Below are 144,179 nucleotides of genomic sequence, written 5' to 3'. Positions count from 1 at the left end.
GAAAAATGCACACTCAAACATTGCTGGTAGGACTGCAAATTGGTGCAGTCATTATGGAAAGCAGTATGGTGATTCCTTGGAAAACTTGGAATGGAACCATCACTTGACCCAGCTATCCCACTCCTCCGTTTATACCCAAAGGACTTAAAAACAGCATCCTACAGGGACACAGTCATATCAATGTTTACAGTAGCACAATTCACAATAGCTAAACTGTGGAACCAACCTAGATGCCCTTCAATAGATGAATGGATAGGAAATGTTGGTATATATACACAATGGAACATTACTCATCCTTAAAAGAGGATAAAATCATGGCATTTGCAGGTAAATGGATGGAGTTGGAGAATATAAAATCCTGAACATCATGGTGAACATCATGGTGGGGTGTGTGACAGAGGGAAGCCCCTCATATCATGGTGATCAAGAAGCAGAGAAAGACTCCACTGGACGGATACAAATATAAAGACCAAAGCCACACCACAATTCCCACCTCCTCTGGCCACACCCTACCACTCGGTTAACCCCTATCAGAGGATTAAATCACTGATTGAGTGAAGGCTCTCAAAACCCAAACATTTCTTCTCTGAACTTTCTTGCATTGTCTCACATGTGAGCTTTTGGGAGCCACCACATCTAAACCATAACAAGTCTAAACTTTCAGTTGGGAACCAGCCCATCTTTGTGATCTTTTGTCTACTTGATAGATATCTTTGGTCTGGTTATTCCAAACTGAGCCAATTGTCATTGTTTGAGTATTACCTGGGCTTTTAATATCTCTTTATTTTGCTCATTCTGTTACCTTATCCTGGATTTCTCATACCCATATCTCATCCCAGCCTTCAAGGTTCAAATACATGCCTTCTCCTTTAATAGTGTTCTTCCAGATTTGTCCAGTCTGTGAAATCAATTATTGTCTCTTTCCTAGCATTCTGTACCTTTTATAGCCCCTGCTACATGCAGCTGTATGTTACAGGCTGCTGTATCTTCCTGTCTTCCAAATAACTCACAGGGCCCGCAAGCAGTGAATGTTTCTGACTCATCTTAATCGCCCAAGGCAATTAGGCTACACAGATTTTTTAGATAAATAACCATTCTTTGTACACAAACTGCGTGTTTATCACAAAAATACATAAAATAATAAGAAAGGGAATAAACCTCCCTATATTGAAAGGGTGACTGTTAATGTTTTGGTGATGGCATTTCATTATGTACACATGCATGCATATATGGAATTATTTCACACATGCTGTTTTCTTTTTTTATTATTTAGTTGTCAATGGATCTTTTTTATTTTTATTTTTATGTATTTATGTATTTATTTATATGCAGTGTTGAGGATTGAACCCAGGGCCTCACACATGCCAGGCAAGAGTTCTATCCCTGGGCCACAAATCCATCCTCATGCTGTTTTCTTTTAGGTGCCTTCTGTTCTAGTCTTTTCTTCTGTGACTTTATCACTCAGTGCTCTGCCCTTTACTCCCAACTAATTATGTGGTTTTCCTTAATATTTTCATGTCAATTTCTTTCTTGTATCTACATCTATACCTGTGGAATACCATAATAAGTATACCCCCTTAACCACAGGGCTACCATCTGGATTTGAAGTATGTCTTCTGATCAGCACACCTGGAGAATAGCACTTATATTCCTTTTTTCAAAGCCCTCTCTTCCCCCCTGGCAGGTAGAGTTGTAGCCTATGAGACCTGAGTTCATTGTGTTATCTCATTTTCTAGCAAATCAATAAAACATTTTTCCTTTTTCTCAGAACCTCATTCCCATTGTTAGATCAGCATGAAGACAAGGACCAAACTTTTGATATCAATGCAACAATATTAAAAGATGTGGCCTTTGGGAAGTGATTAAACCAAGCAGGCTCCGCCATCAAGAATGAGATTAACCTCCTTATAAAAGAACTCAAGGTTGAAGGAAAAGCCTTCTTGCCCTTTCTCTTTCTACCATGTAAGTATACAGTGTTCATTGCCCCTGGAGGAGACAGCAACAGAGAAGAGAAGGCTGGGTTCTTAGCAGACACTGAACCTTGGACTTCCAGCCTCCAGAACTGTGAGCAATAAATTTCTATTACTTGTAAATTATCTAGTCTCTGGTATTTGTTATAGCAGCACAAACAGACTAAAGTGTGGCTCTTTTTGTATTTATTATACTTAGAGTTTATTGAGTTTCTTGGATTTTTTTAAAACAAAATTTGAGGGGCTGGGATGTGGCTCAAGCGGTAGCGCGCTCGCCTCGCATGCGTGCGGCCCGGGTTCGATCCTTAGCACCACATACAAACAAAGATGTTGTGTCTGCCGAAAACTAAAAAATAAATATTAAAAAATTCTCTCTCTCTCTAAAAAAAAAAAAAAAATTTGATAAGCCATTATTTCTTGAAATATTGTTTCGTGCTTTCCTCCCTTCCTCCCCACCTCCCTCTCCTGTTTCTATTATTAGATTTCTATTATACTTATAATGATGTCATACAAGCCTTTGAGTTTTCATCTTTCTGTATTATTTCTTTCTGTTTTTTTTTTAGACTGAATTATCTCAGTTGACTTACCTTCAAATTTTGCTGATTATTTCTTCAATCTTCTAAATCTGATGTTAAGCCCCTCTGATGAATTTGTCATTTAAGTTACTGTAGTTTTCAATTCCAGAATTTCTGTTTGGTCCTTTAAAAAAATGATTTAAAACTCTTTATTATTTTTTTTTATTTTGTGAGATACTATTCTCATTATTTTTTTTTAAATCTTTACACATAGTTTCCTTTAGTTCTTTGAACATTGTTTTTAATAGCTGACTTAAAAGCTTTGCCTAGGGCTGGGGATGTAGCTCAAGCGGTAGCGCGCTTGCCTGGCATGCATGTGGCCCGGGTTCAAGCCTCAGCACCACATACAAACAAAGATGTTGTGTCCGCCTAAACAACTAAAACATTTATTTTTATAAATGTTAAAATTCTCTCTCTCTCTCTCTTTCTCTTGAAAAAAAAAAAAAAAGCTTTGCCTAATAAATAAAAAATCTGACTTCCTTGAGAAATGTTTTTTTTTTTTACTTCTTCTCCCCTCTTTACGCCATATATGGGACATATTTTTCTGTTTCTTTGTGTGTTTTACCACGCTTTGTTGAAAAATAGGACATTTTAAATTATTAATGTGTCGACTGTGAAAATTCGATTCCTCTCCACCAGCCCCAGTGTTTGCTATTATTTCTTTTTTGTTATTTTATTGTAATTCCTGCTGTTGTTTGTAAGTTTGTTTAGTGACCTTGAACTAATTTTGTGATGTCTTTGTCCTCTATAGCCACTAAAGCTTCTGCTTCATTAGCTTAGAAGTTAGCTAATGATTTAGCCAATAACATCTCCACCCTTTACTAAAGATGTGTGTATATGTGCGCCCCTGCACCAGTGCAGCACGCGCGTACACACACACACACACACATACACACACACACACACACACACACACACACACACGCACTCAGTAGGGCACACATTTGATGCTCCAGCAATTTACAACTTTGTCTTATTAGTCTTTGCCTCCTGCTGTTCAAAGCTTCCACATCAGCTATTGTAAGAGTCAGGCCCTTCTTGGGTCTTTCCTGCTTATGAACACAGTCTTGCACGGCACTTGCCCTTCTGCATTCCCAGGAACATGATATAGCTTTTCATATTCTCCTAACGACACCTCATCCTCTAGATTTTTCTTTTAAAATTTTTGGCCAGCACTTTATTTGTCCCAACTGGTATGTTGCCTCAGGGAGCTGTGATGTTAAACAATTGTCACAGATGATTCTTGACAATTACCCTGGGATAGAACTTTTCTCAGTAGACAACCACTGAATCATGCCAGATAAAGACAAGCCCTGTGAATGGAGCTTTTCCAGGAAGCTGCCAAACAGGTCAAATGGTGACAATTCTCTGTGGATGTTGCTTTTAGAGGAGCTCCAAATCCATTATGTTCTCTCTAGTGGCTGCAAGGCTGCTTATCTGCAGCTATCACAATTTTGAGACTTGAGTTTGTTTTTGTTGTTGTTGTTGTGTCTTTTTCTCTTTTTAGTTGTAAATGGACACAGTACCTTCATTTTCTTTATTTGTTTTTATGTGATGCTAAGGATTAAACCCAGTGCTCAGTGCCTCACACATGCTAAGCAAGTGCTCTACACTGTGCCACAACTCCAGCCCCAAGGCTTGGTTTTTAAGAGTCCTAGAGAACTAGGGAGAGGGAAAATGGGAATAGAACAAGTTATAGCTTAACTTTGACATGGAGTCTGCTCTTCTGATCAAGATTTAGGTATTATATTTGAAGAAGAACTCCTTAATATTGTCACAGGTCTTTGATTAATTTCTACATGACAAAAAAAAGTTAATTTTGACTTTTTTTGTCAGTATTCTTATTTCATTTATGAAGATGTAGTTTTTGTTGATCCTTATTCTGCTCTTTTGGAAGTGCTTCTACCTCTCTGGTTAAATTGTTACTAAATATTTTATGGGTTCTGTCCCTTTTTTTGAGGATACGTATATACATATACACATACATATTCACAAACAGATTTTAAAGTTTATTTTATATATAGTCACCTTCTGCAATTTGTTGTTAACTGTATAATTTTTAAAGAAATATTTTGAAAATTCTAGAAAATGACATATCTACAGAAAATAAATGTTAATATATTCCTGGTACCTAAAATAATTAAAATATTTTTCTCGTTGTATTGTAAGAATATATAAAGACATAGTGAACAACAAAATTGTAGGGACTTCTTTGCTTCATGCCTGATTTTTTTAAATACCTTTATTTTATTTATTTTTATGTAGTGCTGAGGATCGAACTCAGGGCCTTGAATATGCTAGGCGAGTGCTCCACCACTGAGCCATAACTCCAGCCCTCATGTCTGATTTTAATGGGAATAGTGTAATAGTTTCCATGCTTAGACTAATTGTTATTGCTTTTTATTGAATAATTTGTTTGCATTAAAAAATTTTTTCCAATAATGAATGTTAAATTTAATTGAGATCTTCTTTCATAGAGGTTGGGAGAGTTTTTAAATTTAGGTCTTAACACACTCTTTGGACCATTGCTTGATGCTAACTTATAAAGTGTTTCATAACCTGGAATTACTCACGCAGACAGCAGAATCATGAATTGTGAGATCTAAAATGGGAGCTGTAAGAAAACTGGAGAATACACCTGTCCATATTTTAACAGAAATTTACCAAAGATAAAATTCTTGCCTGAGTTTTTGTGCCATTAGAGGCTTTATTTAAGTGAACTGGGAGAATTCATGGTAGATCAGAAGGAAAGGCACTTCGGTATCAGACTGGCAGAGGAGATGTTTTGGTATAGACAGACATTTTTTTTTTTAATTTAGACTTCTTACATGCTATTACCTGAGGCCCAGAACACTGAATCAATAGACAAGAGTAGACCATTAGCAGTTATACCCTGACCAGGGTCAGTCTTACAGGTCTCCATTCTTGTCACCCATGATATCCCTTCTCATCATCCACCCTCTTGGATTCTTATCCTGATTTCCTTTCCATTTTGTTCCACTTGAAATTGAAAGCAAGATTCCAGAATTTTTACTTTGAAATTGACCCCATGAAAGAACAAGAGCAAGGGCACAGAGGTAGGAATGCTCAAAGTAAGAACCTATTTTAATGGAACTGAAGGGACTTTGTAGGGAAGTAAGAGGAGATAACTGGACAGGTACGTTGGAACCAGTGTGAAATTTCTTGCCTGCTGTCTTAAGTAGAGGCAGTCAAGCCTAATGGCTAAGTGTCAGTGACTCTGAGTAGAAAAAAAGGAGTTGTTCCAACAGAGGCTAAACGGTTTAGAGAAGGAAAAGTGTCTCCAAAATAAAGGACTTCCTCTACAATTTACCCAATATTCAATCACAGAAGATTAAAACTGATGAAGATCCTAGAGATATTCTAGTTCAACCTCATTTTAAAAATGAAGAAAAAGCTCAGAAAGATGAAGTGAGTATGCATATGAACACTAGGTACATACCTAAAAAATAAGAGATGTTGTCTATATGAGAAATCTATCTCCCAAAACAAAAGCATCAACAATATCACCTTTAAAGAAGACAGGAGACACCCTCTAGGATTCCAATAACATAATCGGTGAGAACTGTTTCAAGCACAAATCAAATAATTTCCTATAAAGTGAGTGGGAAGATTCTGGTCCTTACATGTGTGAAAGGAACTGAGTCACAGTAATTAGCAGATTATTGTTAGGTTGTTTTTTCATGTTACAGTAATGCACCTAAATGACTCTTAGGTTAACTTTTCAACCCCTAGCAAGCCTTTTAAAAAAGGAAGAGACATCTTTTGTTGGTGCTTGCTTGCATGCATGGGAAGCCATAAGAAAGGGTTGCCATTATGAGTCTTAGCAGGGCCCCGTCTCCTAGGCCTTGCTTGTCAGACTTTGAGCACCATGGGACAGGCAGGAACAAGATACAGAGGAGAACACCTGTGGGAAACAGAAGTAAACACTATATTAAGAATAATTAAATTAATAAAATGAACATTCTCCAACCCACTTTCTTCACCAAGTATTTTAAGCACTGTGGCCCCATGCAGCCAGAGGGAGAGTTTTAACAAGAGCACCAGAATTCCCGAAACTAGACATCCAGAATCCAACACAGCTGATGCAAACTGACAGTTCTTTGAGGCTAGGAAGCCTTCTTTAGGGATGGAAATCAAAGAAGGAGACAGCCTTAGTGCTCTTGAGCATGTATCTTTTTGTTTTTTAAAAAGAATAGCTGTATTTATTCATTCATATAGCATACAGTTTACCCCCTTAAGGTTTACAATTCTATGATTTTTTTTATTATGTTCATGGACATGAGTAATCATCACCACAGTCGATCTCAGAATAATTTTATTTCCTCAAAAAGAAGCCTAAGCTCGTGACAATGTAAAAATGATAGTCCTCTGTGGAAAATAGTATGGTTCCTCCAAAAAGAACATAGTGTTGCCGTATCAGTCTATCAGTTTCAATTTGAAAGCAGAGAATTGATGAGAGGCTGCATGCTGATATTCACAGTACCATTATTTACAACAGTGAAAATTGGAAGTAACCCAGCTGTCCATTAATGGATAAACAGATAAATGAAAGGAGATATATGTGTACAAAGGAATATTATTCAGCCTTTAAAAGAAGGAACATTCTAACATATATTACACCTTGGGCAAACTTTGAAGACAGTATGCTAGGTAAAATAAGCCAGTCACAAAAAAAATAAATACTATATTAATTCACTTTTGTGAGGTACCTCAAGTAGTCAAGTCATGAACACAAAAAGGAGATTACCAAGGGCTGGAAGGAGAAGAAAATGGGCACAGAGCTTCAGTTAGGGGAGATGAAAACATTCTGCTGGAAGATGGTCATAATGGATAAACAAGTGTATGGCACTTGTATACTTCATGGCACTGAAGTATACACTTGAAATGACTAGTTTTATTATTTATATATTTATCATAATTTTTTTAAAAGCCATCATAGGCTGTTGAGAAGAAAGACTGTGACTGTCTCCAGCATCATCAAAGGTTCCAGGAGCAGTGCAAAATGGGTGTGGAGAGCAGAGGCAGACAGTTTTCTTGCCTCTACTTGCAAGTCATGTGACCAACAGGCTGTCTACTTGTTCTCTTTGATTTCTTTCTGTTTCCTCATCCAGAAAATGAGAATCATAAAGCAGCAGATTTCTGAATGTGTGGAGCTTTCCTGAAACCTAAAATTCTGTTATACCTCTATAGCATTTACTCTCCAACATACAATGCCATAAAACATAAAAGAAAATAAGTGAGGAGAAGAGCAAATCTCATACCCTTTAGCTATCATCTTCTAATCTCTTTCCCAGCCCCAGCCCCACCTGGCCCTAGAACTAAATAGTCATCAATCTACATTCTGTCTCTATAGATTTCCCTATTTAGGGCGTCCATATGAATGAAATCACAAAATATGTGGTCTTTTGTCACCGTGTCTCTCTGTCTCTCTTTTTTAACTTTTAAGTCAGTTGCTTCTTTCTGCCTTTCCCAGGACCTATGGACAAGATCTAGCCAGGGAGGGCATTTGAGATCATTAGGAATGAAAACAAAGTGACAGATTTACAATTGAAAGCTGTTTAAATTTTTATTTTAGAAATAATGTACTTACTATGAAAATCTCAACAAATATAGAATAGCAAATAATAAGAAAAAATCAAGTAGGGCATGGTGGCACATGCCTCTAATCCTAGTGATTTAGGAGACTGAGACAGTAGGCTCAAAAAAGATAAATACTGTATGATTCCACTACTCTGAGGTGCCTAGAGTAGTCAGTCATGAAAACACGAAGGAGAACGTTGGTATATAGCTTAGTGGTAAAACCATGGGTTCAATCCCCAGTACCAAATAAATAAATAAATGATCTAAAAATTTTAAAGAATCAGTTCTAATTCCATCACCCAGAAATAACCAATCCCAACATTTTGATTTGAGAGTATTTGCTATGCATATTATATACACAGGCACATACAGGCACAATATATGTACAAATGTCATATTATATAACATTTGTAATTTTTTTCTGATTACAAAACTTATACACGTTTGTGGTAAAGCAACTGAAAAGCTATAGCAATGTAAGATTTAGATTTAAAATGTACTTCATAATTCTTTCACACAGTATACGTTTACTTAAAAATATATTATGAGCTGAGGGAGGTGGCACATGCCCATAATCCCAGTAACTCAGGAGTCTGAGGCAAGAGAATGGCAAGTTCAAAGCCAATCTTAGCAATTTAGTGAAGCCCTAAGCAATTTAACGAAACCCTGTCTCACAGCAAAAAAGACTGGGATGTAGTTCAGTGGTAAAGCACCCCTGCACTCAATCCCCAGTCCACCCACAAAAACAAAACAAAACCCCACATATTACACACACACACACACACACACACACTCAATATTATATAACATGGTGGGGGGGGGGGCGGTAAAGCACTTACCTAGCATTCTAGAAGTCCTGGGTTCAATCCCCAACACTGGATTAACCAAGTAAGAAAAGAAGAAAAGAACATTATGACCTTTTATATGCTTGCTCATACAAATTCATTTCATTCTACCTCTCTCTTTTTTTTTCTCCTTGAGGTACTGGGGATTGAATCAGAACCTAGCTCATGCCAGGCAAGTGCTCTATCACTGAACCACATCCCTAACCCTTTTATTTTTATTTTGAAACGGGGTCTCAATGAATTGCCAACCTTCAAATTTGCAGTCCTCCTGCCTCAGTGTCCTGAGAGCTGGGATTATAGTCTTGCATCACCATGCCAAACTATTTCATTCTTTTTAACAGTTGTTAGTAGTCCATTAAAAGAATGTGCCACTATTTGTTTTAGCATTCTCCATTGATAAAATTTGGGTAGTCCCTAATTTTTCACCAAAATGGGCACAATCAATGTTTACACTTGTTTCTTTGTGCTAGCATTTCCTAGAAGTGGAATTGCAGGACAAAGAGTATGTTGTGTAACTTGATTTTTCTTAACCTATTACTATATTACAAAATGTTTTCCAGATCACTAAATATTTAGTTTAACTGCTTATTATTATAATCTATTTATACATCAAAATTTATTTTCCCAATCCCTTAACACTACAAATTATGTATAAAATTTCACTATTATAAATAGCTTTGTAATAAACATTACTATAGATAAATCTTTGCATGCACGCTCAAAAGTATATCTTTAAGAAGATTCCTATATATGTAATTGCTTGCTCAAATAGGATGCATATTAAAAATATGAACGGCTATGGTTTTTCTTCTTATAGAAATAATGTATAGTCATCCTAGATTAGGAAATACAGATAGGTAAGAAAATGAAAGGTGCATAACCTTAGCATCCAGAGGTAATCCTTGGTAATATTATAGAGGTAAGCACTGGTAACTATTCTGTCTGCATTTTTTTTTGCATGTGTGCAAATATAGAGTACATGCTACTTTGAACCACTTATAATAAACATTTTTTCATTTATGTCCATTATCATTTTTAATATCTGCAGAATATTTTATCTCAGACTTGCACTAAATTTTAGTTGCATAATCCTTATTGCTAGCCATTTATGTTGTTAATGCATGTATTTTGAAAAATTTTAGGTGACTGTAGTGCAAGTAGAGGGAATCTGTTACCGGTAAGACGCCTAGAACAAAAGTACATAAAGTGTTTCAGCACTTACAGTAAGGATGCCTTAGAGGAAGAGTCTTAGAAATGCACCAGCCAATACATAGACCTCTGAGTGGAGGCACCTGTGCTAGGAATGTGACTATGTGAATATGGCTGGTTAGGGTAGGGAGAAGAAGGTCCTTGACTGAAACAACTTCCAGAAAGCTGCAGTGCACTGGTAGTGCACAAATGTGGTGTGGCAAAGTTAGCATCCCCTCCATAAGGCCTGCCAGGAAAAGCCTTGTAATTGCCTATGGTCGGGCTAGAGGATCACACTTAAGATTTTGGCCTGGAGCTCTTCAATAAATAATTATAGATTGTCAAGACTTGTAGGTATCCTGTCCTACCAAAGTAACCAAAGGTGCCAGTAGAAATCAAAGTTTGTCAGGGTCAGGACCTCAGGGACCCAAATGATTTCCTTTGGGGTGTGTAAACTGACATTTCAGGGCAGATCAAAGAGTTGCAGCATGATTGAGCAACTGAATGAGCATCATAGAACTTTAAGCAGGCAGATCCAGGTCTGATGAAATTAAGTCCCCTCTTTTTAGGAGTTGAGACGGAGGCGTCATTCATCTCAGTGAGGGGCTCTACTTCTGGAGTGAATCCTAAGCACATAGTGTATGAATGCTTGGCTCTGCTCCGTGGCTTTCTGACGTTATCATAAATTACCTGAATTTTATTTTTTCCTTAAGAAATAATTTTATTTTGGTGTGTCTCTCTTGAGTTTCCTCTTGTCATCGTTTGGCTATGAGGTATCCCCCCAAAGCTCCTGTTAATGCAAGAATACAGAGGTAAAATGATATTAGAGCTGTAACCTAATCAGTCTATTTTAGTTTGAATGGACTAACTGGGAGATAACTGCAGGCAGTAGGACATGGCTGGAGGAGATTGGTCACTGGGGGCCTGCCCTGGAAGAGTGCATCTTCTTTCCTCCCCGCCCCCACTTCCGGCTTCCTGACCCCACCATGAGCTAAGCTGCTTTCCTTTCCTGGGTCTTTCCTCTATTATGGGCTTCTTCACCTTGGGCCCAGAGCAAAGGAGTCAATCTATGGACTGAGACCTCTGAAACTGTGAGCCCAAATAAACTTTTCTTTCTCTAAATTGTTCTTCTTTGGTATTTTGGTGACTGCTATAGTCTGGCTGGGCACAAATCACAAGCCACTGAAGCAGGAACAAACTTTATTTTTGAACTGCAAGAAAAAACCTTACACACGCTCCTGGGGAAATCTCCCGAATGCCACGCGGCTCGTCTAGGAACCCCCAGCCGGAAATATCTCTCCCAGAAATCCCTCCTCCTGCACTTCCCCAACCAATCGAGAACTCAAAAGTAGCGGCAGAGGCGGGTAGTAATGCCTCGCCTGTCAATCAATACTGCTGGCAAAATGCCAGGGGCCATACAGCCTCGGCCATTTCATCTTCATACTCGGGATCAATTACCCTGGGACTTATCATAAGTCCTTTTAGCGTAGAAGAACTGCATCCTAACAATAAGCTTATTGTTCCTTGGGGAAGAGGTCCTTTTACTCCTGTGGGAATGATTTGAATTCCCATCTCTGGAGTTAGTATTGCTCTGGTAGAGGTGTAGATGTCCAACCCTGTGTTCCCTCTGGTTTGTCTGATGAGAGATCTGATGGATAATGTGTCCTGGGCACTACCTTGATGGTGTTGCTGGGTTCCTCCATGGTGTTTCTGGGTTCCTCCAGTGCCTCATTCATTTGTGGTCGTGGGTCTCAGAGCATTGGGCCCCCCTGTCCGTTTTTTGGCAATGGAGCCTGATGCCTTTCTCCACAATATCGTGGGTAAACACTTGGTCCTTGTTTATTTTTTGATAACGGAGTACCCTCTATGGTGGTTTGAGAAATGCATTCATTAGCCCAATGTCTCCCTCTACAGCATCGTGGGCAAATACCCAGTATTTTATTCCTTTGATACCTAGCTTTGTTAAATCCTCCTCCTATGGGGCAACTCCTTTTAAAATGTCCTGTTTGTTCACAATTGTAGCATGTTTTTGGCCTGGCATCTAAAGCCTGTTGTTCTGCTGCCAAGATTTGTCCTTGTTCATTAATGTCTCTACATAATTTAATATATGTATTTAAATCTTCATGTCTCCATGGTCTAATGACCTCTCTGCAGCAACAATTTGCTTGGTCATAAGCCAGTTGTTTTATAAATGGCATTGCTTGTTTTGTATCCCTCAAAATTCTGGAAGCTGCTTGAATAAGCCTATCTACAAATTCAGCGTAAGGTTCATTAGTTCCTTGTATTACCTTAGATAATTGACCTTGTAAATCTTTATGCCCCTGTAAAGTTTTCCATGCCCTAACCGCATCTATAGAAATTTGTGCGTATATGCCAGGATCATATTCAATTTGTTGCCGTTGACCCTCATAAGGTCCTTTTCCTAACAACATATCTAGATTTCTTTGAGGGTAACTGGCTGCTGCATTTTGCTTAGTTGTCTCCCTGCAAAATTCCTCATTGGCAACCTTCCATAACAAATATTGTCCTCCATTTAGCAAAGATTTACACATACTAGCCCAATCTGCTGGCATCATGTCCAAGTTGGTAATGGATTTGACCATACTTACAGTGAAGGGTGCTTGAGGACCATAGGTTGTTATAGCCTCCTTTAATTGCTTCACTGTTTTGAAATCTAAAGCACGGTGAATTTGCTGCCTTCCTGCCTGCTCAAGTACAGGGCATGCTAATCTTTGAGGTCCTGTCTCAGGATCCCATCTATCAACTACAGGGGTTGAGGGCCATTTAGCTATCTCCATAGGTGGAGCTGTTGGTTGAATTATGCCCTCTGGTGATAGAACGGTGTTAGTAGCAGCCTCCTGTTGTAGCTTTTTCCCTAATAGCTGTTTTTCCTCTAAGCTTTCTTCCTTTAAATTTTTTCTTCAGTCTGACTAGCTTGAGAGATCTTCTCTTTTGCTTGATCTAAAATGTCTTTCTCCATGGTTTGAACCTCTAACAATTTACTTAACATTCTTTCAGTTTGTTTTTTACTAATTTCTAATCTGTTATAAAGATAAAGCAACCCAATAAGATAACACAAAACAAAACCGAAACAGAATGAAACAAAAACGGAACAAAAAATCGTTGTATCAATTTTCTTATTTTCTTGACATGTGCATTTGTGGTCTATTTCTATCTCTTCCTCAGGGGCAAACAACTTCATACCTTGAGCCAACCATTTTTCCCAGTCTGCCTGAGAAAATTCTAGGGATAGGCAGCTTGAAACAAACACAAAACAAATCAAAACAAGAACACATTGTTTTTTAAAATGGTCACCCATTTTTTCACCTTCCCTTAGGGGCAAGCAATTTCACTTACCCCGAAGCTTCAGACGTTCCCCGTACGGGCTACCAAATGCCGCAGTCTGGCTGGGCACAAATCACGAGCCACTGAAGCAGGAACAAACTTTATTTTTGAACTGCAAGAAAAAACCTCACACACGCTCCTGGGGAAATCTCCCGAATGCCACACGGCTTATCCAGGAACCCCCAGCCGGAAATATCTCCCAGAAATCCCTCCTCCTGCACTTCCCCAATCAATGGGAACTCTCGGGGAATCCCCGGAAATCCCCACGAGAACTCCAAAATAGTGCAAGAACTCAAAAGTAGCGGCAGAGGCGGATAGTAATGCCTCGCCTGTCAATCAATACTGTTGGCAAAATGCCAGGGGCCATACAGTCTCAGCTGTGGCTCCCAGCAGGTGACAGAGATGCAAAAGCTGACTCAAACACTTCTAAAGATTTTTGATATTTTCAGCTTGCACTCTTTCATTGAGAAATGGATTCTTTCATTGTATATATTGCTTATGTTAAATTTTCCTGCTCTAAGATTTAAATACTTTGAAATTTAATGGAGAGTAAGTGCTCTCTGGTTACCTCATCCACATCTTCATGATTTCATAACTTTTTATTATATCTCCTTTTGGTCTTCATTGCTTTGACTTGTTCTATATTCTTTTTCAAACCAAAAGATAGATAATTTTTAAGCTGAATGGCCATGATATGTGGACCTTCCTGAATTCTATTGAATTAGTATTATAGTATTTATTATTTTGAGTATCTATCATAGGGAAGCATTGCTATAGGTTCTCAGAGAAGGACACAAATTTGAATATATTTTAGCCCCTGATGAATCTATTTATATCTTCTCTTGGGCTATAGAAGTAGTCTGTTGGACCCAAGTTTTAGAATAGAGACAGGTGAGGATATTCCAGGTGGATAGGAATATTTGTTAAGCCACAGGGTTATTCAACTCTTCAATAATATGCCTAGCTGGAAATTAATTTTCTTAACTCTTTGTGTTATGGAAGAAGACTCTCCATGAGGGTAGGGACAGCTGCATTTCACAGTTATAACTTCAGCCTAGAAAGTCTAACTCTCTATAACAAGTTCTGATACCAACTACCTAGAGTTTGGCCAAAACTTCACAGGTTAAGGGCACAGACCTCTATAAGACTGTCCTCACTGATATACCAAGTTCAAGTTCAGGAGTTCCCAGACCATACTTACTCTGACCAGGTGGCTATAAACTTAGGGGTTCCCACTGTCCTCTCTAGTTCAACTATTTACTAGAACAACTCATAAAACTCATAGGAAAACACTAGATTTACAGTTTTATTATGGCAAAAGAATACAAATCAGAACCAGCAAAAGGGGGAAACGCACAGAGCAAGGTTAGAGAGGACCCAAATGTAAATCTCCTATTATCCTAAAAGATGCATTATCTACGCAGCACAATGATGTGTGATTATATGTAGAGTATTGCCAATCCAACCATGGAATTACACTCAAGTGTGGAGTCCAGAGTTCTTATTTGGGCTTTATCCATAGACATGATTGATTGAATCATTGTCCATGTGGTTGAACTCAGTCTAACCTCCTTCCCTGTTCTGAAAATGGAGCTGACATCACATTGTTTTAAACCTCAACCCCTAAGCATATAGTAATCTTTCTGGCATGGCTTATCATTTCATTAGCACACCTATCTAGGGTCCCCCTACAACTCACCTTATTAGTGTAAACCATCAGATGGAATATGGGAATCCCACCATGAATATCAAAGACACTCCTATCTCTCTGGACTTGGAGGTTATCTCCCAGGAAACAGGCACAAAAGCCAGACAAATTTTTATTACTCACCCTCCCTGAGTTTTCTCCCTAGGTAATTCACCGTTGGTTTCAAGGAGTGCTGGTTTCCCTTAAACCACTATGAACCTAGCATTCACAATACATCCATTGCCTCTGTAATAGCTGTTCTTGACTGGCAGAGGCAAGATACTACTCTGTAAATAATTATAAGGGGTCAAGCATACCCACACATAGTTCAACATCTACAAGGGAAATACTCATATGATAGCTGGGGAATTAATACTTTGTGTTCCTAGTCTAGTTTCTTCTTCTTCTAGAAGACTAAGAAAACTGAGAAGTTTGGTTCTTCCAGAAAATTTAGTCTTCAGAAATGTGGAGGGGAATATTAGAAAGGGTTTGGGCAAACAGGCATTCCCAAATGTGCTGATGGTAACGTACATTGGTACAACTCTTTGGAGAGCAATTTGTAAATAGATAAATGCATGTAAAAAGAAATTAAGAGGAGTTTCTTCTGTTCCTCAATTGCATTTTAAATCCAAATCTGGTGCCACAGAACAATAGATTTTTTAAAAACTGAGTGTATACATTTTAAGGAGAGCTTGAATTGATCTAGAGATAGGGTTGAACAACTCTCAAGGGTCTCTAGAAGGAAGCAAATTGGCACTACTGTCACTGACATCACCCACCAACATGATGAAGACTGCATCCCTGTAATCCCAGCAGCCCAGGAGGCCGAGACAGGAGGATCACAAGTTTGAGGCTAGCCTCAGCAATTTAGTAAGGCTCTAAGCAACTCAGTGAGATGCTGTCTCAAAATTAAAATAAATTAAAAGGGCTGGGGATGTAACTCGGTGGTAAAACACTCCTAGGTTAAATCCCTAGTACAAAAAAAAAAAAAAAAAGAATGGGGAGGAATGGGAGGATTGACCAGTGAGGGTCTTACAAGAAAAGACTAGTTATCATTGTAAAAGACTTTTTCTTAATTTTTAGGGAGAGACAAGGAAAAATGATTTACCCTCCTTGAATCTAAGTGAACAGAGAACCATTAATAAAGAACAGGAATGCCAACCAGAAAGGGAGATAGATGTGTCATTTCCTAACAGAGGTCTGGTCAGGCATAGACAGGCCTATCTTCCCCTGTGCCACCTAAAATGGGAAAAAGAGTTGGGAAAAGGGAAAGCATTAGTCAAGTGGAGGACAGTCGACTGTTGAAAGAGTGGAGAGGATCCTGCAGGTGGCCTCTGGGCTGGATTTACTTGCACTATCTATTTAAGAAGGTCACCCATGTGGGCAGTAACAGTTGTCAAGTGGCCCCTAGTGGTCCAGTGGGGGAAAAGTTAGGGTGGAAGGGACTGAGCTGGAGCCAGATCAGGTGGCTATGCAATACAGAGTAGCCCTAACCAGACCCTTTCAAAGAATTCAAAATCTTGGTGCCTGCCACACAAATCACTTCATCACCTCTTTGTGTTGGCCTGAGAAGCAGCATAGCCAACAAAAGGTATTTAAGTTCAAGAGGTGTTTGCCTTCCCTCCACCTCCATTCCCTGTTTTTGTCATCTCTAAGGGAAGGGAATAGCTTTAAGGCTGCTTTGAAGTTTTTAATGCATTCGAAAGTTATGGAATTTGCTCAAGATTCCCTTAAGAGCCTGAAGGGTGTTCACTATAACATAGTTGAAAGCAATGATTACAAAAGCAAAACCACATCACATTTATGCTCCACCAAGAAGGGAGTCTTTAAAATAAACCAGTTATGTGCACATACCCTTTAATTCTGCAGTTCCGCAGTTAGGAATTGAGACTACAGGTAGAGTAGCTAATGTATGACAAATTAGATGGAAAAGAATGGTATTTGTAATAGCAAAAGCCTAAGTAAAAACAGTAAGAAATAAAAAAAAAAAAAAAAAAAAAAAAACTCGAAACAATGTAATTCCATCAGGAGGATACTGGTTAAATCAATTGTTTCATAATCACATATTTAAAAACAATAAAGATAATGAGGTAGAACTGTGTGTTGACAGCTCCAAGATTTTTTATTAAATGAAAAAAGGTATGGGGTAACACAATGCACACAAATCTTTAAAAATAGAAACTGCTCATACAACATAAATATTAAAGAGTACACATATATATTAATATATAAATTTAGAACATTGCTAGAAGGATCCCTAAGAAACTTGAGAGTAGTTTTCATTAGAAAGCATGACAGTAAGATTTTCACTTTGCACTTACACCTTAGGTGCTGTTTAAATTTGTTACTAAGGGAAGGTGTGTTTTTTTTTTTAATATTTATTTTTTTAGGTGTAGTTGGACACAATGCCTTTATTTTATTTAATCATTTTTATGTGGTGCTGAGATCCAACCCAGGGCTTCGCATGTGGTAGGTGAGCCCTCTACTGCTGAGCTATAACCCCAGCCCCGGAAAGTGGGGTTTTATAAAAATAAAAAGAAAGTAAACAGGTTGCATACATCAATTAATGTTACTGAATCCTGTGTTTAAAAATGATTAAAATGGTGTCAGGTGTGCCTATTCATAATAAGAAAGTAAATAAATGCACACATATTTTATTTTTTTAAAGTTTTTTTTATAGGGGCTGGGATGGTGGCTCAGAGGTACAGCACTCGCCTGGCATGCGTGAGCCACTGGGTTTGATCCTCAGCACCACATAAATATAAAATAAAGACATTGTGTCCACCTAAAACTAAAAAATAAATATTAAAAAAAAGATTTTTTTTTTAGTTGTAGATGGACCTTTATTTTATTTATTTTTATGTGGTGCTGCTAGGCAAATGCTCTATCACTGAGCCACAGCCCAGGCCCTGTACATGTATTTTAAATAGAAGAAATGTCAAAAAGAGAGGGAATTGCAGGAAGAGTGAGTGGCTCCAAGTGGGAGCAGCTCCTCCATGGCAGTAAAAACATGCTCATCACGTTGTCCTGTGACTCTCACCAAAGGCTACTGCGGAGGGGGACTACCTAGGCTTTTATGGGGGATCCAGAAAGGAGCCAGGACATGCATATTTGTCTGGAGTAAGTTGGGAAGGGAAACCTGGCAATTATTTATTTCCATCTGAGTTGGGATTAGACTCTGTACTGTTGTGTGAAATTAAAGAGCAGGAAGATTTATTGGGCAGTGTGACCAGTTTTCTTCCTGAGTAACCAAGGATTTGATTTGTACAAGATCCTAGGTAAAACCTGGGCTGGATTATTGGGGGTTGAGAAACTGTCCCAGACTCATGAACTTCTAGAATACCAGCGCTGAAAATGACCTGGAGTATGTCCTTCTTTTACTTGGAAATACCAGGGAATTTCTTGGATTGATCCACATCACATGAATGCTAAGTGAATAAACCAGGATTATAATTGAGGTATCCAGGCCCCTGGGAAAAAACACTGTTTTTCTTTTAAAAACAGATGTTAAGCACTCATAGCTTAACTATCTTCATGCATTTTTTCCTCTATGTTAGTGGCCCACCTGTTCTTCAGAGGTGAGGGTCTGGTTATGGGTCAGTATTCTTTATACATTGTACAATTTTGATTGGTGATATGGTATCTAGAATATTCATGCCTGTATTGCATTTGTGAGATTAACCTAAGTAAGGTTTTGTACTACCATATTTCACCAACTCCATGACGCATATTTTTTCACGTTTCAACATCTCTAAACACAGGGTGTAGCTGACAGTTTCTGCTGGTCTGGCTGAGGTCACAGCACACTCGTCATTGCCTGTACCTATGTGAACCCATCTGAAACTGTCCGTTGACACCTGCTGGCAACAGCAAGAAAGTACTGTATCAAAACTTGCCAAGGCAATATCAGCAGTTTTGGAAAAAAAAAAATCTCAGAGACAATAATGAAACTTTCTTTTAGAAAAGGTCATATTACCAGTGCTTTTGATGGTACAGAGAGCAATATTGTATGGAAAAACACTGACATTACCAGCTTTGACCCGAAAAGTGATTCAGGAGAGCTTGTCTCTGAGTATAAAGATATTTTCTTTCATTATTTTTAAAAAAGGAATGCATGAGAATAATAGATGATTGGAACAAATTTTTAAAAATAACTCCAAAACAGTGCCTTCAATAAATTTAGAATAAAAATAAAATCTAACTGCTAGCTGGGTGCGGTGGCGCACACCTGTAATCCCAGCAGTTTGGGAAGCTAAGGCAAGAGGATTGTGAGTTCCAAGCCAGGCTCAACAATTCAGCAAGGCACTAAGCAACTTGGCAAGACCCTGTCTGTAAATAACATATAAAAAGGGTCAAGGATATGGCTTAGTGGTCAGGCGCCCTTGGTTCAATACCCTGTACCAAAAAAAAAAAACAAAAACAAAAACAAAAACAAAAACAAAACTAACTGCTAGAAAGTTACTTTAGTAATAGTACATTTTAAAAAATAAAATAAAGTTTTCATATTAAATCACAAAGGGGAGATTACAGAGAGTCCCACTTTTTTTCTTGTCCTTGACCATTTGAAATAACATCAAGAGTTTATTAAAGGTCACCTAACATTCATCTGTGAACCCATGTAGTTCTGGGATCTTTTCCAATGCAAGATTTTAAAGAACCATTCCACATTTTTCTATGGCAATAGATTTATTTTTATTTTCTTTACTCCAGGGTCCATTTTAATAGTTTGTATTTTTACTAGGAAATTACCATTTTTCTTTAGGATTCCAGTTTGTTGACAGGTTTCTCTTATACTTTTAATCACTCCTCTGTTGTAGTCTTCTAAAGAATTCTTCATTTTTATCTATTTTTTCTTTTTTTTTTTCCTTCATCCTGCCAGATCTCATACTCTTTTGCAAAGGGCTTTTGTATTTACTTGTGCTTTTTCCCTTAGAGTTTCAGAATCTTATCAGGATATTGCTAGGGGTCTGAGTGTTCATTGACCTGGCCTCACAACTTGGCAAGCCCTTTTCAGTGTAGACTCACGTATTTCTTCATACAAGAAAATTTCTCCTTTTACATGTTTAATTTTTGCCTTTCCTTCATATATGCTTTTTCTCCATCCAAATGTCTTAATATAGTATGCTAAGCCTATTGCATCTACCCTTGAGTCTCCTGTCTTTTCTCTTATTATCTTTGCTTTTGTGCTTTGAAATATTTTCTTCATTTGATCTTTTAGCCCACCGATTTGGGTCTCAACAGTGATTATCCTCTCATTTCATTCATATATAAAATTAAGTGGCAAAATCTTTTCCTTTCCTTTTCTCTTGCTCTCCCTTAAGCAATATTGTTATTTCCTTTGTCAGCTTGGTGGGGCTGGGGGCTTGTTAGGGCTGGGGGCTGGTTGTGGATCCCAGCACTCATAAATGTGGAGGATGGCAGCATAATCTCCGCTCCTCAGTTCATTGTGTGGAGGTAAGCTGCCCACAAGTCTTCTGAAGCCGCGAGGAAGCCACCTGCTCACTGGTCTTTTTATTTCTCAGCTTCATAGGAAGGAGGACACCTTGCCCCATTCAGTTCCTTCTTGTCCTTCTGTGACCCACAGAGAAGCCACATATTCATGTGGGGACTGAAATTGACTTTTACCCTTAGGATTCACAAGATCTCTGAGAGCCCAGTTTTTCCTGGGTTTAGTGGCTTGTTCTTGCTTTGTAGGGGGGTGTGGGGGGGTGCAGGGGATATCCTGTCATCCTTTCTCTCCTCTGTGACTCATAGAGAGCCCACAGACTCATTTGCTTTCACACATCCATAGGCCTGAGCTACCATTTGACTACAGATTGGAGTCACTATTTGTAGGGAAAACAATTTTACTCAAATTGTCATCTTGGTATTTAAGTTCTCAACTACTTGCTAACCATTGGAAGACAGGACTACCTCTGTGCCCTCCATATCCAATTCTGTGACCCATACATCATTATTATAACAAAGAAGGAAGAGAAGAAGTGGAAGAGGTGGGAGAATAGAATGAGAAAGAAAAGAAGGCAAGCAAGAGAACAGTGCTAAAAATCTTCAGTGTGTTGCTGTCTTTTTTTTTTTTTCGTGTTTTATTTATTTTTTATTAATTGATTAGTTTTTAAATACATGACAGTGGAATGCATTACAATTCTTATTACACATATAGAGCACAATTTTTCATATCTCTGGTTGTATACAAAGTATGTTCACACCAATTCATGTCTTCATACATGTACTTGGGTAATAATAATGTCTATCACATTCCAACATCTTTGCTAACCCCCTGCGCCCTCCCTTCCCTTCCCACCCCTCTGCCCTATCTAGAGATGTTGCTGTCTTTTGAGGATGGGTTTCAGTATCAAGGGATTTCCTGAAATCAGCATCTTCATCTAGCATGCCCTTCTCACTTTCCTCCCTGCTCAATTTTATGGATGTTTACTTATGAGACCTGTACTTCTGGATCTGTTGGTACATGAATGATTGCCTAATCCTGTCTCAGGAGAGAGGGAGAGGGAGGGAGGGAGGGAGAGAGAGAGAGAGAGGGAGAGGGAGAGGGAGGGAGGGAAATGCTTTTAGATGCTTGGCTACCTGGAACTAAAGGGTACATACAGGAAAATCACTCTTATCAGGGTGATAAGCTTATTAATGACAAGCAGATACCTTCAAACCTTGATATAAGAGACATCTGCTTATGTCAGATCAACGACATGGCTTTTGTTCTGAGATGGCTTTGTCCCTATATCTCTCAAAGTAGAAAAAAAGCAATCCTACAATACAGTGGGCCCAGTGTCACCATTTACTCCTTTATGAGTCATGTGGTCAGATGAAAGTGCATTCTGCTTTCTGTGTCCAGTGTCTGAACTTCAGTCTTAGTTGTACATATGTGTATATTTATTTACATGCATATGTGAGACCACATAAGGGTTTTTGTTTATTTGAATGTAAGTATTGATTTGCCCCAATCAATTCCTCTCTTTAATATAACCTTGAAGATATTATATTATTTGAGAGTTCTTATATTTGAGAGGATGAGTAAGAGAGTTGAATCTTCTCTTTGGGATACATTTATAATTAATGTGTACATATATTTATATGGCAATTGACATGTCAGATGCATACAAAAACCTCACTGTGGCTCAGGTATTAATCAGCAATCTTCCTCACTGAGGCAATTAGAAAGAATTTAGCCAACAGTGTCTGAAAAGTAGTTTATCCTTCTTCCTTCCTCCTGAATATGTCAAGTTCTTTGTCTACACTAGTCTGGCTGCTTCTTAGTGTCAAGGTTTAAAGCTTCAGTCAAGAACTCTCTTTTTTCAATTTTTCACAGTTTGATGTCCAATCCTTGTATTATTGGATATGTGGCTCAACAGCATAGAGCTATGATTCTGTTTTCCCTTCCTAATAGGTGTTGCACAAACACTTACAAGGTGGGAAATGTGGGAAGTGTAACTCCTGGGCACATTAATTTTGTAGATGTGGGAAGAGTTTTGGATTGGGAAGAAATAAGGAAAGGAAGGGAGAATAAACATTCCGGAGCCAGAAAAAGGTAGAAAAACAATATAATTGGTGGCACAAATATACATGTGTGCACATGGACATTTACATACATACTCACAGGACAATATACTTTCTCTTATTAGTTCCTTTGTGCCTCACTGCTGACATAAATAATTTAAAAGTTGCCAGCTATCTTATCTGGCTGGCATAAATGATAAGAACACTGGGGAATGCATCCTCCAGTGACAACTGTTGAACTTCAGATTTGCAAGAGAAATAAAATCTTCTCTGGAGTATTTAAATACAGATGCAAACTCTGATGGGTGGGTTTCATGAAGTGGTGTGATGATGTCTTCCCAAAATTTCACAGCTAAACCTTTGATTCTGTGATTACTTAAAACTAGAGAAATTACTATAACATCCCAGGGTCAAAAATATAATTATAATTATGCCACATCTTTAAGCCATAGGCATCTAGTAATCATCTGATTCATTCTTATCCATTGGTCAACTACTCACATGCCTTTCTTTTATGAGACGCTGCCCTCAGCAGAAATGAAAAACTAAGATTATTTGTTTCAAAGCTGCTCATTGACATCTGTCATCCATTACACCAACCCCTTGAAAGTGATATAAAGGGTAGAATTTTAATTGCGCATCAGGGGGAAAGTTCTCATTATCCCACTAACTGCCCCAGGCTGTGTGTGTATTGGTTTAGCAGGAAAGATTAAAAGACCTAAAAAGAGATGACTAAAAAGGGTGTCATGAGTGATACAAGAGTTTACAGATATTTGAGAGTTACAAAAATAGAAAGGAGATACTGAGCATAGACAATTGTAGACTAGTAAAATTTGAAAGAACCTTGGAGATCATTTTTCAAGGTTGCAAAGAGGTTAAAATTAACAACAAATCCTAACATTGCAAAAGCTATCCAACTGTAAAATAAGTTTAAGTTCCAAGAAGTTAAACTTATTTCACATACCTTTATTTAGTTTAAAACTTCCAAAGCAACATTTTAAACTCAGTCTTTATTTGAAGGGAAAATATGTCCATAATCACATTTTAAGAATATTTTATTTTCCATAGAGTCCCCTTGATGGCAGAACAAATTTTCTTTTCCACTTAACCTTTCACATATTTATAAAGATCTCAAGATTGCATTATTATTCAGTTTTCAATAGAAAAAGAATTATAGTCTCATAGTGTTATGGATTGGATATGAGATGTCTTCCAAAAATTCCTGTCCTAATGAAGGAATATTCAGAAGAAAAATGATTAGATTATGAGAGCTGTAACCTAATCAGTCCATCTTAGCTTGAGTGGACTAACATGGTGGTAACTATAGGCAGGTGGGGTGAGGCTGGAGGAGGTAGGTCACTGGGGGAATTCCCTGGAAGGGTTTAACTATCCTGTAGCCCCCTCTTCTCTGTCTCTATTTCCTGGCCTTCATGAACAGGGTAGCACACCTCTATCATGTTCTTTCCCCATCATAGCCCCTGAATAATGGAGTCTTCCAACCATGAACTAAACCTCTGAAACCATGAGCCAAATAAATTTTTCCTCCTCTAAGTTGTTCTTGTTAGATAATTTGGTCACAGTGATGAAAACCTAACTAACACAGAAATTGGTACTGAGAGTTGGTTTATTGCTGTGACTAATCTGACCATGTGCTTCAGAAGCCTTTGGAACTAGATTCCAAGAGGAGTTTTGTAAAAATTTGAAGATTCAAGGTGAAGACTTAGAATGTCGTAAGCAGAGTTTAATATGTAATTCTGGTGGGAGCTCAGAGAATCAGAATGCCCACTGGAATGTGGAGAGTAAAGACTCATGAGGTTTCAGAGGGAAATGAGGACTCTATTGGGGATTGAACAGAGGACACATGTGTTACACATTGCAAAAAACAACAACAACAACAAAAAATACTTGTCTACATTTGCCTATGCCCTGAGACTTTGTGTGAAGCTGAATTTAAAAGTGGTATACTAATTTATCTGGAGGAAGAAATTTCAAGACAGCACAGCATTCAGGAGGTAGCATGGATATTGTTATCAGCATTTAGCTAGGTTTACTGTGGAGCAGAAAAGAGAAGGATTTTCAATTTTAGTTTGTTTAAATTTTAATAAAACTAAAAGAAGACCTCAGGAAGGAATTAAGAGAAAAGATATAGGAAATGAAAAAACATTTCAATAAAGAGAGATTCTGAAAAAGAACCAAATAGAAACCCTACAAATGAAAGACACAATAAACTAAATTTAAAATTCAGTTGAAAGTATCACCAATAGATTAGAACACATAGAAGAGATGTTTTTGGATCTAAAAGACAAAGTATATAATCTTTAAAAGAAAGTTAACTTTAAAGGAAAGATGATAAGAGACCATGACCAGAATATACAAGAATTTTGGATAACAGTAAAAGACCAAATATAAGAATCATTGGCATAGATGAAGGCATTGAAATTCTTAAAGTAATGTTCAAACTTTTTGATGAAATAAGATAGGATAATACCTTAGGAACAAGACAGAAATACAAATAAAAGTTGCATTTAGACCTCCGAATAGGAAAAATAAAAAAAATCCGTACTAAAATACATCATAACTAAAATCTCTAAGATACAGAATGAGGATAGAATTTTAAAAACTGTAAGAGAAAAACAGCAGGTCACATTTACAGGTAAGCAATTAGAATTTCTCTGATCTCTCATCCCAGACTCTAAAGGCCAGGAGGACTTGAAATAATATTTATCAAGACCTGAAAGATAACGGATGCCAAACAATATTGCTATATCCAGCAGAGCTATCCTTTCAAACTGAACATAAGATGACCTTCTGTGATAAGCAGAAACTAGAAGAATTTATAACCACTAAGCCAGCACTACAGAACATAAGGCATATTACATGCAGAAGAAATGAAAAACAAACATCAGAACCAGAAAATGTATGAATCTCACTAGAAGAAAAGAGGAAATCAAGTCTAAGTAAACATTAGAAGTAAATCAAAATGGCAGGAAACAAAGATCAACTCTCCATAATAATACTGAATATAAATGATCTCAACTATTCAATCAGAAGACATAGATTGGCAGAGTGGATTTTAAAAGACCCAATTGTGTTGTTTACAAGAGACTCACCTTACAGGCAAAAGCACACACAGGCTGAAGGTGAAAAAGATATACCATGCAAATGGAGAGTAGCTATTCTCATGTCTGACAAAGTAGACTTCAAGACAAAATTAACTAGAAGTGACAAGGAATGTCACTTCATACTGGTTAAGGTAATCATCCAACAATACGATATAATGACTGTAAATATTTATTCCAAAATGTTGGTGCACCTATGTACATAAACAAACCCTCCTCAATAAAAAGACTCTAATAGGCCCCAATACAATAGTACTGTGTGATTTCAACTCATCTTTCTCACCAATAGATAGGTCATCTAGACATAAGTAAAGACTCTTAAGAACTAAAAAGAACTATTAATCAAATGGACCTAAAGACATCTATAGAATATTCCATTCACTAACAACCAAATTCACTTCCTTCTCAGCTACACATGAAAACTTTTCTAAAATAGACCATATTTTAGAAGTCAAAACAAGACAACGTAAGATAATTGTTTGCTTCCTATTAGATCAGAATGGAATGAAATTAGAAATCAATAACTAAGATTTTTAGAAAGCCATTTTAACACATGAAGATTGAATAATACATGTTTGAGCATGGAATGGGTCATAGAACAAATCAGGGGAGAAGTAAATAAAATTCTTAAAAATAAATGAGAACAGAGATAGAACATATTAAGACCTCTGGGACCCCATGAAGGCAGGAAACAAAGAGAAAAGTTTATAGCATTAAATGCCTATATTTTAAAAAATAGATACAAAATAAATGATACATTGTTATACCTCAAAAACCCTAGAAAAGCAAGAACAAACTCATTCTAAAACCAGACAACAGGAAACAATTTAGGTCAGAGGCAAAATTAATGAAATTATAAAGCAACACAATGGATCAATGCAACAAAGATCTGATTCTTTAAAAAGATAAACAGGATTGATAAACCCTTTCTCAAAAGAAAGAGAAGATCCAAATAAGCAAATTAGAGCTGAAAAAGGAAATATCACCACAGACATTTCTGAGATATAGAGGATTAACAGGAATTATTTTGAAATTGTGTAACCAACAAACTGGAAAATCTACAAGATATTGACAAATTTTTAGACACACTGACCTACCCAAATTGATCCAAAAGGATATAGAAAACCTAAATAGACCGATGTCAAGCAATGTGATTGAAGCAGCAATTAAAAACCTTCCAACAAAGAAAATTCCAGTATCAGATGGTTTCTCCGAGTTATAGCATACCATTAAAGAACAAGTAAGGCCAATCTTCCTTAAATTAGTCTATAAATTGAAAGGGAATACTGCTAAATTCATTCTACCTCATCCAGACTAAGATATCAAGAATGGAAAACTACAGATCCAACATCCCTGATGAACACAGACACAAAAATTCTTAATTTTAGCAATTCATATTCAGCAGCACATTAAAAAGATTGTATACCTGATCAAGCAGGTTTCATTCCAGGGATGCAAGGTTGGTTTGACATACACAAGTCAACAAATGTAATACGTCACATAGATTTAAGAACAAAAATCACATTATGATCTCAACAGATGCAGAAAGATCCTTTGATACAATCTAACACCAATTAGTGTTAAAAACACTGAAGAAACTAGGGATAGAAGGCACTTATCTCAATGTTATAAAGGCTATATATAGCAAACCAAAAGCCAACATCATACTGAATGGAGAAAACCCAAAGCATTTTCTCTAAAATCAGGAACAAGACAAGGATATTCACTCTCACAATTACTACTCAATATTGTTCTTAAAACTCTAGCCAGAGCAATCAGGTAACAGAAGGAAATTAAATGGGTATAAACAGGAAAAAAAGAAGTCAAATTATTTGTTTGCTGATGACATGATTCCATACATAGGAGACAAAAAACAAAACAAAACACCAAAATGAAACAACAACAACAGCAAAGAAAAACCATAAAACAGCTCCACTAAAGAACTTCTAGAGCTGATAAACAAATTCAGCAAAGTATCAGAATACAAGATCAATATGCAAAAATCAACAGCTTTCCTATATGTGCTGAGAAAGAAATCAGGAAAACAACTCCATTCACAATAGCCTCCAAAAACTACAATGGTAACAACAAAAATGGGAATAAATCTAGCCAAGGTGAAAGGAAAACTATAGAATACTGAAGAAAGACTATGAAAACCTCAGAAGATGGGAAAAAAACTCCCATGTTCATGGATATGCAGAATTAGTATGATCAAAATGGCCATACCACCAAAAACACTACACAAATTCAATGTATTCGCCACAGAACAAGTAAAAACAATTCTAAAATTCCTATGGAAAAATATAAGACCCAGAATAGTCAAAGCCATACTGATCAAGAAGAATGATGCTGGAGGCATCACAATACCTGATCTCAAATAATACTACAGAGCTACAGTACCAGAAGCAGCACGGCACTGGCACCAAAATAGACGTGAAGACCACCAACTGAATAGAATAGAAAACAGAGGCAAACCCACATAGGTACAATCATCTGATACTACACAAAAGTGCCAAAGAAAGGCTTATTTAAACAAATGGTGCTAGGAAAACTGGATATACTTATGTAGAATAATTAAACTAGATCCCTATCTTTCACCCTGCACAAAAGCCAACTCAAAGTGGATCAAAGACCTAGGAATTAGACCAGATACTTTACAACTGCTAGAGGGAAATAATTAAGGGTGTGAAGGGAGAACCTACAGAAGGGGAGAAAATCTTTGCCAGCTACTCCTCTGATAAGGAATGAATATCTAGAACATATGAATATCTAAAAATACTCTAGTCAGCTTTTTATTGCTATAAACAAAATACTTGACAAGAACAACTTAAGAGGAGGAAAAATTTATTGGGAAGCTCAAGTTTTCAGAGTTTCAGAGCTAACTCCACTGCTTTGGCCCCAAGGTGAGGGAGAACATCAGAGCCTAAGGGCACAGTGGAGGAAAACCACTCAACTCACAGGAGCCAGGAAGCAGAGAGATGGAAGGGAGAAAGAGGGAAAGAGAAAAGGAACTGCAGGGCAGAAAAACTCTTCCAAGGCATGCCCCAATGACCCACCTTCTCTAGCCAGACCTCACCTGCCTACGCTTACCACCCAGTTACTCATTCACATGAGGAGAGACCAATTCTGTTACAGCAATTATTTCACCTCTGAATATATTTTCATTAATGCAGGAGCTTTGTGGGAACACTTCATATCCAAATCATAACAAAAAGGTGATGCTGGGCGTGGTGGTGCATGCCTGCCTATAATCCCAGCAGCCTGGGAGACGGAGGCAGGAAGATCATGAGTTCAAAGCCAGCCTCAGCAATAGTGAGGTACTAAGCAACTCATGAGACCCTGTCTCTAAATAAAATATAAAATAGGACTGGAGATGTGACTCAGTGGTTGAGTGCCCCTGAGTTCAATCCCTAGTACCAAAAAATAAAAATAAATTACTGAAAAATATTAACACCAAAACCAAATAGCCCAATCAATAAATGGGCCAAAAGAACTAAACACATTTTTCCAAAGAAGAAATAAAAATGACCAACAAATGTGTGAAAAAAATATGCAACATTTTTAAAAATCAGGGAAATGCAAATCAAAACTACATGTAGATTTCACCTGATTCAAGTTAGGATTGCAATCATCAAGAATACAAATAATAAATGCTGGTGAGGATGAGGGGAAAAGGTACATACAATGTTGGTGGGACTGCATACCACCATATGTGTGTGTGTGTGTGTGTGTGTGTGTGTGTGTATACATGTGTGTGTGTACACACACACAATCATCATCCACATGGTGTTGATTCTACAGGAATGCAGGATGTTGGAGTTACAGGGTCATGGAGGCTTCCACTGAGATTCCAAAGGAAGGCCTGGGGCCTAAATAAAGGGTAGCAGGGTTGGAATTCCTTCAGGCTGCCCCTGAGAGTGCAATGCTTGAAGCTATGAAGGTGAAGCTAAAGCTGGAATGGAGACCTCAGGAATTAAGAGATGCCAGTAACATGGACTGTCAAGGTGTGCACTGCAACCAACAAGGCCAAAGTGGTGGGGCTCCCCAAGCCCCTTGAAAAGAACATTTTGCTGCATTGTGCCCCAGATACTGAACACAGAGTTACAGACCTGTTTGCCCAGCTGAGTTTTGGTCCATTCCCTCCTTTTTATGTTCCTATTCCTTCCTTTTGGAATGGGACTCTCTATATTCTGTGCTATTGTATATTGGATACATGTAACTTGCTTTTGATTTGTATATGGGTTCAAAAATGAGAGTTTGCCTTGAGTCTCAAAGGAGACTTTGAACTTGGACTTTGGGGCAATGCTGAAACTGTTAATACCATGACCCTTGGAAATGAACTAAATGCAGTTTTCATTGTGAGATGGACATGAGCTTTTGGGGGCCAAAGGCAGAATGCTATGGTTTGTATATGAGGTATCCCCCAAAGCTCCTGTGTTAATGCAGGAATCTTCAAAAGTTAAATGATTAGGTTGGTAATTGTAACCTAATCAGGACAAATCCTAGTTTGATGAAATAATTAAATGTTAACTATAGAGAGACAGGGTATGGCTGAAACAGGTAGGTCACTGGGGTTTGCCCTGGAAGAGTTTATCTGTCCTGCAGCTCCTCCCTACCCCACTTCCTGGCTGCCATGAACAGAGTGGGGCTCCCCAACTATGCCCTTCCTCCATGATGTTTTGCCTCACCTTGGGTCCAGAACAATGGAATTAGTAGTCTATGGACTAAACCTCTGAAACCAAGAGTCCATACTAAACTCTTCCTCCTCTATTTTGTTCTTCTCAGGTATTTTGTTCACAGCAATGGAAAGCTGACTAACACACATAGCTAGATCTAAAACAAAACAGAACAACAACAACAACAACAACAACAACAACAAAAAACACTAAGGTAGAAATTAGGCATAGTACTTTAAAAAAATTGCAGTTGAAGTTTTCTTACTCTCTTTTCATGGGAATTGTCATCCTCAAAGCAGATATCTATTTTTTTCCCCTGGGAATGTCAGTGTTCGTCACTTTTGCTTATGTTAGCCTGTGTTCACTTGCAGTCAAAATAACTAGTGCATGACTTGACAAGATTTTCCTCATCCATGGCAAGTTTCCTGGCTTGTGGCTGTATCCTGAAATACTTGACCAAGATGTCTTTTCATGAATGTTTCTGGCCAGACTGATCTGTTTGCTACTTTTGTTTTTTTACTTTGCCTTAGTTGCTGTGGCTTCAATATGGCCAACCCACTTGAAATGTACTACCTTACACCTTCGAAACACTTTGTTCAGAAAAAAAGTGACTAACAGGGAATCCCAGGATATTGGATTAGTAATAAGTGCCTGGTCTAAAGTAGGCATTAAATTAAAAAAAAAAAAAAAAAAAAAAAGATAGATGAATTCTAGCCCCAGCTGTCAGTATTAATCTAAGAAAATTTTACCAAGTCACTTCCATCATTTCTGAATATATAAGAAGTATCTTAGTCCACCAACTTCAAGTTTCTTTAAGGGGCATTTCACTAAAGCACTGATTATCACCCTCTCTGGGCAACTAAGGGTCACCCAGGAGAGTGCCTTCAACTAGGGATGCCAAGAATTCACCGTTAGAGATGAGGTTTAAATTTGTCCAGGGATAGGACCCATGAACCTGCATATTTTGAAAGTTCCTTGGTTGATTCTAAGCAAGTTGATTGCATCAAGTTTGAGAACTGTCCAGAGGAAATCTTTTTCTTCCCTGTGGGAGAAAAGATCAATCCACCTGTCTAGGTAGCCAAAGTGTGAACTGGTCCAAGGTTTCTCCACTGTGCAGCACTAAGGGGTTTAAGTAGTGACCTGTTTTCCTTTCAATTGGCCTATCTAAAGTGGTATGTTCTAATCAGCCTTGGGAATATGATCTATGGGTTAGCTCAGTCTGTGCAGAAACATGTGAGTTTGGTTACATTCAGTTTAAGAGGAAGAATATGAGCTCAATTCTGATTTGATAAATGGATACCTTGATCTCTACCTCAATGTTAATTTCTTATCTGATTTCAGATTCAGGGAGTGAGGGGAAAAAGAGAGAAGTCTTTGATTAAGCACACCAACAAATTTCACCAAATCTGTTCCTACCTCAGTGTCACAGGATTAAATAAATTATTAAATATGCTTCATAAATGTAGATAACTACCCAGACGTTTACTCTTATCTGAAGCCCCCCATCAGATCTCAAACTGATTACACCGAGGAGATACACTGCTGACATCATTTCAATGCTGGCAGACCAGTTATAGTGCAATACTAATACTGTTTATGATTTCCAGTCAGGGCATATTAAATAAAAGCAGCAGTATTCTATAGTGCAAAGTATTGAAGTAGAAGTCCAGAAGCTTGGATTGAGACTTGGCCACATCTCTCAACTAATTTCAGACTTCTAAGTCTTCTTCTAGCTCTGATCTGGGAAATGCTGATGTATTGCTCATGAAACTAGAAGCAAGTGGTAGGATGGATGGATACATCCAAGTCAAACACACTTCCTGAAAAGTGTTGATTTCTATTTGGTATCTAGAAAGTTATATTAAGCATTGAAGAATAAAATTTCCTTCTAATATTAGTTCTAAGAATGGGTGGGTTAGATAATAGCTTTATGCTCAGGAAAGCTAAGAGATCAGAGTTCATTCTGTGTTTATTCTCATCTCTCCAATTTCTGGATCGTTTTTTGCCAAGAAGCCTTCCTATACCCTAACCAGGGACAGGCTGAGCTTTCTTCATCTCATCAAATTTGAAATATATTTGGTAAAGAATGTGTACTTCCTATCCACTGTTTACCCCAACTCATAATCAACCACAATATTTTCCCATATTCTAGAAAAATGTCAAATATTCTAAGGTCACCATAATAATGGTAATAAAGAACCACCAATATGAATTGTTATAATATCATTGTTACTACTGTATTACTTTGTGTGCAGATTGTGTGATTCTGGACCAATGCAAGATGTAACTGACCCTAGTAAGCAAGATGATCTTGCCAATTTCTTATTCAAACATATATTCCTATCTACTAAGATTGTGAAGGCAAACAGAACTCTAGTAGATAGGACCTGGTCTAATTCATCTTTTATCCTTGCATGTATAATAAAGAATAAGTGCTAACAGATGTTTAATTTATGAATTCATGTATTGAATAAATTCAAAAAACAGATAAGCAATGATATAACAACAGGCAAATATAAACATTATTAGGATTTTAGATTTTTTAAACAGGTAAATGTTTGTTAATTGTTACATTTTTAAAATACAGAACTGGATTCCAACAAAACAATTTAATAAAATAAGGCACAATGTTTAGTAAGGCAAAATTCATACAGAAGATCGAATACATACATTTTTTTATATGTCCTGGGGAGAAGGGGTAGTAGGTAATAGAGTTGAAGTAGATTAGATATTCTTTTTAGAGCATTTACCATTATAAGGTTACATATAAATCTGATAAAGTAAACTATAGCTTACGTTGAGAAAAAAACTTATCATATTGCTGAATTACACTTATTTTACCATTAAGCTTTCATTATCCATATATCTATAAAGATATTCCTAATTCACAAGATTCCAATTACAGAAAATTTAAAAATCAGATCAAAAATAGTAATTTGACCAAAGTAAAAGTCAATACATTTTAGTATCCTCCACTAATACTTGAAGGACCAAACTTTTTATTTATAAAAAGTTAAAAATACTGATTATTCTATAATTTTGTCCCATTATGTTTTTGTTTCTCATAAATTATAAAGAGGGCTCAGAATGCAACAAACCTCAACACAAGTCTGCACGATTGTTGTAAAGTGACTTTGAAGGTTAATATTCTTCCTCAACACCACCTCAATGTTAACCATTTCAATTAGTGAAAGAACTCTCTTAATATAAATAATAAGCAGAATCAACCAATTTAGTAATGTTTTTGCAATACCAGCAATAGCAGTTTGCAATACCAGCAATATCCCAGTTTCTTCCCTTAGATGGAATTCTGAATAAAAAATGTTAACCAATTTATTCACAGCTGAAGAAAGAAGTTCTGGTAAATGCAGATGGTCTTTCTGCCATGGCTTTCTGTATGACAGTATATAAATAACCTTCATTAAACTAATGGATTTTAATATATACTAGATTGAATACTGTCCTTTACATGAATTCTTGAGATTGACAAATGCTAGCTAAAAGTCTAGTAGCACCCAAATCAGTATTACCCTGTGAGAGTTCAATGATGTGTAATGGTTGTTAATGAATTGTTATTTTTTACATTAATTCTTAGTAAATATGAACCAAAAAATAAAAAGCGAATGGAGGTATTTACATGCATAATATTAAAACATACCCCCTTTAAACCTACATAACAACAACAACAACAACAACAAAACAGTGGCAAAATATGCTAGGCCTCACAATAACAATATTTTTATATATTGCTATAAATATGAAGTTGGTTAGAAACCACTGTTACCCTTTGGTGGTACCAGATATATTTTTAAATTAAAATAATATGTAAGAAAATACACTTTTTCACTGATTTTATTTCAGACAACCCTGATGCTTATGGCTTTGACCTCTATAACAGTATACATGATTTCAGTTCCCTCCCCAGAAGCCCTAGAACTCATACCTGGGCATTATTTTAGGTGAAGAAATCTCTCAGGATCAGTCCTTATCTCTCAAGTGAAATACAAATAATCATGAGGCTGTCATAACTTATTAAATGATTAGTTTCCCAAACTTTGGGTCTAGAGTGGAAGATTTAAGGCACATGCTTTCTGACCATAAATCAAGACACTGCTACCTATAAAATTATGATGTTTATAATGAAAATACAAAACAGCATGCTACTAAATTCATTACTATTATATTGTGTTTAGTGCTTAGTACAGAGATACAATGAGGAATCAGAATTATGCATTACAGGGCACGTTGCCTAAAAACCTATACAGCAGCCTTTACCACAGGGTTAACATTCCATACAACTTAAAAATCTCACTATTTTGGACTAAATGGAGAGTGATATACAGATATACATGTATATGTATATTTTTATTTTATTTTTTTCAGGGCTAAGGACTGAACTCAGGGCCTCGCATGGGGAATGGTATTCATGACATAATCATATCTACTTTTAGATGAGAAAGAGCTTATTTAGGTTAAAATTAGGTATTTCTAACTAAATGCTGCTAAACTAATTCTATATACATACTCTAACTAATATAGTTTTGTCTACAGGGGTTATATGAGGTTTAGAAATAATAACCACTGTTTAAATACATAAATAGCTGCTGCTAAAATGCTTTAGAAGATCAAACTTTATTTGCACTATTTACTTAGTGTTGTTTTTTTTAAAAAAAAAAAAAAAAAAACACATAGTGAAAAGGTAAATATCAATCAGGGCTACCTGCCGTACCACAAATTTCAGGCTAATGAGGTACTACCTTCTCTTTGTGAAGAGCAAGGTTGACTGGAAGAAAATCCTATTACTTGCGGGCCCTCAGTTATGGCGGGATGTGAACCATCTCCCAAGTCCAAGACATTAAATAAATTTAGTAATAAAGGCTTTTAGATGGTAGTCAATAAGCTACTTAGTGACTTAATTTAAAAACAATTCACTATTACTCTAAAGAGCTTTCTTGGCTCAGAGATATTCCTGGGTGTCTGGTGACTTCTCTGTCCCTATACTTTGTTGCTTTTAAAGATTTCTTTACCACTCCAGCAATAAACTTGATATTTACAATGTCTGGTAAAATTGGTCTGCTGTATTATACTGCACCATTATGAACTGCCTTTTTTATTGACATAAACACAAAACTTTCTCACATTTGAGGTACAATTATAATGCAAATCTTTAGAATTTTTTTAACTTAAAATTTTAGTATCAAGAATTTTAGGACAAGCGATTCCTTCAGCACACATTTAGAAATAAAATATGAACAGTCACCTCTAGATCTATCTCTACTACTCATATACAGGGAATATTGAGAATTCTGACCACAGGTCCTTATGTCAGTCAATCCCTGGCAACATGGAATCAATATCATATTAGTGAATCTTCCTATTTCCTAAAGTCCTATTCTGCCTCAGTTTGGTGAGGCTGATACACTGGATTCTAGGAATAAGTTGAGAATATATAATGTACCCAATTCCAATTTTGAATATTAGCACTGAAGAATTCCACTCAACATATATTAATGTTCTGCTTAAGTAGTTTTGTTCACTAAAATCATCCAAGTGGAGCAATATCTAAACCTAATTTGATTATGAAAACTACTTTGTTGTTTTTTCACATCATTTAAAAAAATCCTCAAAATTCATTAACAATAGTTAAACAGAAACATGGAACTTAGCAACTAACAAGTAAGACTAACATTTTAAATACAAAGTCTGCTACATGACTTGGGAGCTGTTTATATTGTTTTAGATGATCAACTCCCTGTATCTCATTTTCTGGTTAATTTCTATTATTTATTTTAAAAGGAAAGGAAAAATAGTGAAAAAGAAGAAAATCTTAGAAACTATCAGCAGCTCTTATAAAGGCTAAGGTCAAAGATTTGGGAGAAAAAAAAAAACAACAACAAAAGGAAAACTAATGCTAAAATGTAGATTTACTTAAAAGTTACCAAAGACAGTAGCGCACCGATCAAAGATTTTTCAGCTGTACATGTAAAGAACCCTAACAAAGATTTTGTTGAAAGAACACTGTGGTATTCATCTCCATTATATGGCACAGGCTAGAAACTGTCTCTGGTTGGAGTAGTTTATATCTGTAAAAGATCAAGCAATGTACCTTTATTCTAGGAAGCCTGGGAAGGTTAAATGCTATATTTACATGCTTATTTAATTCTTAGAAGATCAACTAAGCTGTTAACTTATGTCAAAGCTAATAGTCAATTAAGAAGTAAACAGAGGCATTTAAGCCAGAAAAATTTGGTCCTACCAATCTAAATCAGTTAGTTACAAAACATTTTAGGTTTGTCATTTAGGCACAGCCTAAGTCATTTTTACTTTTCATAATCTTGCTGTCTGCAGCTCGCTGTGGCTCATTTTAGAAGTAAGCAAAAACTTTATATTTTATAATTACTCACATACTACTTCAATAGACAGTAGAAACATATTAAATCACTTCTATACACATAAAAAAATTCTGAGTTAAAAAGAAAATAAGAATCTTACTACATTTTAACAGGGTAAAGGTAAAGGGATCTCTATAGCAGCGTTTCACAACTGCAGTCATGAAACTTTCATGACGTTTCATGAATAAACACACAAACACACAAACCCTAAATTATCCTATACTATACTTTCTTCTAAAGTAAAAAATAATACATATGAAAAAAAACCTAACATACATATATATTATACAATAATCAGCTTTTAAGAAATGATGTGCCCAGTCATAAATGCTAGAAGTCAGAGAGGCTCTAAGGTAATCTGCCTATGTAGCACTGTATATTTAACGTTTGCCAACTAGCCATCATTTTATCATAGATTGGTTAGCTAATTATGATGAAAGTGTTGTGTATTCTGTAATATCGATTTATAATATTAGTTTATAAAACACTTAATTAATAAAAATTTGGTAATTTTTGAAACTATTTTTCTCCTATACTTCAAGGATACATTTTAAATTTATCATCAACTCCCTGTATCTCATCTTCTGTTCCCCCGCCCCATTCTATCAGTATTTTATTTTCAAAAAATTATTCCATGGATAACTAGTTTGGGTATTCTATTGTGTATGAACACAATGACTCCTGCTCCTAACTTTATTTGCCTTATTGCCATGTTTTTCTAGTTTTATTCATTTTTCTTTAAAATGCAGAGAAAGTTGCAGCTTTAGTACACTACACAAAGGAGTCACATTTGACTGTTAAAATTTCCCCCCTATTCATTCAAGATACAAAGAAGCTTTCTTGACTTACATCTTTTCCAGCTTTTTATTAAAAGTATTATTCTGTCTGATAAGGAATAAACTGATCAAGATGGTAGCTTCCCATTAACTATAAAAAGTGATTTGCTTACAAGGGACCACTGCACACTGAAAAAAATTATAAATAATAAAAAAAGTTACGGTGGCCATGAGCTCAGCTGTTAGGTATACAGTTTTTACATAGTTCTGTTAAAGCATATTTTAAAGTGTCTTGCATAGTACATTGGGTTATAGGCTGCTCTGGCATTATTTCTTGAGTAAGTTTCCATATTCTTGCTAGGATTAAGGCACTATAACAAGTCATTGCTAAACTATATAAAGTTAATAACAATCATACAAAACAAAGAAGAAGAAATGAAAAGTTATCCCACTTACAAGTTATACCCCTTACTTTACAGTTAGTTGGTCAGAAAAGTTTAGGTCCTATGTAACCATCTGTGAGCTTATATGAATAGGTCTGCAATCTACACAGACAAAATAAGCAAAGAGCTAACCTTGTTTGTTGTATGGTGTTCAGCCTAGACCCAAGGATAACCCTGGTAATAATTATAGCTTTGATAATTTCTTACTTTTTTTAATCTCACCTGCCACAAGTTTCACTATTCATGGCCTTATTATACCACTGCTCTTCAAAATATACGATTCTACTACGTGATTCATGCAAAACTTGTGAAATTGCACAACAATTAGCCAAATTTGAATCTGCCATTCGGATTATATTCAAATTATATTCAAAGATTCCAAACATGGAATTGAACTTATTCCTGCTGAATGGGTAGATGAACATAAAATCTTTCACATCATCTCAGATTCTTTCATGGACATTCAAGATGAAGATAGTCAACTTCTAGCTCTATTTTCTTTTCTAATCATCTTTGCTCATTTTTTTTTTAAAAGTATTTCATAACATCCTGTATTTCTGTTCAGCCAAGAAGAACTTTCTGCATTCTGTGTGCAGCAACACTAGCTTCGTCTTCTGAGTCAGATTCACTCTGGGAAGTGGAGCTGTGAGAGGCAGAACTGCAGGGTGAAGAGCATTCTGGCGAACATAAGTAGTGCATCAGTGGGAGGCGATACTTCCCACAGAAATCCACAAATTTAATTTGTCTGACACAGCAGTCAAAGTAGACTCCTAGAGAAAAGGAATACACAGTAATCATTACAAAGCAAAGAGCCACAGTTTGATATTTTTTTCCCAGAATTCTGAAGAACTGTCACATACTTTTCTCTTTTATGAACTGGTGCTGAGGATTGAACCCGGTGCTTCACACATGCTAGGTAAGTACTGTACCACTGAGCTACAACCCCAAGCCTCTCTTATGAATCTTAAACAGAATTAGTAGTCACTTTTATAGCACTACATATAGAAATACTGGAGGGTCTTAGGGGTGGAAATTTGGCTGCAAGAGGCCAGGAAATTTATCTTCAGGAAGTGGGTTATTAAGGACACTTAGCATCTTTTCTGTGAGTGACTTGGTGTCAGTGGCTGATGGAGATTACAGGATACCTTAAGTGCCCTTTTTCCATCCCCCAAGCCACCCCTTTGGCTTTGTCCCACAGGCAGGAGACTAAAGCTAAATAAAAGTCCCCTTTTATAATTCTCTTAAGAATTAGATATGCACAAAATATGCAGTAAGGAGATGGTATTTGGTACTCCTGTTCTTACAATCTGAAAAAGCGAAAGCAAAAGAAACAAAATACCATCTTATATTTACGTGGGCTCTAAGTCTATAGGCTGCAAAGCTGATTCACTGATGATTTCACTTGATTCTCACACAATTACTAGCAGGCAGCTCTTTTGGTTCCTAATTTAGTGCTCCTGAACTATAGTTCTTCAATAGGCAGAAATGTAGCCAGTGCAGAAGGAAAAAGGTTTACATGCCTCTGGGTTTCAGTTGATCCTTAAAAAGATACTGCACATCTCTGACATACCAAGGCTGTCCAACAATTGCAGTAAAACCGGAATATCTAGAAATTTGGGTTCACTGCCTTTCTGGAGAGGAATTTCAACTTTTACACTCTAACTTAAGTTTCCCAGCTACTGTGTGTTTGTCACAGAAGAGATCAAAATAAAAACATGTATCCAAGAAACAACAATGATTTCTAAATGATTTAGAAAAACAGAAACATTCAATAACTGGTTAGTCAGTAAACTAATAATAAATCCCTAAAAATGTGTTTGCAACCCAACAATAATAGAATAAAATAAAGCATTATGGAGTTACTATAAGCTAAAACAATACAATATTTTGTTATTTGTCAGTCACATACAAAAGGAAAATCTCTCACAGAATATAAAAATATAAAATTATTTTAAATTCATAATTCAATAATGAATCTGAGGGGGGAAATATCTAATAGTTCATTTTACATATTATCTCAAATTTTAAAATGGTAATTTTTAAAGCATTCCTAAAATAAATAGCACTTCAGTGTACTAAAAAAGTTAACAGAAACCATTTAAGAGAGAAAAGAAGTTCATTTCCAGAAAAGGATGACTCAAAGCAGACTAGATTTAGACCATGAGGCATGGAGGCCTTTTGTGAATTCCGTCCTGTGTCCTTAGCCATTGTAAAGCCAATTCATGAAAGAGAAGCCAGAGAGGTTTATGCACTTTTCCCAAGACACAGAACTGCAACCTCTACTTCTAAGAGTGAATGGCCAGAAATGGCCTAACGTGTGGTCTGTCTTGTCTTTTATAAACCCAATGTGTGGTCTGTCTTGTCTTTTATAAACCCAATGTATCTTTTTTTTTCTTTTATAGCAATCTTTGAGTAACTTAATAATCTTCTCATTTTTTAAAATATTATAACAGTTTCAAGACAAGAGGAGACTTTCAGGGAAAATCTCACCTGATTTTTGACCATTGTTATGCAACATTTCTCCAGTACTTAATTAAATATTTCTATGACCCTATTAAAAAGGAATTTTTAAAAAAGGAACTTTTATAAGGAAGCCAAAATAAAATGATCCACTATCAGTCACCAATTTCTACCCACACAATCTGGCAATTCAGGTCTTTTTCAACCTGGTCTTAATGAATCTTTTCATTCTTGTTTCTCATTACTGCCCTAACTGAACATGTGAGCCAACTGCCATTCATCTAACACTCTGCCCCATACTGTTCTGTCTCCACTTCACTTTCTCCATATGAAAATTTCCTATCCTCAATCTTACCCTATTAAAATCTAACTACTGTCAAGAATTATCTTCTCATTCCCAGATCTAATCAAATACACTCCCCCTCCTTTAATTCCTAGTGGCATTCTGAATTCTTTGAGATACCTTAGACTGCTCTGCATTTTATCATTTGTTTAATTCCATCCAAATCCTCTATGAATTTGAAAGAATAAATTTTAAAGAATTAAAATTCATAATATAAAGTTCTATGGTACTATATTGAAACTGACATGCATTTGGCCCATTCTCATAATTCCTGAATCACACTCTTTTTAAGGTTATATGATACAAAGAATGGTAAGCCTAAGAAAGTGTCCTTCAAATAAAATAAATGATGTACAAACATTTTAGAAATACTTTTTAAACAATAAGGACTATTTACACTTCCTTTGTGTTTCCTTTCCTTTTATCATCTTACTTTTTATTATCTTATGATAATAAAGCCTCATAAGACTGAGACTGCCTGGGTATTTTACTTATGGTGAATCCAAAAATATTATGGAAAGAATTTAGAAAAGAAAGAGCTGGACAGAGTGGCACATGCCTGTAGTCCCAGAGATTTGGGAGGGAGTACAAGTTCAAGGCCAGCCTAAACAAATTGGTGAGATCCTGTTTTAAAATAAAAAAATAAAAAGGACTAGGATGTAGCTCAGTGGTAACATGCCCTGGGTTTAATGCCCAATACCAAAACAAGAAAAAGAAAAAAAGGGGGTGGGAGGAGAGAGAAAGAGAAAGAAAGAAAGAGAGAGAGAAATCCTCAAAAGGTGAAATGTCTTAACTTTAAAAGGATGAAAGAAAAAAAAAACTATCTTTCTCTGAAAAAAGTCTTGGCTAATTAAAACAACATTTAGATCAAATTTTAAAAATAGCTAAATGAGTAGGAAACACTAACACTGTAACTAACACTATTTTACTTACCTCCACACTTTGGGTTTGGGCAATTGCTGGCTAAACTTAAGTATCTAAGAAGATTCCCCGGAAGATCATAAGGAGTGTAGGAAATGTTCCGGATCTTAATGGTCCGTGCAGCTAATTCCAGGAGAGTTGGAGGGTCATATGTTAAATCTCTGACAAAACGAACAACCAATGGATTTCCTCGTAAACTCAACTCTTCCAAATGAATAAGGTTGAGGATCTCTCGAGGCAGGTATGTCAGCAAGTTATTGTGGAGACTGAGGGAACGAAGTGAATGCAGCCTAGAATGAATGCAGTACAAAATCAATGGCAGTGGGTAACATAAGCTGAGTTTATATATGTGCATGCATGTATATATGTATTTATGCATACAGAGCCTGACTTCCTGAAAAAAATGAGCAACTCAGGTTAATGGAAATAAAATTAAAAGATGCTGAAACTAGATGGAGTACAGACTTATAAATGTCATATAGACTTTTGCCCCTGGAATCTTAGCTTAGAATACTTAAGAGTATTTTATGTGTAATATTATTTTTAAAGATTCCAATACCTAAAAAGGGAAAGATTTCAGATGCAATAAAAATGAAGATCCCCTACATTATAAAGCCTCATAAGAAGTGTAGAATAAGAATGTTTCATATCAAATATAAATTCACTAGAAATCCCATAAAACCTAGGGAAACCTATGTCAAATTAATATACTATTTTTTGATTACATAAAACAAGCTGAACAAATACTGTGAGGAATAAACTAGAGCATTTAAAAGTAAAATTAAAAATAACCCAACTCACAGTAAATCCCAGAGCCATAATTATCATATTAGTTGCTTTGAGAATATCTAATTCTTATCTGTCTGTAAAACATGTGAGTTAATGCAAGACAACAATTTCTATGCATGGATGTATGTGTATATACATAAATTGCCTGAAACTACTCACTGTGAAAGCTGAGGAGGCACACTTTGGATTTTGTTGTCACATAATACCAAGTAAGTCAGAGAAGGCAAATTTGCTAATTCTGGTGGGATTTCTTTGATGAAGTTTCCTCCAAGATATAAACACTCTAAACTGCAAAAGAAAATGAACAAAAACAAAAAAGTAAATAAATATAACTTAGACAAAGAACTCCATTGTCTCTACTACAATGAGCTCATTTGATCTGTTCAGCAAATGTTTTACTTAGGATTTGTTATATGCTACCCATACTCTAGAGAAATAATGAAAGCTTCAGGGAGCTTAGATCGTAACTAAGGAGACATGACACACCAATGTTAGACAATAGCATTATCAAACACAAAACAGGTCCAAAAATAGGGATCACACAATTAAAATATCAAAATAAGGAGAACAACTCACAAATTAGAGAGGAGCTGAAAAGAGATAGAATAAAATAAAACCACAATAGTACTAATTAGAAAAACTTCCCCAAAGTACTACAATGTGGGATGGGCTATGAATTCAGTCCATTTAGATGGGAAGAAAGAGGAAGCTTCAAGGTGAAGAAGAGAACTTTTAAAGTTCAATGAGTACACTGTTTTAGGGAAGAGGAAAATTCTTCTTGAGAAATCCACAGACAAGATTGATCCCATTGTAGTATGCTTGGGTTAATGTAGTAGCAAGCAAGAGGAAAACCATTAGCCTTTTTTTTTTTTTAAGTAGAAAAATATATCTGAAGCCTCTATATTTCTTATTTGCTCTTATTATAACAAGTACATTATCAGAGGCTGACTAAATTATATGTAAAGCTGACCATTACCATGAAGTTAAAGTTCAATATAATTATCCTATTTACTAGAAAATAAATTAATATTTCGAACACAGCATGTATTGCACCACAATACAATACTATTCTCTAATGACTATAGAAAGTCTGCAAAATCCAAAAGGTTTTCTGCAGGAGGTGGCAGAATTAGTTCTTAAAATATATATGGAAATAAACAAACATATACACACATGTCTTTTCTTTTACTGTTACTTTTGTCTTCTGTTAAATCTGCTAACTCAGAAGAACTAACATTCTTTCAAAATATCTTTAAAAATGGGAGAAAATAGCCAGCTTAGCAATTACTCAAACTTCTATGTTAAGAATTACCTGGAGGGGCTGGGATTGTGGCTCAGTGGTAGATTGCTCACCTAGCATGCATGAGGCACTGGGTTCGATCCTCAGCACCACATAAACGTAAAATAAAGATACTGTGTCTACCTAAAACTAAAAAATAAATATTAAAAAAAAAAGAAATTACTTGGAATACTTTCAAAGCTACAAAATCCTGGCCCCATCCAGATGCACTGAATTTGAGTTCTAGGGGAGGGGCCTGAAAAAGGGTAGGTTTTAGAATATAAGGTATAATTTTAACAGATAAAGCCAACTTGCCCTCTAGAGCTATCATTCTCTACATATCCACAATCAGCATCTGAGAGTACTCCTTACTTAACCCATTACTTTGCCAACACTTAGGATCATCACTGACTTTAATTTTTAAAACAGATATCTGATGGTGTGGAAAATGGCATCATTCTGTGCTTTTAATTTGCAGATCTGCCATTCCCTAATTATTAGTGAAGTTTAGTATCTTTTTTATGTTTTGGGCCAAATGTGATTCTTGGGAGAATTTCCTGTTCATCTCATTTTCCCATTTTTCTCATGGGTTAGATGACTTTTACTCATTAATTTGTTGGGAGCTTTGTTGTTGTCAAATATATGTTCTATGCAACTTTGTTCCTTTATGGCCTATAGCATGATCTATTTTTATTCTTGTTTTATATGTACTAAAAGAATGTGTGCCAATCTTATACACTGAGAAACTCAAGTTTCTTTTGGTTTCTCTTACTACTTTGCCTTCTTACTGGTTTTCTCTCCTACCATAACTATGGTTTTTCTTCTTTCCTTCAGAATTGCCAATTTTTGCTCTTTTCCTTCAATATAGAAGTTATATTGCAGATACATTCAAGTTCCTGCCTTCCAAAACTTCTGTTGAAGTTCTTTAATTCACATGAAACATTTCTCTTTGTTCCTTTAAATTCACTAGAAGTGGTTCAGGAGGAGCACTGTGGGGCAGGAATGGAAGCAGAGGTGTGACTGGAGTCTGATGCAGCAGTTTGGAGAAGCTACATTGCCTGGAATCTTTTTCTATCCTTTGAACTGACTGGTGAATCTGTATTTTAAATGTAATTCTTAAAAACAGGGTACGATTTGATTGTTCTATGCGTTTTTTTCCCCTTCACTCTGCCCTTTGCTGTGGACATCATTTCCTTTGTTCACTGCTCCCTGCTATTTTACCCTGCAGTAGGTGCTATTTCTATTTTAATACCCCCAATTTTGTTACCCCTTCAATTTCCTTTGCATGCTCTCATTCCTAAACATATCCTTGTGCCATTCTCTGATCTTCTCTTTGTATCATTTTCTAGATTTAGTTTACCTTGATTTTCTACCGTTTTACTGATTTTTAAATAAATTTATTATGAATCAATATACAGATTTATCAACATCTTTTACCAATTTCTTTGTTCATCATTATTTTTGGTACATCGTTTAAAATTCAATTTTCCTTCGGAAGTTCCTTCAGCAAAGACTCATGGTTTAGTCTTTGAATATTCTGATATATTTATTTTTGGTATCAGGAATTAAATCCAGGGGCACTTAAAAACAAAGGTACATTCCAAGCCCTTTTTATTTTGAAATAGTGTCTCACTAAGTTGCTTAGGGCCTTGCTAGGTTGTTGAAGCTGGCTTTGAACTTGAGACCCTCCTGCCTCAGCCTCCTGAGCTTCTGGGATTACAGGCATGTGCCATTGCTCCTGACTCTGATGTCTTTATTCTGCCCTTCACTCTTGAGTAATAAGTTAATTGGACATAAAATTCTAGGTTAGCAGTTACTTCTTAGCATTTGGAAAATACTGCTCCATTATCTAATTACAGTCAATATCACTACTGTTCCTTTGTAGGGGGTCTGCTTCACCCCTCCCTCAGTGCTCTGAGTATTTTTTCCACTATCTTAAGTTTTATTATAAGGTGTCAAAATATCAGTTTAGAGAGTTAGCTTTATTTAATTGTGGGAAACTTCAGTCACTATTTCAACCCTCGTTGTCTTTCATTCTTTTTATTCTTCCCCCTAGAATTGCTCTTGGTAGTATGAACTTCAGGATCTATCCTTCATTCTGTTTCGTTTAAGCCTTTCATTTTTTATCTTACTGTGCTGCATTTCAGAAGAATGCCTTAGCAAGCCCTTGGCTTTTGGACTCATTCTTTGGTGGAGTCCACGCCATGTAGCCCATTTAGTAAGTTCATAGTCAAGTCCCCTTTATCCTTGAGGAATATATTCCAAGACTCTCAGTGGATGCCTGAAACCAGGGATAGTACTGAACCCTATAATTTATTGCCTTTTCCTTCTTAACTGAGCACTTATGGTGCTCTGTGGTTTGATATTTGACAGAAAACTACCACAAATTTTTTTTCCTTCTTTATAACTGCACAGCTAGATTTGTTCTTACCACAGATTTTAGCAACTGAAGCATACAATGTTTTTCTCTTCTAAGTAAAGAACTTAAACCTTTTAATTTAAAGAAAGCACTTTATGGATTTTCTTTAACGTATTTGAATTTCCTGCATCATTATTCTTGTACTTTGTGGCCATTATTAAATAAGGGCCACTGAACATAAGCATGCTACTTAGATAATTGATCTGATAACCAAGGCAGTTACTATGTGCCTAAGAGGCAGGGCATAGAGTATATAAGTGTGACAAAGGGATAAGTCACATATAGGGTAGGACTCTATAAGATTTCATCATGCTACTCAGAATGCAGTACAATTTAAAACTTATAAAACTGTTTATTTCTGGAACTTCCCATTTAATATTTTGACTGCAGTTAACCAGGAAAGCAAAATCACAAATGGGGTGGAGGGGTATTATATATATTTTTTCATTTCTAGGAACTGGAGCTTTTGTAATTGTCAGTTTTAAAACTTCGTATTCTTTTGTTTTCACTGATGAAGTTATTTTCCTTGATCTCTCTAAACTTAGAAAACTATTTTTAAATCCTTTACTGACAGACTTATTAGATACTTTGTCAGGTATAATTTCTTCCATTCATTGAATTTCTTTTCTGTTTTTCATAATCTCAGCCTTCTGTGATGTGTGGAGATTCAGACAACCAACTTGAATCTGAAGTTTTTTTTTTTCTTAAATAAATGAATCATCCCCCGCCCCCAATTTCTGATAATGTAAAACTTTTCAAGACTATATTCTTCCCTAGACTCATAATACTAAGAAAAAGTAAGCAGACAAGTAATTTTGATATGCTACTTTTTTTTCTGTTTCAAAGATTACCTTGGGGGGTCTGGGGATGTGGCTCAAGCAGTAGCACGCTCACCTGGCATGCGCGGGGCACTGGGTTCGATCCTCAGCACCACATAAAAAAATAAATAAATAAAAGATGTTGTGTCCACCGAAAACTAAAACTAATATTGAAAAAAAAAAAAAAGATTACCTTGTAGCAAAAATCAACTATCTGGTTACAAGATTGGATTTTACCTCATATAAGTCCTAAATACTGGTGGTGGTGGGGAGGATCTTGGGCAGAGTATTTTGATCCTGTCCCATATGGTGTAAGTTAATATTCAAATACTCAGAAATCCCTATTTTTCAATAAGGAGAACTACTTAAATAGAATAGAATATTTGGAATTCAAATAAATGAAACTACCCTGGAAAAGAAACTATTTTAATGAGAGGACTACTGGGGGAAAAGTTTGGCAAACTTGATCTAGTGGGGGAAAAAAGTGAAGAAAGAGAAGAGTGAGTCCGAGGGCAAGTACAAACACCGTCCTATTTGCTTAGCTTAGTGTTATTTTCAGAATGCCTGCACCCTCTCATAATTCACAATGAAACAAACCCTAACCCTTAATGCAATGTTATTTGAAAGTGATGTTTTTCTGGAGGTAATTAGGATTAGATGAAGTCATTAAGGTACAGCCCTCATGAATTGGACTAATGCCCACATAAGAGTCCTTAGAGAACATGCTTCCTTTCTCTGTCTTATGAAGACACAGCAAGAAATCTGACATTTATGAACCAGGAAGAAGGCCTTGAACAGACAATCTGCCACCAGCTCTATACTGGACTTCCTAGCCTCCAAAACTGTGAGAAATAAATTTCTGTTATTTATAAGTCACTCTGTTTATGGTATTTTATTTAGCAGCCTGAAGTTACTAAAATAGTCAATAACTAAGAGAAATTAGTCTTTAGTGGTCAGTAACTACTCAATGTCTTCTCTCAATGGGAGATATTCATTGAGAGAAGACATGTCTCACTGGGAGTGGGCAGGGCATGTACTCAGTCAGAATGGATGCCAAACACTAGTAGTTACTGTGACTTTTGGCAGGGAAAGATCTGAAGTTCTAAAATATAACCAAACCCATGATTTTGAAATGATGTACTGTAAATTCTCTTTCGAAATTCATGGGTATCATTAATCAGATTACACAACCAGTATACTAAACTTATGGACTTCTCACTTTCAAATTCAAATAATTTCCAAAGTTCTATGGACTTGAAATCTTTCAATAATTTATGGGAACTAATAGCAGCACAATTCACAATTGCTAGACTGTGGAACCAACCCAGATGCCCTTCAATAGATGAATGGATTAAAAAAAATGTGGAATCTATACACCATGGAGTATTATGCAGCACTAAAAAATGACAAAATCATGGAATTTGCAGGGAAATGGATGGTACTAGAGCAGATTATGCTAAGTGAAGCTAGGCAATCCCTAAAAAACAAATGCCAAATGTCTTCTTTGATATAATGAGAGCAACTAAGAACAGAGCAGGGAGGAAGAGCAGGAGGATAAGATTAACATTAAACAGAGATATGAGATGGGAGGGAAAGGGAGAGAAAAGGGAAATTGCATGGAAATGGAAGGAGACCCTCATTGTTATACAAAATTACATATAAGAGATTGTGAGGGGAATTGGAAAATAAACAAGGAGAGAAATGAATTACAGTAGATGGGGTAGAGAGAGAAGATGGGAGGGGAGGGGAGGGGGGATAGCTGAGGATAGAAAAGGTAGCAGAATACAACAGTCACTAATATGGCATTATGTAAAAATGTGGATGTGTAACCGATGTGATTCTGCAATCTGTATTTGGGATAAAAATGGGAGTTCATAACCCACTTGAATCTAATGTATGAAATATGATATGTCAAGAGCTCTGTAAGGTTTTGAACAACCAATTTAAAAAAAAAAGAAAAAAAATAATTTATGGGAACTAAATTTCTAAAGCATGTTTCCCTAATATACCTTTTCATAGTTAGAAAGTAAATTATTACTGAATTTAAAGCAAAATTATAGTGTTATGTTCGTAATACTGTGCCTCTGGTTAATTAGAGTTAGCATAAATTTATTCGTTTATTGTCTGACAGAAAATAGGAAAAAATTATTCACTAAATTTATGAAATGAATTCTTCTTTTCCTTTCTGTTTAGCATTAACAGATCAATCTTAAATTTAGTTCTTGAAAAGTTTTTTACCTTTCCAATCCTTAGAAATGGGTGCCTTTTCTCTTATAAAGGACCAATGACCCACTGAAAAAATAATAGGCCCCACAGCACCAATCAACTTTAACCACAAGTATAAGAAGGAAATGCTTTTTGCTTCTCCACCCCCCAAAAAATGACATTAAGTACAATAAAAATACAATTAGTTCCACAGTTGGTTAAAGGAAGATGAGACAGGAATACACCAAGAGGCAAAAGACAAGTAACAGAAATACAGAAAGGTAAGAATCATACAATTTCTTAAATACTTTTCTTGAAATAGCATCCCTATATTAAATAATTAACTTTCAAATACGATCACTTCCCATAGGATTTTAAAGTTCATTGTACATTCAAAAGTAGACACAGGGATAGAGGTATCATTTCTTAGTGCTTGCTCCAAATTAAGAAAGAAGTCAGAGGGAAACAAAGTCACAAATTCAATACGTGAGACTAAACTTTACCAGGTTCTATTTATCATCTAATCAAGTCACTTGTCTCTTTTCTAAGACATGTGCCTGTTGTACACTAGCTTCAAAACATTCTATGGCATTAATTTCTAGCTTTTGTTTTGTCACAATTATCTTCTAAAACCACATCAAACAAATGGTGAAAGAAGGGTCACAAACAGAAAAAATATATTACTTAAGAAAAGACTAGGGGAAAGTTCCAATGAAACTCACTTGGCTCAAACCTTCTCTCCAAATATCTAGCATCCTGGATGCCAAAAGCCCTGAAGCTTTCATTTACTTAAATGAAGTCTATTTCCCAGTGAGTAATAAATTATTAAGCCTTTCCTCAGTCAATGCCTAAGCTGAAAGGAATAAAAGGTAAGAGTTCAGAAGAAGAAATAAATTAAAACACAAATTATACCTATTTTGTCAGCATTATAAATCAAAAAAGTTTGCCCACGTAAAAGCAAACAAGTTATACTTATTTGCTGAATCTACATTTTGATAGAATCTGTATCTATAACCTTATAGTTCACACTCATAGCCAAATTTATTCCAGGAAAATGAAGTTAATCATAAAAATAAATAAGATTTTTAATACCTACTTATGTTATACTTTGAAAGTGATCTTTCAGAAATCTTTTTTCCCCTAATATTTTGCCACTTGGGAAAAGGATCATCAAGGTATAAAAATACATACCTCTGAAGAGGTCAATGATACCAGCTAAACCAATAATATTTGTTACTCCTTTGTGGAATAATTAAGGGTGGGGAAAGGTAAAGTTTTGAAGGATTTTACAGTTCCATAACTTTTAAACTGTTCTTAGAACAGAATCTTCTTAATGTGCCAAAATACTAGATTTGGCTCAAAGGCAGCATGGCATAGCTCATGACTAGCATGTGTGAGGGTCTGAGTTCTATCTCTGCAACACACAAAAACATGCAAGCAGCATGGCATAGGATACAATAATCAGGGTTACCAATGAGGCCTAGAGAATCCATACATATTCTGAAAGAAGATAGTGTTCTGGATAACCACCTTAGTTTAATTGACTGAACCTATACCTCTACATTTCTGAAGCTTTAATGCATTATTTTAATAGTGGTAGTTAGTCTTTGAGGGTTGAATCATGAACTTTCACTGTCACTATCTGGCTTCAAACAAGTCACTAATGGGGCTTTTCAAGATGGCCGAATAGAGGAAATTGCTTTCCTGGATACTCTGTGGTGTGAAACCAAGAAAGCAGACACCTTCTCAGCAAAGTGGGTGAAAAACAACAACAAAAAGTAGGGGCCGGCATTACTGGAATTTAAAACTGGGCATTCAAAGCAGATTGGGGCCTCTGGAGGTTAGATATAATAAAATAAAGAAGAAATCCTCAGCACTACAGCTGCTACTGCAGCCTCAGCCACAAGCACCAGCCAGAGTGGTCCTTCTGGGAGCCAAGAGGAGGGATAAAGGAATTAGAGAAACAAGCATTTTTAGAGGGCCTGAGGCTGTCTGGGTACAGAGCATTTAGAGATCAAAAACACTGACGAACTAAACTGAAAGGCACACTGCACAACATCCTTCCTTGTATGGGAAAGAAGCCACCATCTCTCCAGGCGGTGTGCAGAGGACAAAGAAAGGAACCATTTTGTTGCTGCCGCGAGGGGTCCTGCAGTTGAGGGAGCTGATTCCTGGCAAATCCACGTCTAACGGGGAAATACAGGCCCAGTAAACACACAGTGCATGAAACAGAGTATGCTAATGTGACCAGGAGAAAATGAAACATGGAGAGAGGTTTACACAGGGGACAACTGCTCCTGGAAACCCATCCGGCTCTACCCCTCCCCCTCCAATCGGGCTGCTTGCAGGACCTGCTGGCAAAGACTCCTCTAGTGGGGGTTTTTGGAAGAGTGGGAGAGACTGAATTTGGAGAAAGAACCCAAGACCCAGGAAATGTGGGGCCCACAGGTAACACGTAGGGGATAAGAATTGGCTCCTCCACCACACAAGTGGTCAGCAAAGAGCCTGGAGCCCACCTAAGCCTAAACCCTGCTTGTAGGACGACTACCTCTCTCACTCCAGCAATCCAGAGTGTGGAGCTTCACACTACACAGGACCCCACCTAAAATGCTGAGAAGAGAAACAGAATCTTTTGAACTCCACCAGAAATTCTTTAACTTTTCATGGAGATATTTTTTCCTCTTTTTTTCTTTCTTTTTTCTTTTCTCTGCTTAATTGTAACCTTATTGATGCATGGATATACATACTCATATTTGTTTTTTTTCCCCCTCATTACTAGCATTTTTGAAGCCAGCTATTTTTCATGGATGAGTTTTTTGAGGATTAGGATGTTTGATTTGCATGTTTTAGTTGTTTTGTGCTATTTTATTTTTATTTTAAATTTTTTAAAATTTTTACTTATTTTTCTCTTACCTGTTTCCTGATTCTTTCTCTTCTGCTAATAGCCAATCTCTATTCTCTTGTACTCTTCCTTCAATTTTTTTTACTTCTATTTCTGTCCTCCTTCCTCATAATCACTACATCTATCACTTCTGATTTCTCCCTGTCCACCATTTGAAACTGTAAATCCTTTTACAAACTTGCTGTTTTATTGCAGGCAATAACTGATCATAACATTTATTTATTGTGATAATTAACACTGTAGACATCATAATAGGAAATACTTATTTTGTGCTGTTTATTGTTTGCATTGGTTGTTGTTATTATTTGTCTCCACCTAAACAGTGAGGTACTAAAAACTTTGGGGACATTGTAAGTCCACAGGGTATATACTACTGCCTCAGATCCATGCTGTTAAATGTGTAGACACACAAATAACATGAAAAAGCAAGGAAACAAATCGTCCCAAACAAACCAAGATACTCCAATAACAGAATCCATTGATACCACAGTGGAAAAAATGTCAGAGAAGGGGTTTAGAAAAAGTAGATCAAGGACCTAGGCGTTAGACCAGAGACTGTGCGCCTACTAGAAGAAAAAGCTGACCCAAATCTCCATCATGTGGGCTTAGGAACCAAAGTCCTCAACAAGTCTCCAAAAGTGCAAGAAGTAAAATAAAAAAATCAATGGGATGGTATCAAACTAAAAAGCTTCTTCACAGCAAAGGAAACAATCAAGAACATGAAGAGAGAGCCTAGAGAAAGGGAGAAACTCTTTGCCACTGCACCTCAAATAGAGCATTCATCTCCAAGACATATAAAGAACTCAAAAAACTTAACACCAAAAAAATAAATAACCCCCAATCAATAAGTGGGCAAAGGAACTGAACAGACACTTCATAGAAGAACTATGATCTGTCAGGTCAACAGATATATGAAAAAATGTTCAACGCCTTAGCAATTAGAGAAATGCAAATTAAACCTACACTGAGATTTCATCTCACTTCAGTCAGAATGACAATTATCTAAAATACAAGTAATGAGGGCTGGGGTTGTGGCTCAGTGGTAGACCACTTGCCTAACATGTGTGAGGCAGCAGGTTTGATCCTCAGCATCAAATAAAAATGAAGATATAAAAAAAAATACAAGTAATGATAAATGTTGGTGAGGATGTGGGGAAAAGGAACACTTATACATTGCTGGTGGGAATGCAAATTAGTACAACCACTCTGGAAAGCAGTATGGAGATTCCTCAGAAAACTTGGAATAGAACCACCATTTGACCCAGTTATCCCACTCCTCAGGATATACTCAAAGGACTTAAAATTAGGACACTATAGTGACACAGCCACATCAATGCTCATAGCAGCTCTATTCACAACAGCTAAGCTATGGAACCAATCTAGGTGCCCTTCAATAGATGAATGGATAAAGAAAATGTGGTACATATACATAATAAAATATCACTCAGCCATGAAGAAGAATAAAATTATGGCATTTGCCAGTAAATGGATGGAACTTGAGGCTATCATGCTAAGTGAAATAAGCAATCCCCCCAAAATCAAAGGCCTAATGTTCTGATATGCAGATGCTGACTCATAATACGTGGGGATGAAGAGTTGGGGAGGTGGAGAGTGGAGGTTCACCAGATTGAACAGGGGAAATGAGAGAAAGGGAGGATGGGAAAGACAGCAGAATAAATCAGACATAACTTTCCTATGTTTATATATGAATACATGACCAGTGTAACTCCACATCATGTACAACCACAAGAATGGGAACTCGATGTATGTATGCTATGTCAAAATATATTCTACTGGTGTAACTAAAAAGAATTAAGAAAAAAACAAGTAACTACTGTGAAATCTCAGTTTCCTCATCTGTAAAAAGGAAGAAGTGAATCAAATCACTGTCAAGGCTGTTTCTACCTCTAGAGTATATAATTCTACATGGCTCTTTTAGCCTATATTCATCCAGAGTTCACATTTAGAACACAGCCTAAACTTTTGCTGATTTCTGTCAATAAAGAGAAATAAAGCAAACATCTTAAAAATAAAAACACTGACATAAAAAATTCTACACATTTGAGCCAAAGACACAATGACCTAGAGCCACGCATGACACAGTTGTCAGCCCAGAAAATCAGGTCAACCAAGAGAACAACTCGGACCGATTCTCCTTAGTACAGATGTAACAGAACAGAAGTCCAAAGATTGAGTTTCTAGTCCTACTTCGCCATTGCAAGTTTAGAGTCAGAGCACCCAGAGGTCAAATACAGTTCTGCCACTTACTGACCCTGAGTCTTAATTTTTCTGGGATTCAGTTTCTTCCTCAGTTTCTTTATAGGGGAAGTATGTCATCTCATAGAATCATTATATAAGAATTAAAAACATATATTTAAAGCATTTATGACAGGGATTTTTTGCCTATTTCTTTTACTCTGTAATGGAAATAATGCTTGTCCTGGGTTCCTCATAGTATACTGAGAAAATTCAAATGAGAAAGTTGAAATTACACAACACGAAAATTAAAAGGAACCACATCCTATAAATTTTAACCTTTAATTATTTTTCCTTCCCTTCTATTTCTTACCTTCTCTCCTAGCAAACGCTGGTATAGGTTACTTCTCATCCTACTACAAGGATCTCCTAACCAGCCCTCTAAATCTCCTCTTAAGTTTTCAGCCTCTCCCTACTCCACTCTTACACAGCAACAAGACACATGTGCACTCAGAATAAAATCCAAACTTAACATGGCCTTCAAGATAAAAAATGGCTTGAGAGACCTAAATTTATATTTGCCACTTTCTCTCTTGCTTATTTTTCATATTTGGTAGTCACACCCTCCTTATTGCCTCTGGACACCCTCCTTATTGCCTCTGGACTTTCACATGCACTGTGATCCCACCACCCTTACCCCCTAGTTAATTCTTAACTCTTTATTTCAAAGCTCAATTAAAATATCCCTTGCCCAATGACTAAAATAAGCCAGGTCCCTCTGTTATGTTGTCTCAAGGCACTCTGTGCATCTTCATAAAACTCATAACCACTGTAGTTAAATACTGAGGTTTATAGTTAGTTGTTTAATGTCTCTTCTATTAGTCTGCATGTTAGTTCCATAAGGGCAGGATCATGTTCTTCACTGTAATTCACAGCCAGGGATAGTGCCTGACACATGCAAGTACTCAATAAATATCAGCTGAGGAGTAAATGAAGGGTTATCTTATCCAAATGTCGCATTTTGCAGATTAGGAAGCTATGATTAGTATATGTGGAGTGACTTTTGCCTAAGGCTTAAGAACCAAGAGTTCTTACTCCCAGGCAAATGTTCTTCTCAACACACTTAACTCTGAGGTTCCTTCCAGCTCTACCATTCTGTTCTCTGAAAATCCAATAAAGGAGGTGAAAACATTTTACAGATGAAAGATAGTTCATTGCTCTATTTTCTGATTCTGTCCAGGGCACCTTCAGGGCACTTATATTATCGTTTCTCTCCTCCCATTAAATTCAACATACATTTATTAAATAATCTAGCAGGCAAGACAGATAATTTCTGTAAACAAGGAATAATTACATTTAATAAGGTCAATGCAATGGTGAGATGGATGATCTACAGAGAAAGTACAATTTATCAATAATTACTCTTTTCAGGGAGTAGTAAAGAAAGGTATCACAGAAGCTATCCTTGAGATAAGTTCTGAAACCAAATAAGACTTTTCCAACTGAAGAAAACATTCCAGACAAAGGGAACACCACATGTACAGAGGTTCTGCATCCATTAGCACATATTTAGTGTGCGCCTACCAGTGTCAGGACCTACAAGCAACCTTCCCTACATACTGAAAGTGCATGTTTTACTGAACTCTACAAAATCATATTGTTAGGGGTTGCAACAGAAAATAAATGAATAAAAAGGAGCTGGAAATATAGTGACAAGAAGGGTCAGATTGGAGAACTTTGTATGCCACGCTAAAAGGCACGTACTCTGATCTTCAAGCATGGAAAGCCATGGAAGACTTTTGAGCAAGGAAGTGGTAATCTCAGATTTATATTTGTTTATGAGTCCACACAGTTGAGATCACTCCCTAGACCCAAGGAAAACATCAGCAAAACTGCCTCCAAAATCTGCACGGGCCAAACCAAACTCTTGTGACTCTAATCTTATTAGATCCTCACAAGTCGCGGAGATGGCTAAGCAGTACTCACTATCCAACTGTTAGAGCCTGCAAGACGGTTTTTCCACAAATGCCTGGCGCTCAGGCCTGGCGCCACAGGCTCCCAGACCCCGCCCCAGGCCTCCCACCCTCCGACTGGGGCCAGCTCACCTCTGCAAATTCTCGATTTCGGCCGGGATGCTCTGCAACTGGTTGCCGCCCAGGCTGAGGGTCTGCAGCGCACGCAGCTCCAGCAGCGAGGAGGGCACCTCCTGGAAGCAGTTGCCGCTGAGATTGAGCACTTGGAGGCTGTGGCGGAGTGGCGACTCGGCCAAGCCCTTGGGTAGCGCGCCTGACCCGCCAAGCCTGTTGTTTCTTGCCAGCAGCGTGCGCAGGCCGGTCAGCGCAAGCAGTTCTGATCCCAGCGCGGTCAACGCGTTACCGCTCACGTCCAGCAGCTGGAGGTGCTGGAAGCCGCTGCCCAGAGCCCGTGGCAGTGACACCAGACGGTTATGGGGCAGCAGCAGCCGCAGCAACGCCTCTCGAGAGCCGCGCCGCTCCTCGCCGCGCGCCTCCAGCTCCGACTCCAGCGTCTCGGCGGACACACTGAGGCGGGACCAGTTCAGTTCCGCTTCTCCGGCAGTGGCCACCACCGCTCCGGCCTCCTCCATCCGGGCCGCCGGACGGCGCCTGGGTGGCGCCGGCTTCCGCAGAGCGCCGCTCGAGACCCACAGGCCAAGAGCTCGGCGGCGCCCCGGAACCTGAACCCAGCGCTGAGTCGGAAGTGGCGCGGCAGGCGCTAACCCTGCGCGCCCCGGAGGAGTCACGCGACGCGAGGCGTCGGGTGCGCGCGCTGCTCGGGGGCGGGCTAAGCCTCACGTGGCGCGCGGCGTGGACGGTCTACGTCCAGCTGCGGGAGGCCTTGGGCCACCTGAGTGTTCTCTGAGCCTGCCGGGTTTCGGCAGCCGCGGTTTATAACCCCTGGAGTCCAATGACCTATCCAGGACTGCCTCCGTAAACAACCCAAGAACTGCGTATCTGGGCTTGAAGGTTCGCGCGTCACGGTGCGACACCCACTCATTTGTGGGTTTAGAAGTAGGGCACCTAGTCTAGTATTCTGTGAGAATACGGCCTTGACCGCAAACCCCGGGAATTTAAAGTCTGGAGAACAGTAAAGCCCTCTTCGAAGGGTGGAGGCAGCTGGATTAGAATCAGAACCTCTGGATCCTTACTCAGTTTCCATCCTTGGAAAGGAATTTTATTTGATTTCAGTTGTCCCGTCCTTCAAGTATGGAATACTTGCTTGCTATTCAGTATTTTGTTGCTTGTGATGGTGTTTTGTGTTTTTTGAAAAAGGTATAACAAAAGTATCGTGCACCAAGTAAGGACTTTTGCCCATCGTAATTGGAGAAGCACATCTGTGGTTTTTGGTCTAAGTTATGGTGACTAGGAATGCATTTAGGAAGTCAATAGAGGTAGTTCCTTGATTTGAGATAGCTCAAAATAATTAGTTGAGAATTCAGAAAGTATTAAGATTTTACTGCAAGTTGAAATTACAGTTTAACTGGGAAAATCCTGACTCTGGCATTAACTTAGTAATTACAACTAACATATTTTCATCCTTGTCCCAAATTAATTTTTTTCTGAAATTACATTTCGTAATTTACAGAAATGAGAAAAAAATACATAGCTTTTTTTTTTACAAGCCTTATGCAAATGAAAGTTAATAATTATCCATAATCAATGCCAGTAAGCTGCCTTCCTCTTAATAAAGTAACACATATCCTCTTTTTTTGTACCAGAGATTAAACTCAGGGGTGCTTAATCACTAAGCCACATTCCCAGTTCTTTTTTTGAAACAGGGTCTCCCTCAGTTGCTTAGGTCCTCACCAAGTTGCTGAGGCTGGCCTCCAACTTGCAGTTCTCCTGCCTCAACCTACCGAGTTGCTGGGATTGCTGGTGTGTAATACCATGGCTGGCGAAAGTAGCTTTTATTCTTGACAGTCATTTGTATGAGAAACTTTAAATCCTCCTACTCTATAGCCAAACTTTTAATTTCCAATTGAGTTGTGGTCATGGGAAATTATACTTTGTCAATTTAACACTCCATGGATAGAATGTTTTTAAAAACCAACAAGTGACCTACAAGTATCTTTTTAAAAAGTGTTCTTTAAAGAATGTACTTTATTGGGGTCAGAACCACATTTTAGTACTGACTCTAATATATGAAATTGAAAGTTTTGTTCTTAAAAATGTCTTTTTAATAAAAAAGTAAAATGTCAGGAATGTACCATAAACTAAGAAAATAATTTGAATATAGAAATAAGATTTAAGATTGCAAATCAATAAAACTAATGTTGCCAAGATAACCTCAAAATAGTGAATGAGGCTACTTGGTAAAAAGTAAGGGAACTCAAGCTTAAAAATTTTGATGTCTTGTATCAACAGAGAGTGACAGGCAAAATAGAAATTCAGCCTTAGTTCTATGTGACTCCAAAGTTCATGATTTTTCCATTATACCACACTGCTGTCTTGAATCTAGTTTATTCTTTATTCAAAGCAATAATAAGATCTTACAAAAGTGTGTAGTCAGTATTACAAATGGCATTTATCCATTTATGATACTTGATAATATTGTAATTGTTAGAATCATAGGGCACTTGTTTAGGGGATTAGGGATTTTGGGGACTTCAGAACAGAACTGAGGTAGAATCACTTAGTTGAAAGGCACTTGAAAAAACAAAATTTGGGATGTCATGCTTGCACCACATGACCTTGGTGGGCATCTGATAAAGGTGAGCCCATCAACAGACTTTCTGGTGGCCTACTACTTGAAGAGGAGCAATGGTGTGTGTGTTTCTTATTCTTTCCAAGAATGTAATTCAAGGAACTTATAGGGAAATTGCAGTTATTAGCAGACCAGGAAGAAACAGACGTGTAACATGGCTAATTTTTGTTAATTGTGAAACCTAAATACAAAGATTCATAAAATACAGTTCTTAAGATGGACCTTTGCAGAACCATCTTATATCCAGAATGACCCTGAGGTGCAGCTTCATTGAGGCCAACTCTGTTAAGAGCTGGATTAATGTGATAATCTTCTAATTGTAATAACCCTCTCTATCTGAGCCACCATGTTTGTTTCTCTCTTCAGCCAGATAGGTCAACATTAAGCAGAATCTGCATCCTTACAGTGGACCTTGAAAACCATCCAGTCAGCCTAGAGAGTAATAAAAACTCTTCAGGGAGGTGAAGGAACTTTGGTTGCTTTGGGCCCTCACAGTTTTAGGTGTGTGGCTAGCTGAAGGAAATATGAAGGAAGGCAGAGGAAGGATTGGAGAGTGTGAAGGACTAATGGGTTAACAATGCATTATCTAGGGTTAAGTTTAACACCCGTCACTGCAAATCCTATTTCTCTTAATCTTGATATTGTCAATCTCTTTAACCCTTTATTTCACCATCTCATTATTCAGTATATTATGTTTTATAAGTTTAAGGCTTAAATCTAAAGTGCTTAACTTACCACCTAGCGCAAAGTACCCCATAAGTAGTGACAATTATTAGTATTATTATTAGCTGTAATAATAATAGTAGTCAGTGCTAAAACAGTTACTCTTTGCTACATGTTAGATCATGATCAGGGTAAAGAGAAAGTTGAAATAATCTTTACTTATGATTGGGCAATTTCATAAATAAACCATAGCTCTCTTCTCCTTACTATTCCATGCTTAAGGGTTAAGGATTTGAGAGGTTGGTCCAAACTCTCCTTGCCCCAGACTTATGCTTATTGTCTTATCTATCTCCAAGTTATATGAAGACCACATGCCTCCAAGTCTAGATTCCTACCTCCCTTCTAGGAATTAGCACTTAGAAAATAACTAATAGATGTTATCTATTACTTTCTGTAATAGTTATACCTTCTGATTCAGATTAGCTTCCTAAAGCACTGCTGCTTTTTTTTTTTTTTCAGTTCATATCTTTCCTTTCTGCTTTGACTCCATATCTCTTCACTGCTTATCTGATGAAGGTCAGTTGTTTAGCCTGTCACACAACATTTTGAATTATTTCTACTGCTGAATCCCTCTCACCCTGGCTTATCCATATTGCCCAAACATGGTTTAAAATTCTGTGTTCTTACCATAGTAGGAAAAAGAATATTGATTTTTTTATTTCAAATCTCAAAAACAAAACAAAATCAAAGACAATAATTATCTGTTAAGGCAGTATTGAACTCAGAGGGAACTCTAGGCTTCCAATCCATCATGAGGAGTCAGTCATCTTTTGTGTTTATAGACGCCTACATTAAGTTTTCAACCTACCAGTTCAGATCTACCAGTTTGGTGATCAGCAAAGACTTCCTTTGTTGCAGTTTGCTCCTCAAGAATTGATAGATTAAGATGGATTCCTGAATATTTTTACCCAAACCAGGCTTCTTTTGAAGTTTGGGCTCTCTTTATTTTATAAAAGACTCAAATAACGATGATATTTTTGGATCTGGGTATCTTTGTCTAAGCATATGTTAGAGCTGTGAAACCATCCTCGTGACTGCTCCCATTGAGTTTCTTCCATTTAGGGACTTAGAAGACTTTAGAAGACTGTAGAAAAGTCTTATTTTGGGAGTTTGAGCAAAAAAATAGAATTAACCCAAATATCCATCACCTGATAAAGGATGAACAAGAAGTATCTTAATTTTATCCACTTGCTCAGTCTATGTTCCATAATTAGGGTGTTTGAAGTTTCCTAGAAAGCTAGTCATAACTTTAGCAATAAATTACTAAATAATTTAGTCTCCAACTTTGTTCACCCTAAGTACCTAAATACTATACTAAATATATTTACATTATGAATTATAATCTTATTTTGATTATAATTATATTATAACATATAAATAGAAAATACTAAATACTAAATCCTCACTAAATACCTGTTGTTTAAGAAACTGAACTATTCTATTAGAAAGTATAACTATTACAGAAAGTAATAGATAACATCTACTAGTTATTTTCTAAGTGCTAAATACTGTGCTAGGGGCCTTGGAGTCATTATTTTATCTAATCCTCACATTCATTTTATAAAGTAGGTTTTATTATCCCCATTTTACAGACAAGAAAACAAAGGTATGGAAAAAATAATTGGCCAAGTCATACAGTTATGATGGAGTTGGATACCAACATACTATAACAGTGTTCATGGTTTTATACAGATAAAATCACTGCCTTCAAGAGATTCGCTGTGTAAGAACAGAGCAAACATGAAACCATTGAGAAAAAAATAGTTTTAAAAAGGAAAAGGATCTGAATGGACTTTTTTCAAAAGAAGATAATACAAATCATCAATGAGCACATAAAAACATAATCAGCATCATTAACCATCAAGAAAATGCAAATAAAAATGCCAGTATGGTACCATTCATACCCACTAAGAGTGCTAAAATAAAATTGATAATGAATGCTTGTGCAGATGTGAAGAAATCACAACCCTCATGGACTGATGGTGAGATGAAAAGTGATATAGTCACTTTGGAAAACAATCTGGCTCATTGTTTTTAAACAATCTGGCTCATTGTTTTTTAAAAAAGGTTTTAAAAATGGAGTTACCATATAACCTAGCAGTTCCATTCCAAGATACAGACCCAAGAAAAATGAAAATTGTTGTCATTAAAATTTGTACATGAATGTTTATAGCATCAGTTTTTCCATAGCAAAAAAATAGAATTAACCCAAATATCTATCACCTGAAAAGGATGAAGTAATGTGTTCATACAATGGGACATTATTCAGCAATAAAAATAAAGTACTGATACAACATGGGTGAATCTTGACTATATTATGCTAACATATAGGTGAAAGGAACGGGTCATTAAAGAACTCATTGTGTGATTTTATTGATATGAAATATCCAAAACAGGCAAATCTGTGGAGACAGAAAGTAGAATAGTGGTAGCCAAGGGCTAGAATGAAGGGAAAAGGGGATTGAGTGCTAGGAGGTGCTGAGAGCCATAGCCAAGTAGGAATGACGCATGGCATTTTGGGGTTGAAAGGTGACCCTGCTCAGGGATTAGGGTGGCTCCGGGTTTAGGGTGGATCCTGCTGGAATAGGGTGGCTCCAGGTTTAGGGTGGATCCTGCTGGGATTAGGGCATATCCTGCTGCCTCAGGCGCCTGCTCCTTGAGTTCCCATTGAGTTCTCCCGGGGTTCTGAGAGGATTAGTATGCAGAGCCCGGTGGAGGGAGTGAATTTTTCCCAGAACGTGCATGTAGAGTGTCGGTGAGAGTTCGGGAATAAAGAGTTGCTGTTTGAATCTACAAGGCTTTGGGGCTCGGTTATTTTGTGCCCGGCCAGACTGCGGCAAGGAGGTATAGGGTTTTTTTGAGGGATAGTGACATTGTTCTTATACATTTTGATGGTGGTTGTATCACTACACTAAAACCCACTTAATTGTACACTTTAGGTAAATTGTATAGTATATTAATTGTCATTTAAAAAATTAACCCAAAGTAACTAAAATATAAAGTAGCACTGTCAAACAGAGTCAAATACTATCAAAATTCAGAGAAAAAGGATCATTTGGCCTGCTATAATTAGTGAAAATTTTCTCCCAAATCGTGGCGTGCGCCCACACACACCCCCCAATGCTTCACTCCACCCATTTTCCTCCAAAAACTACATCAGTGAAGGTTTCTCGCCCTTGACTCATGCAGAGGAGACAACTGGATTTAAAAGAGCCGGCTGCAACATTAAACTAAGAAAGAGGTGGAAAATCACACAGCACAGAGAGTAGTTTTTCAAATCAAGGGCAGAAGGCTCTGTGACCTTAAGGGTCAGTTTCCACACTGGAAAGAGAGCACTGGAAAAGAGAGCGTGAACCTGAGGTTTCTTTATTTTATAGCGGGGACATTGAGGCAGAGATAAGGTGTCAAGGGTGGTGTCTTGCTTCGTGATGTTCTGTGGTCAGCAGATTGATTGACATCTTGGCAAGTAACACCCATCTCAGGTGCTGTGTGGGATCTTAGGCAGAGTTGAGGGGGAGAACACGTGCATCATGCAATCACTCCCTGACAGGGAGCTCACATTGCCAGGCCTATCCCCTCAAGTGGCCACTATGCACAATAGTTCACACCTACAGCCCATGCACAGCTTGTGACAAAGGTCCTTAGTATCTGATCTGTAGTTATATCTTTGAAAAGAAAAGGGAAAGATAAATAAAAATGTTGGAAGTCACATTTGTACTGCAGCAGCAGTGCAAGGGTCAACTCCAGCAGCAGCGATGGCGATGGCGGGCCAGCACTACAGCAAGGGCTTGTCCAGTCTATTTTTCCCAATCCCCTAACCAATGAGAGAAAGGCTATGCAGGAAAGGCATTTCTTGAGAAAGAGTGGCCAAAACAAGGAGAAAATTATATGTCTGAGAAAGAGTTAGTAGTCTGGATTGGCAGCCAAGCTTAGTGCTGGTAGTTACAATCACTAAGTTTTGTCATTCTTGGGAGAATGAAAAAAAATATTTAAAATTGTAACTTTGTCCCCAAATCTTAAGTATACTGGTATGATGTGGTATAGAAGAGGAACAGTAAACTTTGAGGCAATAGGTTTGTCTAGGCTATGGAGAAAGGTGTGTGTACCAGGTGAGGGATCACCTCCAATTCTTTTCCTAGGAGCACCAAATCCCATCTCCTTATTAGCTTATGTAAAGATTGGGGTAGTCTGAAGAATGTGGCACCTATAGAATTAAACTTATATCTAAGTACAAAGTACTCTTTACAGTTTCTCAATACTGAGTTTGAATCAGTATGTTCCTCTTTTGCCTCAGGGTAAAAGTCAAATGTACATCAAGCTTCAAGCCCTGTAGCATGAGTTTGAGAAGTGACACGAATTGATTACAATTATTTCACTCCATTCCATTCTGCAGTTATTTTGGTAGAAAATGTACTAGATGCTCTAGGGGATAAACAAAAACAATACATCCTGATGCCAATTCCCATCAGGGGGCCTATTATTCTTGTCTGCATTTTATTCACCCTATTCTAATAAGTTGATTTACTAAAAGAAGTATTCCCTTAAACCCTCATCTACAGTTCACCTGGTCTATGTTAAGTATCAGAATTATGTCAACCAAGTTAAGATCCAGATAGTAATCTATGTGCTGTGGGAATGGGAGATGGAAAGAAACCCTAATGTAGAACTGCTCACTACTGAACTCGAACCTAAAGGTTAACAGGGCTTCCAACAGGAGACACAAACCATGCTTATCAATAAGAGGAAGAGAATAAAGAATAAATCTTGTTTGCATACTCCTTCCTGTACCCTTGCTCCCTGTACCATTAGGTATATTAGATCTGTATTTTCCATTAGTTCATTTATACAATTGTAAATTATTTATTATAATTACATACAAAAAATTACTGTACAGAATTTAGAGATATGTAATAAGAACACTAAAATCATATACAATCTAACTTTTCAGAAATAAAAACTATTAACATTTTGGTGTATTTTCTTCCTTTCCTATGCACATATTTTTTTCCACAAAGTTGAAATCATACATATGTATATATGTGTATTAAATTTTATATTTCAATTTTTTCCAAAATTGTGTAGCAAGCATTTTCCCATGTTATTTAATTATGCCTCAAAATGTAATTTTTAAAAAAAAATGGTTGCAGAATAATTTCCCAGCATTGAATATTATGATGTTTGTTTAGTTAGTTCCTGTCTTCTGAAATTGTAATATCTTTTTTCACCTACAAATATAGCTTTAAACATATGTCTCATGGAGCTCTTTGCTAAGGGTTTGAGGCAATGGTAATAACATTATCTCTAAACCCTTTCCCTAAGGACTGTCACACAACTATCCCTTCAAAGACATATTGACTCCTGACTCCACCTCACTTGCTTCTCACCTGACTGAATCAGAGGGACAAGCTGTGATACAGGTAAGCTCTTTCCATAAAGGGAATATTTATTTGGGAGATATTATTAGCCATGATTGTGAACAGGAGAGTCAGATGAATGACAGTGTGACAAAAATGTTGAGGTATCTAATTGTGTACCTGGTTCTTTATGCTTATGTCACAACATTAGAGCTAGTATATAGACTGTTCATTGTTTTTCTGCAAGCCAGAGATGAAAAGGGTTTAAGCCCTAAAGGCATGACCCAGGTACAGGACAGGAATTTTCTGTGTTTGCATAATTTATACTTGTCTTGAATAGCATATGAATGTCTTTATGTTTTTGGCTTTTGTTGTTTTAATTTTTTCTGTTATATAGTGAAACTTTTTAAGAATCTTATGCAAGATTCAATATAATTTAGTTAATTCAAGAAACACTTATTGGACCTACAATGTATGGAACACCATGACGGATACATGAAGGGCAAGGAGGACCTAGCTCTGCCTTAGGAAACTTGTAGCCTCATAGGGGTGATGAGATGTACAAATAAATAACCATAAGACAAAGTAGATCATATTATAACAATATTTACTATGGAGAAATACTCACAAAATGCTATCATGAGGAAAATTAATCTGAACACTAAACTGTATATACAAATTGATTTTTTTAAAAAGATACCCATCAAAAAGCCTGAAAGTATAATCGAAAATGGTAATAGTGATCCTCTGAATGATGAATTAAAAGTGGGTTTAATATTCTTCTTTATTTTTTCTATTTTTTTAAAAGAATTTATAATAAACCTGTGTTACTATTAGGATCATTACATGTAAACTTTATTAAATGAGTGAGAATATTACATAGCAGTAAAAAATGCAGTAGAAACGCAGAGGAGCAAAGATCATATCTGACTGGGATGGGGGAATCTGAAAGGCCTTTGGATTTTTGTTTTTCATAATGATGAAAAACTTTTATATCTTGGAAAAAGATAATGAGATTTTATTGAGTTGAAAGTCATATTCCTACATCTTTTTTTTTTTTTTTTACTTTGACTGTAGTCCTTCTCTCAATTAAGTTTCTATAACTCTAGTAGCTGCTAGCTGCCATATTACCTTTTAATTTGTATTAGTTTAGATATGTCTTTAAAATAATTTAGTATGCCTGCCATGGAGAAGTATTCTCTAAATAAATAGATGAAATCAAACACTATTCATATTTCTCATTAGTGTATGTAGATTTGCCAAAGAATCTTTCCACTTGTACCACTGACCCTAGAAATGCTTTCTTTGGTCATTGGCTGGCAAGCACTGCTCCTTTATCTCCTGTTCTGAGACTGCTGTATTTGTTAATATTCAACCCACAGATCACATATTTTCCAGGGTCTAACAGGCCCGTAGGAAAGAAACTTATTGTAATATTCCACAAAATCATCTGCTAAATCAGCCCATGAACTTCCTGTTCTTTTGATGGTCACCCTGGGAGATGGGGCTCCCTGGAGTGTGTGCATGAAGTACAGAGGTTGTTGGGACAGAGCTTAGGGAGAATGTACATGCTTCAGCTAAAGTGTGGGAGTTTTAGCTCTGTGTGCCCCTGGGTGAAACTGTTATGTTCTCTTTGCCTTAGTTTCCTCAAATATAAAATGAAGATAATAATATACCTATTTATAGTCTTATTTGAAGTTTAAACTTGGCTTTAGTGAGCATTTGACACACAGTTGCTATTATTATGACTAGACTTGGAGGATTGTGGTGGGGTAATAGATAATAGGAAGAAGAAGAGGCAAGAAAATATGCTGAGAAGGTAAGATTATCTCACCTTTCTTTCTTTGAAATAACAATGGACAAAAGAACATGCAAAAAATTGTTGGTGTACAATGTGATTCACACAATAATAAAAGTATGTTCAAGGTAAAGAAGGAATGATTAACAGGATATGGGATTGGAAGGGCTTTGAGAGGACTACTTGGGCAGAGTTTTTGAATAAGTGAGTAGTAGTGATGCTGATGCAGGATATGCCTGGGTTTGGAGAGCACTGTGACATTGGAATGGTACTGGAGGAGTGTATAGTATGGGAGATGAGGCCATAGAGGGAGGCTGGTTTCATCTTACAAGTGTCAGTGGCTTTGCCTCCATGTAGCTGTGCATTTGGGTTAGAGCTTCTCAAAGGAGGTGAGTGTTCCCTGAGTCCTTTCTCCCACCCCATTCCAGAGCTGTCCTAGGCCCCTTAAAAATCATTCATATTAAAGTGCAGCTTTGACTGGGCAGTCTTGTTTAGTGTTGTCATGTTTTTGTTTTTGTTTTTGTTTTCTGTTTGGGAAACATTGGTCCCTAACTTCCCAGATACACCTGTATCTATAGTTATCACTCCTCCACCTCCACTTGCCCCAGAAACATCCAGAGAGGCCAGTGAACGTTGCTTGGGATGCTGTCAGTGTTCCCTCAAATATCCTCTTCAGGGCTGACCTTGGATCCAAATAATTTAACTGTGGCACTTCTATAGAGACAGATTTACTTATTATAGAAATAAAGTTCCAAGTTCATATGGCAAAACAAACCTGCCCAGGATCAGTGGAGTGAGCTTAGATGACATTCCCACATGAAATACTGAGGTGCTGGAAGTGTCTGTTTGCCAGGTGTGCCCTGGTGGTCATGGGGACTGAAGGTAGTGCCCATGAGGCCCTTCATCCCACCCAGCAGCATGTGACTCTGGTAATGATAGTCCACATTCTTAGGTGAAACAAATGTTCTGCCTCTCTCTCTCTTTTTTTTCCTCACAGAATGTGTTTCTTTTTGGTGTCTGTCAACCTACTTCTGCTTCTTTATGGTACAGGTAAGTCTTTTTTCAAAAAATGTTGTGGGTATATTTAAATAGCCTTGATGACAATGAGGAAACAGTGGTTTAAAAATTAAAGTCAGACAAATGACTTAATCACTTCAAACCTCCGACTTTGCGAAATGCAAATAACTTGCTATGCAGGAAATGGTGAAGAGCAGATGGGAGAGTAACAGGCACATATTATAGGGCATTATTGTTGGTTCTTCCTTCTTCCTCCGCCTTTTTTTGTAGTATTGGGGATTGAACCCCTGAGCTGCATAACCAGTCTACTTTTTTTTTAAACAACTGCCAACCCCCACCCCAATTTAATCTGTCCATTTGAGGCCATATCTGTATGACTATCCTTATTCACACCTATACTGAGAAACTCCCAACATTTCAAGTGACTCTGACAAGTGCCAATTAATACTATAGTAACAGAGTGTTTGAAATCTGGTCTAATCTGAAAAATCTGAATGAACAGTCAGCACTCGGTTTATGTAACACTTTGTACTTAATTCTTCAAAAATGTTGGTAATGGAACAAGATAGATATGTTAGAAATGTTAATTTAATTCCACTAGCCAAAAGTCTATAAGCAAAAAATTCTTAACTGTTACTAGGTATCCAAGCCTTACAATGTAACTACTCTACACAGTGATCAAACATATTTACAGGCTTCAGGCATGGGCCTTCTTTCAGGGACCTTCAGCAGTTCTGCCAGTCTTTACAGGTGGCAGCAGCTCGAAGACATCCTCAGGTTTGAGATAATTCAGGAGTTAGTGCAAGGCCTGGCCCACCAGGCTACATTTACTTGCTTTTCTTCTTTTGCTTAATGTGTGTGTATGTGTGTGTGTGTGTGTGTGTGTGTGTGTGTGTGTGTGTAAGGGGGCAGTCAGGCAAGGTGAGTTGGCAATCATTCATCATCAGGAAGAACAAATAAAAGGAATGAGTGTATATGTAGGTGAGAATAACAAAGGTGTGTTTATTAGTTCTAATAGCATCTTATATTTTATAGCAATATTGTCAACCTAACAATATGTACTTGGTATTATAGCAGGTGTTTCAGACACCAACAGTTTTCTTTCTACAATTTTCAAAGTGTTTTCCTGCATTATTAGATTTTGTTGAGCTTTTGCCTCCAACTCTTAGGCCTTGGGAAGCTAAGGAAACAATGATCTAGAAATAACAGAATGAAATTAACAAAGGTGATATTTAGATTCAAGTAGGCCCACCTGCAGCCACAGCCTTCAGAAACTGGCTTTTGTATTGCCTGTTACAGCCTCCATAGGTCACATTTCCTGATTCATTGGCTAGCATCTTTGGATTCCTGCATCTGAGACTCTTTCCCCTGGGACCAGAAAGGGTACAGCTGTAGCAAGACCTTCTGGGTAGACCTGAGAAGCTATAATGAAGGACCTCTCATGAATAAACTATATATTCTTGTGAGAGATTGAATACTAAGTATCCACCCATCTGCTCTCTCCCTTCTGTTCCTCTGGGAAATTGATTGAACCCTGTCATATAAAAACAGTCCCTAAGATCTCAAGGTATTTCATGACAACCCAGAGGCAGGTTCTATTATTCTAATTTCATATGAGGAAACTAACCCAGAGAGATTAAGTAACTTGCCTGATACCAAATGATTAGTAAGTGGTTACTTGGAACTAGAACTTGAATTTGTAAATCTTCAGACCAGGATTTTAATTAAAGTTAAAATAAAATTGAATAAATTTATATTTAAGTTTTTTAATACTGGGACTGGTACTTGGGGGTACTACCACAGAGATACATCCCTATACCTTTTTACTTTTTTAAGAAGACAGGGTCTTGCTAAATTACTGAGGGTGGCCTCAAACTTGCAATCCTCCTGCCTCAGCCTCCAAAGTCAGTGAGATTACAGGTATGTGCCATGATGCCCAGCTAGACCAGAATTTTTAAAACACCATTAAAAAAAATTATGACCACAGCCAGAAAAAATTAATAATTTGAGCAAGAAATCACCTGGTTTTTAAATTTTCAAATTTATCCTTATAAAGGAACATACAACTGTTTCTCTCTGCCTCCTTTTTTCCATCCTGCCTTTCTTTATATTCATTTATTAGTCATTAATTTGTTCATCAAACTTTTTGAGTGCCTACTTTAGGAGATGAAAAAGCATGTTTTAGATGGAAAACTTTGGAGTCAGACTCTAGAGTTTCATTCACAGTCTATTTTTCATAAGTCTTATGCCTTTAAGCAATTTACTTCACCTCAGTATGTCTTGGTTTTCTCAATAGTAAATTGGGGATGATAATAGTACCTACCTCAATGTAGTATACTGATTAAATGAATTAAGGCCAGAAAAGCTCTTAGCATATGTTTAACACATTGTAAACCCTAAAAAAACAACAACATAAAAAACCAACAACAACAAAAAAAAAAACTACCCAATGTAGAATGTAGTCAGGATAAAAGAGAGGTGTGTGTGTGTGTTGCGGGGCGGGGGCGGGGGGATTGTAAGGAACTGGCTTGTGGAAGCTGAAAAGTCCCAGTTCTGCCATCAGCTAGAGGCCCAGGAAAGCCAGTGGTACAATTCTAGTCTGAGTCCAATGTCTGGAGACCCAAGAAGAGCTTAAGTTTCCCTTCAAGCCTGAAGGCAGCAAAGGATCTCTCAGGCATTCAGGTGGGAAGGCTTCCCTCCTATAGGAAGGTCAGGGTTTTTTTTTTTTGGTTCTCTCCCGGAATTGGATTGGATGAGGGCTATCCACAGAGGAAGGGCAACCACTTTACTCAGTCTATCCATACAATGTTATTGTGATCCCCAAACATTCACAGATACACCCAGAATGATATTTCACTAATTATGTGGGTAACCCCAGCAACAGCCATGTAGCTACTGCTAAGGAACTTGTAGACTGTTATTCAGCTGGAATATCCTTTGCTGTCTGTCTGCCCCCCTACTCTTTGATAGGCTGATGTTTTGGATGCTTCCTTGCCTACTAACTTTGATCATTTGTATTTGCTCTTAGTACTTCACTTATTTAATTCTATTTCTTTCACCTTATTGTATTAAACAACATCCTTAGGCTCACATTGACTGATTCTTTCTCCTTTCTACTGTTTGTCACCTGCACAGTATCTCTAGAAGGAAAAAGAAAATACCTTTCTTACTGGAGTGCCTACTTTCATAATGCTTAAGCCTCATTATTCTCTTACTCAAGTTGGTAATTTAATTAGTCATATAGGCTTAAAAGTTTGGTAATGGGCTGGAGATACAGCTCAGTGTAAACACTTGACTAACATTTGTGAGGATCTGGGTTTGATCTTCAGCACTCTTTAAAAAAAGCCTGGTAGCCATAACTCTAAAGGTCTTCTCTCTCTCTCTCTCTCTCTCTCTCTCTCTCTCTCTTTCACCAGGAATTGAACCCAAAGGTGCTTAACCACTAAGCCACATCTCCAGCCCCTTTTTATTTTTATTTTGAGACAGAGTCTTTTGTTAAGTTGCATAGGGTCTCACTAAGTTGCTGAGTGCTGGCCTTGAACTTGCTATCTGCCTGCCTCCCAAGCTGCTGGGATTACAGGCATGTGCCTTAAAGGTCATGTAATTTTTTTTTTTTAGATGGACACAATGCTTTTATTTTATTTACTTATTCTTATGGTGCAAGGATCGAACCTGTGCCTCACAAGTGCTAGGCAAGTGCTCTGTCACTGAGCTACAGCCCCAGCCCCCTAAAGAACATTTTTAAACTCTGAGAGACCTTATTTTTTTCTTCAGTGCTACTGATATTTTTTTTTCTTTTAGTTATAGATGGACAACTAATTTTTGATAGTCGTAGATGGACACAATATCTTTGTTTTATTTATTTATTTAAATACTTTTAGTTTTGGACACGATATCTTTATTTTATTTATTTATTTTTGTATGGTGCTGATGCTCAAACCCAGTGCTCCAGTACCCCACATATGTAAGGCAAGTGCTCCACCACTGAACCACAGCCCCAGCCCTTGTTTTATGTATTTATTTATTTATTTACGTGGTGCTGAGGATCGACCCAGTGCCCCACATGTGCTAGGCGAGTGCTCTATCACTGAGCTACAACCAGAGCCCTGCTACTGATATCTTAATATATGACCTTGACCGACTTTGCTTCCTGGGAATCAATTTTGTCTTTTAGTAGCAGAGATATTTGAAAGAATTCCGATTTGAGAGCCCAAATTTATAACTAAATTAAATAGGTATTGTTCTGGTTGAAGAAGTAAGGGATTGGAAATACCACTGATTTAGTTTTTATCTGGCCATTGGTGGCAAATTCTGAGGTGAGTTCTGGGGAAAACAGTTTGAGAACATTGAAGTAGGTGGCCTCTAAACTTTTTTCCAGCTATAACATACCAGGATTCTAATCCATGTTGTGATTCTTTGAGTATACATAGTGTATGGCAGCAATCCCCCACAGCCTTTAGATTTATTTACTGAATCTCTGTTTCTGCCTTTCCAGTGACTTTTTGGATTACTGAAGCTAGAGGGGGAAAAAAGCAACATTTCCAAGATTGCTTTATGGCAGAGTTTTGGGAGTGACACAGGCTCTGCCAATCAGCTGCATTTGCGCAAGGATTAAACTCACAACTGATCGAAGTGGGGAGAAAGGTTATAGTGCATGAGGCATCCTTTCTTTTGCCAATGTGAGTCTGGTAGGTGCAATTTGGCTCTGAAGCCACCACCTGCAGAGACATCTTTCTCACTCACTAGCTTCCTGATAAGGCAGAGGCAGCTGCAACTCTGGCAGACCAACTGTGCTGTGTCATTCTGAGCCTAGAATGACGCCAGGGAGGACAGAACAAACACATTGCAGGTCTCAACATCCATGCCCCTTTTAGTCTCTTTCCTCCAGCCTTCCAGTTATTTTGTAACCATCTAGTTCCCTGTACTAAATCCTTTTCTGCTTGAAATAGCAGAAGAGGTTTCTTTGATCTGCTTTGGAGCCTTACCTGATGCTGTGGTCATCAGTCTTTACTAACCCCATTTCTTCTTTGACATTCTCAGTGTCCCCAGAAGAGTTGCGGGCCCACCCATTCACTGATGTGACCCTCTCCTGCCATTTCTCCTTTGTGGAAGGCACAGAAAATCTTGAGTTTTCTTGGGAAAGAGAAGATATCACAGAGGAATACTGGGTAGAGAATGATGAGGAATATTACCGCTTTTTCAGACACTATGATTTCTTTGCAATTTACTCCAAGTTGGTTTACCAGTTTCACAATAACACAGAGCAACTAGAAGATCAAAACTCCTTGTATGAGGGAAGAGTCTCTGTAAATTGGACTGAAATTTCTGAGGGGTCTCTATCACTTCTACTAAGAAACGTGGATTTCATGGATGAAGCTATCTACAAGTGCTCAGCCATCACGCCAGATGGAAGAGGCGAAAGTACAATTAAGCTAATAGTAGAAGGTAAAGGAGTAACAGATGAATTTGATTTCAAGCTCTGTCTCTGTTCGTCTGTAAGTTTTCTCTTCTGATATTCTCCCTTTCCCTCTTCTACTCAAACCATTTCAGGTTCATTTTATTCTTATCACGTGATCTAGGGGCTTGGAATGTCAATTTATCAAAGCTAAAAATATTGCTCTGAACAAAAAGTGCATCATTCATTCATCAGTACAAACAAAACAGCAACAGTAACAACAACACTGGTCTAATCCCAAATTTTCCAAATTTGTAACACTAAAACCCCCAAATTTGATAGGATATAATAGTCCTATATGAGAAGACCCTGAGATCTGATATGTGATTTAGTGAGAATAGGTCTGCATTGGGAGGCAGAAGGCCCAAGTTCTGGAACTTGGTCAACTCTAAGTTTGAGCAGCTCCCTTAGCTTCTCTGGGCTTTACTTCTCTTGCTATTAATGTAAATTGGACTGAATCAATGGATCTCCATTGTGCCCCAGGTGTCGGTACCCTTTGCCAGATGACATGGACAGCTGTCTTTTGCTTACCAGAGACCTCATGGGGATTGAGAGTTCTGCATGGCAGAATTCTTCCAATATAAAAGTCGGAAGAGATGGGAAAGTGGTGGTGGTGATTTGTTATCTTCTGAGGTCAGTGGAGAGCCTGGAATAAACTCATGTACATAAGAAGGGAAGATTCCAAAATTAAAGGCAGCAGTGGTAGGCGAGATCTGGAAGGCAAGAGCATACATGTGTCTTGTTCTTCTCTTCTTATGCTTGAGGTAAAATTTTAGTTACAGTAAACCTTAAGATGTGTTGCCTTCATAGAGGGTTAATGTAAAAACTGAGGGTAAGATTTCTGTCACTTCGAGCCTCTTGGGGATGAAATAACAAGAAACTAATTGTCTTGTTATTTTTTGCCAACTAGATTCTGAAATGCCCCAGGTGCGGTTTGACAAGATTGATGATGAGGATGTGGCCACCTGCGTCTCTAAGGGGTGGTACCTCACACCCAATGTGACTTGGATGGACAGAGCAGAGCGGGACCTGAGCAACCATAGTACTGTGGAGGTCCTGGAGGAGCAGATAAATGGCTTCTATAGGGTGTTCTCTGTCCTGAGATACCCAGTCAAATTAAATGAGAAATATGTCTGCCAAATAACAGAGACAGATGTGAACAACCAGCCCTTTAGAGTAATCCGCAAGTACCCAAGTAAGTGCAAATTTAAGAAGAGGGAAAGTAGACTGCATTTCACCATAAAAAAAAATCATAATTCACAAATACTTTCTGAATAACAAATGTATCAGACACTCCTGGCACTTTGGGGATTTAAAGGAGAATCAGGAACATAAGCTGGTAGCCTCGAGCAAAAGAGGGTAGTGCAGAGAAGTCTCTCTAGGTTCAAAAAAAAAAAAGACCACCCTTCAGCGACTGACAGCTTTTACCCTGATAGATGTGGCTTCTACCATTTATAAGGCTTTTGTTCCTCTGCTAAGAATATCAGTTTTATGATGTGACAGGCTGAGTACTCATAGCGGCCATTTATCAGCCTTTGACCATGTGCCTGTTACTTTACACATCATTTTAAGTCCTTTGCTCAACTCTGCAAGGTAATTGTTATCACTGTATCCCTTCTATAGAAGGTAAATGATTTAATTAAGAACATAGCTAAGAAGTACACAATTTGAATTTTAGATAAGCAACAAGTTATATCATATGTATGCTAAATAATTGTTACTTACCAGAAATTCACATTTAACTGGGTGTTCTAAATTTTATCTGACAACCCTGGGGGAGGTGAAGTTCAGGAGCATTTAAACCTCTCTGGAAGAACAGAAAGAAAAAACTGAAAAACTTCTTGCCTGGTTAGGAGGCTACCATTGTGCAGGAGAGTGGTTCTCGACATATTGTCCCCAGACCAGCTCAGGTTCCAGCCAAAACCTACTGAATAAGAAACTCCAGATTATGCCTCGAAGTTTGCTTTAACAAGGCCTCATTGTGACATACTCAAGTTTGTGAGTATGTGTCACATACTGATGTAGTGATGTAGGACATGAGCCCTAGGTGAAGACACCCAGAGCATTTCTGTCCTATCCCTTCCTGTAGGGTTGGGTGTCATCTCTGCTGACCATGTCCAGCAGGTGAGGAATACAGAGTTCCCTGTTCGTGTCCTAGTCCAGTAAAACAAGAATAATCAGGCAGACTCATACATTTAAATTTCACACTTCAGTTGCCTTTCCTTCAAAGAGGGGCTTACGTATTCCCCGAGACTTTTAAGGCTTTCCCACATACTCAGGAGTTGTTAGAGGTCTTTGAACATTACAGTGGGCCTCAGAATCTCCTGAGAACACCAGAATATGTTATTAATGAATTGATTTCAAAGAAATCCTGTTTTTATCACCTTAAATTTCAACACCTTGAAAAAAAAAAAGTCCCAGAAATACTTAAAAGGCCCCTGTATTTTATTTTTCTTCACCTCTTTTCATGTACTTATTTATATAAGGCCTTTGAGATCTGGCATCTGCTTGTTTTTCTAGCCACGTAGCAACTGTTTCTCAGCAGGCTGCCATTGCTCATTGCTCTGAGCTTGCTGATGCCTATGGTTTCTAGGTTAGGATGTGTTTTTCATATTGCCTTTGTACAGACTCCATGTTCTTACAAAGCCTTTGTTTTCTTGGTCTGCCTCATGAGTTTCTCCTGCCTTCAAAATTTGGCTCAGACTTTAAACTCTTATTTCAATTTGTTCAATATTTTATTCATTCATGGGTCAGATATTTGTTAGGCTTCAACTGCATTAAAGATGCAGCATGGAAAAAACCAAATCTCTGCCCTTGTGAAACTTATATACTAGTTGTGAGGAGAAATAGAAAGTAAATAAACAGATTAAAATATAAAGTATGTCACTGTATGAGTCCATTTACATGAAATAAAAAAAGGAAAAAAGAAAAATTAATTGTAACCCTGGAGTATTGGTAACATTCTGTTTCTTGGTCTGGGTGCTGGCTATATGATTGTACTCTGTTTTTGAAAATTAATTGGTCTGGACACTGGCATGCACTTTTATGTATCTGTATTATATTTCAATATAAAGTAAAACATTTATATAGTGTATCAGATGGAGAATAGTCATATAGAGAAAAACTAAGGAGAGAAATCAGATTAAAAAGAGGGGTGAGGGGAGAGTTGTAAAATAGGCTATCTAGAGAAAGTCTCATTGAGATGTTAAATTTAACAAAGACTTGAAGGAAGTGAGGGAACCAGGCCCATAGAAGGCCAGGGCTGGTGGATTGTAGGAAAAGCAAGAAGACCAATGATTGGAATAGAGTTCCTGAGAGTGTATGAGTTAAGATCAAAAGATAACAGGAGGGGCTGGGGTTGTAGCTCAGTGATTGAGCACTTGCCTCACATGTGTGAGGCACTGGATTCAATCCTCAGCACTATATAAAAATAAATAAATAAACAAAATAAAACTGTTCCAGAGTTGGATTGTTAAACAACAATAAAAACAACAACAAATCAACCAGGAGGCTAGATTGTGTGGTGCCTTATAGGCCATTGTAAGGATTTTGGTTTTTGTTATTAGTATGGGAAGAGATGCAAGGCTATTGGATCAGGAGTGAAATGATCTGACTAAGTTTTAGAGAGATTTTTTTCTAGCTACTCCTGAGAATGGACTCAAGAAAGGCAATGGTGGGGAGAGGGTAACCAGCTAGGAGATTATTATAATAGTCCTGGTAATAAAAAGATGGTGGTTTAATCCAAGGTGTTAATAGTAGAAATGGTGAGAAGAGATTGGGTTAGTATATATACATACATACAGATATATATGCATATATATATATATATATATATATGTTGTAGATGTAAATAAAATAAATACCTTTATTTATTTATTTATTTTTGTGTCCTGCCGATGACCAAACCTAGTGCCTCACATGTGCTAGGCAAGTGCTCTACCACTGAGCTACAACCCCAGCGTGCTCTCTCATTCTCTCTCTCTCTCTCAATGTGTATATATATATATATATATATATATCAATATCAGTATTTTGTTTTTAGTTGTAGTTGGACACAATACCTTTATTTTAAATTTTTTTATGTGGTGCTGAGGATTGAACCCAGGGCCTTGCAGCTGCTAGGCGAGAGCTCTACTGCTGAGCCACAACTCCAGCCCCTATGTATATAATTTTGAAGATAGAACAAATTGGATTCACTGAAAGATTAATGATGGGTGTGAAGGGAAGAGGACTCAATGATGACTAAGCCTTTTGCCCTGAGCAAATGAAAGAGTAGAATCACTATTTATTGTGATTAAGAAATCCTGGAGTTTGTTTTGGAACATCTTAAATATGGAGATGTCCATTTGAGACATTAAAAGGGAAATTCTGAATAGGTGGTTTGAAATGAAATTAGAATTTAGGAGAGAGGTCTAGAGTTGAAACATAAACCTTGGAGTTGTCAACCTATGGATGATATTTCGTATTATGAGGCTCAGATGGACTCTTCAAGGGAGTAGACATAGATAGAGAAGAAGAGGTCCAGGAACTGAGCCCTTGGTCCTCTCAACATTCATAGGTCAGAGAGATGGAGTGAAACCAGCAAAGGAGAATAAAAAGAATGAGACAGGAAAGTAGACAGGAAACTAGGAGAGCGTCATCACTTGGAAACTGAAGAAAGAGTTTCAGGGAGGAAGGAGTGTTCAATGGTGTTGAAAGCTACTGGTGAGTAATAAGTAAGATGAGGACTGAGGATAGATCATTGAGAGAAGAAGTATGAATACATTTTGAAGCCAAGAATAGATCACTGGAGTGCTAACATGGAGGACAGTTTGCTTCACAGAACAGCAGGGGAGAAATGTGTACTTACTGGAAAAACTCTAGAGTCTCACTTTTAATTTTCTTTTAGATGTCTGAATGTTGATAATGAATAGATGGAAAGGGTAAACTGATGATGCAGAAAAAAGAGGGGAATGACTGAGTAATGTCTTATGTTAGGTAGAGGGATGGAGTCTAATCTATAGGTAGAAAGGTTTGTGTTAGATAAGATTATTTAAAAGGAGATAAGACAGTATGTGGAACCGGATGCAGATAGGTGGGTAGTATGGTAGTGTGAGGATGTAAAAATTCTCTTATGTTGCTTCAATTTTCTTAGTGAAATAGGGTGCAAGTCATCAGCTAAGCCTGAGACTAGGGATGGCAATGTTGAGGAGAAAGAATGACTTACGCCTCTAAGAGAGTAATTAAAAACTGTAACAGGCTTCTTAGGTAGTATTAAAGGCACTTTTGAGATCCATGGTCATGAAATTAAACACACACATGGTTGGTGTGGTTTTCTGCAGCCTCACTTAGCTGCTTGAGTGTGGACACATAATGGGAAGTAAGTTGGGTTAAGCAGATGTTGGAATTTTGCCAAGAATGCATGACAAAGGGAGACAGATGAGTGTTAAATAGTGATTATTATGATCAGCCCTGGAATCTAAGCTGGGTTAGGGAAGATGAAGGATGCAAAGTGGATGAAGGACAATGAAACATGGTAGGAGGGCTGGGGGGTGTAGTTCAGTGGTGGAACATTTGCTTAGCATTTGTGAGGCACTGAGTTTAGTCTCCAGTACGGGGGTGGGGGATGGTGTAGGGTCATTGGATTTTAGGTGTTGATTACAGTAAAAAAAATGTTAGAGTGGGGGTACTAGAGAAAGTGAGTTAGAAAGACAGAAGGGGAGGGCAGTAGTTACAGAGCAAGATGCTTACAGTTGAGATAAGGGAGAGGTTGTGATTATTGCTAATGATAAAACATAAGTTCTAACCATGGGGAAGGTGGCTATGATATAGAAAAACGTCCCTGGAAAAGAGATCAAGGACCAAAGGATATCAAGGGGTGGATCATATATTAGACAATGACACCAAGAATTAAGAACTAGTGATAGAGATCCTGCCAGAGCCAGCAGCTAAAATCATGGAATGGTGAGAGAGGGAGGAGGAACAACAGAAGACTGCAACATGGAATAGTAGATTCTAATGACATTCAGTTTTAAGGTAGAGGTTTTGTACAGAGGAAGGAGGGAGAATGAGCTGGAAGCCATAATGAGAAACAAAGTTTCACCTATCCCTAGTGTATGAAGGATGTTGGAAAGAAAACCAGCACATTTGAAAAGATTACAGAGAAAGAAGTATCCTTACAAGAGATCCAGGTTTCAGTTAGAGCAAGAAGGTAAGGGAAATGTTAATTAAAGGTAGAATAGAAGGGATTTACTGGTGATTTGTGAGGCAGATTCCAGCTGGTGCAGTAGAAGGGTTTCAGAAGTTAGGAATATTTCAGGTTGGGGTCAGAAAAGGAAAATTCAGAGTCATATGTGACTCAGGGTCCATGAGATAAAGAGTAAACAAGGGGGCTTAGGGCTGTTTGTGGTTAAATGTGTATAAGGAAAAGGATGCAATAGAAGACGTGGATGTTTGGAGACAGACCATGATGGCAAAGCTGTCAACACTGTAGGGGCAAGAGATGAGAGTATGAATAGAGTCACACAGAGTTCTAAGGTTCCTCTTCACTTTTGGTGATAGAAGTGTAGAGGTCAGGGTGAAGTGGAATTATTTGTAGTAAGAGGTCTCTGGGACTCCCTTTTGATTCTTGTGGGTATGACATGGAAACTGGAGAATAAGAAACAGGTCAGCCAAATAGAGCAGCTCAGATTGTATTACAATTCAGGGGTGCTCTATTCATGTAGCTTGCATAAGACTGGCATCCTGGAGGAGAGCAATGTGACTACCCTGGAAAAACACACTCTTCATAGCACCTTGAACACATCTTCAAATTTGTTGCACTGCTAGAATTCATTATTCATCTTGTCACAAAACTGTGACTCTCTCACTACCAAGAACTAAGTTTTCCTATTTCTCTTTTATGGCTCCTCACATACAGTAGGCTCTTGGAATAGGTGTTAATTTTTAACTCCTGAGTCTTCTCATCATGGACCCAGAGATACAACATGATTTAGAACCTTGACATGGAAATGTCCAATCTCTTGATTTCTTTTCTTAAGGAACATCAGAAATATTCTCCTAACTTCCACCCTACTGGGCTCACAAGCTAACAAGCAGACTCGGTGGTCTTTCCTTGCTGGAGATGATTTTCTTCCCACATTGGAAGGATTTGCTTACCTGAAGTCAGCTCTTCTTTTGAGTGGCCCAGCCCCTTGGGCCTAATAGACACATGCTAAGATCCTGGACCTATATTGCTTCTGTTTTCCTTTCCTCTCTCTAAGTTTGTCAGTTCCTTTCCTTTTCTATTCTTTAATTGTTCTCCAAACAACATTTGTAGAATGAATAAATCAGAATTTCCTTATACAAGTGAAGAAGAATTGTACATCGATGAGTAAGTTCCCCTAAGGAAACTACCCTTAGAGGGTTCTTAGCCTTAGAGGGCTACCATTCTTAGGGAGAACAAAGAACTCATTGTTTACAACTATCTTTCTTGTGTGACTTTAAGAAATACATTTACAGCTGACTACAGAGTTGCCCTTAACACAAAACTCCTATCTTTAATGTTTCATTTATATCTTCTTTTTTTCTTTGCAGAGCGAAAATATCCTCAAGGATATGACTTCTATTAAGAGATTTGAACAACATCTGCCCAAGGATTCATCTTGCCTTTTAGCCACTGAGACACCTATGATATTCTTTTTGTCTCAGATACCTACCTATCGTAAATAGAAAAAAGTAAGAAGGTAGCAAGTCCAGAGGTTGCATATTGATTAAACCTATAGGAGCTCCCATATTTTACCTCTCTTAGTCTGTATGTTGAAATCTTGTTTCTTTATCTCAATTTCTCTGTTTTGTTAAGATTTACTTTTATTTGATCTCATGCCTGTCATGTGTTTACACATGAGTAAAATTAAACATCTTAAGTGCAAAATAAGGAGGATTAAAAGCTTGATGAACTGTCTACTTTGTGTATATTTCATGGTGTGTGCTTCAGTGACAGATGACTTATTGGGGAGTGCAGAGCAGAGAAAATCTGCTCTGTGTTTTCTCTAAGCCAGATTTTGTTTTGTTTTTGCTGATGATGTTAAATGGGCACTTTGCTGACACAAAGGGGAACCTGAGAAAGAGGCATCTTCCTAAAAATTACTATGGATAAAGATTATTATATTTGTTAATATATTTGTTAAATATTTGGGCATTATTGGAGAAAGGACATAGAAATCTTGGAAATTCAAGAAGATGAAACTAGCCTTTGAAATTTTCTGATTTGTCCAGTTGATTTTAGAGTCTATATTATTCTTATATCTCATCTTCCACATTGTTCCTATCTCTATGCCTTGTATCCACCTATTTTGTGTCTCTCCAAATTCATTTGTTGAAATCCTATCCTTCACATTCATAGTATTAGGAGGTGGAGCTTTGGGAGGTGATTAGGTCATTAGGTTAGAGTTCTTGTGAATGAAATTAATACTCTCATAAAAGAGGCTCAAGGAAGATCCCTCTTCCCTTCCATTATGTGAAGATGCAATGAGAAGATGCATCTATAAACCAGAAGTGGGGCTCTTACCAGATACCAAGTTCATCAGCATCTTAATCCTGGACTTTCTGTCCTCCAGAACTCTAAGCAATACATTTCTGCTATTTATAAGCCACCTAGTCTATGGCATTTTATTACAGCAGCACAAACAGGCTAGGGCATCCTGCTTTGTTCCTTTTTTGGGGTAAGGGATTGGGATGTCTTTCCAATGGTTTGGCATATAGGAATTGAGCTTGGGTTATGGAAAAGAGGAGAAAAAGGCCATGGGATAATAAGGGAAATGAAAACTATCTAGGAACCAGAAGTTTTGTTTTTTAATTATTTTTTAGTTTTAGGTGGACACAATATTTTTGTTTTATATTATGTGGTGCTGAGGATTGAACCCAGTGCCTCGTGCATACTAGGTGAGCACTCTACCACTGAGCCACAACCTCAGCCCCAGAACCAGAAGTTTTAATTGGCTTAAAACTCAAGATTTTTGAAACTTTGGATTCAGTGATGAAATAATTTCACCAGGGCAAAGCATATGTCTGCTTCTAAAACCTTCACATAGGATGCCACAGGAAGGAGGCACACCAGAGAGATCTGTGTAGCTGTACATATCTGATGTCTACATTCTGAAGGTAAATTTTCACAATGAGAAACCTTTGAGGTATGCACCAAAGATCACAAGGGAATCCACACCAGCTGTTATGACTCCCACATACAGCATCATTGGGGAGACCAAGTTGAGTTGGGTATCCCTTTGTAGGGGACTTCAGAGTCCTGGCCTGAGTTTCACTCACATATTTGCTTAAACCAAAGTGAGAGGAGGGGCAGTTGTTAGAACTACATGAAGAAATGTGTAAATTAATTATATATGCTAAGCAATTACATTATGAAGAACAGTGATTAGAAATTAATAGTTCATGTTAATGTGACAATCTTTAAAGGAAAATATTGTGATAAGGTAGAATGGGCATACTTGGAATTGAATCCTTTGTTCTTTGCTAGTTGTGAAGCCTTAGACAAGTTCCTAAACTTTATGGACTGCATGTTCCTTATCTGTAAAGTATCTTTTCACAGGGTCATTGTAGAATTCATAGAATACATAATCAGTGAAAACAATTGGTAAAAATAATGATATTTGACACTTACGTAGTACTTTTCATGTGTCAGAAACTACTTAAAAAATTAACACACTTTAGCTTATTTCATCCTCAGAAAAAGAAACAAATGAGGTAGTTACTATTATGCCATTGTGAAGAAGAAACTGAAGCATAGGGAGGCTAAATAACTTTGAGAAACATAAAAGGTAAGAGAAGAGCCAGGGTTTAAGCCCAGGAAGCCAGGTTGTTAACAGTGTAGTAACAATCACAATTAGAACCATGTTCTAATGTAGGTCCATTATGAAGATGTTGAAACATGAAATTTAGAATGACTGGCATTTATGAAAGACAAAGAATATATAAAGATATAAAAATTACTTGAGCAATTACTGGATATGTTAGTTTATATAAATAATGAAGCTTTCATCAGCAGCCAGGGCCATTAAATATTCATTTTATTTAACATGTATGGCAGCATCATGATGCATTATTGTTATCTTCAGTTTGTAGAGAAGGACAGCAACAAAAACAAAGGCTTAGTGCTTAGCCTATCAGGCACTTTGAAAACTTTTAAAATACTTTATTTAATCCAATTTATACATTTATTTCATTTAATTCTCATGATAGCCCTCTGAAATACTTTCTGTGTTTTGAGATGGGGTTTGTCTATGTTGCCTAGGCTGGCCTTGAACCCCTAGGATCAAGTAATCTTCCTCTCTCAGTCTCTCAAGTAGCTGGGACAACAGGCATGTGCTGCAGTACCTGGTTCCAAATTACTACCATCTCCATTTTTATAAATGAGGAAACAATCACAGAGAATCTAATTTTCCCAAAGTGGTACAACCGTAAATAACAGAGTGGGATTCAGACCGAGGTCTGGATCTCAAGCTCTTATTTACTCTTCTACATCTTTGGATCGCTGCATTTGCTGCTCCTACTAAATAGACTTTAGGGAAATTCTACTTGTTCAGATTTCAGGTTAGAAATTTCTCCCATGGTTTCTGATTCCAGAGCACTGGTCTTTTCTCATAATATGTGCTTTGTTCTTATAATATGATTACAAGCTCCCACATAGACTACTGACCTATTTCCCTGAGAGAAGATATTGAGTTTGACTACAGTTGTAATCCTAGTCCCCTTCCCAGGGCCTGGCACATAGAACACACACACAAAAAAATCTGTTCAATCCTACATGTTCCCTTCATCTATTTAGGCTTCCCAAATCTCACCTGTTAACAGTGTATGTATCCATATTTCTTTTTAACAGATACAAAATTACTTGACAAAATAGAGACGTTATTTACATACCCAAAGCTCTCTACAATATAAATTAAATAATGCTTGGTTTTGCTCATTATGAATCAGAATCTTGATAGGATCCACCTGGTAGGTAGCCAAGTGAACCATTGCATAAGGAATGGTATAATCAGGTTTTCATAAGGTATCAGTTTTTGAGAATGTTTAGGCAGAACAGAACCACCGATGGTTTACCTCACTTATTCTCATATAATAACCCATGAAGGCTTTTATTTTACTCAGTAAAAGCCAAAGTCCCTACATAGCCTTTTAGGACCTCTCCTCGCAATCCCTAACCCTGCTCCATCTTTGTCCTTTGTCCTTCACTTCTTTGTCCTTATTTCTACCTCTCAGCATCTTCACTTCAGCCCCCAAGTGACATTCCAGCACCACATCACTTAGCTAATTCCTTCTGCTTAAAGTCTCTGTTGACCTTTTCAATGGGGCCTGTCCTGACCACCACTTTTTAAAAAATATTTATTTTTTAGTTGGACACAATACATTTATTTATTTATTTTTATGTGGTGCTGAGGATTGAACCCAGGGCCTCGCATATGCTAGGTGAGCGCTCTACCGCTGAGCCACAACCCCAGCCCCTGACCACCCTTTTTAAAATTACAAACTGAGGCACTTTCTCATCTGCACTCTCTCAATCTCCCTTATCTGCTGAATGTGCTCCTTATCACCTTCTAACATACCACCGTAAACTTTACCTACTTATTATGACTATTATCTATCAGTCTCTGCTAGCACATAAACTCCACAAGGCAGAAATCATCATCTCTTTTCACTGGTCACTGATGAGTCCAAGCACTCACAATAAACTCTTAGAAAATACTTGGAACAGGGCTGGTATTGTGGCTCAGTAGTACAGAGCTTGCCTAGCACATGTGAGGCACTGGGTTTGATCCTCAGCACCATATAAAAATAAATGAATAAAATAAAGTTATTGTGTCTATCTACAACTAAAAAAAAAAATTAAAAAAGAAGTAAAATGCCTGGAAAATAGTAGAGACACAAAATAATTTGCTAAATGAACATAAATGGTGTTGATTTCAGTCTCCGTTTTGCCTTTACTGTAGAAACAGAAATCACCCTTAATAGATAATAGAATAATTGTAGTTCGGTTTGGATCCACCTCTGTATTGTGCTTATTCCAGTTGGAATACCCTGTTCTGGAATATTCCCTGGGTTGTAATGGTAGATTTAGTTTATACACTCCCTAACACTGGCAATGATTACATCACGCCACTCTTAGCCCTTTGAGTGGACATATTCTATGTTCTTTTTGAGGACCTCAAAGTTCTGCTCTGGCTGTTTTCTGTCCTTAGGCTTCAATAATGGCACAGAGTTTAAAGTTCTTTTGACTTAAAAGACAGAGGAAAAGGTGGATAAATTAGTTTATATAAATAGTGAAGCTTTCAACAAGACAAATAATACTATAAATAAATTCAAAAGGGGGAAAATAATTGCCATACTTATAACAAAAGGCTACTGACATGAATCATATATCAATAAAATAAAGGCCAACTACAAACAGAGCAAAGGAAATGAAATAATTAATGGAAGGATTCTCAATCTTACAAAAGAAATAATATAATCAACCAATTAAAAATAAAGCAATGAGGAATTTCATTTTTCTTCTATTGGTAGCCAAAAAAAAAAAAATGTTTGCAAAAAATGTAGGGAAATAGAAACACTTAATGTAGGTTCTTTTGGTGGAACTGTCTATTGATACAACCTCTTTGAAGGACAACTGGCAATTATATTTATGAATGTATATGTCCCCTAAGAAGATTATTTTGTTATATTTTCTTTGATACAACTTGGGATTTTTTATTGCTAGGTGTGTATATTACTTTTTCAAGTATAACATATTAAATAATTAGAAAAAAATTCCTTCTAATTGACAGGAAGACTATACGGCAACATTTTCTTCCTATCCCATGCCATTAAACAGTCCCCAGCCCAGCAGCAGTAGCCCATGAATGTCTTCATATCCCACATCCATGCTAGATGTGCTTCAGGACTCTGAGAGCATCTGCTTACATCTTATCCACTCATTCATATTCTATTTTTCTTTCTCCTCTCCTTCATTTTAGAAATAATTGGAGGACTTATGGAACTTGATACAGCTACTCAAAAAAATAACGCTAATCAAAGTAATTTATGCTTATATTATTATCTATGTTTGTCTAATTTATAATATTAAATTTTAATTATAGGAAACTTATCTTCTGAAGTATGTTGTTCTGACTATTTTAATAATTTTTTACTTTCTCAACCTATGTATGTTGTAACAGTAGGAAAAATGTTCCAGAGCCTGATGGGAGGTTGGGAGAAGACAGCCAGGATTTAACATGATTATGACCAGGCATGGTGGCACCCACTCATTTGAACAATCATAGTTATGAAAATGGGAAGTTGGAAAGCAAGTATTGCTCATGTGTCTTGAAGAAGGAGCAGAAAAAAGTCTAAACCACTTACGATTTAACCAACCAGCATTTAGTCCACTTGGAAGTATTGATCCCAAAGGGAGTATGCATAAAGGAAGTCATTAAGGTTTTGCAACCCGTTTCCAGCAATGATTCCTTGTTTCACCTTCCCAAGTTTTCTTGGTTTTTCATACAGTTTTATCTGTAGTCAGCCTCATTAGATGCCATCCAGTCTCAAAAGACCCACTAGGGGCTTTAAGAGTCATTTTAGTTTAACCTCTCCCCAATATAGGAATGTTTCCTGCCATGTTCTGAATGTTTGTGTCCCCACCACCAACTTTCACAGGTGGCAAACTAATGCCCAATACAATAGCATTAGGAGATGGGATCTTTGGGAACTGATTAAGTCATAGGAGCTCCACCATCAGGAATGGGATTAATGCCCTTATAAAAAGGGGCTGAAGAGTTTGCTCAAAAGAGCTTGCTCACCCCTTCTGCCATGTGCAACAAGAAGGCCCCATCTAAAGCAGAGAACAAACTATCATCAGACACCTAAACTGCTGGGCTTTTAGACTTACCAACCTTCAGACTGAACAATGAATTGTTTACATATTACCCAGTCTAAGCTATTTTGTTATAGCAGTCTGAATGGACCAAGTCACTCCCTGACTTCTCATCACTCTCCATCCACATCCACCATCTTACTAGCCCAGGTAAACTTTCCTTCCCAGCTGCATTCCCAAAACGTCTTTTTTTCAATTTATTTATTTAATTGGCACATCATAGTTATATATAGATATATATAAAATTGGAATAAATTGTGATATATTCATACATGCACACAGCATAATTTGGTCAACTTCATTCTCCAATTTTTCTTTTCTTCCCCCTTTGCCCTTACCCTTGGTCCTACGCTTCTATTCTACTGATTTCCCCCCTCTTTTTCTGAGATCCCCCTTTTAATTCCTTTTTTTCTCTCTAGCTTCTGCATAATAGAAAATATTTGACCCTTGATTTTCAAATATGGCTTATTTCACTAAATACCCAAGATGCCTTTAGGACAGACTCTTTAGTACCTTTTTTAAAAAAGGTTCCTGAAACTCAAGTTTACTTTTATGAGGAAAGTGGTTATTGTTTGTTTGCACAATTTTATTTGGCCTTGACTGAAGGGAAGGAAACCAATAAAACTATTATTTTATTTTTTTATTTATCAATAGTAACCAAAAAAAAAAATCAGGAGTTACAAAAACAAGTTAAATGCAATATGGAAGCATACTAAATACAAATACATTTTCACAAACACACAGGCAACAAACCTGTTAATTGTTTCCTGAAGTTTGACTATTTAAATCATAAGCTAAAGAAAAGACATTCAGACTGGTTCACATGGGCTTATTAGCTGGTGGAAGAGCCCTGCTTTCCCAAAACAGTGATAGTCCAGAGTCACGGCATGTGGGAAGGTTTCCATGGACACTGGATCTTAGCAGACACTGCTTATAAAACCACACACACACAGAAAGCCCAAAAAGCTTGCAGCTATGCCTTACATGCTTTCAGAGGGCTGAAAGAACTGAACCTGATTTGATCCTGCATGTTCGTTCCATGCAAAGCTCTATGTGAGACTCCCCAAATTAGGCTATTTAGCAGCTTTTCCATGAATGGTCCTCAAATCATGTGATCTCATGGTGCAGACAACAGCTGCCCTATTTACACAGAAGCAGCAGAACTCAAGAGGAATGTGGATTTGCTCTTGGGAATTCAATGTTGCAGAGTTGGGTAGAGTCTTGGATGGTAATCATTGTTCTAAATGTGACCAGTGAACAGACACTGTGGCTTCTTGCTTTAAACCAACTAGGACTCCTGCCCTCTTTCATTGTGTTCAAGAACTGGCAAAACTTCTTTTAATTAAGGCATGCTGCTGTGAGTTCTCCAAGGCACTTGGACAGGGAGCTGCATTTCAGACTGCACAAGGGGGTAGGGAGGTTCAAAGTATTTTTTAAATGGGATGGTACATGAAAGAATTTTTTTGCAGAATTAGAAGCGAAGTGGAATTTTCCCCTTTCAAATAGAACAAGGAAACTACTTAGAAGGAATTCTGGCTGACTTTCTCACAATTGCCTGTGCATACAAATTACATAATATGTAATTTAATTTTTGCAAATGAATTCTTCAAATGTTTGACCCTTGTTATGACAAATACATCTAAAACAGGGTAATGAGCGGGTATAATAATCCAAGGCCACAGACACAGGACTGACTGTGAACAACTGACTTCTCCCCAAGGTTCAGTTTGAAAATTCCGTCTCTATTTTTCACCCCCTCAAATGTCAAACTTTCTTTTGTTCTCTTCTCTAAAGGGAAAGCTCTTTCTGACTCCAACAAGAGATTGCCCGTGCCATGCACAGCCGAAGACAGAGGGGTGGTTCTCTCTCTTGCACTCTCCTCCGGGGCACACTTTCCCATGGAGGGCTGGCAAGGGTCATTCAGGCTGAGGTCAAACTTGGACATCTTATTTTTGGCTATCTGACTCTTCTTGTTGATAAGGTTTATCATAAGAAGGAAAATCACAGGAACCTACCTGGCTCTGGACTAATTAAATAGAACCACAAAATCTGTCAGATCATTCTTATCAGCTCACTGAGGAAACTGAGGCCCAGTAACAGGAGATAGGGGCCATATCACTGTGCTAGCTAATGGTAGATCAATGAGCATGTTGGAGGCATTGTAAGCCTCTAGCCTTTCAAACAGTGATTTGCCTGAACTTCTCAGAATAAATGAAAACAAATTAACTTTTTGGATCTTGAAAGCTTTATATGAAGACGCTTCATCCCCTAGCTTCCGTCTGAGGAAACTTCTGCCCCTTGTGGTACACAGCTGATCTGCTAGAAGCCAGAGGTGCTGACACTGTAGGGTATATCTACTCTAGTGTGTGGTGGGGTGAGGGGGCGGTCTGGGTTACAGAAGTTCCTGTACCAGGAAGAATCCCAAACTCCTTCCACTTCTGAAATGGTAGTACGGGAAAATAATTACAAAAGCTTAATATCTAGTCAAGAAAATAAAATATTATAAAACAACAACAATAATATAATGATAATAATTGAAGAATGAAGTCAACTTGCCAAAAAAAAAAAAAAAAAAGTGTTTGACAGAGATATAGCACCTTTGGTAAAAAGTATTTAAAAATTTTGGTTAAGTCTCTACGGGGCTTGAAGTATACAAGTATCTGCATCATTTGGGCATACCCTCCCAGAAACTCCATCCAAGCCTGCAGGACACAGGTAACTAACAGGGTGGTTGTGTATCTAAAGGCAGTGGAGAAGCAGAGATGCTGGAGGTCTGTCATGCTGACAGTAGCAACAGCATGGGCTGAAAGCAGAATGAGTTCCTCTCCACTGTCCTCCTGCAGGGACGGCCTGCTCAGTCTTCTCTGGCACTGCGTGTCTCTCCCTGCAGTCTGCACACAGCTGTGGTGGACTCAGAAAGCTTCAGATCTGGGTCTGCTCCCTCCCCACCCTGATGCAGTTTCTTTACTTGCCTCTAGCCCCAGAGCACAGTTTCTCTGGAAGTACTCCTAGAAATGAAGGCTATGGCCCTTCCCCTACTAGCCAGCCACCCCCACTTCCTTTATTGCAAAACAAATAAACAAAATAAAATTCATTGCTATATAAGCAAATACTGGTGATTTGGCGATTGTAGCAGACACTTGTGTATACTGGACTCAGCGCTGGAGTGGAAGAGAAGGTGCTGGGTTCCAGACACTGTGTCTAAGTGCCTCTTCTTAGATCTCTTTAGTGCTCACCTTCTTGGTCTTTTCAGCTGTTTCCTTTGAGATGTAAGAGAAAATAATCATCAGGGAAATATTAAAAAAATCACTGGCATTTATCTGGGTCTCAAGACTTTATACAGCTGTCATTGACAGATGCATTCTTTTTTTTTAAATTTTTTTTTCTAAATTTTTAATTGTAGGTGGACACAATACCTTTATTTTATTTATTTATGTAGTCTTGAGGATTGAACCCAGTGCCCCACGCATGTGAGGCAAGCACTCTACCACTGAGCCCCACAACCCCAGCCCAACAGATACATTCTTTTTTTTTTTTTAATGTTTTTAATTGTCAGTTGGACCTTTACTTTATTTATTTATATGTGGTTCTGAGAATCGAACCCAGTGCCTCACACAGGCTAGGCAAGCACGCTACCACTGAGCCACAACCTTAGCCCCCAACAGATACATTCTTATGCTGAATTTGAATTCTGGTAAGTAGGACTTCTTTACTGAATTCAGAGCTGACTCCATCTGCACTCCTATGAAACAAGATCAGACCTTATTATTTCCATTTTAAGGATAAATAAAAGGATATGATATCCTGAATCCCACAAGTCCCAGAGAAGTGTTAAGAGCAACAACAGTTTCTGGAAGTAGACAGTCCGAACTTGAATTCAACTGTGCTACTTTCTTGGTGACCTTGGGCATACTGTGAAACCTGTATCTCAATGTCTTCCAACAGTAAAATGAGAATAAGAAAGTTCTGGCTTCTACAACACTGCTTGGCATTTTTATCAAAGAAGATACACTTAGTTAATGAGGACTTAAGAAGATGTCCAACATCACTAGTCATTAGGGAAATACAAATCAGAATCACAATGAGATACCACTTCACTTCCATTATCGAAGCTAAAATAAAAACAATAACAGCTATGTGTGGTGGTGCACATGTCTATCCACAGCTGCTCAGGAGGCTGAGACAGGAGGAGAACAAGTGTGAGACCAGCCTGGGCAATTTAGTAAGACCCTGTCTCAAAAGAAAAAGACTGGGGATATAGCTTAATGGTAGAGAACTTGTTTAGTGTGTCCAAGGCCCTGAGTTTGATCCCTAGTAACAATAAAACAAAACAAAACAAACAAACAAACAAACAAACAAAAAAACCCACAGAAAAAACAACCAAATTAAACAAACAAGAAAAAAAACAAAACAGAAAATACTGACAAGGGTGTGAGGAAGTTAGGACACTGTTGATGAGAATGTACAGAGGTGTGGCCACTTTGGAAAATAGTCCTGAATATAGAGTTACCATATGACTCAACAATTGCACTTTCAGGTATATAAGAGAATTGAAAAAATATTATTATGGTTTGGATGTGAGTTGTTGGGTATCCTGATGATGGCAAATGCCTTCATTTATTTGATTGGGGAAGTCTCCAAAAGCAGGAGCCAAGAAAAAAAACCTCACATGTGAGACAATGCAAGACAGTTCAGAGGAAAGATGACTGGGTTGTGACAGTCTCAACCCAATCAGTGAATTAATCCCCTATAGGGATTCACTGAGTGGTGGGGTGTGGCTGGAGGCAGTGGAAATTAGGGCATGGCTTTGGTGTATATATTTGTGTCTGGAAAGTGGAGTCTCTCTCTCTGCTTCTTGATCACCATGATGTGAGCTGCTTCCCTCTGCCACACATCCCGAGAAATGGAGCCAGCCTTCTAGAGAGTATGACCTCTGAAACTATGAGCCCTCAAATAAACTTTCCTCTTCTATAGTTGTTCTGATCAGATCCTTTTAATCATAGAAGCGAAAAAACGGACTAAAACATACATGTTCATAAAAAAATTTGAAAACATATACCGATACAAAAGCTTGTACAATTAATATTCACAGCAGCATCATTCATCAGGGCTCAAAATTAAAATGACTTAAACGTCCATCAACTGATGAATGGATATACAAAATGTGGTATATGTGCAATGGTATTCAGCCACAAAGAGGAATGAAGGACTGATTCATGCTGTAAGGATGAACTTTGAAAACAAATCTATAGAGTTTTTTGAAATCAAATCTATAGAGTCAGAAAGTAGATTTGTGGTTGCCAAGGGCAGAGGGAGAATTCTTCCTAGAATTAGTGGTGAGAACTATTCAGTTCCCACTAAATTGCATATTTTTTAGCACTGAATTTTATGACATGTGAATTATACCTCAATTAAAAAAATAATTAGAAAAAAACCATTGGCCACAGTGACTGGCCACAGTCAGTTTCCATCCCCAGCCCCTTGCTTCAACTGTTTTGGTGGAAACTGGCATGGCTTCTTACTGCCACACCAGCACCTCTGCCTGAGGGCTTTCTCTAGCTTTGGAAGACTACACTGCCTGCATGTGCTGTAGCCAGAAATGCCAGGGAATTAATGAACCCAAGTAGTCCTCAGTCAATGGCTGATGTGAGTTTTTGTAGAAATACTCCAGTTCCTCCCATCTCAGGCACAGTAACTCAGTTCCCAGAGTTCCCCAATAGGATTAAGTTCCGAGTGCCCCTGTAGTGCCTTGCCTGGATATTCTTCTTTTTATTATTATTATTTTGGTCTCCCTAAGTTGTTCAGGCTGGCCTCAAACTTGCAGTCCTCCTGCCAAGTAGCAGGGATTATAGGTGAGCATCTTCATGCTAATCTGAATACACTCTTTATTGCTTCCTTCCTGAGTGCATTTCCCTACACCTCTTCTGCTGTTTTATGGGATTGCCTCCCACATAAATGCTCTACTTGAGTCCTTGTCTCAGTGTCTGCTTCTGAAGAAATTCCCATAAGACAGAGAAAATTAAAAATGTTAGCTACTGTAATTCACTCCCCACCATCTGTTACTCCACTGTAACTTCTCCACACCAGATGAAAGGAATTCCTGTGAAGTTTTTCCTTCCCTTTTAATTGGTTGAACTCACGTACTCACTCAAGACTTGTGAAATTAGGAAAAGCAAGACTAGAAGCTTCTGCTTAAACAATGGACAAGAGATTTTGACACAATTGGTGATAATAATGTCAAAATGCACGTAAAGAATGATCAATAAGGGGCTGAGGTTGTGGCTCAGTGGTAGAGCGCTTGCCTTGCATGTGAGAGACCCTGGGTTTGATCTTCAGCACCACATAAAAATAAATAAACAAAATAAAGATATTGTGTCCATGTATATTTGAAAAAATATTAAAAAAAGAATGATCAATAAATATGAACAATTACTATCAATAGTAGTTTTTTTTTTTTTAACTCATGTTAAACATTTCATCTCAGTGGTTTAGCAGCTTTTGTGACTGTGATATTCCTTAAAACTCAAACGTCAGGGAGAAGGCTTCTATTATTAGATCTAGTCAACAGATAGATAATGCAAGGAGCAGTATCCTGTTAAGATTACACAGCACAGTGGTAGAAGGACAGGCCCAGGACCCAATATTGCCACAGTGCCTCAGTGGACCCCTACTCTGCTAAGAGCGATTTCCTTAAAGAGGCTTTCAACACACTAACATATACTCTGAATAGAACTCTGATTTACTACCTTTTGAATCTCCAGGAAGGAGAATTTCTGTCAATCACAGGTTCTTCTCTGACTATATGGTATTGAACTTAGATCCTTTCTATTGAGGTATGAATCCACTCATTTCTCACTGAGTGTCTACTTCATACCAGGCCCAGTGCCAGATGTAAGGGCACAACGATGAGCAAGTTACGGAGCCTGCTCTCCAAGAGCAGTTTTCAAACTGGGTCTGGGCACGCCATGATAGGAAACACTAATACTGCTTCAGATCATGCTCACTTGCTAATAGCCACCTTGCCAATTCTTACTTATATAGTCACTCACCAAGTTGTATCTTATATCTGTTGGGTCTTGCTGGGCTCTTAGAGGACTTCATCAAAAACTGTATCCCAGTTTGATAATGCATGTGAAATGATATCATGCAGGATCTACTGTATTGAACAAAGTGTGTCTCCTTGGTCTCCTGGGGGCAGTGGGCAGTGACTGAGAGAAGGGCCTGGAGGCAGCAGCAATACCTGAACCAACACAGTGGCCACCACTCACCTGGTGCTTTTGGAGCTCCTGGACATATCTGGTCACCTCCTCCTCTGTCTGGGTCTGGGTCCCCTTCTGATTCTTTCCTGCAAAAAGAACCAAAGCTCAGACATTGGCAGCTGTGGTAAGCCTGTGAGGAATTCACTAAGATCTACCTTATGGGTTCTCAACTCATCGACCATTTAACCTATGGAGGGAGAGTAGATTGCTCACATTTCTCTTGAGTATGAGGCCATGCAGGGTCTCATACAACTGACATCTCCAAGGTAACACACTACAAACTGACTATTCTACCGACTATTCTCTGGCCTCTGTTCCCAGTGTCTTTCAACTGATAGCACATCATGACAGGGGCTGGCCTAGCAGAAAAGCTATGTCAAGAACCTGAGTCCTGGCTCAGGAAATTCCTCTGGGGCAGTGATTCTTAATCACTTACACATCCTCAAAATGCCCCGATGAACACTTACATATATCATTGCTGGATGAGGGAGAGCTCATTGGTAGAGCACTTACCTAGTACGAGCAAGGCCCCACATTTGCTTTTGATCCCTAGCACCACAAAAGGAAAAAAAAAAAAAGCCTAGCTTTCATCTTCAGAGATTCAAATTTAATTTATGTAAGGTTGGGCCTTTGCACCAGTATTTTTTTAAAGAGGCTCCTGTGGTGTGCAGACAGGGTTATAAACACTACATTTAGTAATGTTTCCCAATTTTGTATAGGAACAAACAAAACAAAACAAAACAAAACAAAACTACACAAGTTCCCAAGCTTTTCTTTTTACAGATTCTAATTCAGTACATTTGGGATGGGACTCAGGAATTTCTGGGTATTAATCACAATGTTTACCATCAGGAAACACCAGGCAGTGGCATTGACCTGCCCCTCCCAGCAGTTTCACTTGGCCCTAGCTTCATGGGTCTACAACATCTTGATGTCCCTGCTTGCTTTCCCTTTGGGATTTGTGACCTAAGACCAGTTTGCTAACTTTCAGGCACTACCCCAGAAATGCCTCTGAATACTGCCTCTATAATTTCCTCTTAGATCCAGAGCCTCCATATCAAGATATGCTAAGATCCTTGGGGTACCACCATTGGCATTGCTCTTTAGTTTTTGTGGTGCTGGGGAGTGAACATGTGCTGGGCCTCAAACACGCTAGGCAAAAGCCCTACCATGGAATTACACTCCCAATCCCTGAATTGTATTTTCATACCCAAACAGAGATCTGAATTGGGCCTTCCTGGGAGGGAGAACAAGCAGTCTAGAGCTGTGTGCCTCTGGAAATAAGCAAATGATGGAGGGGATGATTTGAATTTTATCTGATACACGTGATGGGGCTTATCCAGACAATGATGCTTAGGGTTCTATAAGCCAGCTGCATGCTGACTCCTGTGTCTTAGAAATGGAAGACTAACTTTCAAAATCCAGAATGAAAGCAGTTATGTACTGAAGGTGTTGGGGGAAGACAAGCAAAGGGTGCTTCCTGGTTGAGGCAGGCCCAGCTGCTGTTTTAAGATATTCTCTGCTGGCTTTAGTAGCTACTGAGTGTGTATTCTGGCTATTGCAGCGTGATCTTGACTTCCAGCAACTTCTAGAAATTGCTAATATCTGTATTCTCCCTGCTCTCCGATTCTACCTAGAATTAGGCTGGTCTCCTGCCCACAGTGAAAATGGACTTGGTCCTGGGCAGTGGTAGGCTAGTGATCCTATGGACAGCGTGAGCCTCTGTGTATTATACTGTTGGCGCTCCTCGTCCAGGAGAAGCTCTTCCTAGCTCCTTGGGCTCCTCCTCCCAGTCACCATTTTACCTAATCTTCCTGACACAATTTTAGGTACCAGTCCACTTCTTGCCTCAGCTAACTTTTTAAAATATAATTTTAGGTTCACCTCCTCCAGTGTAACTTTTGGGTCTGGTTCCAACTGATCTTTCTACTCAAACTTAAGGTGATTCAATTCCATTCCAGACCTGGCTTCAACACCCTTCTCTGCCTTGCCTCCAAACTGAATAGTCCCCGGTTCTTTGCTAGGGCTTGATTTCTGCCATCACTGTAGCCCAGGACTGTGATGGGACCCTATTGGTTCTAACACATCCTTTACTCTCTGCTCTGTCCCCCTAATTTTTCTGACATCTTTATCTCCCCATCCCTCCCTGCCCATGTCTCAACTACTTCAACATTATTTCAAAAAAATTTTTTTTAGATTACCTAATTCTATAGTTCAATGAGGGTCTACAGATATTTTCCTTTTTTCCCCCCCTGCTAGGTATTTGCAATACTAGGAGTTAAAATGAGGAGTTATTTTGACTTCCAATCACCTCAGTCTTTTATATATAGTATTCCCTAAAGTGTCACAAGGATTAAGTGCTTAGAAGAATGCCTGGCACATAGTCCTAAATTGGCGTTTGCTTTCATTATGATCATTCCAGCTCATATCAACATACACACATGGTTTTGGTCTTAGTCAACTCTTGTTTGAAGGCTCAGCTGTGATTTTCAGACTTAATGCATCTGGGCCAAGTACTTCACCTATAGTGCTGCCCCTGGGAGCTCCGACATTACAAGTTTGGGTCTGTTACTCGCTGCTTGGGCTCCTTGTTCCCAGTCACTATCCTCTTTCCCATGCCCCCAGCTGCTCCTTATTTCTGCCAGGGGCACAGCTCACCATCACAGGTCATGGCTGTGCAGACCCAGTTCCCACAGGCACAGACACAGCGGTTACAATCCACCTCGGTCTCGGCTCCATCTGCATACCTTTCATCCTCCAGGGCGCACTCTGTTGGACCAGAAATAAGACAATGGTTTGGTTGTGAAGGTTCTTGCTGTAGTCTGCACCTTGCCCTTTTCCCTGACAAGGCCTGCCTGTCCCTCAGAGGCACCATGACTGAGCAGACACCCTCACTCAACAGAGACCCTTTTGGACCTTTACAGCACCATGGAGATGATGGGCTGGGGCCCAGACTAGAACTGTGGAAAGGGATTTTCTCAGCCAACTCTAGAGAATTCCACCGACCCTCTCTATCTTGGCTCCCCCCAAATGCCTCCAAAACCCTCTCAATTTCTATGTTAGGCATACTCTTCTCAGGAGGGTTGAAAGATGGGTTGAGGCATTTGAGGAACTCTTGGAAGCTGAGTTTCCAGTCGGCATTTTCATCAGACAGTTCAATGAGCGCATCAACACAGAGTCCTCTGCAACAAAACACAGGAGAAACACATCAGCAAGGCTTCAGCCTCACACCCAAGATGGTGAAGAACCAGGCTCACATACAACTGGGGCCTCCAGGAGGCCAGGGAGAGGAGTGTGTTCATTGACCTTCTACACTGACCAGTCTCAAGCACCACCCAGTCTGACTCCTATAAACACCTAACCTTTAGTTTATTAAGCTGGATGCCGGATCACTCAAACTTGTTCTAATGTTCTCCCAAGATGACTCAAGTTTTGTGAATGGTTTTGTCCACTTTGATTGATGTTTTCTCTACCTGCACACCCTCCACCAGCAACTGCCTTCCCACCGGTGTAACTGTCAAGTCAATCGGACCAAAAAAATCAAAACAGAAGAGATGACAGATGACATGGGAAGAATATGGGATTTGAAAGAATATGGCATTCAAACAAGAATCACACTATCACCATTCTAGAAATAGATCTTTCAGAAGAGTTTTATAGAACTGCAGTTCATTCACACCACCCCTGGCTTGGATTTGAGCACTGACTTAATTTACTACCCAAATGGTCTTGAGCTAGTTATTCAACGTTTCTGAACCTGGTTTCTCACCTAAAAAGGAAAGACAACTCTCTTGCTGGGATGTTTTAAGTTTCAGACATTGAAACTGTAAAACCTTATCTGACTTCAGGTTACCAAAATATGAAGGATTTGCAGATTCTATACCTTAAGGTCATAGACTATTTTTAGGAAGAATCCTTCTAGAAGATGGGCTTTGCACTTCTTTTGAACACAAGAGAGGAGCTTTTACTATTTTTAATTCTTACTGATGTACTGGAACCACACTAGAAGTTTCGTGGAGGTTGATTTTTCTTAATATTTATTTTAGGATAATACCAGAAAATGAGAGGGATATACATTTATAACAATTAGAGCAATCACTTGAAACAGTACTGACTGTCTAATCAGCAATGAAGCTATTTTAGACTGAATCAATGTAATTCCTTCGGAAAATTAACCAATATAGTATCACCTAAATCATTCAGAAACAACTTTGCTCTGATGAGACCTTGATAATTTAAAATTCCAGTCTTTTTTCCTTGTAAGTTCTGGCCTAAAACTAACTATTTGATCAAATATCAACATATCTGATCAGTATATTAGTTCTTAATATATTAGTTCATAATGTTCACAGAGTAGAACAGGAGAGAGTTTCTATTTTTTCTTCATGTTGGCATGGGTGGTTCTTTACAGGTAGGAAGGGGTTAGAGTCCCCTCTTGTAGGCATCGTTCTGCTTCATCTCACCTGAGCAGCTTGTTGTTCTCCTGGTCTGCATAGGTGGTGATGTTAATGGCAGTTTCATTCTGCTCCACAAATTTCAGGAACTCACTGGAGTCCAGGCGAGAGTCACCATTATCAAAATTCTAGAAGGGTATGAAGAGATTTTCAGGAAGGATTGTAGAGCCCCAATCCCATCATTGCCTTCCCCGGACTGACCCATCTCTGGTTCATGTTATTCTTGACATCTGTCAGTCCTTCCTGGCCTGGTCCCGAAGAGCGATGGCAATAAAGGCTGGATCACTGTATACCCAGAGAAGGAAGCAAGTGACAGACCTGGATAAAAGCTACCAGGAGGCCTTTCAGTCCAGACCCTCCTCAGGAAGGCAGACTGACAGAAGTCCTGAGCTGCCCCCAAAGCCTGGGGTGCCTGAGTGTGCTCTGTGCCAGCCCTAACACTACCTACCCTGCAGACATTCTCAACTTGGGGACAGACCAGCCACCACACCATATTCTCAAACCTGGATGCACACACGACCGCAGGGTGTGAAGTCGCACGCGGTGAATCAGCAGCTGTGAAACCTCAGTGCTTTTAACTCACTGCTCTGGAGCAGCAACACAAGTGACCCTCCAAGTTCCCTTGGGAATCACACAACTCTGTCTTGCTGTATGATTCCAGCCTCCCTGCCATGATCTCAGGGTCTAACTTTCACACTCATACCTATAACTGACCACAGCAGGGTGGTGCAAAGACCCCAATCCCTGAGGGCCCATTGCAGATGTGTGCACAGGTCCAGAGACTACTCCAAGCAGGCTGTCCAGACCACCCAGATGACATCCCATGAGTGCAAGGGGAGGGTGTGGTGAGCTCAGGCATTGTCCCTTCATGGTAAAATGGTCCTCAGACATCTGGGACCATTCAAGAGGCCCAGGCCATAGCTGCCATGAAGGAGTCTATTTTAAGGTTCTGATCAAATTCCACGATGGATGCTGCTGCTCTTCTAACTAGTTCCAATGTCACTCCCTTCCTAACTCTCAAATTCTTTCCCTGGGCTGCCTCATACTGCTACCCTGGGAAATAATGAGCATCCCATGTTACTTTCAAGGTGGCTCCTCAGATGGTACAAGGAATTCTGGAAGGAAAGTTTGTCCAGGTTTCTAGGCAGAAGGGACAAATGTAGCTACTGACTGTATGACTGCCGTGTGCCACGTGCGCTCCACTCTAAAGTTATAAATCTATCCATGGCATGTGCGATGACAGGTGTATATAAAACAACTATGAGGCCCTGGCTTAGACCTCGTTATCACTCTTGTCCTGATTTCCAGGAGCAGATCTCAGATATTCTTATTCACTATATGTTCTCCCTGAGGAAATTTCCCTGCAGTTCATCTGTGAGGTCTTAATTAACTAAGGGAGCATAATTAAATAAGCTTAGTCAGGAATATTCTTAAGAGCAGGACTTTCTGGAGTCCGAATGTTGCATGTGCTGGGTAGACAGAGAATATGTGTAGGGAGGGGAAGAATCCCACATTGGCTGCACACTCACTTTTAGAGGGACCCCAGTGGACACCTTGAACCTGGCAACTTCAGGCCAGAGGCTCTCAAAAGGCAGTGCTGTATACACACATTTCAGTATCACTGGGATCAGGAGGCAGGCTTGAGGCTGAGGGGACATTCCATTCTGTCTGTAGTCTTAATAAGGGCTCTGATGGGCCCACAGGCCAGATCAGTATGTGGAGTCCATAGGAACACAGGTCTGGTATCTGCCCCAGAAACAGCATGAAAGGCCTGTGGGGTCTTGATCTGGAATCACAACCCAACATAATTCACTTGGCCTCTGTTCAGTCAACCAGTTACAAAGACACAGACCCTCTGTATACCTGTACTTCATGGCTCTATATTCGAGACAACAACACTTTCCCTCTGTGGGACTGCTGGATTGTAGAAAGGCAGGAAGATGAATGTTTGGAGACTCATGATTGGGGCTCATGGTTTTAAGTTTGGAGACTATTCAGAGCAGATGGGTTGAGGCAGATGTTGACTCACTCACAGCAGCTGGGGCAATGGGGTACATGACCCCAGCGTAAGAGAGACAAGAAGCCTGGCTCTAGTTTCAGCCCTGGCCTCCAGGAGTCAATCTGGAGTCACAGGGTATGGGTGACATGGGCAAGAAAGACACTTCTTGCTGGTCTTCCCTTCTCCATTCTGTAATTCTTTCACCTAAGAAACAATGAGTGAACCACTGGTTGAGGTGAAAGGCAGATTTTAGCCCTTACTCAAGTTCCACTATTTTGATGTAAGGGATACCAGTGAGACTGGACAGCAATTCTGTCTCTGGGAGGTGTCAGATCTGTCCCAGCAAGCAACTGTTGACCTAGTAGGAGGGAGTCTCCCTGAGAAGAGACCACATAGGCCTCTGATAATCATTAAAAACAACAACAACAACCCAACACTGCCAGTGTGTCTGGGAAGAGGAACATTCTGTTTGGCAGCAGCAGTCAAACTCGGTTGGGAGAACACCCTAGAGAAAAGCTGTTTTCTCAAGGGGCCTTGCGGTTTTCAGCTGGGAGCCTGCAAGAGTATTACTGCTGGGGATGGGAGGAGGTGGAGATGTGTCAAGGGGCAGTGTGGCCTGGATTCTTGGGAATCAAATCGAATAGCAGATGTCAGAGATGCCTGAGGCAGGGTGCCACAAAAGGGCAACTGCAAACAGTTACAGGGTCCCAGGAGGCCCCCCAGAAGGAGCTTGCTGGGCCCCACAGCTCCAGCTGCAATCACAGGGCAAAGACACTGTGCACAACAGGCCCTGCAGGAACCACTCCCTCGGCTTTGGAAAAAGCATTTTCTTTTAGTTACTTTTTGCTCCTGTCCAACTCTCCTGCTCAGCAATGTGACCTTTGTCTATGGGAGAGGAAACACGCCTGCTAAGGGTTCTGTCCTGTGGGAGTAGCTGAGAGAGAGGACAAAGTGAGAAGAGCTAAGCTTTTTCATCTTGGTGAGATCTCCAAAACCTGAAATCCAGAGAGATTTAATCTCTGCCATAGAGAAGCTTCTATCTAAAAACAGTAACACAAGAAGAAGTCTTAAATGATCAAACACCTCTTTTAACTCAACTCAAAATTTCTCCATCTGTAGGCTCCAAAATAATAGTTAAAAAAAAAGAATCCATAGACTAGACTGGTATTGAGCGTGCTGGGTGCCCTCAGAGCTGCCATGTAGTCCCTCGAACATCTGAATCTTCTCCCAAGTCATGGGAACAGCAGGCTTGGGAAGCAAGTGAAGCACCCACCTAGAGATCTGTGTCATAAAGTGAAGGGGGTTTTGGTGCTTCTGTGAGAATGTGGGTACTGGAATATGCGTGTCTGTGTGTACCTGTCACTGTGATGTGTGCATTTCTGAGGGTGGTATGTGTATCTGACCTATTGTTGCACATGTGTATATGTGTCTGTGCTTCTTTTTTTTTAAATTTTTTTTATTGGTTGTTCAAAACATTACAAAGCTCTTGACATATCATATTTCATACATTAGATTCAAGTGGGTTATGATGTGTCTGTGCTTCTAAGTGTGATGTTCTTATGTGTGTCTGTGTTCCTGTCAATCACCTGGAAGAGTGCCCTTTACTGCTTTCTATCAACCTTCAGGCTCTCTGAGAGAGCTCAGGTAGTCCAACATGTTGCCAAATACTATTTCCTCCTTCATTTTCCCCTTTGAAACCAGCATCTTTCCCAACCCTAATTAGAATTTGCTTCAAGTAAACCTGATGGGCGATGTTACTTCCGAGGTTCATGAGGAATCTCTGACCCATGAGATGCCAGTCCATTAACTCTTCTTAGATGAGGAAACTCAGGGGTATGGATGATGAAGTCAGTGACAGAGAAATGTTAATCTGGGCAGGTAAAAGGTTGAAGTGGTTCAGGTCTGGGTGAGATCAGAAGGTACCATGTATCAGCAGTTAGCTCTGTGGGTGTCTTACAGGGTAGGGGACAGAGCTTGGGCATATTTCTCACTGACAGCCTCTCTAAGAACTTTGAATTAACTGCCCCAAGGGGGCGGCACGTGTGTGCTTGATCCTGAAGGTTGACTGCTGGACTCCCATTTATCCAGGGGGTCGGGTCACAGGGCAACTCCACGGCTTTGTGAGATGGTGGACAACATGAAACTCTAAGCAGCTGCATATTTCCTCCTGGGCAGGCACTAGGAGAAGGAAGCTTCCCCTTCTCTGGGCCTGAACAGTCTTGACTACAACACTGATTACCTTAAAGTACTTGTCTAGGATTTCACTGTAGTTGCTGCCTTTAGAGAACCAGCCGTCTGGAATGATCTCAGCTTCCAGCCACTGGATAATGCGACGCCGAAGCTCATCTCGATTGGCCTGATAGCAAACGACTGCAGGAAAGAGGAGAGAGATAAGCCAGGTGGTGAGGGAGGACCCCAGGGTCATCTGGCACCCGCTCCCTGGGGAGCACAATGCCCAGGCTCTGAGTCATCCCATCCAATCCCCACAGCACCTGGTGGGACAGGATTATCACACAAGGGTTCACAACCAGAAAGTGTCTAACCAGGAGTCAAGCTAATCTCACTAAAGCACTTATTAAGATTGAGATTGAAAATGTTGAAACAGAGCTGCTTAAGTGAGGAAAAATAGAGCAGAAAAATACAGAACATTTTCATTAACTTTAGGAAGAAAAAGGGGGAAAAAATCAATGAGCAGAGCAGCTCTTTTGGCTCAAAGATAAGCTAAAGTAACACATGAATACATGAAAGCATTATCATTTGTTATGCTACAAGTTTTCTGATTTTCTTTTCCTTTTTTTTTTTTTTTCTGATTTTTCTCTGTTTTTATCAGCCAGGTCTATCAAAACTTTCTCCCATTTAAAATTTTATACCACCTTGCTGAGTGCAGTGGTACATACCTGTAATCCCAGTGACTCAGGAAGCTGAGTCAGGAGGATCACAAGTTCAAGGTTAGCCTGAGCTAACCTTATCTCAAAATAAAAAGGGCAGGGGATTAGCTCAGAGGTAGAGTGCTTGCCTAGCATGTGGCAAGCATGTGCCAAGCTCTAGGTCCTGGGTTCAATTCCCAGTAACACACACACACACACACACACACACACACACACAGAGGCACACACCACACCATCTGTATCATCCTCTTTTATGAACAACAGAAAACTAGGGCCAAGGAAGGGCCATGTCAAAGCTCTGCTCTGGACAGCTGTTGTAAGCCATGTGGAAGTAACAGGTGGGATCCAGAGTTGGGTGGATGAGGAAACAAAGTAGAAAAAGCCTTGGCAGAAGGAAATTCCTGGAAGAGAACATATGTTGGGATGTGAAGGGGGCACGGAGCCAGGGATATGAACAAGTGGGCATTCTTCTTCACCCTGCCCTTCCTATGCCCTTCATATTCTGTGTGATATGCAGAAACTCAATCTCTCAGCCTCAATTTCTTCTTTTGTGAGGTCATTACAGTAAGATCTACCTCTCAAGGATTTTATGAGGACCTGGAGAAAGCAGGGGCTAAAGAGGTCTGGAATTACAATTCAAGATAAGATTTTAATCTGTATAGACAGAAAAAAAACCACAGAAGTCTTACTGGCCTTTTCAGTTATCAGCTTTCGAAGGGGCTGTCCCTCAAAAGGCCTGTGACATGAGCATGCTTACAGAGTGTTGGAAAAAGGACTTGGTGGCCTTCCTGTCCATGCAGTGTCACTATGCAGTGAAAATGGAAAACAGCTAACACCCCCACCTCCAACAGCTGCTTTAATCGGCAAGCACCCCCCCAAAATGCAGTGTTTTGCAGCTTTTGTGAGCTGTGTTCTGGGTCACAGGTTCTGAAAAACAGAAGAGCTTGTGTGCTCAGCAGGATCAGGCAACACAAGATTTCCTCAGAGATGCCTGCACACGGCAGGAAAAAAGCAGGCACTCACCTGGGCTGGCAGATGGACTTACAGATTTCTTCTCTGCAAGACAAAGGGAAAAATATGTTAACATAAAGTGAAGAAAATTTCTGCATGTTTCTAGGATTAAAACTGCCCCACCCAAGGAGGGCTGTTTGTAGCCTTTCTATCAGTTTGTCTTAAATTATTATCTTTTCCTTCTTCCAGGGTCCAAGGATGGGATCTTTTCTTTTCTGCTTTATTTGACATTTTGGGTCCACTGAGTTGCCCTCCTGATCTCACATCTCCTCCTGTTGGGTTGAAGGCTTCCTGGGATTTTGAGAATTCACGTGGAGAAACATTCTGGTCAGGGACTACATTGGGCACTTAACACCTGAGAAACAGTTTCTTGTTACTCCAGGGGAGGTCAAGACTGGGAGGGCTGGGCAGGGCGATAGCTTGGCAGGGGGCTGGTGTCTAATTAGCAACAACCACAGGATGCCTTCCTTTTTGTTCTAATGGTAATGGTTTGAGTGCAAAAAAGAAGAAACATAATAGTACCTGGGCTGGGAAGTGCCTAAATTTAATTTATACATTCTGAAAAGTTGTGGAATTCCCTTAAGGACTTTCTTCTTATTATTATATTTATGTGATCACCTTAACTACTCTCTAGCTGCAGGTAGGTGCTGGAAGGCTCCTGGGGCCTAATCCATAAAACCTAGCAGGCCCCTGAATGTCAGGAGGGTGCATCTCCAACCAACTGGATGGTCTTCTCAGCTTTGGGTGGCAGTGACCATGGTAGAAAGGTCACATGGTCAGCCAGGCCATACACCACCCTTCCCTGCCTCTCCACAGGGAGAGTTACCATGCAGTGGTGATAGCATGCTTACCTTTGCAGTGTCCATCATAATCAACCTGGATTTTGGATCCAGTGAGGCAGGCATCGCGATGCAGCTCACAGTGGTTGAGGTAGGTCTTGCCGTTACTGCCACACACAGGCCTCTTGTGAGGTTTGCATTGCTGAAATAGACCCGCAGGAGGATGCTTGTGTGGTTATGGGCACTAACATGCACTTACACACACACAAAGTCATCTTATGAGGGAACTCCCCACCAGCATAGATGGAACCTCGATGCTGCCATAGGACAGAGAGCCTCAGGCATGGCCATCAGTGACCCTACCCCACTTGATGCTGGAGGCACTCCAATGCTCAGTCCCTCATGGCCCTCTGTGTCCATCCTGATCCAGAGTCATCTCTTCTATTCAGTGAAGAAATGGATGTGCTTCTATGGCGCAAATATTTGTGTCCTCTCCAAAATTCATGTTGAAACATAATCCCCAATGCAACCACAGTATTAAAGGCAAGGCCTTCAGGAGGTGATTAGGTCATGGTTCTTTCCTCATGAATGAGATTAAAGCCCTAATAAAATGAGATTTCACACAGCATTAGGCCCTTTTGCCCTTTTGCCTTTTGCTAGGTGAGGATGTTCAAGATGAGGATGTTCAAAGTGCCACCTTAGAAGCAGAGACCAGGTGCTCACTGATTTCAAACCAACTTGTGATTTGATCCTGGACTTTACAGCCTCCAGAACTGTTAAAATTAAATTCCTATTATTTATAAATTACCCAGTCTCAGATTAATTAATGAATTAACAGAAAGGACATTTTATTGGGAGTCAGGAATCTGGATTTTTTGTTACTTTGGAAAAAGTCACTCAATATCTTTGGAAGATCTAAGATCTCTCAAAATTCCAAAAATTTATGACCTAAAACAGCCGGAGCTGGGAATATGGAGATTGATGAGTAGGGAAACACACACACACACACACACACACACACACACACACACACACAAATATTTCAGTTCTTTTAGGGACTAATCATAGGGATCTCTTGTTTTGTTAGTATTTGTTAGTATTTGTGGACCACTTTGTTTTCCTCCTAGTTTCACAACCTTTGTTGTGAGGCTGGGGTTGGGACTACAGTAAATCCTTATGGACAGGAATATGGAATAAGGTTCATCTGGCAACGAGGTTCAGCTTTGCCTACTGACAAAGATCACAATCAAGCTTTGCCAAGACCACAGTCAAGCTTGGTTTCTTTAGACTTTTGTTTCTTGAAGGGAGAAAGGAAGAAGGGGAAAGCAAATTCAGCCTAGACCTGATAAAGGGACCGTAACAAGAAAGAGTCGATGAAGCAAACATATAAACTATCTTTATGGCATCTGGTGGGAATTAGTTCACTCAAAACCACACAACTATATGTGGCTAAGTTGAGACTAGACGTGAGGCTTCTAGATCCTAAGTCAGGGCTTATGCCATCACTTTGTAGTCAGTATACTTCTATTGAGGACCTCTCACAGCAAAAGGATCCTCAGTAGGATCAGGCTTTTAGGTTTCCAAGTTGGGAAACTTGCTTTTCTGCATAATGGATCAGGGTCCTGAATCTGGGGACTAAGTTGATATAGTTATTTGAGAAAAGACCCGTGTTGCCAGGTTTTAGGTTGGTTTGACAGAGGGAGGACAAAAAGAGCACATATCCAAGTGAGAATTTACTAGAATCTTGACTATCTTTCAAAGGCTCACTTTGCTTTTTAGATGTCATCTAAAAACTAAATTGCAAAACCTGCATTTCTGTTCACTATTTTAAAAACCTTGGCACATCTTTTGACCTAGAGCCTTGGTGGCTTGATCCTACAGAAACAAAGGGAGAAGCATGAAAGGAAATTTGTACAAGAATGTTATTGTTTGTGGTGATAAGCTTCTCAAAGAACCACTTACGTGTCCATCCATGGAAAAATGATTTAATAAACCTAGTTCTTTTATATCAATAAATATTATGCATCAGTTTTAAAAGGAGTTAAAACTGTTCTGTTCTGGAATGCTGTCCATGATATATTGATGAGTGCAAGATACAAATTACATACCTTTTTATCTATAAGAATTGTAATTTCATTTTTCCATAAAATAGGGGGAAACACAGGCTTATATTAGCATACACACACAAAAACCCCCTGGAACAACAGATACAAAACTGATAATAGCAGTTATCTCAGACTAATGGGATTGGACAGTTTTAAGGAAAGATTATTAATTTTATGTCTGAATAAATGTTTATACTATTTGGCTTAAATAAAGCAATTGCTTTTTGTTTGTTTGTTTGTTTCCAGGGTTGAACCCAAAGTTGCTTAACCACTAAGCCATAAGACACATTCCTAGCTTGTTTTCTTTATTGTTTGTTTTGAGACAGGGTCTCCCTAAGTTGCTCAGGGATTTGCTAAGTTACTGAGGCTGGCTTTTAACTTGCAAGACTCCTGTCTCAGCTTCCCCAGCTGCTGGGATTACAGGTATGTGCCACTGCACCCAGCAATTGCCAATTTTTTAATTAAAAATCTCTTATGTAACTAAACATATTTTTTACAAGAAAAACTTCCTACATTAAAAACTATGGATCAGATTTTTAACCCTGGGGAAAAATACTACATGCCTTTTACGTAGACAAGGTGTACTTTTATAAAGATAATGAAATTGTTGGCACTGCTCTGCTTATTGGCAGCTCCAGCAAGGCAGCCACACGGGTCTTGGCCACTGTCATTCTGCTCCTGACATAAGCACCTACCTCAATGCAGAGGCATGTGGGCTCTCCCTTCTCTGTGACGGCACATTCCCTGCCGGCTCCACAGAACACATTGGCACAGATTTTGGATTTGCTTCTTAGTTCTTCCTAAAAGACAAATAAAGGAAACCATGTTACTGAGATAAGCCTATCACAGGATCAGCCAATGGTGGTGATTATCTTTCAAGCTCGGACTTTGGTCTGGACTTGCAACTCATGTGCTAAAGGGTTTTGATCAGCCAAAAGTTGATCCTCCACAGTCAGCACCATACTCCCTGGCACTGCTTGGGCCTAGGCTCAGGCATCTCTGAGTCCTTAAGATTATTTCTCCACGAGTAAGAATTACTTTCTTTCTTTAGAAATGACTATCTAGCATCTATTGTATGCCAACACTACATTTAGGGCTGGAGATACAAAGGACAATCCTCTTTCTCAAGAAGCTCTATGACTCTCATGGAAAAAGACGTTTAGGAATGAATATATATATAATAAATATATATATTAATGAAAGTACAATGATAGGGGTTCCAGGGAGCTGGAGGGTAGCAGAGGAATGCAAGAATCAAATAGGACTTTCTGAAGATTTGACATCTCAAGTGATTCCTAAAGGATGAAAAGACTATGCCAGGTAGTGATAAGAACACTGGAAAGAAATATGAACATCTCATAGTCTAAAACCTCATCAGGTGGTGTCAAATACAACATCATCTCAAAGACAAAGAAAGATGGCTAAACCACGGAAATATGGAGTTATTTGATATTTGTCCCCTATAAGTGACTGCTTTGGCTTCAGGAATATGAGGGCCAAATCATCCAAAAGAGAGAACTCCCCTCAGGCCCCTTGCTGGTCAGGAGTCCCGATCAGATGTATATGGTAGAAATGACAAAGCAGGGAACAGCCTAAGTCTATGCCACCTGGAAATATGGGTACTGACAGGAGCTAATCTGTTGGTGGCACATTCCTTCCCTCCCATTCATTGGTGGCAGAAAGCCAACTCCACCTCACTCACTACTCAGTCCAGCAGTAGAGGTGATTAAACTAAAGAGAATGAAATTTCTTCAGCCCTTCTTCCTGACTGGCTAGGCTGGCAGTCACCAAAGGCCAATGGGTTGGCACTGATTGTCACAATAAAGATGGCAGGTGGCATGCTGGGGTCACAGGGCTAGCCTTGGTAAAGGCAAGAGTCCATATTGCAGGCTACAGTAAGGCTTTTATAGCTGGTAAATATGTTATATTTATGAATTAAAAAAAAAAAAAAAAAAAGCAAGAAAACAAAGTAGAGGCTTAAAAGCTAGGGACCCATGGCCAATCCAGTTGGTTTGCTGCCACCCTGAGGCTGTTCTGCAAACTCCAGATTGTTCTCCCCCTCACACCCCCCACCTTGGGGGCTTGACAGTCTTGGAGAGGTCTCCTATTGGTCTAGAAGTAATTTGCATGCTCACATTTCATTGGTTCACATGCTGTTGCTAAACCAATTCTTTTTTGGATGTTGCTAAGGCAAATTCAATAAAGCTGGCAGGCAAGGAAGAAAAGAGGAAGTAATTCCCAGAGGAGTAGGTGGACCAGGGAACTGTTGTTTCTAAACATGGAATGCTGATAAAATCAAGCCTATTCTCCAGACAGGGCCCTCTTCTGAGAACTCTGCCTGGGAATGTAATGCAATACTGAAAAGGAATAGGAAAAAGCCATTGCTGATCAGTGTTAAAAAACCACCACCAACAAAAAAACAATCTCAGGATACCCTTCTCCCCACCCCCTCCCTTTCATTAGATGTACCAATCCCTGTGGGTGTGTCCCATGTGCTTCAGACACACAAAAGGCATGCTCAGACACATTGCCTGCCCTCAAGGACACACCTGCACATAGTTCCACAAGCAAACACCCACAAACCTCTTCTGGCTTGCTGCACATCCCTAACCAGTCACTTTAATTTTTTGAGCTTCATGTGTAAAATAGGAGTAAATACTATGAAGATGAAACGAGATAATATATTTGGAAGTGCATCACAGTAAAGCAAGCTGCCCATATCTTACAGAGGACTGCAGAATAGCAGATGACCCTTACAGGGCCTCCTTTTATCATATGTTGTTTTTAGTGAGAATTAAAAACAAAAGTTTTTCCTTATAAATTGAATTCAGTACAAGTCATTTTTCAAAAGTAGTTTCAAAAATCCATTCAGAGACAATATCTTTGACTCACCCTTGAATAGTAAGTACAGTTAAAATTTACAGAGTTTTTTTTTTTTTTTTTTTTTTTTTAATAAAAGTTCATCTTACTGTGTGGACAACCCTACAAGAACATGTATATTATTATTATCCATTTTATACATGAGGACATTGAAGATCAGAATGGTCAAATAACTTGCCCAAGGTCCCAAAGTTAGAAATGAGAGGAGCTAGGATTCAAACCAGATCTCCAGATAATAGATAACCAAGCTTCTATTTATACATACCTTCTCTTTATAAAATACCTGCTAAATGATTTAATATATATTAGACTTATTTCATGTCCAGATGACTTAAGGTTAAGGAAACTAAATGGGCATATAAACTGTGTAATTAATAGGTGTAAGGAGAAAGTGTCGAGGAGCTCGACATCCCACCTCTGTTCCTTTCTTGCCATGGTCAAGGACAAGGTACTCTCTTTAAACCTCAGTTTCCTCGTGTATAAAACAGAAATACAGATCCTCAGAGGGTTGTTGTGAGGACTGAATAAGACATATTAGATGCTGCAGAGTGTCTGCCGCACAACAGAAAATGGCTGTTACTACAGTGGGTAATTTATTTTCAGTTTTTCCACTGAGACACTGTCATTGTCACCTTCAGCTGTCATGACCCCATTCTTTCTTGTCCTTGCTTACAGTGGAATAGTAATACTGAAAGAAGGAGGGCTGATGGAATGAACAAAAAGCAATGGGCCTAACAACCCCGGAGTCCTGTTTGCAGCGATGAGGGAGGCCACCAGTTATACAACCATTCCTCTTTGCAGGTGACACGTCTGTCAATAGGTGGCAATCTCTCTCTTTGTCTTCCACAGCCCAGAGCCGCAATGCAGAAGTAGTCTTGGCTCCTGCAGCTCTGCCCAGCTGTTTTCCCAGTGAAAAGTGGTGCAGGAGATGAGGAAACAGGACAGACCCCCTACAAGAGTAGGCAGGAGAATCTGCCAATTTGGGAAGGAATGTCTTCCCTGCAGCCCTCAAAGCCCTCCATAGTTCACAGGCAGGCTTCAATGCAGAAAAAAAAAAAAAAAAAAAAAAAAATCAAGAACGAAGAAATTTTTCTCCAGAGTGGTCACATCTTCGTGCCACTGAAAACCCTTCTCCAAGCACCATCTTCTATGGGAGCAAACGTGTCAGGTGCATCCCTAAGGTTCCCAGAATGTTTCTTAAGGTGGAAGGTGGCCTTACTAATCTGTTGAGTGACCATTTCTGAGTCAGAGAGAAAAACACCCTGAGTTGGGGAAAACACTGAATGAAAAGGCTCATGGGCAGTGATGGCTGCATGGTGAGGAGTGTCACGGTGAGAGAGACAGAAAAGAAGTGAGGAAGACAGCAATGGTGAAGCGGGGCAGCAGGGGAGGTGGTGAGCAGTGTGGGTTTCAACAGCTGATCTGAGGATCTCTCTGTGGATCCCATGCAATGGCCTTTAGAAGGTTTGGGTCTAGCAGGTGACATGATGAATGTGATGTTTTGGAATGTGAATTTGTATCGAGTCCTTTCCGATTCTGAAATTCTAGTTTAAAGGGCAAGGCAGCCTGGATGGAGAGAAGCTGGAAGCAGAGCAACCTGGTAGGTCTAAGGCAGCAGTCTAGTCAGGAATGACAAACTCATAAGACCCCACCTGATGTTAACCACAGCACCTACAACTGAGCGGTATTCTGTCCTTACCACCTGAGTCCCATGTAACAGATGCAGAAAATCTGTGACATATGGAGGCCACATAACTAGTGAAAGAGCTCAGAAACAGAACACAGGTTGACATGACCTAACCCTCGATGTTCCTGTATTAAGTATGGTGGAGGCAGGGAACCATGGGGGGAGGGGATAGCTACAAAGGCTGGCACAGGGTGCAATACTCTTCTTATGAATAAAACAGAACTATTTGGTTTACCGCCATAATAATTTTTGGAATTGGGTCCCAATACTGGAGAAGAATATCACCTATGTATAGATAATCACTTGGGCACATGCATGTTCTCTACGGGCATGAGGCTACAGGCAGATCCATTTATATAACAGCATTAACAGGCACCTAAGTCTGAATTTATCCATGAATTCAATGGGTTACATGGGAGCAGGGGTTATATTCTGTAAGTGTGGGCACCCAGATATAGTGATAAAAATCAACAAAATATTTGCCTCCAAAACTGAGAACTCTCAGGTTGTTCTAGCTTTTTGCTTTCATTTCTGACTTGCATCCCTGTTGTTTTCATAGTATGTGTTAAAACTGGGCTCTGAGGATTTGGTTAAGGTTAATTTCACATTGCAGATTCCCTTTGGTAAAAGATTGATCAGGAATATTTCTTTTACCAGAAAAATACTCTCTCTGAGCAACTGTCAGCTATTACATGGAAATAATAATACTTTATAATTATTCAGCAATTTTGATGAATATGTGTTTGTTACTACCATTTTTGACTCTCAAGCCCTTTTAATATAGGCGGCAGGAGGCTCTTCCAGATTTAAGATCCTGTGAGGTAAACAAAGCTGAGGTTCATAGTCATAAGTGACTGGTCCAAGATCTCACAGCTGCAGAGTGCAGAGCCAGGTCCTAGTCCTAGGCCTCCAGACTTTAACACCAGTTTCTTTCCACTAAACTGCTCTTGATTCAAAACCAGGAAAGGCATCATCTTGAATCCAAAGTCTTACAAAAAGAAAATTTTTGCAAGCAAATGGAAAAGCAAACTATTTGCAAAAGCACCAGTGGAGGTGATCATGTGTCTGAGTCTCTGGACCAACCAGCATTAGGTCTGAGCATAAAATATACTTTGAATGTTCAAAAGAAAGTATTCTGAAGTCAAACAATTTCTAGAAGAACAGTATGTTTTGGCAGGAGAGGAAGCTTATAAAAGCAAAGCCATAAAACTGTCAGCTTAATATACCGTCATTTCACTAACATGAACTGGGTCGGCTCTGCCCCCTCCAACCTCTTCCTCCTTTCCACTTTATTTAAAAGGAAAAAAAAAAAAAAAAGAGGCCCTGATTTTGCCAAGGTGGAATGGTGGAATTCTGGCTCCACTTGCCACTATACTGTGACAGAGCGGCTTTGTTGCCGTGAGAAAAGCTCTCCTTGCTTTGCCAGAATTAGTCATGGAAACTTCACAGGAACATCAGGGCCCCTCAGAAACACAGAGTACTATGGAGCTGGGGACAAAGGAATTCACAGAACTGGAGAGAGTGGGGGCAGGGACCCTGGGGTGTGGTGCTTAGGGTGGGATGCTGGCTGCTTCCAGAGAGCTAGTCTGGAGTGGAACTCTGTAATAAAGCCGGAGAAAGCCAAGAAGAAAGAGTAAAATTGCTGCAGACCCTGGGAATCTAGCTGGAGTGCCACGTGACTTGCTCAATCTCTTTTTCTTGAAAAAGGAATGTGTTCATGCATCCTGCATAAGCTAGGGAAAGAGGCGGAAAGAGGTGTGATGATTTTAGCAGTAGTTCTGATGCACTTGGCAGTAGACACTGCATTTGTGCCAACCCTACCATAAGGGCCCCTCCCTTAAATGTATTCACAATCAATCCCTCAGCTCAAGGTCCAGGTTTTGTGAGGCCTGAAGCTTAAACAATTTGGGGGCCCTCTGTAAGGAAAAAAAAAAAAGCACACAACTTTGAATGCAAAATTGGGCACAAGGCCCTGCAAAAGGCCTTGCAAGTAAAAGAACTAAAACTGATGCTTAATGGTAAATCCAAGTCTCCACTTGCCCTATGATTTTATTCATAAACAAGATCTTTCTAACAATGGCTTTTGGGCCTTCAATGTGTTTCAGCCTTATTGAATATTTTATGCACAGATAGTTTACCTTAAGTAGATTCTAAAGGTCTTCTTCCATCCTTGGCTTTCCCACAGAGCCACTATTAATTAACAGTTTTTACATTAAATGTCGTTTGGGGATACAAAGTTTCAATTATGCAAAATAAGAAATTCTATTTTCTTAGCAAATCAGAAGTATCTATGATGGTACAGTTAACATGGGTACTTCTAATCTGCTAAGAGAATAGTTACATCTTCTACACATACAATGGTAAGTATGTAGAGGTAATAAATTGTGTCAATTAGTTCGATTAGAGTGATAGTTTCACAATGGACACAAATACCAAAACATCAAGCTGTATATTTCAATGTATAAAAATTTCATTGATAACGATATTTTTAATAAATCTGTTTTAAAATAAAAAGAAACTAGAAGCTGATTTGGAAGGCTTCACAAAGATGTGGTCTTTGAGCTGCCAAAGACCTCATCCCCACCCCTAAACCCTGTCTGATCTACTCCAGTAATTTTATAAAATACAGATTCCCTGGTTCCTCCTCCAGAGACTGATTTTGTAGGTCTAGGGTGGGGCCCTGGATTCTAGCAAGAAAACAAACTGTCAGGTGGTTCTGATGGTCAGTCAGGTTTGTAGCTCACTGGGACACTGCAGGCACAAGCCCAAATAATCTGTGGCTCCACAGAGTTGAGTGATGAGGTGCTGGTGCTGTGGGAAGGAAGCCTCTACAGGCTGAGCGGTTTACCAGATGGTGCCACAGGAGCAGGGCCAGAGTGCGGTAATGTGGATGCAGAGGCCCAGAACCAGGAAAGCCCAGGTCTTGCTCAAGGAGCCAAGGATGGCTCAGATTTGAAGAACATTGGGGAAAGTTGGTGGGACAAAGACTGTTGTAAAGGGCTCACCTGGAATAACATGCTAAGAATCTGTACTTGTTGACGGAAGTGAAGTACTAGTAAGCCAGTGAAGAGTTTTGTTTTGTAGTGTTGGTGATCGAACTCAAGGCCTCCTGCATGCTAAGCAATCTCCTCTAACACTGAGCTACAGCCATGGCTTGTATTTATTTAGTTAGTTAGTTTTGAGACAAGTTAAGTTACCTGTCACTAAGTTACCCAGGCTAGCCTTGAACTTGTAATCCTCCTGCCTCAGTCTCCCAAATCTCTGGGATAACAGAGGTATTCACCAAACCCAGCAGCCCTGTGTATTTCTTAAGGATTCTCTAACTGCCAGGTGCTACTTTGAACCCAGAGGAGACAGCAGTAAATAAAACAGGCAGACATACCCATCCTCAAAAAAATTCAATTTTAGTGAGAGAAACAGATAAGTAAAACGTGTGCTATGCGAGGTGGTGATATGTGATATGGAGAACAACAAAACAGGAGAGGATGGTCTGGAGTGTTGGGGAGTTAATGGCAGCAGTTACAATTTTGAATAGAATGCATGGAAGAGAAGTAAGGGTAGAGGCAGGAGTCTGTAGCCCCTGCAGGAATCAGCTATACCTTTCTTTCTTCTTTGTATAAATGAATGAATAAATCAGAACTCGAGCAGATCTGACCTAATCAGCAAGTATAGAGAAAAACATGAAGAAGCTTGCCTAAATCTTTCTCTCAATTGGATATTTAAAAAGCATTTTAAAACCGGACTCTTTGCATCAGTCTTGCCTTTCTCCGTTTGTCCTCCTTGCTGATTCTGTGAGGTCACACACTGGCTTAAAATATTTCAGCAGCTTCTGGTGGTCTCCACACATTAAAGTGTCATTTTAGCCTGGCATGCACAGGTTCTTGATTTGGCATCTTACCGTATAAGTTTGGAGTCTTGTTTGTTTATGTAAAGTAACTGAAGTTAACCTAAGCAAAAACATTTAAAAATTAAAAATGTCACTTGGGGTCCATTCAAGTTAGTCTGTCAGTGGCCAGTGACAGCAACACTCATGGTGCTTCTGGGAAAGCATGGCTGGGCTCTACAACATCAAAATAAGGGATGCATCACACCAGAAGGATTAACTTTTAGGTACAAATCACCCATTGTGAACTTGCCAACTAAGAATTATTTAAGTCTACTTCGTGTAATGGTGCATGCCTGTAATCCCAGCAATTTAGGAGGCTGAGGCAGGAGGATGGCAAATTTGAGGACAGTCTGGGCAACTTAACAAGGCCCTGTCTCAAAAGAAAATTTATAAAAATTCTCTTTTGTATTAATTTCCAGGTCCAGCTCTATCACATCTTATGGGATATGACATGCACCTAACATTCTCTACTCAATTATATGATAATGTACTATGTGCCTACTACAAATTGCTGTGTTCAAATTTCAAAAGGGACAATGCTGTTTACCTTAACTATCTTCTTATTTTACAGAATCTGTCACATGGACTCTGTGTTTGCCTTTTCAGACTGAAAAATCCAAATTGGCTCAAGATCTTTGACTCCTTCCCTGGAGATTTAGAGGAGTGTCTGTAAGAGATGGAGTCTTGGGAAGGGTCAAGTGAGGGAGGGGCAGGCGGGAATGAGTCAGGTATGAATGAGTCTATGGGGACACATCCCAATGACAGTTGAAAATAAAGGCTAAAGATGCACATCCAGATATCATCTGTATAGGAATGAGAAATGGGGACGAAGGAACAAATGAGCTTAGAAGCAAATGGTGGATAGAAGGCTGAGGGCAGCTGGGCAGAGGAAGTGAAAGGATGAGCAGACAGCACAGAGAGAGCAGGAATTGGGCATTTACACCTGTATACCCAGCAACTTAGGAGGCTGTGGTAGGAGGATCACAAGTTCAAGGCCAGCCTGGTCAATTTAGTGAGACTCAGAAACTTAATGAGATCCTGTCCTAAAATAAAAAATAAAAAGGGCTGGGAATGTAGCTCAGTGATAGAGCACCACTAGGTTCAATTCCAAGTTAAAAATACCCCCCTCCCAGAGAGAGAGAGAATGTATATGTGTGTATGTGTGTGCAGGAGAACAGACTGCCTGTAATCCACAGGGGTTCTCCATACAAACCAGAAAAAAACGGGGCACCAGGCGAAGTTAGAAGGTTTGGTAAGCAGAGTGCAGGTTGGATTTCAGGCACTTACCTCCTTGGGCAGTTAACAGCTTGCACTACTGAATGAGGGCTCAAGGCACAGAAGCCAAAAGAGAGGAGGAACACTCAGAAACCTAGAAGACTAGTTAGTCTAGAGAGCTCCAAGGAATGAATGAATGGATGATGAATACCATTGCACTACTGCATGAGAAATAAACTGGTAAACATTGGGATGAAACAGCCTCCCCCCCCAAAAAAAAAAGGTAGTTAGAAAAAAAGAAAAAAAGCTCTTAGACCTCCACTGAAGTCTGAGACAGTAATGCAGAGGCTCGACCAGAGACAGGCACTTAGAAGGACTAATGCAGGAGGCTGGAGAGGGGCCCTGGACATGTCTCTGCCTCAAGTGCAGTATGACTTATGGAAAGTTGGAGCCTCAGTTTTCCCATCTCTAAAATGCAGAGTTTGTAGATGTTAACTAAGTTCCTCACACTGCTAGAATTCACGGGGCAGGAGATGTAGTTCAGTGATAGAGTTGCTTGCCTAGCATGAGCGAGACTCTTGTGTTCAATCACCAGCGCTGCAAAAACAAAGACTGGTTACCTACAGAGCTCTTGACGGTGTTTCAGGGACTTTGCTGGGCGAATTAAAGTTGGTTCTTATAGTCCACGGACATTCTAAAACAATGCCTTTTTATTCCCTCCTGGATTCCGGCAGAGGAAATCAGGGAAGCAGTAACTGGACCCCAATTGAGTGGTCTGATTTCACTCGTGGTGAGCTAAAGTTTTATTCAACTTGTGTTTGCCTTGCATGAAAAAAAGGGAAGAAAAGAAAGGAGAGAATCCCTAAAGGAAATTCACAGGAGATTCACAAGTCTCCATTCCTGCCAAGAACCTGTCACTGAAGTATGTCTGGGGCTGCCAGAGCTCACATTTACTCAGCATTCATGCTCTAATTATTTCCACATGTAGTTCAAGAAAAATGGCTGATCAAAAGTTAAAAAAAAAAAAAAATCCCAACACCTACATCCCAATACCCTCAACTCAGAGGGGGAGAAGGCTCTAGGGCAGCTGTGGGAGAGTTCCAGACAGCCAGTTTTAGAAGTGCCCCCCTGTAGCCTGACACATCTGGACCAACATCCCTGCATGTTCCAAGCACTCCATCCCACGCAAGTCAACCCTCCACCTCCCCATGCTTCCCATGCCCGGAAACAATTAGGATTCATTCTTTAGAATTCTGAGTGGAATGCAGGAATTAGGGCCTTTATGTGGTGGAAGGCAGATGAGAAATGGACAGATCTCAGAGGAATCTAGATCTCTGTTCCACCCACTTTGCCCTGCTAGGGAAGGAGTCCACTGTGGCAGAGAACTTAGGCAGCTTCCCCTCCACCATATCTGTGGCTCCTTTCCATTACTGCAATTTGGCTCCTACCTTGAAAGCAAAGCTACTGTCCTCCATTGACCTAGCACTGAGTTGGCTGCCTGACACTGTCATCTACCAGCATCTCCTTGGGTGCATTCAACAAGTTGTTCAACATATGGCTCCGAGTCTTTTGCCTCTCTCCTGGGTGACTTCATTGTTTATGTGACCTCAAAGTCCTTGGTCTCATCTTCAAAAACTCTCTACTTCTCAGGGCCTCTGGCTATGGAGAACTGTGAGAGGTGTCTGCAAGCTGAGCAGGTAGCCATGGCAGACTTAAGTTGCAAGCAGAAAATAAGTAAAGGGGATAGGGGCTCCTGAGTTTCTAGATTTTGAAATGAGAACTCATTACCCTTTGAAAATGTCACCACTATGAGATATTGTTAGATGCTTCTTTAACCTTCACATGGGCAGAGAATGTCCCACAAGATCAAATAAAAAAACTAATGTTACCATGTGGGAAGTCTGATTTATAGTCTGGCTTGCCTGAATTCTCCCCGTCCTTCAAGGCTTAGTTACAGTTATACCACTCCATCTTGGCTTTTTTTTTTTTTTTTTTTTAGGTTGGTATGAATTCCACCTTTGTTTTCTGACCTTTGATTTTTTTTATATGAACTCATTTTGATCACTTAAAAAAACTGAATTGATTGTCACATTCTGTCTTTCCAGCTAACCTATAAGGACAAAGACTATTATTTTAAGAGTCCTTTCGTAGGTCCTAGTGCAGCATTCTGTGCCACTCAATCAGCCTTTGTTGAAAGCACAAAAGAGCAAACTGAGCCACACTTCCCTGGGACTGGGGTGGGGACAGGAAGGCAAGATGCCCCTGCCTGCTTTTCTCCTAAGGCTGCTCCCTCCCAGTACGGGCCTTTCTGGAGAACTTAAGGACCCCACCCTTCCCTGCCAGATCATAAATATTCAGCCTGGAATTCACTAATTTGAGACTGTCTTAGACCCACAGAAAGATATATTGGGGGTGTGTGTGTGGGGATGTTGATGAGGTGAACAGGGGGCAATGGGGGACTGAAATGGCTTTCAAGCATTTTCTTTGTCCACAGTTAATATATAACCTAGCTGAGACATGTTGAAAGAATGTGAATTTGATGGAAGGAAAGAAAGTGAAAAAGATAAGGGAATGTGGGATGTGAGGTAACTCAGAATAAGACAAAAACTGGATGGGACTTTTGGGGTATAGGGGTGGAAAGCCAAAGAGCAGCCTGACTCCTTGGTGACCTACACATGGGGAAAGCAGAGATGAAGAGAAGTGAGAAAAGGGCAAGAGAAACAGCGAAAATGGGGTTATTATCCAAGGCAGCTATTTTCTGTGAACTCTACTCAGGACCCAGAGCCTACATTGTCCTATGAGATTGAGGGTGGCAGGTTGGTCAGTCTCCTCAGACCAGAAAAGAAGCTTCTTGCCTTGCTCCACCCACCTCCACTCCCAGAACCTTCTGGGCCAAGCCCTTCCCTATCCATTAGGCTGACCTTGCGAGGAGCTGGAATACACTGAAAAGTGGATTGTGAGGGCAAGGCCAGGCCTTAGCTGTGCCCAGGTAAGGTATTTCCCCAGGGATCTGCACATTCAAGGAACTGTGATGCCCAAACAGGATTGAAGCCCTCTGACAGAATGTCAGGAGCTTGGCAGGGGGTGTGGGATGTGGGGGTGCAGTCAGGATTACTGGAACAAAGTGGAGCTGGGAGACCCAGTATAGCAGAGCGACTCTCCAAAGTTCCAGGAATCTTTGGGGGCAATATGGCTGCAAAGCAGCTGTCAAGTTTCCAGAATCCTGGCAATTATTGTCTAGCCCAAGGATGCAGAAGGGGTTAAAATTCAGCAAGAAACTACAGGCTAAATGAAGTCTCCATATGTGTGGCTCGGTAGGGTTCTAGGAGAAGCAGACAGATGTAATTAGAAGTTCTCAGACACTGTGTTGCCATGGCAACAGCTGGCCAGGAGAAAAGAGGGGAGGAAACCTGCAGCCCCAGGAACAGTCCTCCAAGGAAACGCCAGCGGCAGGTGGTACCCCTCACACTCAGGCTTCATGGCTGGTTCCTCTAGCTTGCCCATTTCCAGGCTCTCCCGGACCCTCTCTGTCTAGGTCCTCCTCATTCCCCATTCTATACCTGGAGCAATTCCAAATGCAAATCAAGGGCTCCCTTCTGCAGCATCCAGAGGAAGGAATTCAGGAACTCTTGGGAGGAGAGTTTGTGCAGATGATCTCATTATCTGGGCAGTGCCTGCTTCCAGGGGCTTTTTGAATCTGAGTTTGAAGGTTTGGGAGGCTGCAAGCATTATTTCTGTATCACCATGGAGCCCAGCTCTTCTGCAAGGATGGTACTACAGAGGAGGTAGAGATGTGTGATTGTTGCCTTCAGCCATATATTTTATCACCCAAACCTGGGCATTTGGAAGTAAAAGGGAAACTTTTAAATAGATACACTTGGAAAAAAAGGCATAAGTGGAATAATTGTTATTTTGTTATTTTTATTTTATAGAGTAGAATTCTAACCTAATGAATATGGGCTCCCAGAAACCCAGCCATAGATTTTGGGACTGATATTTCAGTGGGAAATACATGTTTAGATACCCACAAACCAAAACCCAAAACCAAAATGCTAGAAATGAGAAACCCAAAGAAATTACTACTTGCAGCATGGGCTACCTCCTATAACCTTAATCTCTTTTGATTCAACAGTCACATGAGAATTTTCAGGGCATCTGCTGCTGGGAAGCTAGGGAATCTGGGCACACGGGAGCACCTTTGCATCTAGATTTTGATCATCATAAATCCTTTTGATTATTCCTCTAAAGAGAAAAACATTCATTTCACTCATTGTCACCAAAGGGACATGGTTCTCTGTGAGTCATTTATGGTGGTAAAGTGGTCAGTGGAGTGAGGTCATTCCTAGCAGTGACACTTAATAAATCTGCCTCTGAATACAGAGGTGCCATTTTTGCACATTCCTTAACAAAGGAACCAAAATCAGTGGATCAGGGATCCTGTGGTCAGGAAAGGCAGAGGAAGGTCAGACACTCCCAGGAGACCAGCAGAAATGACTGTATTTTAGGCATAATAGAGCCAGCCTAGGTATTATGAACATATGGTTCACCCACAAAATTGCAGGATGTTTAAAGGGTCAGGCCCACCCAGGGTACATCTTCTAGTGTTTTCTTGGAGACTTCGGGAATCCTAGTCATCAAGTGGGAGTTCCTGACAGTTACTACTGGCAGCCATGGCTGGTGGTGGCCGCTTCTGTGCCTTGGTTTACGGTTGGAAGTCACGGAGCAACATGACTTATTTACCTCACCTATACCCACATGGATCCTGGAAAGGGGGGGGTGCAAATCTTCACTGAATTTGGAACTTCCCCAAGCTTTCTAGGTGAACAGAAAGAAGTTCTTTGAGATCTGTAGACATCAATTTTAAGACCTGTGCTCTTTGCTGGGCTCTTTGCTGGTTGTCAGGAAGTTCTGGCACCCTCTGCAAGCCCCCGGATGTTAATAGCCCAATTACAGAAACAGTAATCTTCCGGAACAAATTAGGAACTAAATAAAATCAGTTCTTTTGGAAAAAAGCAACACTCCAAACAGAAATTAATCTACATTTCCTTATCACTTAAACTCACTTCTGAACAAGTAAGCAATAGACAGAACAATCAAACAATAAAATGCCAAACATGCCATAAGCTGGAGGCTCAAGGACAAATAAAGCCCCGTCTGTGTCTCTAACAGCTTATAGTTTAGGTGAGGAGATGGGGATGTAAATACATGAATTTTCAAGTAACAGAACACCATGATCTAACAGAGACAATGCAAGACAAAATGTGGCTAACTGCAATGCATGGTTAAATGACAACAGTCTAGCACTGCTCAATCCATCAGGAACAGAATGCCAATCTCATAAAGAAGTTAAAATTTCCTAGTAGCCACGTTTTTAAAAATCAAAATAAATAGGTTAATTTTAATAATTTAAGCAAATATGTCCAAAATATTACTATTCAACATGCAATCAGTATTATTGAGAGAGTTTATACATTTTTTTCATACCTAGTCTTTGGAATCCAATTACACTTAGGGCACATCTTAATTGCACTGCTCAACAGCTCTAAACAGTAAGTCCTGTTCTGATCTCAATCAGAGAAGGAGAGTTTGCGTAGAAAGAGTAAGACTTTCTTTCACTTGGAATGACATAGAAGTGGTGTACATAACTGAAGGAACAGGTATTATCAGAAACTATAGGCAAGGCAGCATTCTGGGTTATATCTGGGACTGGGATATTGAAGTAAGAAATATCTAGTACTTGGTGATTTATTTAATTACTAGGGTCTTGCTATGTTGCCCAGGCTGGCCAATTGTGATCTATCTTAGCCTCCAGAGTAACTGGGTTGAGAAGCATGTGCCACCACACCTGGCTTATCTAACACCTTGGAAACGGGCAGATGACATGGGCATGTAAGTCTCATTCTAGCTCTACTTTCAATGCCCACAGACAAGACACTTCAACCTTCTGGTCTCTATAAGATAAAAGTGTTTGCCATTTCCTGCCTTTTCATGGGTTAACTCAGAAACAAGGACAAAGGGTTAATTAAACCGAACATATTTGAGCTGCCTCTTAACTTTATTTATTTATTTTTGGCACAAATATCCATGGATTAATTTGGCAATGAGGTGGCTGTATTTTCTCAAAAACTTGGTTTTTTCCCCCCATTTTCTTGGTTCGACTGCTTTAACTCTCTTGCGACCAGCTTTCAACATTACACATTCACATTTAGTGCCTTGAGATTCAAGTCAATGAAAACATGCACATTCTATTCTTCCTGAGACATTCCTTCCATGCATTCTTTGCTTGGAGCCCTTGGGATATTATGTTATAGCTGGGGGCGGGGGTGTTGGAGAAGAAGCTATAAAGCATAGTTGTACAGGCCAATCAGGCTTTAGCTGACAGGAAGCCCACCAATAAGCAACTGCCAAGTATTCTGTTCCACTGCAGCAAAACCCCCTATTTTTGAAGAGATTAAAATCACATGAGACCCTCAAGCTGTACCAACAATGCACAAAGGCCTCCTTTTCTGTTCAAAAGGGTAACAGAAAACTCTATACCCAAATCTACTAGTTTAATTGCTATGAACAGATTATCATTTGTGGCAAAATTACTCCCAAGTACTATGTGACAGAGTTCTCAAACTGCTATCCTTTTTTTAAAACTAACTAAATACTGGAGAAATGCCACATATTTAATTACTTTTGGTTATCCATGGGGACCCCCAACTCCACTGAAAAGTGGAGCAATGTGTTGTAGTAAGTAAATCAGGGAACTTGGTCTATGGGTCAAGTGTAAGAAAGTTTGGAGAGTTAATGTGGCAGGTGAGTGGGGTGGTACACTCCCAGGGACTCTACCCCAAACTGATCACTGTTTTATACTGTGGAACATACCCAGGAATAAGATATTTCTCTGAGATTTGATTGAATGAATTCAGCAACATTAAATGTCTTTTTTTTTTTCCTTACCCACATTGGAGACACCATAGTTGCTATTAAAATGACACAGGAAAGACAGCAAGAACAGGAAGGATAAAAAAAAATAAAGTTCTCAGCAAATGGAAAGGTCATTAGACAAAGTGAGTTGTGGCTCTGGGCAAAGAATCACCATCGACAAAATTTAATGCTTTACTTTATATTCCTTAGGACATTTTTCCTCTGGGAATGGTACCCAGTTTTATCAGAATTGCTGATCATGGAAGGGAAGAATAAAAATATTTACCATTCAACTTGCCTTTTCTGTCTCTCTCTCTCTCTCTCTCTTTTTTTTTTTTTTTTTTTTGGTATGGGGGATATGACCCAGGAGTGTTTTACCACTGAGCTATAACCCCAGTCCTTTTTATTCTGAGGCAGGTCTCATTAAGTTGCTGAGGCTGGCCTTGAACTTGCTATCCTCCAGCTTCCCGAGTCACTGGGATTACAGGCATGCACCATTGTGCCTGGCTCCGTTAACCCCATCTTAAATTCAATTTCACCTAGACCTGAAAGAATTAAGATTCAGGCATCTGATTAAGCAAGCCCAGCATTACTACCATATCCAAGGTTAAGCAAAATGTTGACAGTCTAGTGTTGTCACCCATCTTCCCAAGTATACATTGTAACTCCAGAATCCGACATACAGATTGATGACTAGGATACATGGACTGCAGGCATAGGAAACTACACATCTTCTCATATGAGACATCTGACTTCATTATTAATCCATTTAGCCTGTGAATTGATTCAACAGATATTTACTAAGCACAGTTCTAGGTTCTAGGCGCTGGGGACCTATGGGTGAAGAAGACAGACAAGGTCTTTTTTTTGAAGGAGTATATATTCTAGAGAGAAAACAGTGAAAGACAAACAAAAAACCAAGTTCACTGCAGACTATGCAAAGTTTGGAGGGAAACAGTACAAATGGCAGAAATCTTGGAGCAAGGCATCTTTATAGGTTGAGTAGTCAGGGAATGCTCTTGAGCTGAACCCCGAAGCATGACAGCAGTCACAGAGAGAAGAAAAGTGCAACGATTCTGAAGCAGGGTAGAATTTGTTACGTTCCAAGAACAGAGAAAACACTAGTGTGGCTGTGGCTTGAGGTCTGCTGGGGAGAGAGGTGTGGGGTTAGCTGGGAGAAGCTGACAAGGACCAGAGTGTGCAGGGTCTCATAGGTACCGAGAAGGTGGTACTTCATCCTTAGTGCAACAGGGAACATGGGAGGGTTTTACCCAGGGAACAGATGTGTTTTACAAGACTACCCAGGCCACTGTGTAGAGAAACAGAGAGCAGACAGACAAGAGGGAAAAAGGAAACACAGCTTGGGTGCTAACGCAACAGCCTGACACGAGGTGGCTTAGACTAGAGTATTGGTAATGGAGATAGACAGCAGTCAATGGAGAGATGACATATCTAAGACTAATGCCCACAAGACTTGCTGAGGGACTGGGGTATGGGAAGGGAAAGTGATATGTCAAAGAAGAAATCCTGGATACTTGAGTTTGATACCCAACAGTCTGTAGGCAGGTATGGACAGAGTCATGCTGATGGCCCAAACTGGAGTCAGGCCCAGAAGGCTCTCCTCTCAGGATGGCCTTGGGCTCTGGATGAACCACATGCCTGATGAAATGATGAAATGGGATTAGTTCAGGAAGTGAGCTCAGCAAGGCCTAGGATCAGATGTAAATAGACTCTGTTTATGGAATCTGTCCTTACTGGTACACAGAAGATCAGAATTGAAATATTTATATTTTTAAATGTGTTCCATGGTGAAATGGTTGGGAAACATTGCTTACTGAACTTTCCTCCCAGAGAGTCAAAAATAATGCACATGAATATTATAAGGCTCTGAAAAGTCCTGCAGAAAAAAACATTTAACCCAGCATGTACATGAATACCACTCAATACACAACACCAGTCCAGGTTCTTTATTCTCTCCTGTAGTTCTACTGTTGCCTGGAACTCAAGCAATAACAAGAAGAATAGTAACTACCATTAAATGAGCTCTTTGTATACATCATCTTCCTGGTGACAGACTATATATTGGTGCTATTCTAATTTACAGCCTTTACATTATCATTTCTATTGTGAGTTTACTTATAAATCATATATTATTCACTTTGCAAACAGTTATATATCTTTTCAGCTCATACCCTTCAGCGGTGTTCACTCGAGTATTTCCTCAAGAAGCATTTAAGATAAAGATCAATCGTTCTTAACTTTATCATCTCATCTGCATTTGCTTAACTTGCTACAATTAACAGTGAGTTTCCTACCTGTATTAGGGCCTCCCTCCTACCAGTCCTCATCAGCGCTATTTTCCTGCCTCCTATTAATTTCACCCATTTCTAGGGCAAGAACCACTTTGTGATCACTCATGTTTTGAATACTCTCAGCCTTAGAAATCCCTAATTTATGCTTTTCCTTTAAAGAGAACAGCATGATGTTCTGAATGTGGCTACTTTCGCATCTGAACCCATAGACTGGCAGTCTAGAGCCTAAAACAGCACTCAGCTAGCTAACAGCCAAACACACATGCACATACACACAGAGGCATAGACACACTCATTTCACCACTCTTACTAGCACAGGCAGAGAAAAGACTTTCCTGGGGTTAAACAAGTCACCAGGGAATGAGAAGGTCTTTACATCCTTGGACAGTGTAACATGAGTAATTATGGTCAATGACAATGTCATGTATACTGGGCAAAATGATAGCATTACCTGGAAAAATAACCCAATCAGCCAACTGACACAGCCACTGGGGAGGAAGCTGGCTTCTCTCTAAGTCACACTGTAATTCAGTAGGCAGAAAATAAAGAGCTTTCTGTTTGATCAAATGTCTAAGGGGAATTTCAAGGGAAAATGAGATGTTCTAAGCTGTAAAATGACCAACACAGTAGGGTTAAGAACCTCAAGCATTGGTTGTTCCTAGAGGATTTTATATCACATCATGGTTTCTTTATTTTTGTATTTTAAAAAATTACCAAAACCAAATTATAAAGCTATGTTATGTATCGTGTAGATGTACGAGTATGGAACAACAAATCCTGTCAGTATGTACAACTATAATGTACTAGCAAAAATGGGGGAAAAATGTAATTGAGATAATGGAGGAAAAGCACCTAAAATGGGGCATAAACAAAACAACAACCCTTGACTTTGGATACTTGAGTTTGACACCCAACAGCCTATAGGTGGTATGGTAATTCAACTTTTGTATACCTTATCCAGATTAAGTTATACACATCCCTTGGTAGAAAATGAACATGAAAACTTTTTCAATTGTTCTGCTATGAGAAAGCTGCTAACTTTGTAACTGTCCTTTAAACAACACGGCCTATGAGTAGTTTAGGGAATTTTATTAAGAAACAAGTCTGCAGTGACTACTGGATGTATTATACTCAACCTTTAGCAAAGGCTTGACTGGCCTCTATTCAACACTTCACAGTCTCACTCCTCTCCTGGGCCTATCCTCCAAGAAAGGAAACTGAGAAACCCAAAGCGAGCTCACACCTGGAGTGTTCCTCATGCTCGGGTTTTCTTTGATCATTACACAGTTTTTGATGCCAAGTAGAAAATTACTCTTCTGTTTAACACTCAGAAAATGACTCTTCTTGCAGACACCTAGTAATGCACAAAATGAAGGCTTTACCCTTAAATACCTAAATCAGGAATCTGCTTTTCTATATGCAGCTGAGGGCAAGGTCAAGGCTGTGGCCACACAGGATAAAAAAGGAAAGAAAACAGAAAACACCAAGGAGGAAAGACTAGAGGAGAGAAGAGCAAAGCACAAATGGACACATTCCCGAAAGGTTCTTAGAACCAGGCAAATTTTCTGCTTCTGTTTGCAGCCAACATCCCACCAGCTAGAATATCATAATCATAGCATATAGCAGAGATTCAGGGTGAAGATGCCCTCAGAGAAGAGAGCCAGTATTCTGACCATTTGTGAATGAATGGTATGTATACACTTGCCTCTATCTCAAAGTAGCTTTTGTGAATTGGGCTGAGCTACCAAGAAGCCACAGGAAGCTACCCTAGGCCCTCCAGACTGGGACTCTGGCAGTAAAGCGCACTTGGGTATGTCTGAGTCTGTGCTCCGAGGGACATCTATCTGTATTTCTGTTTTATTAGATTAGATTAGATTATTTCTGCTCCTATAGAAGTTCCATATGTACCAATTTCACACTAAAGTTTCAATGAGCCAAGAACCCTGTGAGAGCAATCAGGAATTCCTTAGGACTGTCTTGGAGTTCCCCATCCATTTCCTTTTTCTCCGTCACAAATGTTATGCCACAAACTTTGGTCCTTCTTCCTGAAAATATACTTAATTAGCCTGATCCTTACAGGACTAATAAGAGAGTCTGACCATGGAATTTAAGAGGGAAAACATAGTTTTTATTTTTGGAATGAGGTATAAATAAATAAATGAATAATATACATTTTAAGTTCACTAATAGTCAAACTTAAAAATCATAAAAATAAGTACTGGTCTGTATGTCTAAACTTAGGAAGATATCCAGGCAGTCTAAGAGAATTCACACATAAACAAAACTAAATTAAAATAGAACAGTTAAAAGAAATTTAATAATACATGTGCTTCTCCTCACTAGTGTCCTTAGGAATTTGTCTTGAAGGACGTCCCACTAGAGAAGAGATAGGTAGATGGCCCGGTTCTCCAAGCAGTGAAGATAAAGTCAGTGTGGGTGAGTGCGTGTGTACGTTCTCTTGTATGTAATCACACACACATGCACACACAGGTAGAGTCTACTCTGGGACACAGCTAATTTGAATCAATTCTAATCTGTACAAATACCCTTATTAGGAAAGACATATGCAACACTGGGTTCCCTCCACTCCCATTCAGGAACAATGGTTGGCACAATTTAGCACCCTGGGATTATCTAGTGGAATTTGGGAACAGGAGCATAGGCAACTACCAAACAGTTCAACAAGACTAAAACATCTGTATTGGCTTCTGCTTCCTTACTGAGTTCACCCCAGCAAGTCACTTGATTTAAACTGTGGATATCAGAAGCCAAGACCAGTTCTCATGCATAGTAATTAGAGCTTATAACTGATTTGAAATCAGGGCCAGGGGAGGACCAAGACAGGAACTTTATCAACACCTGTTCAGAAGACCATGTAGGAGACCCTGGTCAGGCAACATGGTAAGAAGCCAGGAGGATTCCAGAAAACAAAATTACAGTTCACCCAGTATTTTCAGACAGTTATTTTTGTAAGGTGTTTGCAATAATGCATCAGTATTTTTAAAACAAAACATGAACATTTGAAGTTGGAAGGAACTTTTGTTTTTTGAATAAGTTCAATAAATCTTGAATTGCACACTTTGGATTTTGGGTTGTCTTTTTTTTTAAAAAAAGACTCTCCACTCAACTCAGGGGGACCCAGCATCCCTCACGTCTTGCCCAGTGTTGTGCAGCTGGCTTTTGAAGTGGAAAATCAAGTGATTCCTTTCTGTAGTGTAAACAGCATTTGGGATTCCTGGTGTTCAGGTGCCACATGCTGTACTGTTTATACTGCACTCAGTACACGCAGAGGAAGTAAGGGACCCGGAGGGCCACCTGCTTTCATTCATTCTGTTTTCTCATTCCTGGGCCAGTCTCTCTTTCCAACTATTACATCCTAGGCTGTAATTTAAGACAAGAGCTAATCAAATATCCTAATTCCATTAAGTAGAATATTCTGACAATATAGCCTAGAATGTCTGCCTTCTTTCAGATGGGCAGGATTTCTAAGCTGTGTTTCAGACCCACTCTAACCCTTTGTTTTGAGAAAGGGGATCAGGTGACTTGCCCAAGTCGGCATGGCATGAGGCTTGAAGCTGGGGGTGCTGCTGCCTGCCCTGGGCTATTTGCCCCAGTCCTTCTCTGGCCAATAAGTAGTAACGATTTGAAGCCAGCTCCCATTAGGGATCTAATCTCAGCCCTGGCATCAGCCAACACTGCTCTTGCTTCTTGACTCTGAACATCTCAAGGCAGCTGAATCCTGGCAGGCTCATCAATTCCCTCTCCTACTTCCTCATGCCAGTCCTCTGAGACAGTTGAAGGTTGACCAAGAAAACTAGGAAAATGAGTGAGGAGAAGCAATCAAAGTCAGAGCAGCAGAGGCAAAGTCAGAGCAGCAGCTCTGTGCAGATTGTGCTAGAAAGGCACAGTGCCAAGTAGACACTGTCTAGACGTTAACCGGCCTCTCCCAGCAGAGAGGCGAGCAGGGAGGAGGGGAGGCCAGGCTGGAAAGCTTGTTCACTTTTTGTTCAACTAATGCAAACACATGACACAACCTCCAACAGGCTCCAGGCTGGGGGTTCACTCTGTCTAAGACATTTCTTCCCAGGGGCTGGAATTCAGTTATGTGCTAAGGGAAGTTCTGCTAATCCAGAAATCGGAGGGGAGCTGGAAACTCTTTTCTTCATTCCTGGGGAATCACAGTTCTCAAACTAGACTGAGCTGGGCAACAGCCAAGAGTAGCACACTGTGGGGCCAAAAGAACACAATTTTAAAATTTCCATTTGTATCATCTTGGCTTATCCACAAAGAAGAGTCACAAATACCAAGAGCAGGCTTTTTCTTTTTTCTTTCTTTTTTTTAAAAATATTTTTTAGTTATCAATGGATTTATCTTATTTATTTATATGTGGTGCTGAGAATCGAACCTAGCGCCTCACACAGGCTAGGCAAGCGCTCTACCACTGAGCCACAACCCAAGCCCCAAGAACAGACTTTTGATGGAAGCCCCAACACCATGAATGATATCAGTTTATAAAATACACAGTTGTAGAAAGGGTCATTAGAGTCCAGCAAGCATCACATGACTCAATGTTTGAGGAGCTATGCACATTGGTTAGAAAAAGGGGCTCCTTTCCTCTGATTGGACAGATAAGCCCTGTACTAGGGCATGTGGCTTGCTGAGCCCAGTGCAGGACAGAGTCAGCCCCACTCACCCCCTCCACTGGTGAGTGGGGCTGACTGTACACATGTGCAGTAAACAATGTCTACAATCACACTTTCAATAATTAGGCTGGAGTTTTAGAGCCATTTTGCAATTTGGCCTTATTTAATGTGAAACAGTTGTAAATACACCTGAAGAACAAAGAAACTGCCTTAAACCATCCCCTGAGTCACTGACCATTAGCTGCAAATGCTCTGACATAACAACTACTCTCCAGTATACATCAGAGAAGTAGCTTAAGTGAGTCCAAATGGAGAGAACCAACATCCATGTGGCCAGAATGACCAGACCTGACTCTCAATCATGGCACTCAAGCCATTTAACAACTGATGTAACCTGAAGGCCAGTACAGTGCTGAGTCCATGTTACTAGCAAGAGTTTTTGGTTTATTTTCAAAGTCACTTTCAGAAATAAGGTACAGTGGCCCTAAATCACTGAGCTTTTATCTTGGAATTCTAAGTAGGCCACTTACTAGGCAGTTGATTTGGGGTAACTAATTGAATTCTCTGAGCCACAATTTATTTCCTCATGGATAAAATTAAGATTGCAATAACTACTTAACGGGTTGTAAGAATTAAATAAGATATGACTTTTTCTCTCTACCTGCTGTCTCCACTACCTGTCATTTTTCAGAGCTCAGTTTGATAGCCAATTCCTCTGGGAGGACTTCCTGTGCTCAGCTCTGTGCTCACACACTGTTCACTTAGACCACTCTGAGTCTGTGTCCCTATCTGGCATCCCACTGAATTGAAAGCTCCTTGGGGACAGGCTCAGGACTTAGTCACTGGCATGAATTCAGTGATAGAGAACAGATCTGTGAGACCTTCCACTTTGCTCTTCTGAGCAGATCTTGAGAAAATATACTTTGTCCCAGATGACTAATGCAAACTAGAGTATCAAGGCTTTGTGCAATTCTATCTCTATATAAATGTGAACATGGTGGTTCATAGGTATTTTGGTGGCTCCTAATGCAGCCCAGACACTGCAGAATGACCTCTCTATAAAGGCAGGAAGAGGAAGATGAGAAAGAAAAGGGCAGCCAAGGAAGAGGAGAAAGATGAAGAGGAGAGCAAAGAGAATCACCCAGGGCCTGGGGATGAGAGGTGTGGGCACCGGAGGCTGGAGGCAGGACTGGCTGCACAACAAGGGGCCCTGTTTCTTTGTGTGATCATATTTTCCAAAATCAAAATTGAAGACTTATCACCAGCTAACAGGCCATGCTGTGGGGATTACAGGAAGACTATATGAAAATGGCCATCTACAACATCTGGTGGTCACCTCCACATGTAAGGAGAAACCCAGGAGAGAGAACACTATGTGGAAAAATCCCAGAGGAGCTTTATGCCTCTCCTTTTGCCTTTCTCCTCTTCTCATTCTGGTTCCTTCCCTTCATTTACTGCCTCAGGGAGAACCTATGCTGGGTTTTGGCCTATAGGAGATGCTCAATGGAGGTGAAATCCTCTCCTTAGAGGAAGGACAGAGTTGTGGTCTCACAGAGGAAACACTACATAGAAGTTTAAGGAAAAGACTGGTTCAGTAGAAGCAACGTTTCTTATATAAATATTGAACATCAAAATGTCCCCTGAAATAAATACCCCATTTTCTATTTATTTATTTTTGTGGTGCTAGGGATCACACCCAGGGCCTGAACCATACTAGGCAAGCACTCTACCATGAACAACAAGATCAGTATTTTTAAATCTTAATTTGAGACAGGGGCTTACTAAATTACCCAGGCTGGCTTTGAACTTGTGATCCTCCTGCCTCAAATTCGTGAGCTGCTGGGATTACAGGTATGTGCCACCATACCTGATGGCTCAGTTTTCTTTTTAACCCATTTTGTCTCATTGTTCCAGATGTGGAAAACCTATGAAAACTTAAATTGAGCAACAAATATGCCATTTATTGTAACTTTGACATAATTATATCTGCAGAGTTGGAAACTTTGATTAACAAAGAAGGAGACAGATACTTAAAACTCCTGAAGAGAGCAAATCAAAGAGGCAGGAGAATTCCATATACTATGGCTCGCTCTCTCATACACCCAAATCCAATGGCTTTTGGAGTTCTTATTAGTAGAGATGCTACAGAATGGGAGTAGCTAACATGCGATGGGCCAAACTCACTTTTAACTGCTTTATATGTAGCAGCTATTTGATTCTCATGACTAATCTGTGGGGTAGATACTTTGTATTAATCCCATTTTATAGACTGTGAAACAGGCCAGAGATTTTAAGTAACTTCCCCAAGACTGCATGGACAGTGAGGGCAGCACTAGGATTTAAACCCAAGGATTCTCTAGCTTCAAGGTCAGAGTGCTGAACCATCACATATTACATCTTCTCAAGGATAAGTAGGTAAATGGAGTAATAACCTGAGCCAGTACATACTCTGTACAATAAGAGGCAATGACTCATGGATATTTCTGTGTAAAGTGAGAATTTTCTTGTTGACATTATAGAGCCAAAAAACACTCTTCCTTGATGCCTAGTAGGGAATGGCAACAGGCACTTTATCTCTCTAGCAGGACTCTGTTTTTGGTGTTGATTTATGTGCCATCAGTCAAGGAGCCCTTTCCATTACCTAACTGAAGAGACAGGCAGAGAACAGCATCATTCCCATTTTATAGATGAGGAATGTGAGCTCATGGAAGATAAGTCACTTTGCACAAGGTCTCACGTCTGGACAAGTCTGAGAGACATCAGGTAATTTTAAAATGGTGCTATCAGAAAGGGTAGGAGCAGGACTTCTAAGTCAAGAACTTTTTCATTCTTTACAATTAATTGCAGTTAATAATAAAAATGTTCAGTAACAAAATTCATATAAAAGTCTTGGGGCTGGGGTTTAGCTCAGTGGTAGAGCACTTGCCTAGCATTTGCAAAACCTTGGGTTCAAACACTGGCACAGAAAATAAATTTTTTTTTTTTTTTTTGAGAGACATCCAGATGTGAGAACGAGATAATGAAAGAAGGAACTCAGAGGAAGGTTTGAGTGTCATGAAAATGGGAAGCAAGGGAAAAACACCAGAGCCTAGGGACAGATAAAATTTCAGGTAAAGTCCCATGCAAAAAGCTGCCACCTACTGGATATACTGACAGGGTGAACAAAGTGGAGGTTGAAAATGGCCCCAGCTGCCCAAGTGGAGCCTCAGAAATTTTGAGAAGTCAGGGATCACCCATCCCACCGCTGCATTTCAGGATTTCCTGAACCAGTAGAAAGAGGAGGAAAATGGAGTAGTAATTTCTACCAAAGCCATAGATTTGGTTCCTTAATGGCTGGAACCATTTGAGCTGTACAGTAGCTATAGTGGTGGCAGCTCCTGCAGTACAGGGACCATAAGTTGTTGCCCTTTAATCCCACAATATTCCAGTGGTAGGATACGTGCAAAGTGACTTGCATAACGTCAGATGCTTCTGTAGGAGATTAATAAATTATACTTAATAACGACTGTTGTGAGTAGAATAAAAGACTGGGGAAAAGACAGATATTGCTTCAGACACAGGATTTAAATCTGGAAAACAACAAGGAGTAGAGAAAGACAGACTCTCTCCCTACATCAACTCAAGCCAATAACCCGTGAAAACACACACACATCTGGGCCTGAAACAGACCACAGCTTCTTCCATGTATCTTATAACTTGCCTGGCAACAGCTTGACTGGTCACAAATAGTGTCTGGGATTATTCATGGGACACATTAGGGGTCATAAATTTAGACGTAATCCTGGGAATAGCTTAATGGTGATGGCTTCCAAATGAGGATATAGAAAGTCTATTAAGAAATTACATGAAAATCCTTCAACCACAGCAAAAAAAATGCAAATTTATGAGATATATTTTGTATTTCAGCTACCCCAAAAGCATCCTATTAGCAAGTTATTGCCAGACTCTGCTAATGCAGAGCTGTTATCTATGACAGCAGCAGCTCTTACAAAGCCTTAGCAACAGCAACCGTTCAAACTTTCACTGGAACGGCCAAGAAAATTCTCATTATCCTATTTTGTTGATGGCCAATATTAGCAGTTTTGGCTTAATTCAAAGTGTTCAGATTCATCTAAAGAACTCAGAAGCTTGGACCAGAAACTGGCAAGCAGAGTTTTCCTGGGATTTTCATCCATTTCCAATCTGCATTCTATCACCTATTACCCCATGTTGTCTTTGTCAGTTTCACACAGACCTGAATTCTGCCTTCTAATTATCCTAATTTTGGCTAAACATTTGTCAATGTTTGTCCAACTGGATTGATTTTTTCCAGCAGGAATGGCAAAAAAACCTTTTATTTCACAGACAGACTCTGATTGATTGCTTATAACTACCTCGAACATTACTGAGTATGATTTTCAAACCTGTTCCAGATTCAGTAGGAAAGAACTTCATGATTGATTAGAACTGTCTGTCATGGATAAGGGAGAGGTAATGTTGATGTGTATGCTATGTTTATGCCATGTCATAGAATTGGGAGATATTTATTTTTATTTTATACAGTATCCAATAAGTTCATTGAATACTTCTGTTGATGGACTTGATCCATTTCTCTAGAAGGGGGATGAACCAATAGTGGCTAATTATGAAACCTCACTCCCTCCCTTCTCCTAAAAGGATCCTTAGAAGTTTTACTCTTTGGATATTTCATTCAGTGTCTTGACAATACGGGAATTTCTGTGAATCCCTTTCTTTTTGAGAGGAATTTATCTCTCTAATCTTTTATTTAAATAAAAAGTTGTTATTTTCTGATAAAACATGAAAATAAAGTATACCCATAAAAAGAGAACATAGAAAAGATGAGAGCAAAGAATAATCCCAACCCTACAGATAGTATTTTGTAAACACAACTTTTAGTGGTACGCATGGCTGTGCCATGATTTATTTCACCCTCTCCCACTGGATATTTAGTCAGTACTAAGTTTTTTGCTGTCATACATCACACGACTAGTATCTTATGTACAGTCTCCTTAAATGTAATAATGACCAGGGCAAACAGGTCAAATAGAAAGATTTGACTTTCTTTCCTTAACTTAGTTTCTCAGTGTAGATTATACTAGCCCTAGCATATCCATTCACAAAACAGTCAAGTAAGCTCCCCCAGAACTGACCTAAGGTTTACTAAATCAAATTCACATCAATGAAGACTGCATTTAACTATTTGCTGTCTGTCCTGGTACCTAAGAAAGAAAACAATTTTCTACTATAAGCACAGTTAACTACAAGTTAAATGCTTAAAATAAAATGCAAATTGCAAGTCACATAGAGAGGGTTAAGTTACCTTTTCATCAATTATTAAAGGATCACTATTGCTAAAGCATGGATTAAAAACTTGCCAAGTGTGACTGAGTGTTGAGACATCAAGATACTGGGCTGATAAAGATAATACTACCTCTGTCTTGATTGGGTGATGGCTACCACCTGGGTATATGCAGATGTAGAAGTTCATTAAACTACACCCTAAAGATTTGTGTCCATTTTACAACTGTAAAGGAATTTTCAATATCAAGGGAAGTTCTATATTAATGTACAACAAGAATTACAAGGACATTTATTCACCATATCCTTGTAATAGACACAGTAGCTGCCACAATTTAAAGAACCTGGCCCACTGCTAGACTATAAGCAACTGGTAGGTAGAGACCATGTGTGCATAGCATGCTCAGCCTGTGGCAGTAAACGCTAACTGATGGGCAAAGTGAAGGGAAGACCGGTGCTGTTCATGGCTCACTCTTGGAAAAGGCAGTTGCCAAAGCCAGGGTCAGAAACATGTACACTGGGAAAAAGTATGCATTTGACCTCCAAGGACAATAATCATCTGGCTTACAAAATGAGCTATATTAATTTTATTTTTTTAAGTCTTATAATATCTGGTATTAGTTTGAGACAGAAGCTAATTGTGTTGTCCAGGTTGGTATCACTCAAATGATCCTCCCGCCTCAGTCTCCTAAGTAGCTGGGAGTACAGGAGTGTGTCACTATGTCTGCTAGGAATGTTCTGTTGGATGTCCAGTTATTTGAAGACGATTAAGAAAAAGAAACCATTCTCATATGTGACCACTGTTATTCATCCTTTACTTTTTGTTCTTGTGCAAGCATGTGTTGTTCTGCCTAACAGACTTCTTTGGGACATTTCCTCTGGAGTCATTATGTCCACCGCAGTCCATACTCTCTAATTTCTCCCCCTTACAATTCTTCCCCAACTTGCTCCTGGGAGACTGGGAACTGGAGCCTGCTTTCTGTTACCAAATCCAGAAATGTTTACAGGAGTTGTAACATGTCCACTTTTGGAGGGTGGAGGTACTGGGGATTTAACCCAGGGGTGCTTTAAAATTGAGCTATATCCCCAGTCTTTTTAAAAAATTTGAGCTAGGGTTTCACTAAATTGCTGAGGCTAGCCTCAAACTTGCAATCCTGCCTCAGCTCTTGAGTCACTGGGATTACAGACCTGTGCCACCATGCCTGGCAATATGTCCACCTTCTAAAGACATTCTCAATGGCCAGGGCCTTGATTTGCTGGGCACTTGCCCTTCTGTTTTTGCTTTTTAGTTGTATACCTGTTCTGTTTTTAACATTCCAATTTCCAATGATGGTCTTCAGCATTACAACAACTTTATTTGCCAAAAGTAAATAAGAAATCATTTTAGTAGCAAATACACTGGCTGAAGCTTCAAGAAGTAGCAGTCAGTAGATGGAGGTTACACTCTAGGTCTACCTGAGACTATCTAAGAATGTAGAGGAGCTCCCACATCAACCAACAAAAAACCCTAGTGGTTAGCTATATGCATAGGGTATAAATGAAAGTTAAGTGCGGTTTCTGAGGGACAGAACCCTGATGGTATTGTAATGGGGTCAGTCAAGAACTAAGTGAAGTTAATCTGTCTGTAGAATTGTTATTGCATCTCCTTACTGTTAGGTAATATACTTACAGTTCCCAGGTCAAATGTGGATCTCTCACTGGAATTACAATCTGATTTGTAAATCTATTCCCTTTATGCATGGTTCACAATAAAGAATTTGTAGACCTGAAATGTTGGGAATCAATGCTAGCAGAGGCCACCCCTAACAGCAAGTGGGGGAACACCTGGGCACTTGCCAAGGCTGTCCTCCTCATGGTCTTGTTGGGCCACAGAGTCTCCTTCAACTTGCCATGCTAGAGTGACAGAGATCATCAACTCATGGAGCAGGCAAACCAAAATCTGGGTTCTCCCCACCATGCCTGCATCTCCAACACTTCTCAAGGAACTGTAATCACACCCAGTGGAAGGGAATAGAAGAGAGAAAATAAACAGGCTTTGTGTAGTTGCTAATAGAAGCCCTCACTCTGCCATGGCCTCCACCCCCCATGTCCTGCCCTGGCCAGATGGCAATATTATATACATCTAGAGATATGTGCCATACTCAACACTGTCTTTTTTGCAGGGACTCTATAGAGTACATTGGTGTTTGCTCATGTGAATGGGGCAGAATTCAGATGGCTGCTGGCTGAAGGAATATGCTGGTGATAGAGTAGGTAAGAAAGGAAGCAATCAAAAAGCAACTTGGAAATGCCAAGTAAGAGACGATGGAAGGGGCTGGGATTGTGGCTCAGTGGTAGAGCGCTTGCCTAGCACGCACGGGGCCCTGGGTTCGATTCTCAGCACCACATAAAAATAAATAATAAATGGAATAAAGGTATTGTGTCCAACTACAACTAAAATAAATAAATAAATAAATAAATAAATAAATAAATAAATAAATAATTTTTAAAAGACAATGGAAAACACTGGGAAGAATGTAACTCTTTCCTTAATGTGATCTGTTAATAGTTTCTCAAATCTAACCAAATGGAATTTACATAGCCAGATATTAACAATGATGACAGTCCACCTTTCCCCAAGCTTGGAACACCTCCAATTTTGAAGGATTACTCCAACAACTTTGGCTTCTTCAAATAGAAACATTATTTGTAGATAAATATATTATTTTTTAAAAGGCTGAATTAAATCTTTGTATTAAATCTTGATGCAAAAAGCAATGAGAACCCTCACTTTATTTTCTAAATTTCATTTTTAAAAAGTTGAACAATATTTGCACAATTTTAACTCATCTAAAGTTTACCAAAATGGATTCTTGCCAATAAGCCTATAAATCCCATTCTTGAGTGTGTTTGCTGAATGTCCTTAAAGGGGAAAAATTCTACTGTAAGCACATTCACTACAAGACATAATTCTTAAAATATATTTGAGGTAAAAGTCTCCTATGGAGAGGGTTAATTTACCTTTTCATTAATAATTAAAGATACATTATGAACACATGGATTAAAAATTTGCCATATATAGCTTTTAGGGCCAGGCACCAAAGGTTGACTCGATTAAAAGGTAATGATCCTTAAAAAACTGGAGTCATGAAATGTAACCCCTCATTCTTCACTGTAACTTTCTGTACCAACTCCTTCGATTTCCATGCCTCAGCACTTCTCATTTTGCCTCTTTCCCTGTAGATTTTGCCCAGGAATTCTGAGAATACTGGATGCTCTTCTACTTCCAGCAGGAAATTGCTGCTGGGGGAACTTCCTACCAGGGCTAAGCTTTTCTCTGCATTGCAGAGGGGTGGGGAGGCGGGTGTACAGTACAGGCTGCCTAGAATAGATCCCAGACCTTGGGCCTCACAGCCTTGTGGTGACTGAACTCAGAGCTTCCTCACATCTCCTATTTGCATTCCAGTTCACAGAGCCATTTCACACACTGGCTGGCAATTCTTAAGCCTGCTGGAAAACTAACCCAGGATTCACCTCATCCATCACAGAACTATGGCTGTCCTTTGAGGGTACAGCAAGGGATGGAGGAGTGTTTTTTAATCAGGACTAAATCTACCAGTGAAGAGGGATAATTCCTCAAATTTAAACTCTGGAAAATGAAACGGAAGAGAAGCAGGCCAGGAGTTGAAGGTGAGCTCCAGAGGCAGAGGGAACTGGGTTCAGATCCTTCTTCTTTACTACTCAGTTACATGACCTTGGGCAAGTGTCCTTAAATATGTTCCCTCCTCTATAAAATGGGAATAACAAAACCTATCTTACAGGGTTTGGGGAACTAAAAGAAATGATGCAATAATACACACAGTCCCGTATACAAAATACTTGGTAAATGCTAAGACTTCATGTTTGGAAGTGGGTCTGGAGCTTGGGTTCAAATCCTATTGCTAGCATTAATAGTCAAGGGCATCTGATGCATTAGGTAAACTTCCCTGAATCACTTTCTATACCATGAAAATGGAATTTTATTACAACTCATAGTAGATAGCTAATAATTATTAGCTATTCTTGTTTCATTGGGAGTAAAAACAGCTTGTATTTCTACATCAACCAATAATGTAGTGAATTAAGTGAGACTTCAGTGTAATGTGTATTTTTTTTAAATCGTGAAGACTTTGTATGCATTTATGAATTCTGCAGTACAGTCAGGCTGTGATGCTAAGGGTGGGGCTAAACTGTAATATGAAGAAAAAAAACTAAAAGGGACTATAAACCACCCACTAGGGAGCTATTTCTTTTGTAATGTGCATTCCATTTCTTCTCCCTCATGCTTTTTAATTCCTTCCACATTTCCTGCCATAATTATCAAATGTTTAGTTTCTGACCTCACTTTTCTGGAGACTAGAGCCCAGGGAATTTAGAATTGTTTATTTTCTGTCCATAAACCTTTGAGTTAATGGAGGGGCTTGTGAGCGAAGGGTTGTTGGTTTGTTTGTAGTGTCTCAGGAAGGTCACTGGAGTTGAAAAGAAAACATTACCAGGAAAAAAAAAAAAAAGCTGAAATGCCTTAACTGGAAACGCAGAGCCCCCAAAGGGCAGAGCCATGGATCTCTCACACTTGCGCAATGTGAGTTTAAAGGATAATTTAGATTTTTAAAATGCCCTTATATGGCCTAAATAATAACAAAAAAATCCCAGGGCACTTTGAAAAGAAAAAAAAAAAATTTCAGGGAATCATAATCTCACTTTATAAAGAAGAAAGAGAAATTTATTTTGCCCCGAAAGAGGAATCTTTTGATTCCCCGACCCCCACCCCCGGGGAAGACAGACTTGGAAAGGAAAAGTCCTGAACTATTCTTAATTTCCTCTAAAGTGAAGGGAAGAACTCAGGGCGCCTTTTTGAACTCGACTGCTGCTGTCGCCGCGTCGGTCCCAGTCCGCCCAGTCCTGATCTCTCCCCCACCCCACCCTCCCTCCATATTAGGCGCGGTGGGGCTCTCGCTTATGGCCCAAACTTATCCAGATTTTAAGACTGAAGTTTGGCGAGTAGCATTTCTGCTCCGAGCGCCCCCTCGAGCCTCGCCCCACCCCACTCCACCGCAAGTGTGGAAACTCCCAGTCCCACCCCGCGAGCATCCCAGGACGCACGCCGGCCGCCAGGCGCGCAGAGCCCCTTGGCCTGGGGCCCGCGTTCCGACCTCCTGGACCCCTCACCTACCTCGGCGTGGACCCAGGCGACGGCCACGAACGCGAGCGCAAGCCAGTGTTTCCACATCTGAGGGAGAGAGAAGAGAGCGAGACTGAAGGCGCCGGGCCCCGCGCAGACCCGGGAAACTTCTTCAGGTCCCGCAGGCTCGTCCCCTCCGTCCGGGCACCCCAGGCCGCCCGGAGGGGTCGAGCCACCGCACTCCGTGCTCACCATGGTCCGGTCCGGGGCTCCGGAGGGCGCGGGACAGAACGGCAGCAACGAGCTCAAAGCGAAGGTGGGAGCTTCGCGGATCAGCAGCCTCCGAGGAAATTCGACCTGGGCTCGCCGCCCCTTAAGACCCCTCCTTCCCCGACTGCCTGCCCCCCAGCTCCTCCCATTCTCCTCCCACTTCTGCAGCAGCGGGCCCCGCGGCTCCAGCTCCCCTCCCTTCCCTCGTCCCCGGCTGCGGGGAGCCCTCGTGCGTCCTGGCTCAGCCTAAACCCCTCTCACCGCACGGCCCTTCGCCAGGCATCCTTCCGACCCCCAGGACGCTGAAGCGAAGGCACTGGGGGCTGTCCCGAGGGACGCTGCAACAAAGGCCGAGAGGGGAAGAGGGTGCGGGGTGGAGGGGGGGCGAGGAGAGCCAAAACCCCTCCCCCGGGAGGGGCGGCTGGCCTGCAGCAGCCCGGGCCGCAGCCGGCGGCGTGAGCTGCAGAGGTGGCCAAGTGGGCGGTACCGCTGGGGGCCCCGGTCTAGGCCGGGACTGGAACCCCGGAGAGAAGATGCCCTGCAGCCTAGGTAGTCTGAGCCTCCCTACTGCTGAAAGGGAGAGGATTGGGGTACAAAGGAGCCCCCTCAGCCCAGAGACTAGGGTGCCGCTGTAGCCAGAGCATCAGGAAGTGGGTGCAGTGGCCAAAGACGGGCCGGCGCATGGAAGGCTGGTCTGGGTTCAATCGCAAGGTGAGGGTCAGTCCCCTGCTTTGCTGAGAAGATCCTGAGTCCAGCATATGCTGGTAGCCTTTTCCTGCCCTTCCCTCAGGTCCAAGAGCCGTGACTGCTTCCTCTTCTCAGCCCATGTCTCACTTGTGTCTCTGTCCTTCTGTCATTACAGGTAACTGTCCTGCTCACGCCTTGGGTATCCACCAATTTCTTCCTAGCAGCCTTCAAAGGTGTCTTACCTCTTTGAAGGCGCTCCCCACTCGCTTAAATATGCTTCTTTTCCTGCCATGAGTCCCCCGTGGCTAGTGCGGAGAACTAATCTACTTGGCATCTCAGATTTAACTTGCCCAAGGCTGAATCCCCCTTCCCACCAGCTCTGGAGCCTGCTCATCTACCTCCTTCAGTGGTTGCCTTCTAAACATATCTCCTTATTCCAGAGCTTGGTTGTCACCATAGCCTGGCAGTTTTCCCATTGAGATGGCATATGCATCCCTCCACTCCCTATTTCCACATGCCCACTTTCCTAGGCCAGACCTTCATCTTCCCTCATTAAGAAATTCTAGAAACCACCTCTGGTTGCCCTCTGGCTCCAGCTGTCCCCCAACAACCCACTCTTGTAGTTCCACTGCAACACATTGTCATAGTTTCTCACTACTTGGCTTAAATTCTCTTTCTCATGTTTTTCCTTTACTAAGAACCTACAGCACTCTTACCCTACATCAGATCCAAATTTCTTATTTCCTTGTGAACCCCCCATTACCTGGTATACCCTAACCCTCTCTTCATCTACTTCAACATGTTCCCTCTTCTCAAATCAGTCTAGTCTTTACATTGTCCTTTGAACTTATATTCTTTGACCCAGGTTTGCCGAGTACCTACTGTTGAGGATTTAGGGGACTTCAAAACAATGCCCAGATCCCCCGTGCAAATTCAAAATCCATCAATGGCTGTAGGAGTCACACTGACTGGAGAGCAAATATCAGCTTTGTTCCTGGTGAAAGCTGGAATGGTGGCTTTAGAGCTTCAGGGACAACAGGCCTCCTAGTACTTCACCCCAGAGTTACAAGCAGAGTTGGAAAACTACTTGTATTAAACCCACTGCATGAAAAAACAGAAAACACTGCTTCCTGGGGCAGGCCTGCTTCCTAAACTTAGAGTATAGAGGATGCATGACTATTTTGGATTTCACCAGTCAGAAAACTTCCTCCTGCTCACTCCTCATGGAAATAAGAGGAGCAAGAAATAGATGTATCCCCACTAGATATACTGTCCTAATCGTTGTGCTAGGATCAAAGGAGGGAAGTATGGTAGATAAAGTTTTGTTTCTGCCCTCTATCAATCACAA

General features: G+C 39.4%; 3 protein-coding genes across 3 annotated transcripts; 1 reads left to right on the top strand and 2 right to left on the bottom strand.

Annotated features, from left to right (window-relative positions):
- Positions 1–32,960: 32,960 nt before the first annotated feature.
- On the bottom strand, positions 32,961–57,154 carry Lrrc58 (leucine rich repeat containing 58). Its single transcript, XM_076867708.1, has 4 exons — positions 56,564–57,154; positions 42,799–42,927; positions 41,863–42,140; positions 32,961–38,896 (listed from the first exon to the last, which is right to left on the bottom strand). The coding sequence occupies exons 1-4, from the start codon at positions 57,061–57,063 to the stop codon at positions 38,688–38,690; spliced, it is 1,116 nt and encodes a 371-aa protein (XP_076723823.1). The 5' UTR covers positions 57,064–57,154; the 3' UTR covers positions 32,961–38,687.
- A 10,899-nt stretch (positions 57,155–68,053) lies between these two features.
- LOC143407834 (V-set domain-containing T-cell activation inhibitor 1-like) lies at positions 68,054–75,693 on the top strand. Its single transcript, XM_076867010.1, has 4 exons — positions 68,054–68,105; positions 73,113–73,517; positions 74,438–74,722; positions 75,617–75,693. Exons 1-4 carry the CDS (start codon positions 68,054–68,056, stop codon positions 75,691–75,693), a joined length of 819 nt encoding a protein of 272 aa, XP_076723125.1.
- Positions 75,694–90,532: 14,839 nt separating this feature from the next.
- Fstl1 (follistatin like 1) lies at positions 90,533–142,253 on the bottom strand. The gene is made up of 11 exons (XM_076867444.1): positions 142,127–142,253; positions 141,926–141,982; positions 108,597–108,701; positions 105,869–105,998; positions 105,030–105,062; positions 103,358–103,488; positions 99,129–99,247; positions 97,735–97,847; positions 97,324–97,434; positions 94,675–94,751; positions 90,533–90,666 (listed from the first exon to the last, which is right to left on the bottom strand). The coding sequence occupies exons 1-11, from the start codon at positions 142,127–142,129 to the stop codon at positions 90,622–90,624; spliced, it is 924 nt and encodes a 307-aa protein (XP_076723559.1). The 5' UTR covers positions 142,130–142,253; the 3' UTR covers positions 90,533–90,621.
- Positions 142,254–144,179: the final 1,926 nt, after the last annotated feature.

The sequence above is a fragment of the Callospermophilus lateralis genome, chromosome 10 (assembly GCF_048772815.1).
Source record: "Callospermophilus lateralis isolate mCalLat2 chromosome 10, mCalLat2.hap1, whole genome shotgun sequence".
Lineage (NCBI taxonomy): Eukaryota > Metazoa > Chordata > Mammalia > Rodentia > Sciuridae > Callospermophilus > Callospermophilus lateralis.
Note: the sequence above shows the minus strand (reverse complement) of the source record. Positions and strands in the feature narration are given on the sequence as shown.

Excerpts from the sequence above, each read along its gene's own strand:
- Lrrc58 (XM_076867708.1), bottom strand. The coding sequence starts at position 57,063 with ATGGAGGAGGCCGGAGCGGTGGTGGCCACTGCCGGAGAAGCGGAACTG. Across the intron at positions 42,928-56,563 it reads GAAATCGAGAATTTGCAGAG|TTTAGAGTGTTTATATCTTG; the intron begins GTGAGCTGGCCC and ends TTTCTTTTGCAG. Across the intron at positions 42,141-42,798 it reads GTGCCTCCTCAGCTTTCACA|GCTGCATTCACTTCGTTCCC; the intron begins GTGAGTAGTTTC and ends CATTCATTCTAG.
- LOC143407834 (XM_076867010.1), top strand. The coding sequence starts at position 68,054 with ATGTGTTTCTTTTTGGTGTCTGTCAACCTACTTCTGCTTCTTTATGGT. Across the intron at positions 68,106-73,112 it reads TCTGCTTCTTTATGGTACAG|TGTCCCCAGAAGAGTTGCGG; the intron begins GTAAGTCTTTTT and ends TGACATTCTCAG. Across the intron at positions 74,723-75,616 it reads AGTAATCCGCAAGTACCCAA|GGTTGGGTGTCATCTCTGCT; the intron begins GTAAGTGCAAAT and ends CCCTTCCTGTAG.
- Fstl1 (XM_076867444.1), bottom strand. Across the intron at positions 105,999-108,596 it reads CCACATGCCTCTGCATTGAG|CAATGCAAACCTCACAAGAG; the intron begins GTAGGTGCTTAT and ends GGTCTATTTCAG. Across the intron at positions 99,248-103,357 it reads TCCTAGACAAGTACTTTAAG|AATTTTGATAATGGTGACTC; the intron begins GTAATCAGTGTT and ends ATACCCTTCTAG.